The 144,179-nt window shown below is 41.0% G+C and overlaps 1 protein-coding gene and 1 long non-coding RNA gene across 3 annotated transcripts; one reads left to right on the forward strand and one right to left on the reverse strand.

Annotated features, from left to right (window-relative positions):
• Positions 1–10,037: 10,037 nt before the first annotated feature.
• On the reverse strand, positions 10,038–74,079 carry ACMSD (aminocarboxymuconate semialdehyde decarboxylase). Of its 2 annotated transcripts, XM_032145904.2 has the most exons (10): positions 73,956–74,079; positions 67,408–67,452; positions 52,393–52,489; positions 50,655–50,704; positions 49,042–49,278; positions 44,993–45,086; positions 41,440–41,535; positions 39,861–40,033; positions 13,654–13,752; positions 10,038–10,274 (listed from the first exon to the last, which is right to left on the reverse strand). In XM_032145904.2, the coding sequence occupies exons 1-10, from the start codon at positions 74,010–74,012 to the stop codon at positions 10,212–10,214; spliced, it is 1,011 nt and encodes a 336-aa protein (XP_032001795.1). In that variant the 5' UTR covers positions 74,013–74,079; the 3' UTR covers positions 10,038–10,211. The 2 variants fall into 2 exon arrangements, with proteins under 2 accessions (XP_032001795.1, XP_058290364.1); XM_058434381.1 differs by lacking the exons at positions 50,655–50,704; positions 67,408–67,452; positions 73,956–74,079 and having other exon boundaries at positions 10,195–10,274; positions 52,393–52,467.
• LOC116462971 (uncharacterized) lies at positions 36,305–45,373 on the forward strand. The gene is made up of 4 exons (XR_009211933.1): positions 36,305–36,443; positions 43,446–43,540; positions 44,350–44,406; positions 44,926–45,373. It is a non-coding gene; the product is annotated as an uncharacterized LOC116462971 (long non-coding RNA).
• Positions 74,080–144,179: the final 70,100 nt, after the last annotated feature.

Below are 144,179 nucleotides of genomic sequence, written 5' to 3' on the forward strand. Positions count from 1 at the left end.
TGGGATCTAAGAATCAAAACAATTGAATTCATGGACATAGAGAGTAGAAGGATGGTTACCAGAGGCTGAGAATGGTGGGCGGAGGGACTTGTGGGAATATGGGGATGGTTGATGGGTACAAAACAAGAAAGTGTGAATAAGACCTATTTGATAGCACAACTGGGTGACTGTAATCAAGCATATCTTAATTATACATTTTAAAATAACTTTAAAAATATAATTGGATTGTTTATAACTCAAAGGATAAATGCTTGAGGGGATAGCGATCCCATTCTCCTTGAAGTGTTTATTTCACATCATTGCATGCCTGTATCAAAATATGTCATATACCCCATAAATTATATATACCTACTATGTTCCCACATAACTTTTTAAAAGATTAGATGGCGAATGAAAAAAAAATTCTTAAAGCTCAGCAATAAGAAAATAACCCAATTAAAAAATGGGCAAAAGATCTAAACTGATACCTCACAAAGAAGGTATATAGATGGCAAATAGGCATATGAAAAGATGCTGAACAAATATATAATGGTGCCAGAGGCGTTCGAACCAGAGTGACTCCATCTTGAGTAGGGGCTGGGTAAAATAAGGCTGATACCTGCTGGGCTGCATTCCCAGGACGTTAGACATTCTAAGTCACAGGATGAGATAGGAGATCAGCACAAGGTACAGGTCTTAAAGATCTTGCTGATAAAACAGTCTGTGGTAAAGAAGCCAGCTAAAACCCACCAAAACCAAGATGGCGATAAAAGTGACCTCTGGGCATCCTCACTGCTCATTATTTGCTAATTATAATATATTAGCATGCGAATTGACACTCCCATGGGCACCATGGCAGTTCACAAATGCCATGGCAATGTCATGGTCTAAAAAAGGGGAGACATGAATAACACACCTCCTGTTTAGCATATAATCAAGAAATAACCATAAAAATAGGCAACCAGCAGCCCTCGGGGCTGCTCTGCCTGTGGAATAGACATTCTTTATTCCTTTACTTTCTTAGTAAAGTTGCTTTCACTTTATAGATTACCTCAAACTCTTTCTTGTGTGAGATCCAAGAACCTTCTCTTGGGGTCTGGATTGGGACCCCTTTCCAGTAACAAGGGTATTCTTGGCAACAGTTCATAATTGCAAAAGATTGGAAACAGGAATGTCCATGTGTTGAGGACTGGATGATTATGTACATCTATGTAATCTGTAATTTTCATTCATAGGAACCACCCATTAAAAAGAAAGAGGCAGTTTATATGTGGAATGACCACCAAGGTGTTAAGTACCCTGCAATGTATTTAAAAGGCACCAGAAAGGGCAAATTCTACTGTTTGCTTAAAACGAAAAAGGAATATATACATGTAAATACTTGTATAATCATAGACTGTGTTTGCAAGAATACACACACACAAAACAGGTAAAATTGGTTCCTTCTGGGGTGTAGACTGGGAGACATAGGTTGAATTTGATCTGTTTGAACTTTTACATATGTTTGTGTTGACTTTTTAAAAATAAACTTTAATGTTTTTCGGTTGTGAGCAGTTTTTTATTTTCAGAAATGGAAACTTCAATTTACCTTTTTTCAATTTTGATTGGGAAAAATCTTCATAATGGTCTCTTTAAGTTAAATAAATTTAAAGCTGGTATTTGTCTTGGTATGTTAATCTAAAGTGATTACCTTGAATACAGATTTAAGCTTTTTGGTCAGGGAATATGAATTAGGCTGAGCCAGTACTGTCTTCCTTTTTAGGGGATATAGGAGAAGGTACTGTACAAAGGAAAGAGAAAGATGCTTGGATGGCTATGAGTGGTTGTTTCTCCTTTGGAATCTGGTAGTGTTGGGAATGTTTTAAAAAGGTTGTTTTTGGAGAAGTGCTTGCAGTAGATAAGGAAGGAGAGAAAACGCTGAAAAGGTGATTTTCCTGAGTGACTTTTCTAGATTCTGTGTTGTGAGCAGATTCACTGTGTAAGCAATATTGTTCCAGGGCCAGGCAATCAAATATGGTACTGAGGAGGTTATTCTCGTTACCTTTGCTTAGAACCTTGTGCTGCTAATGGCATCTGAGAAGAATGTCTGCTGTCACCAAATGACACCCCTGGTATGGACATTGCCAGATTGGTTTGTGAATATGTATAAGGCATTTGTTATGGGCTGAATTGTGTCCCGAAAGTCCTAACCCCAAGTAGCTCAGAACGTGACTATATTTGGATGCAGGTTCTTTTAAGTGGGAATTAAGTTAAAATGAGGTCATTAGGGTGGGCCCTAATCCAGTATGACTGGTGTCCTAGAAGAAGAGTCAATCATGATGTAGACATGTACAGAGGAAAGACCATATGAAGACACAGGGAGAAGACACCCATCTATTAGCCAAGGAGAAGGGCTCACTAGGCGGGTGAGCCAAGAAGAAAGGCTCACGAGCATAGTGAAGACTCAAGTCATTGTAGATAGTCACAAATTTGTGAGACCTTGCCATTTGGATTACACTCAGAACTGCATGAATTCCCAACATACTCAGTGAAGATTGATATCCAGTTCCTTTCTTTGCTCATTTTAGGAGGAAGACCTGTTTACTTATTTTTATTTTACTATTTATCCAATGAATGCGAGTAGAGATGTTACTATGTGCTAGGAAATTCAAACTGCATTAGTCTGCACACTCGACTTTCCCTTTTGTATGTCTCAAAGGCATTAATATTCAATATTTCCCCAAACTAAACTCATAATCCTGTCTTTCCAACCTGGTCTTCTCTCTGTGCCTCTTGTAGTAAAATGGCAATACTTCTAGTTATGCAAGTCCGAAACTCAGGGGTCATCTTTGGTATCTCTAATCCTTATCTCCCGTATCTAACCCATCACCAAAGCCTTTTTGTTGACCCTCCTTATTATCTCTGGAGTCTATTACATATGTTTCTCCACCAGCAACACTACCACCATCTTGGCCCAAGCTATTTCACTTAAGCTCCCCTGCAAGCTGTTGTCATCCTGCAGCCTGCCAGAGGAATCTTTTCAAAATTGAATTCTATCCCGCAGGAGCAGGACTAAAAAAAAAAATCAGCTCTAATTAATGCCATCCCCTACTTAAAAACCTTCTCATTGCTTTTCTTTGTTGTTGTTGTTTGTTTGTTTGTTTTCTTTTGGTATTGTTTTTTGACTTAAAACAAGAGAAATTTATTCTCTCGCAATTCTAAAGGCCAGAAGTCTAAAATCAATGTGTTGGCAGGGACTATGGTTTGAATGATTGTCCTCTCCCAAACTCATGTTGAAATTTAATCCCCAGTGTGGCAGTATTGAGAGGTGATTGGGTCATGAGGGCAGAGCCCTCATGAATGGATTAATAGGTTAATGGACTAATGGGTTATCATGGCAATGGAACTGGTAGCTTTATAAGAAGAGGAAGAGACTGGAGATAGCACATTTAGCTCCCTTGCCATATGATGCCCTGTACTACCTTGGGATTCTGCAGAGTCCCCACCAGTAAGAAGGCCCTCACCAGATGTGGCCCCTCAACCTGGGACTTCTCAGCCTCCGTAACTCTAAGAAGTAATTACTGTTTCAGGTATCCTGCTATGAGCAATGAAAACTGGACTAAAACAGCAGGGCTGTGCTTCCTCTGAAGACTATTGGGGAGAATCTGTTTCTAGGCTCTTTCAGATTTGGTGACTCTAGGCCTTTCTTGGCTTGTGACCGTGACTCCAATCCATGCTTCTTTGCCTCCAACTCTTGTTTTTTGTTTTTTTTTTAATTTTTAATTTTTGTGGGTGCATAGTAGTATGGGGTACATGAGATCTTTTGATACAGGTATGCAATGCATATTAATCACATCTTGGTAAATTGGGTATCCATCCCCCTCATGCATTTATCCTTTGTGTCACAAACAACTCAATTATATACTTTTAATTATTTTTAAATGTATAATTAAATTATTATTCACTATAATAGTCACCTATTGTGCTATCACATATGAGGTCTTATTCATTTTTTCTAACTACTTTTGGTACCCATTAGCCATCCCCATTCCCCAATTATCCACTCCAGTCTCTAGTAATCATCCTTTTACTCTTTATGTCTGTAAATTCAATTATTTTAATTTTTGCTCCCACAAATAAGTGAGAACATGCAAAGTTTGTCTTTCTGTGCCTGGCTTATTTCACTTAACATAATGACCTCCAGTTCCATCCGTTGTTGCAAATGACAGGATCTCATCCTTTTTTATGGCTGAATAGTACTCCATTGTGTATATGTACCACAGTTTATTTATCCATTCATCTGTTGATGAATACTTCGGTTGCTTCCAAATCTTGGCTATTGTGAACCCAGCTGCAACAAATATGAGAGTGCAGATATCCTTTTGATATACTGACTTCCTTTCTTTTGGGTATATACCCAGCAGTGGAATTACTGGATCACGTGGTAGCTCTATTTTTAGTTTTTTGAGGAACCTCCAAACTGTTGTCCATGGTGGTTGTACTAATTTACATTCCCACCAACAATGGACAAGAGTTCCCTTTTCTCCACATCCTTGCCAGCATTTGTTATTGGTTGTCTTTTGGAAAAATGCCATTTTTACTGGGGTGAGATGATATCTCACTATAGTTTTGATTTGCATTTCTCTGATGAGCCATGAAACTGAGGACATTTTCATATGCCTGTCTACCATTTGTATGTCTTCTTTTGAGCAATGTCTATTCAAATCTTTTGCCCATTTCAAAATCAAATTATTAAATTTTTTTCTTGTAGAGTTGTTTGAGCACCTTATAGGTTCTGGTTCTTAATCCCTTGTCAGATGGGTAGTTTGCAAATGTTTTCTCCCATTTGTGAGTTCCCACAGCTTTTCAACATATAAAATTCCTCAACTGACTTATGGCCTCATATGAGCTTGTCACTTTTTACCAAGAATGTCTTCCTTTGTCATCTTCAGCCACAGTGGTTTTCTTTCTTGCTGTGTTCTCTCCTGCCTGTTCTGTGGTGAGCAGGTCTGTGCAAACACACCCCCAAGGTGAGAGGCTGAAGAAAGAGGCTGACAAATTCAGTTTCTCAGAAAGAAATATTTAATAGGCTCTTACAAACAGAAGTGATATCTGGGATAGCCATGCAATGGTGGGATACTGTCCAGAAAGTATCCTTTGTATGGCAAGCTTTTAGGGTACAAACATCTGCAGCTGATTGCATCTCAGACTTTCTTGCTGAAACTCATGACTACTGGGGAGGTTAGATAAGCATCTTTATGCAGGGCTATGTATGCTACAGGCGTTGCTTAAAGACCTTGCTGCAGAACACCTTGGTATGCTGTGGTCAAACATCAGTTACCATGGTGAGTCTCCTTCCAGATGGAATCACTCTTGCCATACAATGGCTGTTTTCCTACACAGACACAAGGCTTTCATTTATCCTGTTTCTCCTGCCTGGAATACTCTTCCCTTCCCTTTTTACCTTTTAGCTCTTGTTTGCTTTCAGATCCTAGCTCAAGCAAAACTTTTTTCTGAAAAATCTTTCTCCGACTCTGACTAGGACAAATCCTTTATAATAAGCTTTCTACATACTGTGTGCCTTTCCTTAGCTCTTGTCGTGGTAGCAATTTTATATTGATTTGTTGCTTAGTTGATACATGTCTCCCTAACTAGATTATAAGCACAACTGAGGGCAGGAACCATGTTAGCTTTTTTCATAGTCTCAGAATCCAGCATGGTTCTTGGCCCATAATAAGTCCTGAATAAATTTTGTTGAATGCATGAGTGAATGAAGACTTAGGTCATCCCTCAAGAAAGTCCAGTCTAGAAGAAAGATAGGAATCACAACTCAAAATGGGAGGTGTGCTCTGTTAGAGATGGCAGTACATTTTTTTTTTGTTTTTGTTTTTTTGAAGGGGGAGTTACTGAGTGATGAAATCCCAAAGCCTAGAAACCACCACTTTAGGTCCTGAGGAATTTTAACAGAGAAAGTAATATAATCAAATACATACTGTGGACATTTTTCTCTGGCACCAAGGTAGAAGATGGGTTGTACCAGACTAAGCCAAGGGGCAGGGGTACAAATAAGGGATTATTTCAATATCCTGTTGAGAGATGAAGACCTGAATTTAGTTAGAAGCCATATAGAGGAAAGAACAGATAAGAAATAAAAGATATAAAATGGGTTGAATCTTTTGGATTTAATGGTGTATTGATATGGGTGAAGGAGAAGAATTAGGTGACTGGGTGATGCCATTCATCAGGGTTGGGACTATAAGAAGTGGAATTAAATTTTGGGATAAAGGGATTGAGTTATATCTGAGGCATATGGTTCTATTGAATACCATAGTATTGTAGCTTTGATTTTGTGTGTGTGTGTGTGTGTGTGTGTGTGTGTGTGTATGCCTAAAGCTGTTAGGACTTCTTGAAACATTGTCTGCTCTTGACTCCTGAATATATTTTCCTGGTTTTCCTCCTACCTCACTAGCTACTCTTCTGTGCACAAAGCTGGTGCCTTCATCTAACTTTTTTTTTTTTTTTTGAGACAGAGTCTCGCTCTGTCACCCAGGCTGGAGTGCAGTGGCACAATCTCGGCTTACTGCAACCTCCACCTCCCGGGTTCAAGTGATTCTCCTGCCTCAGCTTCCCGATTAGCTGGGATTACAGGCACATGCCACCATGCCCAGCTAATTTTTGTATAGCCTTCATCTAACTTCTAAGTGTTAGTGAATCCCAGGAAATAGGCCTAGGGTCTTTTGTGTCTCTGCTCTACTTTTTCGCCAGGTGATTTCATCCAGTCTCATTTCTTTAAATACCTTTTATACACTGGTGATTTTTCCCTAGCCTCTCTCTTGAACTCTCCAGACTAGTACACTCAAGTGCTTACTTGACGTTCCTACTTAAATGTCTAAGAGGCATCCGAAATATAACAAGTCCAACTACAGAACTGTTGATTCTCTTTCCTCTCAAGACTGTTTCTCCCATAGTCTTCCTCATTATGGTATACGGTAATAAATCTACCCAGCTGTTCAAGTGAAAAGCCTGGGAATCAAAGCACCTATGTTTAAAGTATGGATGCGTTTAACGCCATTAACTACCATTAATCATCTCAAAGCTTAAATGTCACCAGGATTATGTGCCCAGGAAAGTCCCAGTTAGAAAACCCTCTTTACACCCAGATTAAAGAGGAATTCTCTCATCTTTTCTTCTAGTACCTGCATAGTTTAATATTTTAGAGTTAAATCTTTGATCCAGTCAGAGTTATAATTTATCCATATGTATGATTTTGGAAATGAATCAACTTTTATTGCAGTATTATTTATAATTGCAAAACATTAGGAATTATTTAAATGTCCAAATATAGGAGACTGATTGACAAAAGCATGGTGTGCACATGTGTACACACACTTCACATTCACACACCCAGGAGTCAGCTTTGATTTCTTTCCTCCCCTTCCTCCCTCTTCCTCACATTTAGTCCATCATCAAATGCTGTTGGTTCTGCCTACAAACATATCTCATGATCCCCATTCTTATATTTGTGCCTGAGTCACCATCATTTCTTGCCTAGCCTCCAACTTCCTTTCTTGACTCCCTTTAATAAGTCTCTACAAAGCTGTTAATGTATATAGGTTTCTTTTTTCTTTTTTTCCTCCCCTCCTCTCCCCTCCCCTCCCCTCCCCTCCCCTCCCCTCTCTCTCCTCTCCTTTCTTTTTTCTGAGACAGGGTCTCACTCTGTCACCCAGGCTGGAGTGCGGTGGCATGATCCTAGCTCACTGAAGCCTCGAACTCCTGGGCTTAAGCCATCCTCCCACCCCAGCCTCCTGAGTAGCTGAGATTACAGGAATGAGCCACCACACCCAGCTAATTAAAAAAAATTTTTTTTTTGTGGAGATGTGTTGCCCAAGCTGGTCTCAGTCTCCTGGCTTCAAGTGATCCTCCTGCCTCAGCCTCTCAAAGTGTTGGGATTACTGGTGTAAGCCACTGCACCCTGCTATTTTTTTTTTTGTTTATTTTAAAAGAATAACATAAGTCCGAGCATGTCACAGACTTATTAAAAACTCTCCAGTGGTTTCCTATGAAACAATATAAAAATCTTGGCTGGCACGGTGGCTCATGCCTGTAATCCCAGCACTTTGGGAGGCCAAGGCGAGAGGATCACGAGGTCAGGAGATCGAGGCCATCCTGGCCAACAGGGTAAAACCCCGACTCAACTAAAAAAAAAAAAAAAAAAAAAATTAGCTGGACCTGGTGGCGTGTGCCTGTAATCCTAGCTACTCAGGAGACTGAGGCAGGAGAATCACTTGAACCAGGGAGTTGGAGGTTGCAGTGAGCCGAGATCGCGCCACCGCACTCCAGCCTGGCGACACAGTAAGATTCTGTCTCAAAAAAAAAAAAAAAAAAAACCAACAAAAGCCTCAACCCTTGATGATGATCTACTGATCTAGCCAACTTTTTGGCTTCCTCTCCTATCTCTCTTCCTTGCTCACAAACTTGTCACGAGCTTTCTTGCCTCAGAACCTTTGCATTTTCTTCCCTGTCCTATCATTCAAAACTCAGTTGAAAGTCCTCTTTAAAGAGGCCTTCTCTGACTCTACAATTTAATATTTTACCCCCATCTTTCTCCTGGTCACTACCACATTTTCGTTTTAATTTCTTCATAGTGTTTATCAGTATAAGAAAAATTTCCTTCCTTCTTTCTTCCTTCTGTTCCTCCTTTTATTCCTCTTTTTCTTCTTCCTTACCTTATTTATGTTTCTCACTCTTCAGATTGTAGGTTTTGTCAGAGAAGGAATTTTATCTTTTTTGTTTACGTCTATACCCCCAGTGCCTGGAGCATTCCCATAGTCCTGGCACATAGAAAACATGTGAATATGAATATATCCATTCACTCTGCATGTGTATGTGTGTGTATGATATTGAATAAAGTGATTGGGTTACTTTTTATAATAAAACAATCTTTAAATGCTGTATTCAGAGTGCTCAAATATAGAATATTTGAAAAGGTGTAGACATTACCCCCAAAGATTGGGGAAGGAAAAAATAACATATGGTTCATGTTGTTGCTTTGTTCAACTTTGTTTTCCTTTTTGGGCAGATTGGAGCAATAAGAAGATGGTGGGTGGGTAAAATCCTAGAAAGAAATGGTGGGGGGCGGGGTGAGAAGGAGGTGGGGCAATGAACTATATAAAGTGAAAATAATGGCGTGAGCATAGTGAAGTAAGAATTAGATCTCATCTTTATTCTGGAGAGGGGTCAGCACAAATTACATGTCAATACTCAACTCTGGATTTTCTAGATGAATGGAAGGGAAAAGAATGAATGAATCCATGGTTGATTTTGGAATTCAGCCAGAGGCAGATGAACCATAGATTTCATCACCCATCCCAGGACCAAGTTCCTTTTCAGCAGCCCAAGTGGGACCATAAATGAAATGGGTAAAACAAGGCTACTCTGGTATTGCCCTATTAACTTTCCATAGTTAGCTTTATACATTCTGCTCGGTATTTTAAAATCAAAAGAGCTTCTGGTAGAAGTAAATTTATAGACAAAAACTTTTAAAATGGATGTCTCATTCAATCTGAAACCACAGCTGTGTTCCCATAGTTTTGCCTTCCTGTTTCCCATCCTCTAACGCTAAAAATTCCTTATTCATCTCCTGGACTCTCATGTTCCACCCTCTGTGAAGATCTGCTCCACAGTTTTAGACCAAAGTGAATTCCTCTTAGTGAAACTTCTTTGACACTCAAAGTCAAAGTTTATAGCTTAGTAATTATTCCATGAACATCTCTTACCTCCTTAATTGGTCTGGAAGCTCCCTGAGGTTATGGATATCCTATATTCATGTTATTTATTTTGTGGAGGCTAAAGCATTCCCAGCCCAGTTCTGGGCTAATGGTAGGTGTTAAAGGTGGATGGAACAGGTTATTTGAGTCCAATTCACATATCTTTGTTCAAAATGGACAACCTACCTGAGCCCTCTAGGATGAATCTTTCTCCATATAAATCATAATGACATTTTATTTTGTATTTCTCCAGATTAATTAAAAGAGCACTGGGAAAATCGTTTTTTGTTTGCACGTGAAATAATGTACTGCTTTTCAGGATGAAAACACTTATGAATCATTTTTATTATGAATAATTTAGGATATTTGGGACATTCATTTCTGAGTAAAATTGTTCAAAATAGGATTTTGTTGATACCTGTTGATACATATTTAGAAACAAAAATGAGATATCCTTTTGAAAGTTTGCCTTTGTAGTAAATTCAGTCATTCAAATTGTTTTCTCTCAAGACCCAAAAATGCCAGGGCATTGCTGGCTTTTAGTTTATTCTGAAAAGAAAAGAAAATATTTTAAAGCATTATTGGTTGTTTTTAAAGTATTTTTAAGTACTACATTGATCAGGTTTAAAAAAATCAGCTCCCCAATATGAGAGAAAAATATTAGCAGGTTATACAGTAAATCTCTTACCAAAATCCTCTTGACCAATGTTTTGCCCTGCTATTTGAAATCTAAATCTGAAACGTGATTGTAGGGGGAGAGAAGAGACTTATAAAGGGGAGAGCCCTCCTTAGGAGGTGCCCTTGTTTGGAAACCGTACCCTCTAACAGATTGGATCTTAAGGACCATTTGGAGGCTAATACAGAGAAAAGGTACAGTTAGGTCTGTGGGACAAGAGGGCTGCAAAAGGTGCTCAGAAGTCATCTAGCCATCCCCCAGCTGCTAGACATATGTGTTGTTGTTTTCACATGGCCCTAAATAAAAGTTAAGCTTTTTCTGAGCAAGAGAAGTGATATAAATGAAGGGTCTCAGGTGAGGGTACAAATCTGTACATCTTAAAATTTTCACATAAGAAATGGACTCCCCAGCTATAAACTATATCAACTCTGCCGAAAGAAGAGATTCAAGAAGTAACTTTGTGATACTCTAACTGATTTGTTTATCCAGCTTGCAAAGGACAGGTATGTAGCTGAGGATGGAAGAAATGTATGGGGTTGTGTGACATTCATACCATTAATGTGTCCTTCTATATTATGACCACTTCAGGGTTCTTATACAAACTTGAAAAGTGGGTGATTTGAGGCAGGACCTCTTACTCAGGGTTCTTCCGAAATACATACTTAGGCCATCCTCCTCTAGAGGAAGATTTCAGAAGTGACTATTGCTGCTAGGAGGAACCATGTGCTTTACCTTTTAAGATAGCTTAGTACCATGTATCCTTTGAGGGAGGTACCCTTCAGAGTGATGGATGGAGATCTGATCCTGGAATCAAGGGATTTCGGATCCCATCTATATGCTATAACCCACCAGTTATATTGCCTTTGGCAAGTCACTCAACTCCCAAGTCTTGTTTTCTTTCTCCACATCTTCATGGTAGAATGCATCTGCCTATATACAGCAGTCCCCCCTTATCTATGAAGGATACATTCCGAGACCCTCTGTGGATGTTACATAGAATCCTATATATATACTGTGCACAAATTACTTTTTCTTTCTTCACAGTTTCACGTATAGAAGATGCATTCTTACAAAGTAAGATCTTAGCAACCTCAACATATATTTTTCTTTCTTTCCTTATTAAGTTGAAAACTTTCACCTTTTCACTTAAAGGAAGCACTTTACAGCTTCTCTTGGGCATATCTGAATTGCCAGCATTACTACTCTTGTGCTTTGGGGCCATTATTAAGTAAAATAAGGTGAGTTGAGCAACAAGCATGGCAATATGGCGACAGTCCATCTGATGACCAAGATGATACTAAGTGACTAATGGAGAGGGAGTGGATACAGCATGGAGACACTGGGCAAAGGGATGATTCACATCTTGGGCTGGAGAGAGCCGGACAGTGTAAGCTTACACCATGCTACTCAGAATGGCATGTAATTTAAAACTTATGAATTATTTCTGGAATTTTCCATTTAATATTTTTGGACTGTGGTTGACTGGAGTAAGAGAAACTGTAGAAGGCAAAACTGAGGATAAGGGGGGACTGCTATACCTTCCAATGTTGTACTTATCAAATGGATTTATTTATTTTATTTTAAATTTCTTTAGTGGTATTTACCTTCGCATGGTTCAAAATTCAAAATGTATAAAATGGATACTTCATTCCACTACTGCCATCCAACTACCTTTTTCTTCCCAGAGTTTGATCAGTTTCTTGTTTATGTTCCAGAGATATTTTATGTTTATACTCCATAAGCAAATACTTGTATTCAGGCATAAAAAGATTCTTTTTCACAAAAGATGTATTGGATCTACCAATGGAAGTATACTATACAAATTGTTTTATACCTTGCTTTTTAAAGTTTAATGTATCTTGGAAATTAATTTCTAATTTATTTATGGTGGCATAATTTCCATTGTGTGGATATATTATGATTTAACTATTCCCTTAAAGATTGTTTTCAGTATTACAGCATTACAATGAGTAACCTTGTACAGAATGTCATGGTGAATTTGTGTCAGTATAAAGCCTTTATGCAAGACTACAAAAAAAAAAACTTGAAAGTGATAAGCACATAAGAATAAACAATAAAAGGCATGTAATAATAATTACTATTATTCCATTAAGTTTTTAATCAGGATGTGTGGGTCATCTGGTTTCTGTTTAATTTTGGTTAATAGAAAGTTTTTCATTTTCAACCTTTGTTGTTTAAAAAAAAGTTCAAAAATGTCTTTATGACAGCTTCCTACTTTAGGAAGGAAGCAGGTAAATATTTAACAATATTTAGTAGGTAATATTTAACAGTTCAAGACTTTTAGTGCCAAAAGGGACACTTTCTGTATAAAATAGTCTAAGGTTTCCCAGTTAATAACTTGTAACTAGTATACTGAAGAATGAATTTTTCATTGTTGGCATCTGTTAATGTACTTCAAGCCTATTGAGAAGATTTGATGAACGATATCTTTAATGGTTAAGGCAGATAGAGTTCAAGGTAATGTTTGGATTTTAGTTTAGAATAAAGCCAAGAATTATGCAAAAGGATTACAACTAAAAGTTTTGTAAGATTTATTAAGAGTTTATATATTCTCATATTGTTATTTTTGGCCATCCCTGACCTCTGGGAATGATGGGCAGTGAAGGTCTTAGGAAGAACTTATTTTTTTGGAGGATGGGGGTGTGGAAGGATTGGCAAAGGAGAGGGAAACTGAAGACACTGCATCTCATTTTAAACTCATCTTGGTTTAGGAGTCTAAGGGGTAGACTAGGTAATGGTAGCATTATAGCACATATTAGTATCATTTACCTACCTTAAAAGTCAAATGCCGGGAAAAAAAAAAGTCTAGTTACTTAAAGGATCTGATTCCTTGGGTCCTTTTAATCAAGACTTTAGTTTCCTTATCTAAATAACTAGAGTTATTACAACTTTTGAGATTGGTAGATTTGTAACAGAAGTAATATAGAAAAAATTTAGACATTTTTCCTATGATCTATCTAACATGCAGGCATATTTTATTGTTATATCCTTCTATACAACTTTCTTTCTTGGGTTTATGAATTTAGTTGTACTAGGCTGACTTTCAGCTTTGTCATGTTTTTTTTCGTCCTTTAATAGTTTAGCTGTTTATGGAGACACAGTAATAGTTTTAGGGAATTCAGTGTAATGGTTCCTCTGTTCTTTGTTTTCATGTATCAAAGTGCTCTGAAACCAAACCCAATTAGAGCAGGAAAAGTCAGTAAGAAAGCTGTGAAGTAAAAGACATTATACCTTTGTTTCTTCATCAAATTCTTCCATGGACTCTATTAGTTTCCCAGGTTCCAGCTCACCTAGTGGAAAGGGGTAATCGGTTCCCAAAATGACTTTATCCTAAAAAATAAAATATATATTTCTCTGTTGTTTTGTAGAACATGAAAGAGCCTCCTGTAAACAATTATGTTTACTTATTACAAACATTGCTTTCATAAAATAACACATTTTTTCCTGATTAATAGAAACATAAAACTTATCTAAAATTTTAAAAATATTTAACGGTTCAAATTTTATTCTGACATTTTTTTCCAGCAGATGTCACTATTAGGTCTCTTTGTTGCAAATCAACCCCATTCTCTCTCTTTTTAAATACCTGAAATATAGAATACTGAAATATAAGAAATTGATATTTATTTACTAAAATGTATATATTCAGATGAAATTAAGGGATTCTGTCTTTCTTAGAATGATACATTGCAACTGATTCCACAGTTTTTCAAAACATACTATTAACAGAGTAGGAAAGGAAAAATAAAAAACAAATAACTCGATAAAAAGTAAAAAAAAACAAAAACAAAAACAAAAAATAGAAAAAGAAAATCCCCTATCTCTGGATCAGTTCCTATAAACAATTCCTATAAACTGGATCATAAGTTTTTGAACAGTATAGCTTTGAATTTCCATTTGACACTTTATACAATAAAATACGTAGGCTTGTCAATCTACAAATATATTAAGCAGCATGTCAGACAATGTGCTAGAATTTAGATGTACCCTTGTCAACAAAACAGACATGGTTCCTTTTCTGAAGGAACTCATAATCAAGTGAGAAAGATATTGTCAATAATGGCAATTTATCAAAATAAAATACAATAAAATTTCAAACCAGAAATTTTACTTCTCAAAATGTATTCCACTCATACACTTGTGCTGGAAAGATATACAAAGAAATAAATTGCAACATTATTTGGAACAGCAAAAGACTGGCCAATTAAATTATAGAATATCTCCAAATAGAAAAGAATAAAGAATACTTACTTATGCTGAAATGGAATAATCTCCAAGTTACAGTGTAAAGAAGAATGATCTTGAAGTTATAAAGAGAAATAAAGAGTCTAGAACAATGTGTCTGCTATGTTTAGACTTCTGTTTTCAATAAGGGACCTATAGACCCACAAATATATGTTTGTATATATACAGTCTATTTCAGGAATGGTATCTAAGAAACAAATAACATTAATTTCCTCCATGGAGTAGGACTAGGGCTTGGGGGTCAGAAGATCCCCTTTTCTTTTTTTTTGAGATATAATTCACATACTATAAAATTCACCCCCTTTAAAGTGTATAATTCAATGGGTTTTAGTATTTTCATAAGTTTGTGTAATCATTTCCACTAATTATAGAGTGTTTAAAAAATATTTTATTCATCTTATATAACCACAGACGTTTGTCACCTCCAAAATAAACCCTGTACCCATTGGCAGTGACTCCCCATTCTTTTCTCCCTCCAGCCCTTGGAAAACACTAATTCACCCTCTGTGTCTCCAGAATTGCCTATTTTGTACCTTTCACATAAATGGAATCACATAATATGTAGCCTCCTTTCATTTAGTTTAATGTTTTCAAGGTTCACCCATGTTATTGCCTGAATCAATACATACCTAAGAGTGGAAGTGCTGGCGCATATGGTAAGTCCATGTTTAACATTTTGAGAAACTATTTTCTACCATGGCTGCAGCTTTCTACATTCCCACCAGCATGTATGAGGGTTCTAGTTTCTCTAGATCCTCACCAACATTGGTTATTCATCTTTTTGATTATGGCCATCTCAGTAGGTATGAAGTGGTATCTCACTGTAGTTTTTATTTGTATTTCTCTAATAAGTAATTATGTTGAACATCTTTTCATGTGCTTATTGGCTATTTGTATCTCTTTGGAGAAATGTCTACTAAGATCCCTTGTGTACATTCATGTCCATTTTGTTATCTTTTTATCATTGAGCTATAAGAGATCTTTGTGTATTCTGAATACTAGAGCCTTATAGATACATGATTTGCAAATATTTTCTCCATTCTGTGAGTTGTCTTTTTTACTTCCTTTGTATTGTCTTTTGAAGCACAAAAGTTTTAAATTTTGATGAAGTCTTTTTTATCTATTATTTTCTTTGGATGCTTGTACTTTTCGTGCCATAGCAAAGAAACTATTGCCTAATCCAAAGTCACAAAGATTTACACCTATGGTTTCTTCTAAGAGTTTGTGGTTTTAGTTCTTCAGTTTAAGTCTTTGATCCATTTTGAGTTAATTTGCATGGTGTAAAGAAGGAGTCCAACTTTATTTTTTTACATGTGGATATCTAATCTTATCTCACTACCGTTATGTTGAAAAGGCTATTCTTTATCACACTGAATTGTATTGGCACCCTTGTTGAAAGTCAGTTGATTTTTATATCTGTCTTTAGGCTAGTCCCACAGTCTTGATTACTGTAGTTGTGTAGAAAGTTTTGAAGTTGGGAATGTGACTGTGTCAATTTTGTTCTTTTTCTAGATTATTTGGCTATTCTGGATCCCTTGCATTTTCTTTTTTGAGACGGAGTTTCACTCTTGTTACCCAGGCTGAAGTGTAATGGCGCAATCCTGGCTCACTGCAACCTCTGCCTCCTGGGTTCAGACAATTCTCCTGCCTCAGCCTCCCAAGTAGCTGAGATTACAGGTGCACGCCATCACACCCAGCTAATTTTTGTACTTTTAGTAGAGATAGGGTTTTGCCATGCTAGCCAGGCTGGTCTCAAACTCCTGACCTCAGGTGATCTGCCCACCTCGGCCTCCCAAAGTGCTGGGATTACAGGCGTGAGCCACTGCACCTGGCCCCCTTGCATTTTCATATGAATTTTTGGATCAGCTTATCAATTTTCGCCAAAAAAAGACATCTGGAATTTTGATAGCGATTGCATTGGATCTGTAGATCAATTTGGGGAGTATTGCCAGTTAGCAACATTAAGTTTTTGAATCAAAGAACGTGGAATGTCTTCTCATTTAGGTCTTTAATTTTCTTCAACAATGTTTTCTAGCTTACAGGGTATATATATATATTTTTGTTTGTTTGTTTGTTTTTGAGATGCAGTCTCACTCTGTTGCCCAGGCTGCAGTGCAGTGGCACGGTCTCAGCTCACTGCAACCTCCACCTCCTGGGTTCAAGCGATTCTCCTACGTTAGCCTCCCAAGTAGCTGGGATTACAGGTGCATGCCACCACACCCGGCTAATTTTTTTTGTATTTTTAGTAGAGATGGGGTTTCACTGTGTTAGCCAGGATGGTCTCGATCTCCTGACCTCGTGATCCACCCGCCTTGGCCTCCCAAAGTGCTCAGATTACAGCAGGGTATATATTTTGTGCCTTTTTTGGCTATATTTTTCACAAGTATTTTTCTTGCTGATGCTATTATAAATGGAATTGTGTCCTCAATTTCATTTATGGATTATTCATTGCTAGTAAATAGAAATACAATTAATTTTTTATTTATCTTGTACTCTCTAAGCTTGCTGAATCTATTAGCCCTAATAGTTTCTTTGTGGATTCTTTAGGATTTTCTATATACAAGGCCATCTCAATTGCAAGTAGAGAAAGTTTTATTCCTTCCCTTCCAATCTAGATGACTTTTCTTTGTTTTTCTTGCCTAATTGCCTTGACTAGAGCCTCCAGTACAATGTTGAATAGAAGTGATGAGAATAGAGCCTTTCAGGCTTTCACTATTAAGTGTGATGTTAGTTGTGGGTTTTTCATGATGCTTTTTATTAGGTTGAGGATGTTCCCTTCCACTCCTTGTTAATTGAGCTCTTTTATATTTTTTGAAGCGTTGGTGAAGAATTTGTTTTAATTTTTTTTTACATTTTTCGTAGAATTCACCAGCGAAGCCATCTGGTCATCAGCTTTTCTTTGTGGGAAGTTTGAAAATTATTAATTTAATATCTTAATGTAGGCCTGTTTGAACTTTCTATTTCTTCTTGAGCCAGTTTTGGTAGTCTTTCTAGGAATTTCATAATTTCATTTAGGTTATTTCATTTGTTGGCATATAGTTGCTCAAATTTTTACTTGTAATTCTTTTTATTTCTGTAAGTTCTGTAGTACTGCCGTCCTATTTCATTTGTGATTTTAGTATTAGTAATTTGAATCTTTTTTCTTTATTTTTGTTGGTCAGTCTAGCTAAAGGTTTGCCGATTTTGCTGATTTTTTCAAAGAACCAAATTTTGGTTTCACTGATTTTCCTTATTGTTTTTCTATAATCTATTTCTTTTATACCTGCTCTAATACTTATAATTTTTTTCTTCTGCTTGCTTGGAATTTAGTTTACTCTGCATTTTCTAGCTCTCAAGGCCAAGTCCTAGGCCACCGAATTAAGATCTTTCTTCTTTTTTAATATAGGCGTTTATAACTATAAATTTTTCACCAAGTACTACTTCTAACTGCATGCATAAGTTTTAGAATGTTGTGTTTTTGTATTCTATTCATGTCTAATGTTTTCTAATTTTCCTTGTGACTTCTTCTGTCTGGTGTCCTTCCATTTTAGCCTACAGAACTCCTGTTGGCATTTCTTGTATGGCAGGTCTACTAATGATGAATTAGCTCAAGTTTTTTCATCTAGAAATGTCTTAATTTTTCCTTCATTCTTAAAGGATAGTTTTGCTTGAAATAGAGTTCTCACATTACAAGGTTACGGCATTTGTTTTTTTTTTTTTTCTTTCTTTTAGTACTTTAAATTTGTCTTCCATTGCCTTCTGGCCTCCGTGGTTTATGAGGAGGGCTAAGGATAGAATCATAGGAATCATCAACGTGGTGGGTGGAGTGATTGCAGAAATGAAGGATGGGGAAAAATGCCTACAAAAGAGGCAGAGAGAGGCAGGGAAGTGGAAAGAGAACTAGAAAGAAGTAGTATTTTTAAAAAAATGTAGCCAGCACAGTGGTTCGCACCTGTAATCTCAGCACTTTAGGAGGGCGAGACAGGAGGATCACTTGAGCTCAGGAGTTCAAGACCAGCCTTGGCAACATAGTGAGACCTTAGTAAAACAAATTAGCCTGGTGTGGTGGCACACACCTGTAGTCCTAGCTACTTGGGAGGCTGAGGTGGAAGGATTGCATGAGCCTGGGAGATGGAGGCTGCAATGAGCTATGATTATGCACCACTGCACTCTAGCCTGAGTGACAGAGCGAGGCCCTGTCTACAAAAAAAAAAAAAAAAAAAAAAAAAATGCAGTGAGGTATATTGGAAGAAAAAGTATTTAATAAGTAATGATTCACAAGAGACAAGAGGATGACAAAGATAAGGACCGGATAGTGTCTATTGGATTTGGCAGCTTTATTAAATGCAATTTCAGTGAGTGATAGAGAAAAAATCAAACGCATTCGATCAAAAGTAAATGGGTGGTGAAAAATGCAAATCTAAGTGTTAACTACTTACTTCTTCTCTGTCATTGTCACTCTATTTGTGCTGCTTGGGCAGTCAGTCTCATCCTAAGCTTCAAGCCCTGGTATGTGACTGCCTGCTGGACAGCCACACTTGGCTGCCTCACAGGCAATTAAAACTCAGCATGTTATCCTAATATTGAAGTTGTCATCTAAGTATTTACTCAACATCATGTTCATTTCTATTCTCTCTGTCACTCTCATTCTTGCTTTTGCTCTCTTGGCCTCTGCCCCACCTTGATCCACCTTCATTCTGGATATCTGCTGCTTGCTCTTCCAGATCCACTTTCCATCCTTCTTCACTTCTACTTGTCCCCTGGAGACTGACTTGTATGAAGTATACAATGGACTCCCTTGACCCTGGGCTTCCAGATGGATTTAGTTAATGAGCAACACAGGCAGGAGATTGTAGAATGAAAGGAAAGTACTTAATTACCTAGCGCCTTCCATGGAGTCATCTAGCCTCCAACTACAAGTCTCAGCTCCTGTCCACAGGCCTTTATTTATTTATTTATTTATTTATTTATTTATTCCACAGCAATAGAAACCTAAGACTTCAGTGCAGGCCCTTTTTACAGAGCTGCTCTAGCTTCAAGTTTTGGCCTGGAATAGTAATGGAGCTTTTCACAACTTTGTCAATAATCCCTTTATTAATTTCCCTTTATTAGTTTAGTTTTCCCAGTTCATGTATGTCATCTTATTTTCTGCTGGAGCCCAAAATGAGTTACACTGCTTTCCAGTTATACCAGATTTTTTTTAAATGTAAATTTAAGGGGTGCAAGTGCAGTTTTGTTATATGGAGATATTGCATAATGGTGAAGTCCGGGCTTTTAGTGTAACCATCACCTGAATGATGTACATAGCACTCAGTAAGTAATTTCTCATCCTCACCTCCATCCACCCTCCCACCCTTCCAAGTCCCCAATATCTATTTTTCTATACTTGATGTCTGTGTGTACACATTATTTAGCTCCCACTTGTAAGTAAGAACATGCGATATTTGACTTTCTGTTTCTGAGTTATTTCACTTAAGATAATGGCCTCCAGTTCCCTCCATGTTGCTACAGAAGACATGATTTCATACTTTTTATGGCTGAATAGTATTCCATTGTGCATATATAAGACAGTTTATTTATCCAGTCATTTACTGATGGACACTTAGGTTAATTCCATTTCTTTGCTATTGTGATAGTGCTGTTATAAACATACAAGTGTAGGTATCTTTTTGATATTATGATTTCTTTTCCTTTGGGTAGATGCCCAGTAGTGGGATTCTGGATTGAATTGTAGTTCTATTTTTAGTTCTTTGTGAAATTTCCATACTGTTTTCCATAGAGGTTGTACGAATTTACATTCCCACCAACAGTGTATAAGCATTTTCTTTGCATTTCATTACCAATATGTTATTTTTGACTTTTTAATAATAGCCATTCAGATTGGTGTGTGATGATATCTCATTGTAGTTTTAATTTGCATTTCTCAGATGATCAGTGATATTAAACATTTTTTCACATATTTGTTGGCCATTTGTATGTCTTCTTTTGAAGTGTGCCTATTCATGAGCTTTGACAAAGTTGACAAAAACATACACTGGGGAAAGGACACCTTTTTCAATAAATGAGAAAATTGGATTGCCACATACAAAAGAATGAACTCGGACCCCTATCTCTTACCGTATATAAAAATCAACTGAAGATGGATTAAAAATTTAAATGCAAGACCTGAAAACATAAAAATACTAGGAGAAAACTTAGGGAAAACTCTCCTGGTCATTGGTCTAGGCAAATAATTCATGACTAAGACCTCAAAAGCACAAGCAACAAAAACAAAAATAGACAAATGGAACTTAATTCACTAAATAGCTTCTGCACAGCAAAAGAAATAATTACCAGAGTGAAAAGACAACCTGCAGTATGGGAGAAAATATTTGAAAACCATATACCTGACACAGGGTATTAATATCTATAATTTATAAGGAGCTCAAAGAACTCAGCAAAAAACACCACACAAACAACCCCATTAAAAATTGAGCAAAGAACATGAATAGTTATACAGATATGTTATGGTTTCCTGACTAGTCTGAACTCCTGTTTTTTATTTGCTAACTGATTAATGAATGTGGTGGAATTTTTTTTATTTTGGCAGAATTTCAAGCTGACAGAAATGTTGCAAGAAAATTCAAGAACCTTCCATATAACCTTCACCCAGATTTACCAATTGTTTATACTTTGCCATCTTTGCTTTATCATTTTCTCATAGATATTTATGTATATATACACACTTCTTTGAGCTATATGTCAGTAGGAGACATCATGGCTCCTTACTCCTAAATAAATTAGTGTTTATTTCCTAAAAAAAAGGGATACTTTTTATATGACCACAGTATACTTCTCAAAATCAGGAAGTTTAACATTGATAACAGTGTTATTTCATTATCCATAGTTCATATTCAAATTCTGTCAATTGCCCCAATAATGTGATTTATAGCTAATCATTTTTCTTAGTCAAAGATCTGATTGATGATCACATATTAAATTTAGTTGTTATGTCTCTGAAGTTTCCCTTAATTTGGATCAGTTGGCCTTTTTTGTCACTCTTCATCTGGGATATTTTTGAAGATTGTAGATTAGTTATTTTATAGAATGTCCTCAGTTTGTGTTTGTCTGATGTTTCCTCGTGATTGTGTACAAATTACGCATTTGGGATAGGAATACTACAGAAGTGATATTGAGTCTTATTCAGTGCATTATATCAGGGCATATGATATCGGTTTGTCTTAGTACCGGTAATTTTGATTATTTAGTTAAGTTGGTGTTTGCTGGGTTTCTGTAATGTGAAATCACTATTTTTTCTCTTCATGATTAATAAGCAATTTGTGGGGAGCCACTTTGAGATCATGTAAATATCTTGTTCCTTTTCCAACTTTCATCCACTGGTATTATCATTCAGTAATAATTTTCTAACTATTGTTTTTTCTATATTCATTATAAAGAAGAGATTTCTTCATATATACAAACACACATTAATTTATGTAAATTAAATATATATGTTCACCTATTTATTAATATATTCATTCTTTTTATTTATATCATTTTGTACTCATGAACTTAATTTTATCCAATTGTTTATAATCCATTATTATCACTGTTTATTTTGTTAGCCAGATCATCTCAGGTTTGCTCAATGTGAATCACCTCTTCAAGTTGACTCCTGTATCCTTATGCTATTTCCCCACCATTCTTTGAGTACAGTTATCCCTCAAGACCAAAGTCTTCAGATGCTCAAGTCCTATATATAAAATTATGTAGTATTTGCATATAACCTATACACATCTTCCTGCATACTTTAAATCATCTCTTTACTTATATTGCCTAATACAATGTTGCTATGTGAACAATTGTTATACTGTATTATTCTTTATATTTGTATTTGTTATTGTGTTATTTTATTTTATCTTTAAAACTATTTTTGACCTGTTGGACAATTCATTTGGTTGAATCTGTGGATGTGGAACCTGTGAATACAGAGGGCTGACCGTACTTCCTTACTTTCAGGTACAAAATGTTCTAGCTCACTTTATACTTTCTCTGTCTTGGAAACAGCCTTTTCTCCAAGCAGACTAGCTTCCTTTGATGGAAAATGGTAACTAGAAACCCAGATCTGGGCGCTGTAACTGATAACTGCTACTGATGCGGAAATACCTGCCTCACATGCACATATCTATATTTCCATATCTTTCTATATTAAAAACCATGTATTATACCAGTATATCCGTTTCCGATCCAAACACTACAGGGTACCTTCTCATCTTCTTCCTACTCTTCATATTTCTAATTACCTTATCCAACAGTGAGACACCTGCCATTTTACTCATGTTGTTTCTTCATTTGCGTGAGCCTAGAATGCACATGAAGTATTTTCAGAATTGTTAACCCACACCACTGCAAAAAGCAAATTTACTAGCTAGCATTCAATGTCTTTTTTTAAAGTAATAGTTACATAGAGTAAAACACAAATTCTTGAGTGATGAATTTGCTGATTTTTGACAAATGAATACACTGGCATTGCCCACATCCCTATCAAAATACAGCACATTTTCATCACCCCACAAAGCTCCCTCATGCTCCTTCTCGGTCATTCTCTCCTCTCAATTCTCCCACTAAAGGTAATAACCTGTCTTTTTTTTTCACCATAGACTAGTTTTGCCTCTTCAAGAACTTCATATGAATGGAGTCATACAGTATACACTCTCTGGGATCCAGCTTCATTCATTCAGCCTTTTGTAAGAGTTATTTATGTTGTAGTGTGTATCAGCAAATTATTTTTTCTTTCCTGTTTTGTTGTTGTTTTTTGCTGAGTAGTATTCCATTGTGTCAAATATATGGTAATTTGTTTATCCATGCTTCTGTGGATGGACATTTAACACTATTTCCAGTTTTTGGCTGTTTGGAATACAGCTGCCAAGAACTTTACAAGTTGTATTTTTGTGTGTGGATATGTATTTTCAATTCTCTTAGGTAAATACCTAGGAGTAAAACTGTTGGGTCATAGGACTGGAGTATATTCTACTAAAAATGTGTGAAAATTCTAGTTGTTTTACATCCTTGCTCATAGTTGAGTTCTCAGTCTTTTTTGTTTTTGGCTATTCAGTGGATGTGCAGTGTTTTCTCATCATAGTTTATATTGCATTTTTCTGATGAACTAATGATGTTGAGCACCTTTAAATATGTTTATTGGCTAATTGTTATCTTCTTTTGGGGAGTGGCCATTTAAGCCTTTTGCCCACTTTTAAATAGGATTGTTGGACTTTTCATCATGAGTTTTAGTAGTTCTTTATATATTTTGGATATAAGTCCTTTGTCATATATATGCTTTATGAATATTTTCTACCATTCTGTGGCTTACTTATTCTTGTTACTAATGTTGTCAGGATGAGCTAAAGTGTTTAATGTGATGAAGTCTAATTTGTCAAATTCTTCTTTATGGTTATTGCTTTCTGCGTCTTGTCCAAGAAATTTTTGCCTGCTTCCAAATTGAAGAGATATTCTTCTATATTTTCTTCTTGAAGCTTTACTGTTTTAGCTTTTTTGTTTAGTTGTATAATCTTGCTCAAATTAAGTTTTGTGTATGGCTGGTATGAGATAGGGTCAGGGTTCATTTCCCCCCCATATGATGGATTCTTGCTTCAGCACCATTTGTGAAAAGGCTTTCCTTTCCCCATGTAATTGCTTTTGTGCCTCTGTCAAGAATTAATTGACCATATAAGGATGAATATATTTCTGGGCTGCGCACGGTGGCTCATGACTAATCCCAGAACTTTGGGAGGCCAAGGTGGGAGGATAACTTGAAGCCAGGAATTCAAGACCAGCCTGGGCAACATGGTGAAACCCCATCTCTACTGAAAATACAAAAATTAGCCAGATATGGTGGTACGTGCCTGTAATCCCAGCTACTTGGGAGGCTGAGGCAGGAGAATCACTTGAACCTGGGAGGCACAGGTTGCAGTGAGCCGAGATCGTGCCACTGCACTCCAGCCTGGGTGACAGAGTGAGACCCTGTGTTAGAAAGAAAGAAAGAAAGAGAGAGAGAGAGACAGAGAGAGAAAAGAAGGAAAAGAAGGAAAGAAGGAAGGAAGGAAGGAAGGACGGACGGACAATGGATATATATGTGGATTCTCTAGTTTATTCCATTAATCTATTTGTCTTTCCTTGTGCCAATATCACATTGTCTTGATTGCTGTTGTTCTGTAGTAACCCCTGAGGTCAGTTAATGCAAGTTTTTAACTTATTTTTCTTTTTCAAGATAATTTTGGCTCTTCTAGTCCTTTGTATATCTGTATACATTTTAGATTTTTAGATTTAGCTTGGATTACATTGACTCTATAGATTAATGTGAGGAGAATTGATATCTTAACATTGTAGAGTTCTCTGATCCATAAACATGATAGAACTTTCCATTTATTTAGATTTTTAAAAATTGCTCTTAGCAATATTTTATAGTTTTCGTGTAGAAATCTTACACATCATTTCAGTTTATTTCTGAGTATTTTAGTTTGTAAAACACTATTATAAATTGAATTGTTTAAAAGTTTAATTTACAATTGCTTGCTGCTAGTATATAAAAATACAACTGATTTTTAAAATATTGCCGTTATGTCCTGCAATCTTGTTAAAGCCACTTATTAGTTCCAGTAATTGCTTTGTAGGGTCCTTTAAATTTATTACATAACCAATTATGTCATATCATCTGCCAAAGTGACTATTTACTTCTTTCACCCATGTGTATGCTTTTTACTTTTTCTTGTTTTCTTGTACTGGGTAGGATTGCCAGTGCATTGTTGATTGGAAGGCGTGAGGGTGGACATCTTTGCCTCTCTCCCCATCTTAGGGAGAAGGTGTTTAATATTTCACCATTATTTTATGGGGATAGCTATGATTTTTTTTTATGACAATCTCTATCAGATTGAGGAAGTTCTTTTCTATTCTTAGTTGCTGAGTTTTGTTTTATTAAAAATCATGGGTCGGGCGCAGTGGCTCACGCCTGTAATCCCAGCACCTTTGGGAGGCTGAGGCGGGCAGATCACGAGGTCAGGAGATCGAGACCATCCTGGCTAACGCGGTGAAACCCCGTCTCTACTAAAAATACAAAAAATTAGCCGGGCGTGTTGGCGGACACCTGTAGTCCCAGCTACTCGAGAGGCTGAGGCAGGAGAATGGCGTGAACCCGGGAGGTGGAACTTGTAGTGAGCCAAGATGGCGCCACTGCACTCCAGCCTGGACGACAGAGCGAGACTCTGCCAAAAAAAAAAAAAAAAAATTCATGAATGGGTAATGAATTTTGCCAAGTCCTTTTTATTCATCTATAAAATGATCATACCATTTATTTCATGAATATGGTGAATTACACTGATTTTCAAAAGTTAAGGCCATCCTATTCCTGGAATTCCAGTCTCATCCACTTCAGTCAATACTAAATAGTGGAGAAAATGGTCATTTAAACATACAAATTTGATCATGGCATATCTCTGCTTAAACCCTGTCAATAGTTTTCCATTGCCTAGAAGGTAAAGCTCAAGTTCTTTAGCATGGCATAAGCAGCCCCCAATAAATGTAAGAAATAAAGGGGTCCCAAACCTTTGTGGGGGCAGAACTTTGTGGTCTGATGTGACTAGCTGCTTTTCCTTGGGAAATAATTCTTTTCCTGATAATATACTTGAGCAATTTTCTAATAGAGTAATGAGCTTAAAAGACCCTCTCAGGAAACCCACTCGACTGATTATTACTCTTGAAACTAGTTTAAGACCTTTAACCAATAAGGCAAAGAGGCTGTCATCCTTAACTAGATATTATTTTCCTTGTTTAAAAAAATCTAGTTTAATAATTTATCTGCTGATTTTTTCTCTATAAAATGTGTTTGTAAGAAGGATTCTTTGAATTGGACTTTTGAGAATGTTTCTTATTTTGATACAAGTTTAGAATAAAACTCTGATACATGCTCATAATCAATATGGGAGTTACTTTAAGAAATGTGTGTGTGTTGAAGGCATGAATGCTTGAATATATGAAAGATGAAGTCTGTAACTAGACCTGAAAAAAAATTACATATATAATATATGTTTTATATATATATGTTATATATATATAATATATTTACATATGTATTATATATAAATATATATTTACATATGTATTATATATAAATATATATTACATATGTATTATATATAAATATATATACATATGTATTATATATAAATATATATATTTACATATGTATTATATATAAATATATATATTTACATATGTATTATATATAAATATATATATTTACATATGTATTATATATAAATATATATATTTACATATGTATTATATATAAATATACGTATTTACATATGTATTATATATATAAAATATATATGTATATATTTTTTGAGACAAAGTCTCACTCCATCATCCAGGCTGGAGTGCAGTGGCATGATCTCCACTCACTGCAACTTCTGCCTCCGAAGCTCAAGTGATCCTCTCACCTCATCCTCCCAAGTAGCTGGGACTACAGGTGCACACCACCATGCCCAGCTAATTTTTGAATTTTCTGTAGAGACAGGGTTTCACCATGTTGGCCAGGCTGGTCTCAAACTCCTGGGCTCAAGTGATCCACCCACCTCAGCCTCCCAAAGTGCTAGGATTACTGGCGTGAGCCACTGTGTCTGGCCTAGGCCTGAAATATTAAATATATTTTAAATACTCTAAATTCGAGCTATTTGCGGATAAATGACACTTTGATTTCTACCCCCCAAAAAAGATTTTCCTAGGTTTTATGAATACATTTATATGAAATAATATGGGAAAGTACATAATACAGTTTAGAGGAAGGCCATGGTAGACTAATAAGTCTTATTTTTAGATTTCTGTACTCATTGCTGTATGAAACCAAACAAATACACCTGCTGATAAAAGTCCTAAAGACCCAAAGTTATGTCTACTTACATCTGTGGCAACAGCTGATCTCATTCTGAACTGTCTGCTTGGTATTCACTGGAGGTTCATTTGTCCTTATTTCTAAACTCCTCTTGCTAAAGCTGTTTACAATTCCAAAACACAACATAATATTTAAAAGTCCCTTGCTTTCACTACATTTGTCAACTACCTTAACATGAAAATGAAGTCTAGAAATTAATTTTGCCTTCTAGTCAGGAATTCTTCCATTTCAGTATTATGGCCTTCTTGGATATAAATATATTTTAAGAGGGGGTATATTCCATATTAATATGGAGAAAGCAAATAATTCTGAAGCAGAAATGAAAATCACCTTTCTGCAGTTTGTCCTTCTGGTTAAGACACTTTCCTCCTTTCCTTTCTAACTTGATTTTGGATGCCTATTGCAGAACATCACACTCAGAGTTCGGCAACGTTGAATTATTATTTAGTAACTATTGTTCACAACTCCTCCCTGTAGGAGGTTATCTACTTGTAATTATGTACAAGTAGATAATTGTATGTACTTGTATTTGGCTTGTGAATTTTTCATTTTTCATACCTGTTATCTATCTGTACATCTCATTGATACTTCTGGTAAATCTTTGACCATTTCTGACTTGTCAGTAATTTCAGAAGAGAGAAAGCAATAGGCATACAAAATTGGAAATGAAATTTTTATTGAGTTTCTTGTTCAGAGGGAGAAGAGATAGTGGCAAGAAAAAACGGGAGGGAAGAGATTCTTCCAGAGTTATATGATCCTGTAGGATGAAGGTCACATACTCTATTGAGGAATACCAGTCTCCTGTTGATTGATGCCTAATAAATACTTGGCTTAAAATGCTTTTTTGGCTGGGTGTAGTGGCTCACACCTGTAATTGGAGCACTCTGGGAGGCTGAGGTGGGGGGGATCACTTTCAGCCAGAAGCAACCTATGTTGACCAGTCTGGGTAACATGGTGAGACCCTGTCTCTACAAAATCAAAAATTTAGCCAGCCGTGGTACCTGTGTCCCAGCTCCTCAGGAGGCTGTGGTGGGAGGATCACTTGAGTCCAGGAGTTCAAGGCTGCAGTGAGCTATGATCGCACCATTGTACCCCAGCCTGGGCTACAGAGTGAAACCTTGTCTCTAAAAAAATGACTTTTTCTATTGCTAGTTCTATCACCTGTTATTTCATAACTGCAAATTGATTGTGTTTTAAATGAATTACATGAGGAATCCTGGGTTAAGGAGTCATATGATACGGCCTTGGATGACTGTTGCCTCCATTTCCATTAACCTTAGCTCCTTGGGATACCCAAAGCTCTCCTCACATCTTAGGTTCCCAAATAACATATCTGATCTTGGCCTCCCAAAAGCTGAAATTTCTTCTGTCTTTTTGTCTGTGATCCAAGATCCTATTCCCTTGGTGTCCGCCATGATCATGCACCAGTTTTTTTTTTTTTTTTTGAGACGGAGTCTCGCTCTGTCACCCAGGCTGGAGTGCAGTGGCGCAATCTCAGCTCACTGCAAGCTCCGCCTCCCAGGTTCACGCCATTCTCCTGCCTCAGCCTCTCCGAGTAGCTGGGACTACAGGCGCCCGCCACCACGCCCGGCTAATTTTTTGTATTTTTAGTAGAGACGGGGTTTCACCGTGGTCTCGATCTCCTGACCTCGTGATCCGCGCGCCTCGGCTTCCCAAAGTGCTGGGATTACAAGCGTGAGCCACCGCGCCCGGCCAATCATGCACCAGTTTTTAAAATATCTGTGCTAATGTAGCATTTGACAACATCTCCATTTTAGTAGGGCATTTCTAAAGACTGTATTAAACCCCAAGGAATAATTCTAATGATGGGCATTTTAGGTACCATGGCTGCCTCATCTGGAATCCTGAAATTCTACCTTCTGGACAGTTGCTGGCTTTCCTTATTAGGCAGTAAAGCAGTGGATATCAACACATTGCTCCAACATACATTTCCCTCTCCAAAGCCAGCAGCTGGACACATCTCTCTATGAGGTCAAGGACTTACTGAGCTGATAATAATAGTGATTAATATTCCTGTCAGGGAAAAGAAATAAACTTCTCACCTGCTGGGATGCATGAACTTTTTCACGTTTTTAGGGAGTTCTGCAAACACAAAGATGTGGCTTACAAAATGGTTCTAATCATGGGAGAAAGTTTCATTTTTTCTTCTGGAAAAGGAACACTTAATTATCTTCCCATTAGCATATCTCATTAGTAGCATTTGCAGTAAATACAGCATACTCTGTTATAACATAACTTACTCCAAAAATTCTAGCATACCAGATATTTAGTTTGTTCCCTGAGACATAATTTCCTAGAGAAAGAGCCTGGTTTAATTCAATCAATGCAAAGTAAAATTAGCTTTATATTCCCAAGATCATTATACAATTCAATTAAACAAACATTAACTTAACACCTACTATTTGTAAAGCACTGGAGTAGGTAATGAAAATCTCTGACATTTGTACAGTTCTTTGGCATAGTATTATATTAACTCTTCACACCAACTCTGCCTGGTTATCATCCCCATTTTACAGTTTTAGAAGCTGAGGCTGAGAAGGGTAAGTGACTTGATATTTGGTCACCACCTAACTAGTAGTAGAGCCAGGACTTCAACTCTCTCACTTACCACAACTTCTTGAGAAGACAGAAAGGAAGCTTACAGGCCTCAAAAAAGTATTTTTACTCTATTGAGGATTCCAGTACACAGGAAAATATCTTGTAACCAAAATACTAGGAAGCCGAAGTATTCAAACAAATTTAAATGTCAAGTTAGGTGGGAATTAGGCAGGTACCCTCCCCCACGTTTTTTTGTTTGTTTTGAGACCAAGTCTCACTGTGCCTCTCAGGCTGGAGTGCAGTGGTGCAATTTTGGCTCACTGCAATCTCCACCTCCCAGGTTCAAGTGATTCTCGTGCCTCAGCCTCCCGAGTAGCTGGGATTACAGGTGCCCGTCACCACGCCTGGCTACTTTCTGTATTTTTAGTAGAGATGGGGTTTCACCATGTTGGCCAGGTTGGTCTCAAACTCCTGACCTCAAGTGATCCAACCGCCTCAGCCTCCCAAAGTGCTGGGATTACAGGCGTAATCTGGCTAATTTTTTTTTTTTTTTTGTATTTTTAGTAGAGACAGGGTTTCACCATGTTGGGCAGGCTGGTCTTGAACTCCTGGCCTCAAGTGATCCTCCCATCTCGGCCTCCGAAAGTGTTGGGATTATGCCCAGCCTGAGAAACTCTTTTTGTTTTAAGCCATGTTGGAAATATTTCTAATATGTATGGTATGGGCTGCTGCCTACAATAGCTCTGGGTATATTCAAATCTTTCTTTAATGATAAATCACTTTTCAGTGCTTCTGCATCATCCTAGCCCTTCAGAACCCCTTGAATAGAGTAGTCCTGAATATGAAAGATGTAGAGGTACAGAAAGGGGATGGTGAAGCTTTATCCATTGGGCCTGAATGATGTCCAGCTTAGGTTCATCTTCTTACTCACAGATCAAATGCCCAAACAAGATCATATTTCTGCTTATTGTTGTAAAAACTGACAGTGTTGCTCCTGAAAGTGAACCATTTCTTTTACTACAAAATAAAAATACTTTCTATTTACAGAACAAGAATTTCGGGATTCTCCATTAAAAATAAAGCAAAGGGCCAGGTGCAGTGGCGCATGCCTGTAATCCTAGAACTTTGGGAGGCTGAGGCAGGAGGATCACCTGAGGTCAGGAGTTTGAGACCAGCCTGGCCAACATGGTGAAACCATGTCTCTACTAAAAATACAAAAATTATCCAGGTGTTCTGGCTCATACCTGTAATCCCAGCTACTCAGGAGGCTGACAGGCACAAGAATTGCTTGAATTGGGAGGCAGAGGATGTGGTGAGCTGAGATCATGCCACTGCACTCCAGCCTGGGTGACAGAGTGAGACTTTGTCTCTAAATAAATAAATAAAGTGAATAACATATGAATAGATATTTTGGCTGGGGTGGCAGAAAGTCTAACTTGCAGAAACAGGCCCCTTAAAAAAATTGAGGTGAAATTCACATAACACAAAATTAACTATTTAAAATGTACACTTCATTGGCATAGAGCACATTCACAATGCTGTGCAATTATTACCTCTGTCTTGCCCTAGCAACTCCAAGAATCAGGTACTAAAACATTGTACATGCTCAAAAAGTATAGACACATGAGGAAAGCATTTAATATGAAAGACTGAGACTTTAAAAAACAGACAAAAAAGCCACCTGGAGGAAGACTTGCAGGGATAATTAAACTTCCTAAAATTCTTAGTATATTCGGAGAGATAAGAAAAGGTATTGCATCCACCCAACAAGAACAGGATATTTAAAAAAATTCAGAAAACAAGAAAAATAATAAGCTTTTGGAAATTAAGAGACCAACTAAATAGAAGGCTTTTTAAATAAAGTTGAAAAAAATCTCCCAGAAAGTAAAACAAAAGTTCAAAGAGGTGGTATATAAGACAGAAAACAAAAATAGGTTCAACTTTAGAACAATAGGAATTCTAGAGAGAAAAAGCAGAGGGAAGGAAATCATTAACACATAATTTAAGAAAATTTACGGAATGAAAGGATCCACCAAATGACTCGAGTAATGGGTGAAAATAGACCTATATCAAGTAGTATCATTGTGAAATTTCAGGACAAAAAGAAATTCTTAGACTCTTTGAAGTTGTGGTAAGGAGGAGAGAGAAGCAGGTTTTACACAAATTTCAAAAATTGGGATATCATTACATTACCGAACAGCACCTCTAAAAGCTAGAACACAATGGAGTAATGACTTTAAAATTCTGAGGGAAAAAAATGACTTCCAAGGTAGAATTATTACCTAGCCAAACAATTAGCTCATTGTGAAGGATGAATACAGACATTTTCAGATAAACAAGGTTTTGAAAAGTTCATCCCCCATACTTCCTTCTCTGAAAGTTATTGAAGGATGTTGTCCAGCAAGATGAAGGAGTAAAACCAAGAAATAGGAAAATCATGAGATTCAGCAAACAAGGAATCCAATGAGAGAGATTGAGAATATCCTCATGAAGAGAGATTTCAGGATGACAGCTGTGCAGCAGGTTTAAATAGCAACTCAGTCCCAATTAGAGCATCAGAAGGCTCCTGAAGATATTTCTTTAAGAATACAGAATTAATGGACTAGTGTTAGTGTATGCATCTGAATGTACTGAGAGGAAAGTTACAAAACTGGTGGAGAGTTTGGGGTTAAGTTTGTGTAAGTAGCATGTAAATAAAATAAAACAAAATAAAGAAGGAAGGAAAGAAAGAAGAAATTGGTGGTCTGCAGTCATCTTATTGAACCTCAAGAGAAACCCTGAGCTAGAATTGCCAAGCCAGAGGGTTCCTGAATTCCTGACCCAGAGAAAATGAATGAGATAATAAATATGCATTCTTGTTTTAAACCACTAAGTTCTAGGTTAATTTGTGATGCAGCAACATGTAACGAATACAGAGTTTGGTTCCTGGAAATTTGGTGCTACCATAACAAAAACCTGAAAATGTGGGAGTGGCTTTGGAACTGATTAGTAGGAGGAAGTTGGAAGGACTTTGAGAATAATAAAAGACCAAAGGTCCTTGTAAAGACTCTTATTAGAAGTCCAATGGCCTGTGAGAAGGTTGCAGTAAAGGCTTAAAGGAGAATGAGGAAAATGTGATTGGAAACTAGAAGAAGGGTGATCCTTGCTATGGTGGTGGCAAAAATTTAGCAATGCTGTCAACTACAACAGGGGTTCCCAACTCCTGAGCCATGGACTGGTACTATGGGGATTGTTGGGTTTGAATATTTCCAGCCTCTCCTATAGCAAATGATGCTAAAGTTCAGATATGGATTTCTGGCAAAAACTAAATCCAGGGCATAATCAGAAAAATAGAGTCTAAAAATTAAGCCAAGATGTGACTATAATGTCTTTGTTATAACCTCAAAAGATTTAGGAAGTGCCTCAAAAAGCCATTCAGTCAAACAAAAAGGGCTTCTCAGAAGCTTAAGGCTGTTGTCTCTCAGCCACCTAAGCAGAAACCCAAAGGTAGAGAAGGGCTTTTCTCAGAGATTTGTGGCTAAGTCTTTTGCCTAATGATGTGAAACTTAGTAAGATTCATGATAGACTCATTTGGTTTTTAAGGGAATTGTATTAGAAGCACCACCAGCTTGGACTGAAAAGAACAAATACAAAAAAGGAAAGTAAACCTTTGGACTATAAAACATGTACAGGCATGAAGCAGTCTGTACAAACTGCTCAGCCACAAACACAAGCTTTTATGGAAAAGGAAAGACGACTGAGAAGGTAGAAGCAACAGCTATGTTGAATTGGCCTGGCACAGTGGCTCACACCTGTAATCCCAGCACTTTGGGAGGCTGAGATGGGTGGATCACTTGAGTCCAGGAGTTCGAGACCAGCCTGGGCAACATGGCAAAACCCTGTCTCTACAAAATATACAAAAATTAGCCAGCTGTGGTGGCATGCGTCTGTGATCCCAGCTACTTAGGGGACTGAGGCTGGAGGATCCCTTGAGTCTGGGGAATGGAGGTTGCAGTGAGCTGAGATGGTGCCACTGCACTCCAGCCAGGATGACAGAGCAAAACCCTGTCTAAAAACAAAACAAAACAAAACAAAACAAAACAAAACAAAAAGAGCTATGTTGAATGGTTTCTATGCTTTGAGTTCTAATAAAGGAACTACCAATATGTACCTGATGGATTTCAGACTTGCTGGTGGCTAGTGACCTCCTCTGAAGCTCTTGTTTTCCCCCTTTGGAATGGAAAGGATAGCAAGTATCCTATGCTTGTCTCGCCATTTTACATTGAGTGTGTGAGGAACAAAGGAACTTGTCTGTTCAGTTCACAGTTCTTCAGATTTGGAGAAAGTATACATGAGGAGCCTCATCCACCAGTTCATGTAAGCAACAAAATCCTAGAGTTTAAAGTGATGCTATAAATGGATGAGACTTTTGGGGCTGTCTTGGTAGGGGTGAGGGTGTTTTGCATTTAGGAGGAATATAAATAATTTGTGGCCAGAGAGTGGAATGAGATCGTTTTAAAATACACCTTCAAATCCTTTGATAAGCCTCCCTTCAAAAGGTGGGATCTAATTCTACTCCCCTTGAATGTGAGCCAGATTAAATGACTTGCTTCTAATGAATAAAATGTGGTGGAATTAATACTACATGACTTCTGACTCTAGGTCATGAAAAGGATAGCTTCTCTCTGGTGTGTGCTCAATCTCTCTCTCTCTCTCTCTTTCTCTTTCTACCCCCTCCTTCTTCCCTCCTTCCCTCCTGTCTCCATTACCATCTCTCCCCATTTCTCTCTCAGATCACTCACTCTTGGGGGCATCCAGCAGCCATGTTGTGAGGACAGTCAAGCTGCTGTGAAGAGGCGCACCTGGAGAGGAACTGAGGCCTTCCACCAAAACCAAGCACTGACATGCCACTCATGGGTAAAATCCACCTTGAATGTAAATCCTTTAGCCCCAGCCAAGCTTTTAGATAACTACAGCCCTGACTGACACCTTGCCTGTCTCACCTCTTGAGAGATTTTGGGTCAGTTAAGCTATTTCTAAATTCCTAACATATAGAGACCATGAGAGATAATAAATGTTTATTATTGTTTATGTGGCTTGTTTTAAGCCACTAAGTTTTGGGGTAATTACAGTCATGCATCACATAATGACGTTTTGGTCAATGACAGACTGCGTATGTGATAGTGGTCCCACAAGATTATAATGGAGCTGAAAAGTTTCTATTGCTTAGTGATATTATAGCCATCATAATGTGATGCATGATTACTATTATTATTATGTGCAATGCATTACTCAAATGTTTGTGGTGATGCTGGTGTAAACAAACCTATCTCTTCCAGTCCTATTAAAAGTATAGCACAGATAGGCTGGGTGCAGTGGCTCATGCCTGTAATTCTAGCACTTAGGGAGGCCAAGGTGGGTGGATCACCTGAAGTCAGGAGTTTGAGACCAGCCTGGCTAACATGGTGAAACCCATCTCTGCTAAAAATACACTGGGTGTGGTGGTGCATTCCTGTAATCCCAGCTACTTAAGGTTGAAACACAAGAATTGCTTGAACCCAGGAGGCGGAGGCTGCAGTGAGCTGAGATCATGCCACTGCATTCCAGCCTGAGTGATAGAGTGAGACTGTCTTAAAGAAAAAAAAGTATAGCACAGATGATGATGTACAGTATGTAAGACTTGGTAATGATATAAATGACTATGTTACTGGCTTATGTATTTACTATATTATCCTTTTTATCATTATTTTGGAATGTATTCCTTCTACTTATTAAAAAAAATTAACTGTAAAACAGCCTGAGGCAAGTCCTCAGAGGTATTTCAGAAGAAGGCATTGTCATAGGAGATGACAGCTCCAGGTGTGTTATTGCCCCCGAAGACCTTCCAGTGGGACAGGATGTGGAGGTGAAAGACAGTGATGATGATCCTAACCCTGTGTAGGCCTAGGCTAATGTGTATACTTGAGTCTTAGTTTTTAACAAAAAAGTTTAAAAAGCAAAAAAAAATTTTTTCTTTAATATAAGAGAGCTTATCAGGATATAAAGAAAAAATATTTCTGTACAGCTGTATAGTGTGTTCTTATTTTAAGCTAAGTGTTATTGAGTCAAAAAGTTTTAAAAATTTAAAAGTTTATAAAGTAAAAAAGTTACAGTAAGCTAAAGTTAATTTACTATTGAAGAAAGAAAATTAAAAAAAAAATTTAGTGTAGCTTAAGTGTAGGGTGTTTGTGAAGTCTATAGTAATATAAAGCAGTATCTTAGGCCTTCACATTCACTCACAACTCACTTACTGACTCACCCAGAGCAACTTCCAGTTCTGCAAGCTCCATTCATGGTAAGTGTCCTATACGTTTTTAATCTTTTACATCTTATTTTTACTGTACCCTTTTTATGTTTAGATATGTTTAGCTACACAAATATGTATCATTGGGTTACAACTGCCTACAGTATTCAGTACAGTAACATGTACAGGTTTGTAGCCTAGGAGCACCAGGCTATATACCAGATAGCTTAGGTGTGTAGTAGGCTGTACCATAAAAGTTTATGTAAGGGCACTGTGATGTTTGCACAACCACAACATTGCCTAATGATGCACTTCTCAGAACATATCTCCATTGTTAAATGATGCATGACTGTAATTATGCAGCAGTAGGTTACCAATGGATCTAGCCAAAATTATGATATACTCATAATGAGCGTATGACCGACCTCTCAAAAATCTATCCACTTAAATAGTGAAGTGTATTTTCTGTGATCGTGTTAATATAGGGAGGCAATATAGTTTTCCTTTTTCTGTATTTCTCATGGTGTTAGACTGATAATCTATAACCTGCATTCTTTGTATCCGTCTTTAAAAATCAAAGCAAAGAATTTAAAAGCAAAAGAATTTTAGAGGTGGAAGGAAGCCAAGAGATTATGCCATTTAAATACTTTCTGACCAGATAGCACAGAGTTTGAGAAATAGTAGGTGCTCAATAATGGTTTTGTTTTTTTATATATGACATATATCTGTATATTCTTAAGATGTTATTTAAAATTTATATTTATCAAAGTAAAGTCTATATGTAAACAATCAAATATTACTAAAATATCTTTATTATCAAAAGCAGCTCTTTTTTAAAAACATTTTTTTGGCCAGGCATGGTGACTCATGCCTGTAATCCCAGCACTTTGGGAGGTTGAGGCAGGCAGATTGCTTAAGTCCAGGACCTGCTGGGCAGCATGGCAAAACCCTGTCTCTACAAAAAATAAAAAAAAAGAGCTACTTGGGAGGCTGAGGTGGGAGGATGGCTTGAGCTTGGGAGGTGGAAGTTGCAGTGACCTGTGATCATGCCACTGCACTCCAGCCTGGGTAACAGAGTGAAACCCTGGCTCACTTTCCCAACTCTTATCCCCTAAGGCAGCCACTTTTACCATTTTAGCATGTATTGTTTGATAATTACCTTTATATTCCCAGATAATAAGTTTATACTATTGTTTCTTAGTTTACTATAGAGAGTATTTACTGATTTCCCATTATGGTCATTGAGAATTTCTTTCTTACTCTATTTTCTTAATAGAATTATGATTTTCTTTTAAACTAGTACTCAATATTTACCCTATTATGACTAAAAATATTGCTCACTGCTGAGTCAAGTAATATACAGTGGTTATCTGCCCTCATGTAGATTTTTTGTTTTCTTGGAGTTAATTGTTTCCTTTTCTTTCGTTTGCTTCATTTTCTATGCATATCCTGCATTTGTTCCTAATGCGTCAACAGAGCTGTTAAATGTCTGGCAATAATTGTTTCCAACTCTCAGACAGATCAAATAATTCATCAGTTCCATTATTTTCTTTCTAGAGACCTCCCTCCACAGCATTCTGTCCTCTTGCTCACATCTGGCCAGGTTGCTCTCTAGCCCAGATGTCTAGCTAGGACTTTCCTTAGACATTCTGATATGGGGATTATTTTTAAAAGAGAATTTGCTAATGTGAATATGACTAGAATGAAGAAGTATTAATATTTTAAAAAGAATCCTAAATTATTAATATATAGTGCTCCTATGTCCTGGATTCACTAGCCTATGAGATCACATAAAATAAGGTCACATTTGCTTTTGATGCCCAAATTATTATAGCTCAAGCTTTCACAGTTTGAATATAAGAACTCAGCACCAAGAAGTTTGTAAAGTACCTGCTGAGTTTTTCTGGAGGTCCCTAATAGGAATGTATTCACACGTGCTCACCAACTAGTCCATCCACTGGTTAACATGAAGCTTTTGCCATATTTTTCCTCTTCTGCTTCTGTCTCCTGGCCAATGTGTATTGCACTGGGTGCTCACTGAAGGTGCTGATAGTATCCCTTAGAAAATGGGCTTTGGATTTGGCAATGGTGTTTTCTCCTGGTGTTTTCAATTTCCAAGAATACTAAGGAGATACTAGGCTTGATGGGATGTAATAAGAACAGCCCTTCCCCCAACTGCACATGATTTTCCCTCTTCCTTTCCTCCATTGCTCAATGTCCAGAGCCCACAAAGTCTCTTTCAGTTTCTGCCCTGTGAAGTCTTCTGCTTACATACCTTCTCATCACTCTCCATCCAAACCAAAAACAATCGACAGTCACAATCAATTGCTAACTATCCATGTCTGCAGGGGTGACACAAAAGCTAAACAACTCAGAGACACAGCTCAACCACATAATTGATTACCAAGCTAAAATGCTTAATATTTATATTCTGGTGATTTTCTCAAGCCAGAGAAACAGTCAGCATTAATATGAGATAAAGTGTCCATTCTGGAGATAAACCACTACTTGCAACTTTCAAATGATGGGCCTCTTTTTGCTAGACATGATTTTTTTAAACCTTAGAGTCTAAACTCAAGTACCATATTGCAAATTTTTAAATATGTCTATATACTTTTAACCCCAAAGATTTTTCCCTTGGGAAAATGTGGAAATCTTCTATAGATATCTGTCAGTAATAAGATGGAATTGAAATACAAAATATTTTAGACTTTTCACTAAGGCCTTTTCCCTAGAAATTCTCGAACTTGCTGAGTTAGCATTTTTAAAGAATACTTAAAGGGTGGATGTGCCACCAACAGAGATATTGGTGAGGAGACTACATCAGAGGAAAGACTTTTTCTTGTGTGCTTTAAAGTACCACCATGCTGGTGTTTTCATTAAATGAGAGAATCAAAAGCCATATTATTCCAGGAAGAAATCTCAGGGCATGGTACACAAGACCCTTCATCATCTTCCCCTGACTCCCTGTCCAATGCAATTTCCCAACTATGCATTTTCCACCCTTTCAATGTTCCAGTTTTCTCCATGTAGTGGATGAAGACAGTTGCATTCACAATTTACCCAACTAGTGAAAGGTATAACCAGGATGTTAACCAAGATCAATTTGACTTTGAAACTTGTGCCCCTTTCCTGCTTACTACATTGCCATGTGTCATTTTGGGTGTATATAGGGATGTCGCTAAGGAAGAGGAGCTGATCTGGGGGAATACCCAGCCATATAGATGATCTGGGATTTCTCTGGCATATATAATAGTTTATTAGTATTATATACTCTGTGTGGAGGGAGACCCTGGAGAGAATCCCCTGTCTGAGCAAACCTATTCCCAAACCTCACTGTCTCTCTCCTTTCATCTAATATCTTTCTTCCATCCCTTTTTTGGAGAGAGGCCAAAAAAGGAGAGAGAATGGGTTGCTGATGCAGCATTCTGCTCCCCATAAGCCATCCAAGTGGCAGACTGGGCTTACCTTTCCTATGACATCTGTTAACAGCTTGAGGGACAGAGGATCATGAACCAAAGCATCTGTGTAAAAGGAACCAAGGTATTTCTTCGGGTTCATTGGGTTGTCCTGGGCACACAGATCTGGGCGCATGCTGAATCCGTGGGAGATTCTTCCCACTGTGAAGGGAAAGGCACCACCTGCAAGTAAAACCCATTACTGAGGGGCTAGTGTTGATTGTAAAGGATTCCTTTAGTCTTGATGTTATATGCAAGAAGTTACTGTAGGCCAACTGATTAACAGTAATTACAAAGGACCTATTGTGTTCTGAATGCTGGGAGATGATGGAAGAAATGACATTAACTCATCTAAAAATTCAGATTTGAGAAACTCATCTTAAAGAGAGAAGACAGGCCAGGCACAATGGCTCACACCTATAATCCTAGCACTTTGGGAGGCCAAAGATGGCAGATCACGAGGTCTGGAGATCGAGACCATCCTGGCTAACACGGTGAAACCCCACCTCTACTAAAAATATAAAAAAATTAGTCGGGCGTGGTGGCACATGCCTGTAGCCACGGCTACTCGGGAGGCTGAGACAGGAGAATTGCTTGAACCTGGGAGGTGGAGGTTGCAGTGAGCCGAGATCGCACCACTGCACTCCAGCCTGCGTGACAGGGTGAGACTCTGTCTAAAAAAAAAAAAAAAAAAAAAAGAGTGAAGGCAAATGTGTAAAGATATGTAATCAAAGTTTTCAAATATAGTGTGATTATAAAAGCAAAATATTGAGACAGCCTATCAGTCAGGGGCTATCTAAGTCATGATGGCATATCCATGAAATATAAGGCCATACATGACACCATAAAAAATGATGAAGCTCTGTATTTGTTGACATGGAAAGATGTCTTCTCTATGCTAATGAGGAGGAAAGGCATGTTAGCGAGTAACATGTATAGTTTGATTGTGTGTGTGTGTGTGTGTGTGTGTGTGTGTTGAAGGGTCACAAATTCAACTACCTACAGGGACCAGGAAGACAATGTAAAAGAATGAAATAGGCCTATTTGTAAACAATGAAGAATAGTAGGGACTATTGTAGACTGGAGAGCTCATGATCTAACTAAAGGGATTTAAATTAAAAAAAAGAAAAAAAAAATGACAAAACTAAACTTGCCTACAAAAGTAGAATTTGGATCCTAAACCATCATGTGACTAGAATGATGGCTGGAAGGATGTTATGAACTGAATCGTATTCCTTCAAAACTCATATGCTGAAGCCCTAACACCAAATGTGACTGTGCTTGGAGAAAGGACCTTTAAGGAGGTAATTAAGGTTACATGAGGTCATGAGGTGGGGCCTTAATCCAACAGGACTGGTGTACTGATGTCCTTGTAAGAAAAGGAGAAGAAACCAAAAGCCATGTGAGAAAGGAGGCCATATGCAAGCTAGGAAGAGAGCCCTCACTAGAAACCAACCCTGCCAGCACCTTGATCTTGGACTTCTAGCCTCCAGGACTGTGAGAAAATAAATTTCTGTTTTCTTACAGTCACCCAATCTGTGGCATTTTGTTATGACAGCCTGAGCTGACTAATAAAGATAGGGTCTTACCGCCATGTGCGAAACACACTTTCAGTTTAGGAAACTTCTCAAATACTCCACCCATGATCATGGAGCAAATGGCTATGGTGGTCTCTGCTGGCATTCCTGAAAGAGGAAATAGTCACAAGGTTCAGGGATGATCACCCCACCAAGAAGAAGTTCAGTGATGTTAGTGGCTGGGGAATTGTCAGTGCAAAGAAACTTGAGGCCCTTGTACCCTGGCATAGTTTGGCTGTATTACAGGACATTACTTTGGCAAGGAGAACCACGTGAAACTTCTTACTTGCCACTTGAAGGGAGAGTCATCTAATGGCTAGAGAGGTCGAGGAGCCAGAGGACTTGGCATTTGCCCTAATTCCCCCGACTTCAGTTTGGGATGCAGTGGGACAGGTGGAGTGTGCCAAGTCCGAGCTGGACCCTAGCTCCTCCAGTTTTCTGCCTCCTGGCCTCTGGCAAGTTATCTAATGGCTCTGAGCCCAGATTTCATCTGTAAGATGACATCTGTGTTGCCCATTTTGCAAGACTGTTGTGGAGCCTTGCAAATATTGATGTCGACCAAGTTCCTGGACAGAACTTCACAATGGAGGTGCTCAACAAAAATATTAGTTGCCTTTCTCTCAATTTCCTCATCTGTAAAATGGTGAGTTCCTGCCAGTGAGTTGTTTTGAGGATTGGCAGACAGCACCTGGCATTTAGTAAGGGCTCACTAAATATGAACTATCATTATGGTCATTCCTGCGAAATCTTTGCTGCCTCTTGTAGCTGAGGTTGAAAATAACTGGATTAAAATGAATTATTTCAAGTGCTTTGTGCTCCTAGGAGAAGCAGCTGGTCCATGTCTAATGCCTTCACCCCTGAGGAGCCAGTCCAAGCTACATTGCCATTGACTGCTTTTCAGACCATGACTCAGAAATCTGACCGCTCCACAGCTGTGCCCTGCACCTTCTGGGGAAGCCTGACTCTGTAGGCTGCGGAGCTAGGCTTCACAGGATGCTCATTCTGCCCGGGGCTGGTCACTGCTTCACAGGCAGAGACGCCCCTGCCACCCAGCTGCCTGGGAATTCTGAAAGCATGATGGATTTGTACCCATCTGGAAGCAGTTTGTGGGCAGAGCTTCCTGAAGGCAGAGAGATGGATGGCATCACTTTCTTCTAGTTCTGTGACTCTACTTTCCCATAATTACTTGAACCATAACGCCACAATCCATTCTCCATATAGCAGTCAGAGTTACATTCATAGTGTGAATTGGATCATGATGCTTCTCTGCTGGGAATACTCTAATCCACTAATGACCACCTTTGCATCCAGGATAAAATTCCAAAATTAGCCTGTTTTCTTGTGATATGTATATATATACTTGTTTATAATCTCTTTCCTCTAACTAGAATATAAGCTCCATGAAGGCAGAGGTTTTGTTCATGTCTATATCCTCAGTGCCTCGGACAGGGCCTGGCATGCTAGAAGGAATCAATGTATTTGTGTTGCATAAATGGATGATGAAATGACTCTATATGCAGATGCTCTCCTGTTGCAATATAAATAAGTTTATGGGCTGGGTGCGGTGGTTCACTCCTGTAATCTCAGCACTTGGGAGGCCAAGGTGGGCAGATCACTTGAGGTCAGGAGTTTGAGAACAGCCTAGCCAACATGGTGAAAACCCATCTCTACTAAAAATATAAAAATTAGCTGTGCGTGGTGGCGTGCACTTGTAATCCCAGCTACTTGGGAGGCTGAGGCAGGAGAATCACTTGAACCCGGGAGGCAGAGGTTGCAGTGAGGTGAGATCACACCACTGCACTCCAGCCTGGGCAACAGAGTGAGACTCGATCTCTAAATAAATAAATAAATAAATAAGCTTGTGGGACTTATCAAAGTTTTGTGAATAGGGTGACATTTTTCTTTGAAGCTTGATGGCACTGGGCATCTTGGGTTATCTCATCCTATTAATTATTGCCCAAGAATTTGGTGGGAGATGAGTAGGAAGCCTCCTTACTAAATACTTTGGTTTCCAACAGCAATCACAGAAATATATAAAACATCAGCAGAAAGAGGCCTTTGGAGGAATCCGGACCAGCATTCTCATCTGGATGAGGGACTGCGGCCCATGGAGGTAAAGTGATTTACTACAGGCAATACGGTGAAATAGAGACTAAGTTGGAACTAAAATCCCAGTTTTTGACTTCCAATATATTGTCCCATTTAATTCTTCATGGTGATTCCCATTTTGATTACTTAATAATTACTAATTGTACTAGTTGGGCTGAGGAGAGAAAGAACAATGGTCCCCTTAAAGAAAATCCAGGCCAGGCACAGTAGCTCACACCTGTAATCCCAGCACTTTGGGAGGCTGAGGTGGGTGGATCACTTGAGGCCAAGAATTTGAGACCAGCCTGGCCAACATGGTGAAACCCTGTTTCTACTGAAAATACAAAGATTAGCTGGACATGGCGTTGTACCCCTGTAATCCCAGCTATTTGGGAGGCTGAGGCAGGAGAATTGTTTGAACCTGGGAGGTGGAGTTTGCAGTGAGCTGAGATTGCACCACTGTACTCCAGTCTGGGCGACAGAGTGAGACCTTGTCTCAAAAAAAAAAAAAAAAAAAAAAAAAAGGAAAAAAATCCAGCACTTTTCATTTGGGGACCAAGTTTTCATTGGGTTTGTAGGTGAGCTGTATTTTTCACCTATAGCTCCAGAATTTTACATCTGTTCTCTATCTCTTCTTATCACAACTGATAATGAGAGATTGGATAGAGCAAATGGAGTTTTCTCCTCTACCCTTTCGTGGAACTATGGATAGTGCAGGATGCAAAGGGCAGAAGAGAGGAGCAGATAACAGGAAAATTGCAAGCCTGGGTCATCTTTTATATAAGATTTCAGATCTTTGGGTTGTGGAAATTTACCTTCTACCTTTAATTCTAGGGTTCTCATTTGTATGAGCTGATGCTATTATCATCATCCAAAAAATTTACTAGACAGGTATGGTTACATTTTTTTTTAAATTTTATTATTATTATACTTTAAGTTTTAGGGTAAATGTGCACAATGCGCAGGTTTGTTACATATGTATACATGTGCCATGTTGGTGTACTGCACCCATTAACTCGTCGTCATTTAGCATTAGGTATATCTCCTAATGCTATCCCTCCCCCCTCCCCCCGGTTACATTTTTTGAAGCCTCTTTGGGAGTCTGTGTAGCAAGACTGGCTTTAGAGTCAGATATATCTGTGTAAATTACATTTTCATGTATTAACTGTGTGACTTGGACAACTTACCTAAAAATTCCAAGCCTCAGTTTCTCCATCTGTAAAATGATCATTATAATGTCAAGCTCATAGATTAAATATATGATTTATTTATGATGGTATTGGATATGTTTAAAATTAAATGAGGTTATATATATATATAGTACTAATCCAAGTAGGAGCTCAGTAAGTGATAGCTGCTATTACTCATAATCCTGTTAATTATTCATACTTTCCCTGTTTGACATAATAGGTTTCCATAGATGATTGGAAAAACCCAAGAGTTGGTCCTCTGTTCCAGACCCCACACAGACACAAACCTACGAGCCAAGGGAGCCAGTATTTGGCCATTCGTCCATCCATCTGCATGTCCCAGGGATGCACGAACAGGGAACACTTCAGCCTTTCAGCTGCCTTCAAAGAAGCAATGAGAGAGAGAGAGAGAGAGAGAGGGGGTTACTTTGATGAGTGAGCAAATACCAGGTACTGTTTTGGGGAAATTGCTTTTCTTTGAGTCTATATTGGTCTGCATAAATAAACTAAAATGCTTTTGAAGTTGTTTTATGATCTATATAGAAGAGAGATTGACAAACTTCTCCTGCTTGGAAAATAAAAGGGACACTTAGAATTAACAAAGGGGGTTGGTAGATTTACCATTGAGGTTGATGAACTTAGTATATCATCTGGTAAAACAAGCATCAGGAAATATCCATCATTCAAATGTTTTGGCTGACAGCAAAATGCTCAAGGACTAATCCCACACCTGAAATGTAGGGGAAAATTTCCCCTACATTTGGCTCCTTCTGGCTCCTACTTGGTCTACTCTTTTGGAAGGACTGCTGAGATTGTATCCTTGGAGTCAGGGCGAGAGTGCCCCCTCCTTTTCCCCACTTGGAAACAAGAGTTTGTGGAAAGTGAGGAAGTGATGTGCTGGAGCGAGAGGCTCAGTGCTGGGCTGGGGCTGGCTGGCCTGACCCAAGCCACCTGGCTACTTAGAGCCCAGCACTGGGTGGAATCCCTGGGGTCTACAGGCATTCACCCAGCCCCAGAAGCCCAGATGAGTCTCTGAACAGTCGGCTGTGAGTGAGATGACCTCAGAAATGGAAGAGGTCAATGCCTTAGCCAGACAGGCACTGATATGAATGTCATGGGCATGCTCCAGGGCCTTCTGAGAAATGGAAATACCATCTGGTTGGAATGACCTTTATTCAACAAAAAGTTTAATTAAAAGAAGTCTCCTCAACAGGCATTGAATATTAGTGCTCATCAAGATTCAAAAGAGATTTCCCTTAGAATAATTCCTCACCACATATATTGAGGTTCTGGAGTGATTCATCCTACCCTCATACATAAATGTTTGTGCTAACCAGGCTGATGCAATGTGACTTGTGTACATAAGCATTTTTAAAATGGAAAACCAATTCTGGGACAACAAGGGATTCTGGAAGTGTCAGGAAAAGGGTAAATTGAAGAAAGGACTTTTAATTCAACAGGTCCTGGGGAGCAGAAGAGATATAAGCCTTTTAAAGAGAGAGAAGCTAATTGGTTTCTGATAATAGATGCCGGTTGGAAAGAAAATATTGACTTCTTGGGATGGTTTGGGTTTGGCAAAGGTGCATGGTCATGGTATCTCAGTGGGATTTGACTCCTCATTTGGATACAAGTTTATTTTATGTGCCTCTGGTGTTTCTTTTCTTTTTAGAAATTTTCCTTTTTATTTTTTATTAACTCTGATGTTCAGGGTACATGTGCAGGTTTGTTATATAGGTAAATTGCATGTCACAGGGGCTTGGCATACAGATTATTTTATCACCCAGGTAATAACCATTGCACCCAATAGGTAGATTTTTGATCCTCACCCTCCTCCCACCCTCATTTCTGTTCAATTCAAATTAACATATTGTTGATCCCCTTCTATATATGGGGTTTGTAGAGCATAGAAAAATAAGTTATACTCTCACAATTATAACTAAGATTGACTGAGAACTTATTATGTGCCCAAGCTGTTATAAGAATTTTATAAGTATTAACTAGTTTAATTTTTTGTGAGATGCACACTTTTACTACCCTCGTTTTATGGAGAAGAAAACTAAGGCAGATAGACGCTAACTTACTCAGGCCTTGTGGCTGATAGATGGTGGAGCTTGGCAGTTGGCACTACTATTCTGTCTGCTTTATACCAGTAACGAAGTTGTTTTTGCAACTGAAAACTGACCTGAGCGTGTATGATTGGGTTTACTCACTAAAAAGGGAGGTCTAGGAGATAAAGGGGACAGTTAGACCTTTGGAGTACCAGGATCACCTTGAAATGACAAAGCTAACCTGGCTCATGATAATTCATTTCAGCACATTATTGACGCAAACTAGAGAGCAGAGAGGCAGCCAAACCTTGCTAACCAAACAAATATGCTGCCACCCCCAGGACATCGTGAGTCACGTGGTGACAGGATGTGCTCCTGAATCCCCTCAGAGACTGGGTGTCCTCAAAACAGCCCAGTTAGAATGATTGATGGGTCGAGCTAGTCACACAAATGAAATATCCATGTGGACCTCAACCGGCTGCTGTTGCATCCTAAGCCCCTTAGTAATTAATAAACCCAAATCCAATGAATGCTACAATGACTTGCAGCTGAAATCTCGATCACACTGTGCTGAAACAACTTGGATGCATAAGTAAATAAATCCTCTTTCAAAGCTCATTAAAGTTTCTAGAAAACATTCACTGCATCAGCTAAACCACTGCAGCCAGTAAGCTTCAGGGAGTTCAGTATATTGAGGAACATTAAATCTTTCAAGTCATTAAAAGGCAATTTAACAGGCAATCTCCTGACTGGTGGGCAGTCGCCATAGATACAAACATGGAAAATTTTTTGCCTGTAGTTAGACCTCAGTAAATACTAAATGAGTAAATGATCAGTAGTCACAGTGCCTGCTGAGTCCACAAACATCTATTTAAGTCATTATTAAAGATTTTGCATTTATAGTGAAAATAATAGAAAGCAATACTATTATAATTCTAGGAGGGAAATAAAAAATTAAAAAATGCAATTGAGTAAAGAATTATGCATCATGAATCCTGGTACTGAGATGAGAAGGTTTGGTTATAGAAAGAGTTGAAAGTGGAGGAGGAAGAAGAAGACTGATGGAGATGACTGTGGAACTGTGGACACTTGAAGTTGGATATTTCAGAAATGAGTGGCACTGAATTTTTGAACATACATTTTATCATGAAATATTTTAAGTATAGAAAGTGTAAACAATAACACAATGAGCATCCATATACCCACCACCTAGTTTCATCAAATGTTAACATTTTCATGGTATTATTTTTTATTAGGTATTTTGAAGTACATTTTCAAAATATATGACTTAAAAAATATCTTAATTACAGATTGGTTAAATAAATCAAAACATAGCCATATATTGGAATATTCTGCAGTTATTTAAAAATCATGCATTAAAAGAACTTTCACTTATGTTGGAAATTTTTAATTAGCATACAAAATCACATGTGTAACAGAATTTCAGGTTCATTAAAATATAGATATATGTATATCAAAAAAGTATGTATGGTAACAGTGGCTACTTATCTTTGGGAGGCTGGATTATGGGTAATGTTTGTTATCATATTTATACTTTTCTGTATTTTCCACAATTTCTTCCAAATTATTTCATAATTTTGAAAAATGTTTAGTATTTTTTTTCCAAAGCAGATTTTTTTTTTTTTTGAGATGGAGTCTTGCTCTCTTACCCAGACTAGAGTGCAGTGGCACAATCTTGGCTCACTGCAACCTCTGTCTCCTGGGTTGAAGATATTCTCATGCCTCAGCCTCCCAAGTAGCTGGGATTACAGGGGCATGGCACTATGCCCGGCTATTTTTTTTGTATTTTTAGTAGAGATGGGGTTTTGCTACGTTGGTCAGGCTGGCCTTGAACTCCTGGCCTCAAGTGATCCGCCCACGTGCGCCTCCCGAAGTGCTGGGATTACAGGTGTGAGCTGCTGCGCCCGGCCGAAATATATATATATATTTGTATGTCATTAACACGATTCTTTTGCACAGTGGCTATAAATAGGGTATTTTGTCTTCCAAGTGAAAGATTAAAAGGAGGGCAAGGGGGATGGAAGGAAAAGAGATTTCACTGTGTTAACTCAGCACTGGCCTAGGAACCCTTCCACCAGTTCCTCTTTGGAATGGCCCACTCCTTTGCGGGGGCTATTTCCACACTTTCTACCTACATCAAACAAGTCGTGGACACTGCTCTCCCCTCCCAGTGGGGTGACGCTTCACCTCCTCCCTGCCAGCATCCAGCGGTGCCCCCGGCCCAGGCACTGGGCGGCTGGTGTTGGCTGAGCAGCCCTGCTACTCACAGCATAGACAGGAAAGAGCTCCTGCGCGTTCAGGTCCCACTCGTTGACATGGGTGCCAATTTGGACCCCGGGAAAGCCCAGCTCTTTCACGCAGCGCTCCATCTCCTTGACCGCCAGCTCAGGGGCCTGCATGGGCAACGTCCCCAGACCGACAAACCTCCTGGGGTAGCTCGCAACGGTGGTGGCAAGGTCGTTGTTTAAAAGCTGGCACAGGTTTAAAGTGTCCTCAGGTTTGGCCTGGTGGAGACAGGAAAGGGAAAACCGCATTGTTGAAAACCTACTTCTTTTAGACATTCACTCTGAACAGTGCCTCCTCGTGGCTATAATATTTGTCATTTTCAGTGGCTTTACCACATCAGAAAACAGAGGCACAGATTGGGAAAGGCACTGGCCACAGAAGACCGAGAAGCCAATCTTTGTAAAGCAAAGAAAACTGCAGGTATATTGCTGATTCTTTGGAAAAATTGAGGCCAGAATCAGAAGGGAAGGACACAATTACTGGGCCTGGTATCCCAGCACTAGAGATGGAATGAGCATGGGCCACTGCCAACTGCAGAAAGATCTTAATGCCCCCCTACCTCCCAGGAGGTCGGGCCTGGCCAAGGGCCCCAGGCCACCATCAAGACACCTCCTTGTCATGCCCCATTGAGGGCGGCCAGGCTGGCTCCCTGACTTGTCCTGCCCCTGCCTGTCCTCCTCTCTGTCCTTCTTGTTGGCCGTGACATTCAGGGCTGTCCTTGGCAAAATGCTGAGGCAGATGAAGTTTGCTGTTGGTTTCGCTAATGCTCCCTTCTTCACTGTTTACTTTCCTCTGTCACCCCACTGCCCACTGCCAGGAATCTGATCCTCTCCTGCAGCCTCAGTTGTCTAATCAGAGTGGTAGCCAATCTGATAAATTCAGGCATTTTGAGGTCTCAGGGCACTTTTAAGTAGTGAATGCAATCTCAGGAACAGGCAAAGACTGAGTCACTCACTAATACTGGATTTATGAACACAGATCACGGAAGTATGTGTGAACAGGTGATATTTCCACTGTTCCTTAAATACGAGAGTGAGTATCTGCTTGGATGAGCAGGGACTTAGCACATTCCCGGCTACATACAAAAATTTTCCTCCATAGGCCAGAAATGATGCCTGAAACTTTTAGTGCTTGAGATTTATTCACTTGGGAAAGGGCATCTCACCTCAGGATTCCCCTTCTGAATTGTGTTTTTCCCTTGGAGAGATGATATATTAGGTCATGATTATTATTCCTACCTCAAAATCATTCTCGTCTCAGAAGATATTAGCTTGTCAGTTCCCCGGCAAGGCATTGCAGGAATGAGTCACCAGACAGGTAAGTTCTGGTGGAGATTAAGGCTCGTCTAGTACCACTGTACAGTGAAACTATAATGCAAGTCACATAGCAACATGTGACTACTGGCTACCATACTGGAGCAAAGACATGGCTAAGAAGACAGGCCTGAGAGGGGACCCTGCTGATCTCTAAAGGGGAGGACAGTTGTTGGGGTGGCTAGTGGTACTGGTGTCCAGACTTGAGGCATCTGTTCACTTTTTGGGAGCTCAACACGAACCTTCAACACCAAGGAGATGGCTTGAGGTTTCACACTCACCCAGTAGCTAAACATGACAGGAACTGTGGAAAGGGCTTGCACTGTTACTCCTAGACATGGACACAAAGAAGGGCAAAGCTGGTGAGAAGAATAGGCTGGGCACTCCTTCCTTTCCCAAGGCCAAGTGGCAGCAAGCCTCCACCCTAAACTCCTCCTGCTCTCCCTCCCTCCCTAGACCCCCCCTCAGCCCCCAGCCCCAGATTGTAGGGAGGTAAGTAAAGATTGGACACAAATGAGATCATTCAAGGAAAACTAACTGACCCTATTTCTGAAGAGTTATTTCTACCCTCCTTCCTGTGAAATTTTATTTAAGCAAGAATTTTTCAGGCTTTCCGTCTTAGGTTATGCACAACAGAGCATGTCTCTCAGCCACCTCCCCTGCCCCTTTAATTCAGCTCCTAAGTGATCCTAGAAGGAGTCCCATGGTCTGAAATATCCAAATGGGACCCTGAGTTTGACTCCAGCATCCAGGATGCCAAGAATCTTTTGTCTTCAAGAGGGCCTACTTCCTAGGGTTGTCGTAGGGATTAAATGAGTTAATACATGTTAGGTTCTTAGAATAGTGCCTGGCACAAAGTAAATACTCAGGGTTCATCATGACTGTTCTCTCAAGGACAGCCAGGGAATGAAACACACAACAAAAACCAAAGATGGCACACACACTTCGTTTACCGTGCAGCCATAAGTAGTGGTTTCTGACACCAGTCATTCAAGTCTCATGCTCACTAGTTTTCTCCTTGAAAAGTCAGGTCCTTGCTGCATCTTCACATTTACTACAAAACCTTGCTCTTTGCTGTAGGCCAGGGAAGCATGTTCTTTCTCCAGCTCTCCTCCCACTCCAATATACTTTTAGAACAGAGGGATATATGCTATATTCTGTGGAGTACTCTACAGAGGTGCTGCAGGTTTTCTGCAAAGTTCAATTTAAATGCCATTTAAATATATTTTTAATTAAAAAGAAATGTGCCAGCATGCCCAGCTAATTTTTGTATGTTTAGTAGAAATAGGGTTTTGCCATGTTGGCCAGGCTGGTCTCGAACTCCTGACTTCAGGTGATTCACCCGCCTCAGTCTCCCAAAGTGTTACTGTGCCTTTTCTGAAATTCTTTTAAATTGTGAGGACTTGTTTGACTTTTAGATATAAGGTCAAAAGTGCAAGATGTTCTTAGAGCTTTTTAGCAATTCAGCTTTGAAACGAACACTTCCTAATTCTCTTCTTTCAAATTTCTGGATTGATTTTATTGTAGTGTATTCTGAGATTACACAATTAACTATTTTTAACTGCTTCCATTTCCAACCTTGATGTGTCAGTGGGAATGTTCTGTGTATGGTGCACCGAGACAAACTACAGAAAGAAATTGGATCTTAAGTCTTACTAAGCAGGCAATTGTCATTCTTAATATTGTGATTTCCAATTTTTACTATTTTAATTGATTTTATAATAAGTAAATACTATACATTTGAACTAATTTTTAAAAATAATAAAGTGCCATTTTTATATTTTTCATGATATAGCATTCTATTTTAAAACAGAGTATAATCATATAAAACATTTTGAATCCACACTCTAAAAGCATTGTAGTGGAAGGCCCTGTCCCTCCCACAGTGAAGCTGGAACAGCCTGTCCTGGCAGAGAAAAGGGGGTCAGAAGTTACCATTACATATAGTTGTCAGCAAACTTTAAGGGCAGACATTGCTTTTACATCAGATGCTAACATTGGTAGCATTTCTCGTCGTACCTTTTTGGTCCATTTCTCTAATACGAACTTCTGGATCCCAGCAATTCTCTCGCACCACTCTGAAGACCTTCCCATCTTTCAACAACTTTGCTTCTCCCTGGGGCAGAAAATCCACATTACTAAAATGCAACCTAAGCCCACTTGGACTAATCTTTCCTCATGTGCTTTAGAACCTATTTCTTCCCTAATATTTGAAAAGATTTTTACTTAATCCTTGTGGAAGTAGAAATCAGTAATTTAACAAAAATCAGCTTTCTTTCCTCATGCTTTTCTTTGGCCTGGAGTTGAAGGGGTGTGCTCTGTGGGTGTCAGTGGCTGGACACAGAGATAGCAAGGATGAGGTTATGTTTCTCTGGGCTGCATGACTGAGAATGGCTGATCACCTTGCTGATCTGAACCCCTGGCTACTAGACACAAGAGGATGGCCCAGCGTCTGGAAAATGGTAGTTCTATGACATTTAGAATTGAAAAGAACCTTTGAGATAGACCACCTAGTCCAACCCTCTCATTTTATAGAGAAGCAATGTATGGATAATGGGAGTATGTGATTTGTCAAACAGAGCAGGGCCCACTAGTGTCAACACCTGTGGGAGGAGGTGGGCAAATAAGTCAGTCTGGTAGCATGCACAAAATTTGGTACTGAGCTACTTCTTCCACCAGGCATCATGCTTGCCTGGGTACACTGCAATAATTTTTATACATTTTAAATGACAAATAAAAATTGCATATATTTATGCTGTACAACATCTTTTGATATATGTGTGCATTGTGGAATGGCCAAATCAAGCTAATTAACATGTCCATTACTTCACATACTTATTTTTTTTTGAGGTGATGACACTTAAAATATATTCTTTTAGCAATTTTCAAGTATACAATACATTTTTATTAACTATAGTCACCATATTGTGCAATAGATAGGAACTTATTCCTCCTGTCTAACTGAAATTTCATATCCTCTGACCTTCTCAATCTCTCCCCACCCCTTCAGCCTGTGGTAACCACCATTTTGCTTGATGCTTCTGTGAGTTAGACTTTTTTAGATTCCACATGTAAATGCAGTATTTGTCTTTCTATGTCTGGCTTATTTCACTTAACATAATGTCCTTCAGTGTTATTCATGTTGTTGTAAATGACAGAATTTCCTTTTTATAAAGGTATTCCATTATGTATATATGCCACATTTTCTTTATCCATTCATCCACTGATGCACACTTAGATTGATTCCATATCTTAGCTATTTTGAATGATGCTACATTGAACATGGGAATACAAATACTTCTTCAATATACTGGTTTCATTTCCTCTGCATATATAGCCAGAAGTAGAATTGCTGGATCATATAGTAGTTCCATTTTTAATTTTTTTCAGGAAAACATATGATCATATCAATAGATACAGAAAAAACATGACAAATTTCTACATCCTTTTATGACTTAAAAAAACCTCAATAAATTAGGTATAGAAGGAATAAAGCTGTGGGATTGCCATACGTGAACTTTATTGTTTATCAACGCAATAAAGTCTATGTATGGCAGTCCCACAGCTAACATCATACTCGATGGTGAAAATGATGAAAAGTTGAAAACTTTTTCTCTAAGATCAGGAACATGACAAGGGGGCTCACTTTTGCCACTTCTACTCAACATCATAAAGGAAGTTCTAGCCAGAGCAATGAAGCAAGAAAAAGAAATAAAAGTCACCTAAATCAGAATGAAAGAAGTTAAATTGTTTCTGTTTGCAGACAACATGGTTTTATATATAGAAAATCCTAAATATTCCACAAAAAACTGTTAACTAATAAATTGGGTAAAGTTGCAGAATACAAAATTGATATATAAAAGCCCATAGCATTTCTTTTTTTTTTTTTTTTTTTTTTTGAGACGGAGTGGCGCTCTCTCTCCCAGGCTGGGGTGCGGGGGGGCGATCTCGGCTCACTGCAAGCTCCGCCTCCCGGGTTCATGCCATTCTCTTGCCTCAGCCTCTCCGAGTAGCTGGGACTACACGTGCCCGCCACCACGCCCAGCTAATTTTTTTGTATTTTTAGTAGAGACGGAGTTTCACCGTGGTTTCTATCTCCTGACCTCGTGATCCGCCCACCTCGGCCTCCCAAAGTGCTGGGATTACAAGCGTGAGCCACTGCGCCCGGCCGCCCATAGCATTTCTATATGCTAACAATCTGCAAAAGATATCAGGCAATCCCATTATTTACTTATTTATTTCTCGAGATAGAGTCTTGTTCTGTTGCTCAGACTGGAGTAGAGTGCAGTGGTACGATCTCGGCTCACTGCAGCCTCCGCCTCCTGGGTTCAAGCGATTCTTCTGCCTTGGCCTCCCAAGTAGCTGGGATTACAGACATGTGCCACCATGCCCGGCTAATTTTTGTGTTTTTAGTAGAGGCAGGGTTTCACCATGTTGGCCAGGCTGGTCTTGAACTTCTGACCTCGTGATCCACCGGCCTCAGCCTCCCAAAGTGCTGGGATTACAGGCATGAGCAACCACTCTCAGCCTCAGGCAATCCTATTTAAAATAGTATTTAAAAATACTTAGGAATGAATAACCAAAAAGGTGAAAGATCTGAAAACTATAATATGTTGATAAAAAAATTAAAGAAGACACAGACGAATGGAAAACATCCCATGTTCATGGATTGAAAAATTGATATTGTTTAAATGTCCATACTACCCAAAACAATCCATAGATTTAATAAAATGCCTCCCAAAATTCCAATGACATTTTTACAGAAATAGAAAAAAAACCCATAAATTTCATGTAAACCATAAAAGATCTCAAATAGTCAAAGCAATTTGGAGCAAACAGAACAAAGTTGGAGGAACTAAAAACCTTTTGCACAGCAAGGGAAACAACAGAGTAGAGAGACAGTTTATGGAACAGGAGAAAATATTTGTAAACCATATATCTGATAAGGACTTACTATCCAAACTATATAAGGAACTCAAATAACTCAATGGCAAGAAAACAACTGGGTGAAAAAATGGGCAAAGGACCTGAAAAGACGTTTCTCAAAACAGACATACAAATGGCCAACAGGTATATGAAAAAATGTTCAAGTTCACTAATCATTGAGAAATGAGATACCATCTCATACTTGTTAGGATGGCTGTTATCAAAAAGACAAAAGATAGTAAGTGTTGATAAGGATGCGGAGAAAAGGGAACCCTTGTATGCTCTTATTTGGTAACTGGTACAGCCATTATGGAATACACAACTTTTTAATACTCAGAGCAGGGGGCCAAACTAAATGGTTGTGCAGAACATGGCAGTGGCATCTATGTTGGGCCTCTAGTTTGTGATTCCTAAAGAAGGGGAAGAACTAGGGCAGGCCCTGGAAATAAAATTACCTGAATTCAAATTCTTGTTCTGCCACTTACTATGTGGACTTGAGCAAGTTAAACAATATCTTCGAGCTTCAGTTTGTTTATCTTTAAAATAGGGATGATAATGACTTACCTTAAAAAATTAATGTGACTTACATTAAAGGGATCATGTCAGCACGAAATAAGATAATCCAATATAAAGTGCTTAGTGGAGTATCTGATACATAAGTGTTAGTTATTATGATTATTTGATATTAATGTTGTATAACGAATTAGGGGCTAGATAGTGTTCCTCTGCTTTGAGGGCACACCACCTTTGGTGGTGCTTCAGGGCCTCAAGGTTACCTTTGGGCCCCATAGAATGTCCAAGTGGGTGTGTGATGATCAAAGGCTTTGAGCTCTGCTTGGTGGAGTCCTCTGCCCTCCTCCTCCTCCTCTTGGCTTGATCATGAGTTGCATCCAAGCCTTCATCCTTCTTCTCCATAGACAAGACCTTCCCCATCTCCTGCACGAAGAAGGCTGGACACTTTTCACCTTTAAGTGCCGTAGCCTGTTCATTTTGCACATATATGAGGAAGACCTCAGATCCACATTTTATTTCTCAGGGATGGGGAACAGGTCAGTGAGCAAGCTGACTTGTGTAATTGTGACAGGTGTCCACACACTAGCAGAGTTGGATCTCTGACATCAGGACACCAAGATTGATGTGCTTCAGCTCTGATCCTCTGTTGACCATGCCAGCATCTGAACCACTTCCTAGGTTGAGGAATCTCCTGCAGGAGTCTTGATGGAGGCAGGGCCTAGCCTCCCTCTGCAGAAGGCCAAATACTTGCTCTTCACGCCTTAAGCTTGGCCAATCAGTGCTTGGTTTTGCATTAAGTGATGCAAAAAACCAGGAAGAGTTGAATTTATCCTGCCAGTGATTCCAGCAGTGGCCATGTACAGTGGCTATTGGCAGTGGTGCTGGGGGCAGTATCCATCTGGGGCAGCAGCCTCCTTGCCAGACTGTTCCTGTGGTGTTGCCTTGGCTGTGGCTTCAATCATGGGAATTCCCTGAGTTTCTGCAAGTTTTCTGAGCTTGATTCCACAGATACTTTGTAATTTCTTGAGGGGTTTAAAATAGTTCAACAAATTTCTTTTCTTCTTACACTAATGATTGTTGGTTTCTGTTGCCTGCAACCAAGAGTCCTGACTGATAATGATTGCACAAATAGGATATAGGAACACATGTCTTTTCATTTGGTGAAGAAGGGAGAGGAGAGGGGTGATGGTGAAAAAAAAAAAAGTTGAGAAACAAACTTTGATTTGGCAAATTGGAGGTTTTATTTATTTTTGCTCCTTGCCGGGAAAGCTTAATCAATATAAAATACCCAGTATAGCAGAGTGCCAAAGAGCACGGTCTTTGCATTCAGACAGCTCTGGGTTTAAATCCCATTAAATTACTTACTAGCAGCGCTGACTAGTGAAGTTATGGGCCCTCTGAGTTTAAGCCTCACTTTTTCTATTTGTAAAATGTGGATCATTATACTTGTCATGCTTGTGGCCATCCAACATCCTTGGAACACATCCTATGTGTGAAGAAATGTTCACAATTATAAATTCTACTTTCTTGAGGTAGAATCCAAAATATGCTTTCCCAGTCTGCCTTGTAATGGGGCACTGGCATGTGCTCTGGGCTTTGCCAATTATATGCACCTGCCTGTGCATATAACTTTGACCTGGAAGTGAGCAGTGTGAGGAAGTAGGGACTATGCAGAGTCCACCTGTAGACAGGGGTGTTGTCTAAGATGTTGAACATGACTGGAGCAGCAGAGGCAAAGCTTCTAGTCTCCAGCCTCGGCAGCATTTGCATGAGCATACTGTCCATGACTGGGAGTGGCAACACTTGCATCCTTGCTGGAGCAGCTCACCAGGTGAATGTGGGCATTGATCATGTTAGCACAGCCCTCACAGCTTGATCTCTGGCCCTCACAGGAACTCTGGGAGCTGCTTTTCTAATTAAACTAACTAGAGTGAATTTTGTTGTTTGCAATTAAGAACACTGAGTGATAAAGAAGATTCAATCACAGAATGTAAAGAACTTAGCACCAGGCCAGAGAGCATGCTCGATAAATAACAGCCAGATTTTACCGTGTATGATCAACTGCAAGGGAGGAAATTGGGTTTCTGTGGGAGATGCCTGAGTAAGTTTTGATTTCAAACAAAGCAGAGTATCTTAAAGCTGCAATAGATTATTTAGTTCAGCCCTTGCATTTTAGCAATAAGTCCACGAGGTGCAGTGACTTGTCCAAGGCTGTATGCTTAGTTGGTATAGAGCCGCAGTTTATGAAGCCACTTTCCATCTCACAAGGCTAATATTTGGTGATTGGTGTCTATGTAGTAGGCTAAAGTTAATTACTATAATTTCCTAAAGAGTTTGATCTTTTAGGGGCTGGGAGTGCCTCTCATTACATGGCAGGAGAAGCAGACTCACCAAACTTCGCTCCTTCACATTCTTCATGCTAGATCCATGGTAAGAAAAATGAACGGTAGCAAGTCGGTAGAACTCTTCTGAGTAAAAATCACTGCAGAGCAGCTGTGCCCCTATAATAAGCCCCCAGTTCTCATTGTTTTTTTTTTTTCGGCCGGAATTTTTAGAGCTGACAGCCATTGTAAGGAATCAATCCCTGATCTCTGTCGCTTTACATTCAGGCAAGGCTGTGGATGTGCCTGTCAGCACTTGCTGCTGGAGGAGGAAACAGGGATTTCTTGGGTCCTGTTTTTTTGTTTTTGTTTTTTGTTTGTTTGTTTGTTTTTGAGACTGAGTCTTGCTCTGTCGCCCTGGCTGGAGTGGCGCAGTCTTGGCTCACTGCAAGCTCCGCCTCCCGGGTTCACGCCATTCTCCTGCCTCAGCCTCCCAAGTAGCTGGGACCACAGGCGCCTGCCACCACGCCCGGCTAATTTTTTGTATTTTTGGTAGAGACGGGGTTTCACTGTGGTCTCGATCTCCTGACCTCGTGATCCGCCCGCCTCGGCCTCCCAAAGTGCTGGGATTACAGGCGTGAGCCACTGCGCCCGGCCCGGGTCCTGTTTTTTAACATTGATCTCAGTATTGGCTGGGTGCGGTGGCTCATGCCTGTAATCCCAGCACTTTGGGAGGCCGAGGCAGGTGGATCACGAGGTCAGGAGATCGAGACCATTCTGGCTAACACGGTGAAACCCTGTCTCTACTAAAAAGACAAAAAAATTAGCCGGGCGTGTTGGCGGGCGCCTGTAGTCCCAGCTACACGGGAGGCTGAGGCAGGAGAATGGCATGAACTCGGGAGGCGGAGCTTGCAGTGAGCGGAGATGGCGCCACTGCACTCCAGCCAGGGCGACAGAGCGAGACTCCGTCTCAAAAAAAAAAAAAAAAAAAATTGACTTCAGCATTAACCAAGATCTTAAACTAAACTAATAACCAAGTAATGGGAGTAAGCTGCTTTAATTTAGACAACCAGAGCCCAATCCCATTTTTTCCTAAACTCTCAAAAGAAAATCAAGTGTTTTTTTTTTTAAAGAATTCCTCCATGCAACTATTACTATCCAGATAACACACTTTAAATACACCTCTTATATTTTTAAAGCCAGAACTTCATCCTGGAGTCTGATTCCTAGGGAACCTAACCTGTGAACTTCTGACTTTTAAGTTCTAATTCTAATACTATCTGCAAAAATATGGCTGGTATTTCAAATATCTGATACTGCATGTATCATCAGAAATGTATTTTCTTGTCTTTCCTTTTTTTTTTTTTTTTTTAAATTGAGATGGAGTCTCGCTCTGTTGCCCAGGCTGGAGTGCAGTGGTGCGATCTCGGCTCACTGCAATCTCCGCCTCCTGGGTTCAAGTGATTCTCCCACCTCAGCCTCCTGAGTTGCTGAGATTACAGGCACGTGCCACCACACCCGGCTAATTTTTGTATTTTTAGTAGAGACGGGGTTTCACCATGATGCCCAGGCTGGTCTCGAACTCCTGACCTCAAGTAATCTGCCCTCCTCAGCCTCCCAAAGTGCTGGGATTAGGCATGAGGCACCATGCCCAGCCAGAAATGTATTTTTAAACTCAGTCTTTCACCATCAGATTTCCATTCTCCTCCCCATCCCCCTAGTGCCCACTCGAGCAATCCCTCCAGACCACACCAGCTGCCATGCTGGTTGGGCTCGAGGTGCAGAGTTGGCAGAAATGGCCCAGACCTTGTCATCAGGAAGCAACCTCTGTAGTCACTGCAGCTCCCACATCCCCAGGTTCTGAAGGACAGCTACCCCGGGAGGCCCTACTTCAACCAACCCAAACTCGATTTGCTCAGCCTGTTTTTCTTTCGGTCCCTGGCCTGCTTTTCCTCCTGGGTTGGTGGCTTCTATCCTTCAAGCCTACATTACTTTGCTTATTGCCCGGAGACTACATCATTTTTTTGCTTCCCTCTGCCTGATAGGCCACCATCCAATCCATTTCCTAATATCATTGATTCTCTCTCCAGAATATTGCCTACAATGGCTGGTCCACTTCTCTCCACCTCCACTGCTCATTGTTCCACACTCTCATCCTCTCTCCCTGAATGATTGCTCAGACTCCTGCCCCATCTCCCTGCTTCCATTCTGACTCCCTTTCAACCTAGTCTCCACAAAGTGATCAGAGTAAACTTACAAATCCCCATCTCAGATCTTGCCACTGCCCCACTTAAAACTCTTGAGTGGATTCCTGTTTTCCTGAAGGTGAAATCCAGACTCCTTAACCTGGCCTGTAAGGCCTTGCATGATCTAACTAACCCCTGCTTACCTCTGTTACTTCCTCATGTTTATACCTTTATAAATAGTCTCTTTATGAACTCTTTTCAAAGTAGTCTAATTTAAGTGTGCCATTTGTTTTCCATTTGGAACCTGATTCATCTAGCTTTAAAAACCATATGTATAACATACTAATAATACTCTGTCATTTCCAAAGGTGCATTCCTATTTAAGTAAAACCATAGGAGAAGTTCTGGAAAAATACCCACCAAACTGTTAATAGGAATTAATTTTGAGAAGATATACAAATGACCAACAAACATGAAAAAATGCTCCACATCACTGATCATCAGAGAAATGCAAATCAAAACCACAATGAGATACCATCTCACACCAATCAGAATGGCCATTATTAAAAAGTCAGAAAATAACAGATGCTGGTGAGGCTGTGGAGAAAAGGGATTGTGGGCCAGGCGTGGTGGCTCACTCCTGTAATCCTAGCACTTTGGGAGGCCAAGGCAGGTGGATAACCTGAGGTTAGGATTTTGAGACCATTCTGGCCAACATGGTGAAACCCCGTCTCTATAAAAATACAAAAATTAGCCGGGTATGGTGCCAGGAGCCTGTAGTCCCAGCTACTCAGGAGCCTGAGGCAGGAGAATTGCTTCAACCTGGTAGGTGGAGGTGCAGTGAGTCGAGATCACACCACTGCACTCCAGCCTGGGCGACAGAGTGAGACTCCTTTTAAAAAAAAAGAGAAAAGGGAATGCTTCTACACTGTTGGTAGGAATGTAAATTAGTGGAGTATCTGACTGTGGAAAGCAGTTCGGAGATTTCTCAAAGAACCTAAAACAAAATTGCCATTCAACCTAGCGATCCTATTACTGGGTATATATCCAGAGGAAAATAAATTATCCTACCAAAAAGACACATGAACCTGTATGTTCATTACAGCACTATTCACAATAGCAAAGACATGGAATCAACCTAGGTGCCCATAACAATGAACTAGATAAAGAAAATATAATATTCCATGGATATTCCATATACACCATGGAATACCATGCAGCCATAAAAAATAATGAAATCATATCCTTGCAGCAACACAGATGCACCTGGAGGCCATTATCCTAATCAAATTAACACAAGAACAGAAAACCAAATACTGCATGTTCTCACTTAGAAATAGAAGCTAAACATTGGGTTTACATGGATATAAGGATGGCAACAATAGACACTGGGGACTACCAGAGGGGGCCGGGAGGGAGGAGACAAGGCCTGAGAAACTGATCATTTCCAATGGTTACTATGCTCACTAACTGGGTGGCGGGTTCAATCATACCCCTAAGCCTCAGCGCCAGTCGATATACCCAGGTAACAAACCTGCACATGTATCCTCTGAGCTTAAAATAAAAGTTGAAATTATTTTAAAGAAAGGAAGAACTTTTGAGAACAGGGAATGCTGGCCCAAGAGAACTGTAGCTTTATCTCTAATGGCTTGAATCTAAAAAGGAGCATTTAGTCAAATATTACTTATATTATAATAATAATAAATTATTCTTAAAAACATCTGAAGGTATTGGACAAGATCAATGGCTTTCAGCCAGTTTTGGCTGTGACCCCACATTAAGAAATCTATTTTTTGGCCAGCAATGTTGGCTTATGCCTATAATCCTAGCACTCTGGGGGGCCGAAGCAGGTGGATCACTTGAGGTCAGGAGTTAGAGACCAGCCTGACCGACATAGTGAAACCCTGTCTCTACTAAAAATACAAAATTAGCTGGGCGTGGTGGCACACGCCTGTAATCCCAGCTACTTGGGAGGCTGAGGCAGGAGAATCGCTTGAACCTGGGAGATGGAGGTTGCAGTGAGCCAAGATGGCGCCATTGCACTCCGTCCTGGGCAACAAGAGCAAAACTCCATCTCAAAAAAAAAAAAAAATCTATTTTGCATTGTCATTCAGAATACCCATATATATCTATTTGTACAGACACAAACTGAGACAGAAGATTCATGAAACAATATTTACTCTTGCCATAAGCAGTGCATTCTACTATTTTGTTTTGCAATTCTTTCATTTTTTAAGGGGGTTAGTACTTCGACATATGAATTTTGGGGGGAGGGGGACACAAATATGGTCGATAACAGTGAGGAGTCCGACAGGATTATGTGTGTAAAAATGCTCAAAGTGTGATGTAAATGTTCACGTGTGTTTGTGTGTGTGTGTGTGTGTGTGTGTTCCCAAGGCCCTGGGATGAACTCAGTGTGTGTTTCTAGATGCTGTTGACTTATGGCTTTGAAATGGGCCCGTGTCTACTCTCCTGGGTTGGAGGCTTTAAAATGCTCCCAGGTGTCTTTGCCATCAGGGCACAATTCTGCCCCCACGGCATGCAGATCCTGGCAGGTTGTCATACAAACCAAGGACTGGCCTGCTACTTATACTTTTATAAATATTCAATCAAAAGACAAATAATGTTTTTCAGTTCTGAGCAAGGCTTTGCCATGACAGACAACTACCCCTCAATTTGTTTGGGGAACACTGAAAAACCAAGAGTTAAGAAGAGAAATGGAGCAAACCAGAGAAATGTTTTGGAAAGAACTTTGAGAGAACAGGAATCTCCAGGGTAAGTCAATCCTGGGGGCAGAACACGTTTCTTCACTAAAGGAACATAGGAGAGTAAGAATTGTTTTCAAATCCCAAATCCTGGATTTTCTCATTGCTCCCGGCCTAATTTGCATAATTGTTTAAATTTGCATATTGTTTTCTATGGACTCGAATCCCTGAGAACTGTAATTATGAAAAATACAGACTGAGTCTGTTTTGGTTTGCTTTGTTTTGTTTTTGAGAGAGAGGGAGTGTGTTACTCTTTTATCCTATTTGATTACCATTGTATCAGATTTTGCTGGAAATAAGTCAGTAGATGTGACTGGAAAATATTTCCTTTTTGTTTTCTTTTGGAGATTTGGCTACTAAGTTTATGAAATTTCTTGATATTAAAACAAAATGAAATGAAGGCCATTCAAATCCACTATCGAAGGACAAACTGAAGACAGGGACATGGAGTAAGAGAAAAAAAAATCACAGCTGCCTGTCCCTGCAGCTGGAGTTTCCTAGCTGCTTTGCCGTCAGCTCCATTCATATCATACTTTCCCTCGGAGAGTCTTGAGACCAGCTTAGAGCATCAGATCCTGGTCTAGGAACTAGCATTTTGAATGGGAGAAGTGAAGCAGTGATTGAATTGGCACTTAGTGGACACACTGAAGTAGGTGAGGATGAGCTGCCTCAGAGACAGTGATGTTTAAAACTATTGAAAACCTAAGCAGTACCCTTCAGGACATAGGCATGGGCAAAGATTTCATGACTAAAACACCAGAAGCAATGGCAACAAAAGCCAAAATTGACAACTGGTATCTAATTAAACTAAAGAGCTTCTGCACAGCAAAATAAACTATCATCAGAGTGAACAGGCAACCCACAGAATGGGAGGAAGGTTTTGCAATCTATCCATCTGACAAAGGGCTAAGGAACTTAAACAAATTTACAAGAAAAAAAACAACCCCATCAAAAAGTGGGCGAAGGATATGAACAGACACTTCTCAAAAGAAGACATTTATGCGCCCAACAAACATGAAAAAAAGCTCATCATCACTGGTCATTAGAGAAATGCAAATCAAAACCACAATGAGATACCATCTCACACCAGTTAGAATGGCGATCATTAAAAAGTCAGGAAACAACAGATGCTGGAGAGGATGTGGAGAAATAGGAACGCTTTTATACAGTTTTTTGGGAGTGTAAGTTAGTTTCAACCATTGTGGAAGACAGTGTGGCAATTCCTCCAGGATCTAGAACCAGAAATACTATTTGACCCAGCAATCTCATTACTGGGTATATACCCAAAGGATTACAAATCATTCTACTATAAAGACACATGCGTACATATGTTTACTGCAGCACTATTCACAATAGCAAAGACTTGGAACCAATCCAAATGCCCATAGATGATAGACTGGATAAAGAAAATGTGGCTGGCTGGGCACAATGGCTCACACCTGTAATCCCAGCACTTTGGAAGGCCGAGGTGGGCGGATCACCTGAGGTTGGGAGTTCGAGACCCGCCTGACCAACATGGAGAAACCCTGTCTCTACTAAAAATACAAAATTAGCTGGGCATGGTGGTGCATGCCTGTAATCCCAGCTACTCAGGAGCCTGAGGCAGGAGAATCGCTTGAACCCGGGCAGCAGAGGTTGCGGTGAGCCAGGATCACGCATTGCACTCCAGCCTGTGCAACAAGAGTGAAACTCCATCTCAAAAAAAAAAGGAAAAAGAAAAAGAAAAAAAGAAAATGTGGTACATATGCACCATGGAATACTATACAGCCATAAAAAAGGATAAGTTCATGTCCTTTGCAGGGACATGGATGAAGCTGGAAACCATCATTCTCAGCAACTAACACAGGAACAGAAAACCAAACACTGCATGTTCTCACTCATAAGTGGGAGTTGAACAATGAGAACATATGGACACAGGGAGGGAAACATCACACACTGTGGCCTGTCTGGGGATGAGGGGCTAGGTGAGGGATAGCATTAGGAGAAATACCTAATGTAGATGACGGGTTGATGGGTGTAGTGAACCACCATGGCACTTGTATAACTACGTAACAAATCTGCACGTTCTGCACATGGATCCCAGAAGTTAAAGTATATATAAATATATATATATACTATATATATATATAATATATATAGTATATATATATGCTTTATATATATATACTATATATATACTTTATATATATATATATATATACTTCATATATATATATATATAAAACCCCAAAAAGCTCTTTAGTGGTTCCCCACTGTCTTCAGGATCAAGTTCAAAGCCCTAAGCTCATTTCAGGGCCTAACCCCTAAATCCTTCATGGCCCTGTCTGATGAGGTTTCTGGCTTCCTCTCCATCTTTTTGCCTCTTCTTCGCTCTCCCTACTCTTGTCTGCTTCTATGTTTTCTCACAGAGCAACCAAAGTGGTCTTTTAAAACCACTAAGACCCTCCGAAGAATTTGCATTGTTCTGAGAATGCAATCTAGACTCTTTAGCATGCCCTGCAAGTCCACATGTGGCCGGGCCTCTGCCTGCCTTGCCAGCCCATTTCCTACTATCTTCCCCTTTCACTGCATTTCAGCCACATTGCCTTCCTTTCTGTTCCTTGAACACATCAACTCTTTATCACTTGGTGGCCTTTGCAACTGCTGTTCCCCTAGCCAGGAACACTTTTCCAAGTATTCCCTTCTCATCCTCAAAGCCTTTGCCAGGTCACTGACCAGCTAGCCTCTTGCTCTCTATCACATCGCTGCTTTATATTCCATTCTCTGAATTGATTATGTTGACTTGTGACCCCTAGAATCTGAGCACTAACAGAGCCAGGACTATGTCTGTCTTTTTCACCAGCATATTCTCAGTGTCTAGGTTGGTGGGCCTGACACAAAATAAGTTTCAATAAAAAGCAATAAGTTAGTGAATGAATGTATGAGAGCCAGTGGTTCTCAAACTTGAATATGCTACTTTGGGAGGCTGAAGTGGGAGGACTACTTGAGGCCAGGAGTTTGAGGTCAGCCTGGGCAACATAGTGAGACCCCCTGTCTATAAAATAAAATAAAATAATTAGTTGGGCATGGTGATGTGCACCTGTAGTCTCAGCTACTTGGGAAGCTGAGGTGAGAGGATCACTTAAGCCTGGGAGTTGGAGGCTGCAAGTGAGCTGTGATTGCATCACTGCACCCCAGCTGGGCAATAGAACGAGACCCTGTCCTTAAAAATATTAATAATTTAAAAAACTCTTGACTAAGCATCAGAATCACCAGATGCTTGTTAAAACAGGTTGCTTGCCCTACCTCTAGAGTTCTGATTTGGTAAGACTGGGGTAAGGTCTGAGAATTTGGATTTCTCCCAAGTTCCCAGGTGATGGTGAATCTGCTGGTTGTGGGGCCACAGTTGAGGAATGCTGGTACCATCCATAGCTGAGTGCTTGAATTCTGAGCTCACATATGTTTAATATTTCATGCCTTTGTTCCCTTTCTTCTTTTCCTAGAACATGGTTTCCTTATTCTCTGGGCAAGCCTCCCCGCCTGCTTTAAGATGTGGGATGGGCATCATTTCCTCCAGAAGGCCTTCTCTGATCCTTGGTGCCCAAATCTCTGCCCCTTAGCACCTGATGTAAAGGGAGTCCTAACCTTTCCGTGCTGCATGGGGTTAGCTCTGCACATTAACTGGATTTCCAGACCACAAGTCCTCCAGAGCCTGCATTAGTCATGTCTGTATGCCAGCTGGAAGCTCAAGAATATTCCCTCTGAACTCGGAGAAGACACATGATACCTCTGAAAATGAAGTCAGACCCATGCCCTGGGCAGATCTAGACTCCCAGCTCACTCTTGGGCCTCATTATTTCTAGAGGGCTTTGCCCACAGCCTTCTTCTTTTTGCCTTTTCCTCTTACCAAACTCAACCCTTAATAACACTGTCTTCTCCCCTTTGTCTCCAATGTTTAATTTTTCCAGCTTGTGCTCAAACCTAACTGTCCCATTTATTTGGTCAGCTTTAATATACTGCAATAACTTGTAGAGAGCACTAGGTCACTTCCTCGAGGCAGGGCAATAAATGCTAAAATTGGTTGATGGGGTGGGGGAGGAGTAAGAGAGAGACTTTTTAATGGGTTCTCAAATTCCAATTTTATCTTCCTAAATACTACTCTTTGAAGTCACCTCCATTTTTCCCAATTATTCTGAGAAATCTCAGTGCTGTTCCCTTGCCTACAATAAAGCTAATACATGGGCAGAAGAATGGGGTTCCCTGGAGGCCCAGCCTGCAGTGAGGTATCCCATGGCTCAGCTGTCCCTGAGTCCTACTGATGTTCATGCTTTGGAAGAAACTCACCTTGCTGTGGTGTTGGAGCTGCACCCAGCCTCCATAGCCGAACCTCTGCAGTGGGGAGACGCACAGTTAGAGTCAAAGAGCAAAGACCAGGCTGCAATCACGGGTGATGCTTAGCACAGAAGATCCTGAGCTCCACCTTTCAAGCAAGTATTGCCTTCCCATTTTCCCCATACCCATGTATCGCCTATTTAGTATTTACAATTAAATTCACTTACATTTTTCCTTCAATATATTTATACAAGAAGAAAATTCTGTTATCTCAGCAGTGCTGGTTTTATCTTTTCCCCTAATGCAGCTTGAATTTTTAAAATGAAGATTAACATGAAAAAATATTGTTCATGTACCACCTAAAATCATTTCACAGGCTACCAGGAGTACATCGCCCCTAAGGACACTCTTTAGGAAACACACTGCTTTTCAAACTGTGGGTTGCAATCCATGAGTAGATTGTGATATCAGTTTAGTGGGTAGGGACTCAAACATTTTAAAACAGGAAATCATGTATGTAGCAGATGCTGTTGGTGTCCCGCTCATATCCCTTCGCTTTGACACTTCTGTGCATGCCAGCCCACCTCCATCAGCCAGTGCCTGCATTTCACTGGCTGAGGGCTTTCCCCTGGAACCTGCTTTGATCAAGCCATCCTAGTGGGTCAGAAGTACTAAGAAATTAGCTCCCTGCATCCCCTCGGCCCAACAACCCTTAACAGATAATTGAGGGAGTTGTATATAAATACACTGAACACACCGTACCGCACCCCTCGGTCAGGATAACGCAGAGATGAGGCACACATTTTGCTCTGGAATACAAACCTTTCACTGGCTGCCCTATTTTCCCTGTCTCACTTCCTCATTCTACTGGTGTTTCCTGGGATCACCTCCAAAGCAAACTACTTGCATCTGAATCCTTATCTCAGGGTCTGCTTCTTGGAAAACATCAGAGAGTAAAGGAATGGAAAGGAATAGAATAAATTAGAATGTCTCGCGTGTATTAAGTAATGGTTTCATAACAGTTTTTCTTCCCGTTTAATGTATATAAATGTTTGTACTGAGTCATAATGTAAAATAGATTTCCACCTGGGGATCATGCATAAAAACTGTGGAAAGCCACCAACTGAAAACATAGGTAAGTATGACTCAAATAACTATTGACTTTATCATATCATATCATACTGCATCATATCATTATTCCTTCTTCACGCTTTCATGGAGTCCCATCTATGACAAGCCTTACTAGGTCAGAGAAAATAAAAGAGAAGGACAGTTCCGGCCCATGTGGAGCAGAGTCTTGGGAGGTTAAGGCTGGGGTAGGCAAGGAATTGAAGGGCCACATCATCGTGTGTGAGACGCACTGTGACTGATGCACAGGTGCTCTGGGGGCCTTGGGGAGGGAGCTGACCTAACACCTTGGGCTGTGGTATTGGGAGGGAGGTTGAAAAGGTAGTCCTGGGGTCAGATTGGAGAGGATCTTCTAGTGTTCAGGATTTCCACGCTTCCTGCATGGCTCTCACAGTGTGATGTCAGAGGGAAGGAACAGAGGCAGGAGATAGCTACATGAGGAAGCTCCTTAATGGCTCTTGAGTTGGTCAGTGGTGATGGGTCAACGAGTAAAGCAAGCTGAACATCAGCTCAACCTCTCACTTGTGGCTGAATGAGGCCAGGGTACAGCAGTTGGTTCTCATGCCATGGTGCAGGGAAGTTGTCTGTAGGGAATCAGGTCCTGGTGGACCCCTTTCCTAGCTCCCTTCACCTCTAGACTGAGGGGAAGGTCTGGGCCTGGGCCACGGTGCAGCATAGAGGTGTTTGTGTCTCTGTCTGTGCCTGGGGTCTGCCTCAATAGCTTCATAAGGTTTGGATTAATTCTATACCAGTCTTATTCCACCCAGGTATAAGGTCTGTTCTTGAGTCCTAGCCCCAAATAATCATATTACCTTTAGAAATCTATCTTCTGTTTCCTCCCCAGTGACATCAGCAGAACCAGTTTTGCAGGATGGGCAGTTTTGCAGGATGGGCAGGCAAGGGAAACTGTCAGCCGGAGCTCAGCTTCTCCTCTCTGCCCCCAGCCTCTCCTTTGCTTGAGGGCAACCCCTGCTCTCGCCCTTCATGCATTCAATACCCTTGTACTTTTTCCTTGTTTTCCCCTGGAAAAAGCTGCCAAGAGAGGTATGTTGGGGGAGGAATGGAATATGACCTTAATCAGTTATACTTTAGAGTAAACTTAAGACTATGTGCTCTTAAACTGGAAATTTGCCATGGAACTTTTATCCTTAATGTAGAAGAAAAGGTTTTATTTCCTTCTTTCTCTACTGCCTGCTTTCTCCCCCTTCTTCCTCACTCTCTTTCTTTGTTACTTTTTCGTAATTCTGTAAGGAACTGTAACCCATATGTTAGCAGGTAGAGAAGTATTCCATTTGGGGAGGGGCAGGGAGGTAGGAAAGGCAGAGCAGAGGGATCCTCCCACATGCAACAAGTCACTTACAAGGCACTTGACTTTGTTGGCGTGAAGTGTCTCCAAGTCACTGTTTTCTTATGTGTATTAATAAAATGAGGCTAACAGGAGTGGTGGGGACATAAGTTTTTAGGGGAATTAGCTTAGATAGTGCATATAATTCTGCTGACACCAGGCCTGGCCAGTGGACAGGGCTTCATTCACGCTAACAATGTTGCTGATGGTGATGGTGGTGACGGTGGGGGCACTAATTGCCATGGTGGAGGGAGTGAGGTGGTGGTAGTGGTGTGGCTGAAGTAGTGAGTATGGCGGTAATGGTGGTACCCGTGATGGCTGATGGTGATGGTGATGGCAGTGACAGCCGTGGTGATAGTAGTAGTGGGGATGGTGGTAGGGGTGGCAGTAGTGGCGACAGTCTTATTGCAACCTCAAATAGAATACTCTGGGGTCAGAACTAAGGAGAGCTGTGAAAAAAAGAGCCTTTTGTCACTCTGTGTCCCTCCCTCCCTTCCTGGAAAGTATAAATTGCCAATTTACCTCACAGGCCCCTTGCAAAGACCCAACTTATTTAGGGCAACTTTATTCTTCTCCAGGTCTGTGCTTGAAGTAGCCCCGCAGTTCTCATTCTAGGTTGAGCCAAGCCTGGGGTCTAAAATTTATGACCCTGGAAGTGGTTTTGGTCAGAGCATATGCCAGGAAGCATCTACAATCTGAAAGTGTTTGACTGACAGTAACCAGTGTCTCATAGCATTTATGAGCATGCCAAATAAAAAGCAAACTGAAAACATTGAAGGAAATTCAGTTTCATATACAAGAGATATGTTTCTGAAATGGGCATGTATGAATCAAAGTGGATGAACTGAATGACATTGTTAAAGTCTTGAGGACATCACACCTCCATGAGGTGAATAATGAGCCTCCTGGGTGATGAAACCAGATACTTTTATCTCCTCAGAAGGATTTTCTAAAAATCAAATGAGGTCTAGGATTTTGTCTTCTAAAGCCTTATATCGATCAAGTGCAATTGCTGACAAAAGAAAGTGTAAGTATATGATTTTTAAATTGGAGGTCAGAATTTTTTGCTCCATTTATAATTAGAAGAATCTTTGCAAGCCCTACTATTGGGCAGACAGTAGGTTGTCTGTAAGGCCTTGCTGGAGAAAAAAGCTGAAACTGTATCATCCTCATTGTTGCTGTGAATAATCCATTGCAGATCAACCTGAAACATCTTTTGCCACGATTTCTTGGGCCCCACCTCCTGTTTGTGACAGCAGAGAGTGTGAGTCCTCATTCATCAGAAACAATTTGATCAAGTATCCCTGAATCCACTGTCTTTATATGTCAGATACATATTTTTTTCAAGGATCCTACTTGTAACTCTGACTAAAATTATTATTAGCAAGTGAAAATGAAAACATTTCTCAAATCCCAGTCCTTTGTCATCATTAGTTAAACATCACTTCAGGCGTGTTGATTCTGCTTTTCTGTCTCTTCATTGTGCAAGAAGGTCAAGGTTATTCCAGCAGCAGTACTCTCTTGGGCCAGTTTTCTCAAGGTGGATGTGGTGGTGGGGAGGCTCTTGAGGGACCACGGTGGCCTCTCATAGCTCTGGGATTCTAGGTTCATTTTTGAGTCTCAAGTATCTCATCTGTCAAGTGAATAATATAAATCTTATCTGCATATTTCACAAGGTTTATGTAAATTATTTCTCCCTCTGTCTCTTCCTGGAAGTACGAAGTGTTATGACTATAATGATGGAAATGATATAGATGGTGATGATGGAGTGTGTCAGCTGTCTGCTTGCAGCATATGAGACTACTACATAAGAAGAAACGGTTTGGAATTGAAAACCAAACATCGTATGTTCTCACTCCTAAGTGGGAGATAAGTTATGAGGATGCAAAGGCATAAGAATGACACGATGGACTTTGGGGACGCGGGGAAAGGGTGGGAAGCAGATGAGGGATAAAAGACTAAAATCGGGTGCAGTGTATACTGCTTGGGTGATAGGTGCACCAAAATCTCACAAATCACCACTAAAGAACTTACTCTTGTAACCAAACACCACCTGTTCCCCAATAGCGTATGGAAATAAAAATAAAAAAAAAAAAGAAGAAGAAACCTGGTTTATTGGGACAAAATTCCTCTCCCTCTTTAAAGCAATAGCTGGTGATAGAAAGGAGAGGGAGTTGGAAGCTGGCAAGTCCAAGATCTGGTGAGAACCGGCTTCCTGGTTCTAAGATGGTGCCTTCTTGCTGTGCCCTCACATGGCAGAAGGGGCGAACAAGCTTCCTTGGGCTTACTTTATAAGGGCACTAATCTCATACATGAGGGCTCTGCTCTCATTACCTGATCACCTCCAGAAGGCTGCATTTCCTAATACCATTGCCTTGTGGGCGAGGGTTTCACCTGAATTTTGGGGGGGACATACACATTCAGACTGTAGCTCTCTCTAAGCCTCAAAATCCTGTCTGCACAAGGAGGTGTATGCCCTGGTGCTTGGAGCCCTGCTTGGAGGGTTGGTCATGCTAGCTGGCTCTCTCAGTGGGATAGTATAGGTGGGCGTTGTCCTCTAGAGACCACCATGGTGGTTTCCAAAGCATTTAATGTGGATATTCTTTCATACTCAAATAGAGAAAAAAGCTGTAACAGAGGAATTAGTGTTTTTTTTTTGCTAGGTATAGATTATGGCTATTTTAAAATACCAAATACTGAAATTTGGACTTTTCTAAAACTCTCAGATTAGGGAGTATAATCTATTGCTTCCATTACCTGTATCACAAATTAATCAATATGTTCATTGCGTCATTCATCAGGCAAATACTCATAAATGAGGGGTAGAAAGTGGTGGGCACCATAAGATGTAAGAAATGCATGCAGCTTCTAAACAAGGCAGATGCACTCCCACAAAGTAACTGGTGCATTCCCTTCATGAAATCATTAACATTGTGAAGTGGTTTACACTTCAGTAAACTGTGATGAGGACAACAGCACTCAGAACAGCATGTTCCTGTGTAAACATGTAGAGTCCTTTTAGGAAGAGCAGGTTGAGAGGTTTAGCTTTTATCCTCAGCTGTACATTGTACGTAGGATAGGCTTTCAAAGATTTTATTTTTTAATCCGCAGTTTCTACCACACCTTATCTAAGATACCAATGGACAAAGAAATACTTAAACATTCTTCTATGAGACAACTATGAGAAGAAAATAGTTTCATCTACTTGCACAATGAACCACACTTAATTCAAGTTTGGGTTAATTCATTTTCCTTCACTTGGGATAAAAAAGATGAAACATTATCGGTGGTGTGAAAGTACTGGTAGAATGCTGAAGATTGGGTAAAACCTGATATTAAGCCTGAACAAACCTCTAGCCAATTTTACATTTCCTTCATGTTCCTCACCTTCCTCTTTTTATATTCATTCAAAAGTTCTTAATGACAAAAAGAAATTTCCATCTTTAGAGAAACACAAAGAATACTCTCTTAGGAGATGTCACTGTGCAAAAGCTTCATGTCATTTATTCTAGGGTTTTTTGATGTACCTACTTCCTAGTTCTTCAGGACAAAGATTTATAGAATAAAGAACATCAAACAGTAAAGGTTTCAGGCAGTGTCCTAAAATAGACTAAAAAAAAATTCACAAAGCTATCTCTTGGTGCTTCTAAAACTTATTTTAAACATTTTGGAAAGGAGATATATTTTAGAAGTCCTTGAAACCGATCACATTCCATTTTTAATAGTCTTTTACTTAAAATTGTAACTTTAAATTCTGTAGTTGGCATGTATCTTCCCAGCAGCTGAATATGTGATTTTAAAAAAGGTAAATCTGCCTTACTTAAATTGTCCAGATATTTTAAAGAATGGTTCATTTGAGGGAAAAAAGGGATTCTGAGAAAGCACTTATTTCTTTAATCCAATGTTCTTTCAAAATAAATATAAAAGTCATTTATAAAAGCTAGAAAATCAGAACTACCAAATTATTTAACTCCCTTGCCCCCCACCAAAGCAGATAAACTAGACATCTAATTCCACAAAGAAGAGAAAGGCATTGAGAAACCCTGGAGAAGTTTCAGAAATAATTCAGCAAATTAATTACCATTACCTTTTTTAGATCTGGCCATTCTTTTGGTAGAATATGACTATGGATGTCAATTTTCATCTCCACAGGATAAGAGAAGCATGTAAGGAAAGAAGTTTTGATATCAAGAGACCTTTGTGAAAACTGTGGAGTTAATTAATTTACTTAGTCCCTTTACAGCCACCTTCAGGCAGCAGTCAGTAGGCCTGCCCAACCCAGTCTAGGTCCATTAGAACTGCTTTATTAAAGTTCAAAGTTCTGTTTATTTGTTAACCAAGCTTTGGTTAACCAAGCTTTATTTGTTAATCAAGCTTTGGGTCAACACAGCTTGGTAGTCAGGACTCTTGGCACGAAACTTAAAAAAAAAACAAAACTGTACTGAACTGTATGAGGTCAAAAGCACAGCAGAATGCTTTGACTTACAGCAGGTCAAAAATTGACTAATTTTTCATTTTAAATATTTTAACTTAGCTATACATAGTTAATAATTAAATAGTTTGTAGTTAAAAATAAAACCATGCAGAGGGCTTTTACAGAAAAAGGATAGATCCCGGACTCACCTTTTCTTACCTTTCTTTGCGCTATTCAGAAGCAGCCAGTTTTTATGATTTTGCTTTTTGTTCAGTTAGTTACTCCCATATCTTTAAATAATATTTAACAGTTGGCTTGTTCATGAAAATTTAACGTGTTGAAAAGTTATGGGGAGGTTTCACATTTTATATCACAGAAAGAGTCCACTCTTCATATATGTTTTTTCCTCCAGTGCCTTTGTCTTGGACTCATTCATTCATGCATTTTTTTCCTTTTTTTTTGTTTTTTAATTTGAGATGTGGTCTCACTATATTGCCCAGGCTGGTATCGAATTCCTGGGCTCAAGCAATCCACCCACCTTTGCCTCCCAAACTGCTGGGATTACAGGCGAGAGCCACTGCACCCAGCTTCATTCATGCATTTAACAAACATTTATGGAGAACTGCTGTGTGCTGACGGTGTAAGGTTGACTGAGAGAAAGATGATACATATCCTAAAGTGTAGGGAAAAGAAGATAGTAGCCATTTCCATTTAGCATTATCAGAGCAGTCAGGGAGCGCTTCCAATACAGCAGAAAGTGGGGCTTATGGTCATGCCTCTAAAGAGAGCCTGGAACAAAACAGCCCTTGATTGTTCTGTGTTACCCTTTCCTCTTCTTGGACAGCTTAAAATGTTCAAGGGACCCCAGATCCCCTGGCAAACCCTTAAACCTGCCTTGGATGCTGCCTTCAGCTCAGACTCCACAATACATAAATTGAGTAGTCAAAAAGCTTCCTTCTGTAATTCAACTAGATTCTGGATAAATTATAACAGACAGCTTAAAAGAAAATAAAGGAAATCCTTGAAATCCATTTTTTAAAAAAGTTCAGTGAGCTAAAACTGAATGAGTAAGCCTTAAACTAACATTGAGGCACTTGCTAATACTGAGTAAGTAAGTGCAAGCACTTTTAGAGCACTCCCAACGGGCCAGGGACTGGTCCATGAATTTTAATAACATCAGTTAACTTATTACTCATAACATTCCTGTGGGGGAAGAACTAGGACCAATATTCATTTTATAGAAGAGGAAACCGAAGCACAGAGAAGTAACTTGTTCATGGTTACACAATAGTGTGTGGGAGAACTGGAATTAGAATCCAGACAGTGTGGCTTCAGACTCCTAGAGATTTCAGGGTTAATATCCCACAAGGGAATGGGAGATAATATGGGCTTGTACAAAACTGGAATGCCCTCATTACACTAAAAGTCTTGAAGGGTCTAGACCCTTAGGGAAAAAGTAGTCTAGGAAAAAAAATCCATTGGCCAAAAAGAGGGAGTCTGTAATGAAACCTGTCTTCACTATGAGGGGAAAAAAAGAGAAGAAATAACAATTTTCTCTGAGAATTTCTTTGAGAATTACTATTCAAGGTCACCTACTAAGATTTTAGTTAAAGTGGTACTAGGTTACCAACCTAGTACCACTCACCTACTTCCTCCCACCCTGTCTTAGTCAATTTAGTGTTGCTTTAATAGAATACCTGAGTCTGGATAATTTATAAAGAAAAGAAACTCATTTGGCTCACAGTTCTGCTGGCTGGAAAGTCCAAGAACATTGCACCAGGAGCTGTTTGGCTTCTGGTGAGGGCCACATGCTGAGGCACAACATGGTAGAGAAGCAGAAAGGTATGCAGATGTGTGCAAAGAGAGACAGGACAAAGGAGACTAATGAGTTTTATAACAACTCACTCTTGGAAGAACTAATCTATTTCTATGAGAATTAATCCAACCTCACAAACTAAACCAGTCTTGTGAAAAACCCATCTTAACAGCCTAATCACCTCTTAAAAAACACCACCTCCCAATGCTGCTACATTGGCAATTACATATTAACATGTTTTGGTAGGGAGAAATTACATCCAAACCATAGTACTACTTTTGACCAGAAAAGGGAAATGTAAATCCTCCCTGAAGAAAAACATCCCAATTCTGTCTCCTCAGTATTGCCACAGATTAAGCACCCCCAACAAAGTATTGTCTCACAATAAAAAAACTCTACACACATGAGGAAAAAAGTCACTATGAGCAAGAGTCCACAGATATAATAAATAATAGATTTAAACCTCCAAGAAGGTTTACCAAGTTTGAAAACGAGCAAAATGAAACTTTAAAAATGAAATCAAAATAATTTTAATTTTAAAACTCAGTGGACAGGTTAAACAGCAAAATAGATGTAGCTAAAAATAGAATTAATGAAGTGGAAGAGAGACTTTCATACAGAGGTGAGAGAATTAAGCATATGTGAGGCACAAAACACACAGGTTAGAATAAGAAAGTTTAAGTAGAGTCCAACTGGATTGCTAAAATAGAGGAGTCAGAAGTTGGAGAAGAGATATTCCAAGTGATAGTAGCTGAGAATTTTCTAGAGCTAGTGAGCCAACAGATCCAGGAATCAAAACCTGTATCAAGAAGAACTGAAAAAATTCATTTGTAGAAAGCTTGTAGTGAAAACTACAGAACATCAAAATAAAAATAAGATCCTTTGAGCTGTTAGAGAGATAGAAAGAGAATGCCTCCAAAACTCAGGAATTAGACTGACAACATACTTCCTAGAGCAATAATGAGATCCATAGGACAATAGGATAATATATTCAAAAGGCTGAGAGATGCTAACTGTGAACTTAGAATTGTACACCATGTAAAATTTTAACAATGGAGGAAGAGTAAAGACATTTTCAGATAAAAACTGAATTTGCTATCAACAGAGCCTCACTTAAGAAATTTTTAATGACGTACTCCCAAAAGAAAAAAAATGACTCCAGAAAGATGGTCTGAAATACAAGATTGAATGGGGAACAAACAAACTGGTAATCTTATAAGTAAACCTAACTATATTTACTACTACTACTACTACTGCCTGTTTTAAGGAGTTAACACACTAGCAAAATGTTATCCAACCACATCTTTGGCATACCATTCCAACAATGAATCTCCTAACTCTGTCGTCTTTTGCAATCTGGATAAACTGAGAGTTTCTTAAATCATTAAGTCCTGGTTCCTTTTAGTTTACCATTTTGTCAATCTGTCTTTTCCTTTTGCATGTACTATAAACAGGAAGAAACCAGGATGCATCTTTAATACTTTGCTTGGAAATCTCAGCCAAATATCCAGTTTTGTCACTTACAAGTTCTGATTTTCACACAACTGTAGGGAACACAATTGAGCTATATAACACTATATAACACTATATAACAAGGATTCTGCCACTATATAACAAGGATTCACTTTCCTCCAGTTTCTAACATGTTCTCATTTCCTTCTGAGCCCTCACCACACTGCCTGCCTGCCTGCCTGCCTGCCTGCCTTCCTTCCTTCCTTCCTTCCTTCCTTCCTTCCTTCCTTCCTTCCTTCCTCTCTCTCTCTTTCTTTCTTTCTTTCTTTCTTTCTTTCTTTCGAGATGGAGTTTCGCTCTTGTTGCTCAGGCTGGAGTGCAATGGCATGATCTCGGCTTGCCGCAACCTCTGTCTCTGGCCTTAAAACGATTGTCCTGCCTCAGCCTCCCGAGTAGCTGGGATTACAGGCATGCACCACCACACCTGGCTAATTTTTGTATTTTTAGTAGAGATGGGGTTTCTCTATGTTGGTCAGGCTGGTCTCAAACTCCTGACCTTAGGTGATCCGCCTGCCTTGGCCTCCCAAAGTGCTGGGATTACAGGTGTGAGCCACCGCACCTGGCCCACATTGCCTTTAATATCCATGTTTCTACCAATGGTATGTTTATGATGATTAAGGTGTTGTTTATGATGATTAAGGTGTTCTCCAAGACAATATAGGTTCTCTCTACCAGGCTCCTCACTCCTTTGAGCCCTCACTGGCGGAATCTTTAACATCCATATTTCTACTAACAGTATCTTCAAGGCAATCCAGGATTTTCAGTATTATTTCACCCTCTGCCTAATGTCCAATTCCAAAGCTGCTTTCACATATTTATGTATTTATTACAGTGGTACTCCACTTTCAGGTACCAAACTCTGTATTAGCTTCGAATTGCTATTGTAACAAATTACTGCAAACTTAATGGCTTAAAACACATGAATTTATTCTCTCACAGATCTAGAGGTAAGAAGTGTAACATGGGTCAGCAGGGATATTTTTCTGCTGAAGGCTCTGCAAAAGAATGTTTCCTTGCCTTTCTAGCTTCTGGAGACTATCTGCATGCCTGGCTCCTGCCCCCTGAAACCCATCTTCAAAGACATTGGCATCCTCTAGTCCTCTCTGCGTCTATCATCACCTTGCCTTTTTAAAATTCTAACTCTCCTGCCTCCTTCTTAGAAAGGCCCATGTGACTACACTGGACCTACCTAGATAACCCAGGATAATCCTTACTTAATTACATTTTTAAAGCCCTTTTTACCATGTAAGGTAACATATTCACAGGTTCTGGGGACTATGGTATGGACATCTTTGAGCAGGTAGAGGGGGACATTTTCAGCTGTCACTAATTAGGCATTGTAAAATTTCCAGAGTAACTACTAAAAGAATACAAATAGAATATATAACTTAAAAGCCAGCGAAGTGGAAAATGGAATAAGAATAAAAATTAATTCAAAAGAAGGCAATAAAAGAGAAAAAAAACCATAAATAATAGGGCAAATAGAAAGCACAAAACGAAATGGCAGAAATAACAAAATCCAGCTATAAGGAACATATTTAAACTATAAGAATACAAAAAGTTTGAAAGCAAAAAAATTACAAGAAATTAAAAGTAGCAAATTCTAACCAAAAGATAGCTATGATAGGTTTTTTTTTGTTTGTTGTTGTTGTTGTCATTGTTTATTGAGATGGAGTCTCCCTCTGTTACCCAGGCTGGAGTGCAGTGGCATGATCTCTGCTCACTGTAACCTCCACCTCCTGGGTTCAGGCAATTATCCTGCCTCAGCCTTCCGAGTACCTGGGATTACAGGCATGTGCCACCATGCCTGGCTAATTTTTATATTTTTTTAGTAGAGACGGGGTTTCACCATATTGCCAGGCTGGTCTTGAACTCCTGACCCCAAGTGATCTGTCCACCTCAGCCTCCCAAAGTGCTGAGATTACAGGTGTGAGCCACCGCGCCCGGCCGCTTTGATAGTTTTTAATCATAACATTTTATGATAGCAGGAACGTATGTCAGATAAACAAGACTAAAAAATGTAAAGCATTATTGAGACAAAAGAGGACCACTATATAATATATAGAGGACCACTATCAATATAATATATAGAGAGGACCATGTTACTGTACTGAATGCTGTAGGCAGTTGTAACACATGGAAAGTATTTGTGTATCTAAACATAGAAAAGGTACTGTAAATACACAATATTAAAATCTTATTGGACTTTTTTTGTATTTTTTGTAGTTTCTGCATTTTTTTGTATATGTAGTCCATCACTGACCGGAGTGTCCTTATGTGACACATGACTGTATATATGTGTATATATATATTTGACAAATTTTCCAACATATGTCTTTCAATTATTGGTAAGTCAGTCAAATAAAAATTATCTACAAGGAATGGCAGCAGAGCGTCCCAATGCTGGAGAACCACCAAAGAACCTCAAAAGCATTCCACAAGAAAAGGGGAGTGCTTTTTAAACTCCAGCCTGGCCCACAGGGCTCTACGTCATCTTACCAGAGAGTCAGTCAAGTAACAACTTTTCTGTAGCCCTCACATTTCCTCCCTATCCCTGCTTTGACCCTGCTAGAGAAAGAGATCAAGCTTAGAGTGGGGAAATGCCAGTTAGGGAAGGAAAAGAAAGATTCTTATGCTCATTTTCAGGGAGAAGCCTTACCTTCCCGTGAGGATTGAAGAGATTCCTAATATATTGTACTGGGCATTTTTACTTTCTGAACAGAGACTTGGTTTTCAATTTAAAGCAGCCTAAAAGTGAGTAGAAATGTCTTGGATGATGGGTTGATTGGGTGCAGCAAACCACCATGGCACACGTTTACCTATGTAACAAATCTGCTCATCCTGCACATGTATCCTGGAACATAAATTAAATTAAAAAAAAATGTCTTGGAGGCTACACAGGTTTTCATCCAGAGAGAGGAGAAAGACTACTTTCACTAAGAATTAAAGGGAAAGTGCGAGATTTAAAAAGTTGTGTATATGACTACCCTTAATGTATATTCAATGTACCCGTAACAGAAGAAGAGAGGATTGCTTTTAGTTTTGCTCATAAGGACAGACAAACCTTTGGGCTGAATGGGCAGGAGGTTAGACACAGAGTTTTTGTGAGCAGATAACACTGTTTCCGTTCCCACTGTAACACTAAGGAAAGTGAAAACCAAAAGGAAAATTGTATAAGATCTCCTCTCTACATTAAAAAATGGGATTATAAATCAGATGAGCTTTATACTGCACATTCCTTTGTGGAAAAAGGCAAGAGATTCTTACATTATTCAGTAGTTGCACTGGATAAAAATAAAGAGGTTTAGACCATGTCTGAGTAGCTCCTTCCTCTTGGCCCTAATCTGATGACTGTGAATCAGCTCAAATACCAAGGTTTGACTTTGACTCCACTGCTTATTAGCTGGATAGCCTTGGGTAAGTTATTTAGTCTCTCTATAAAATTAGGATGATAATAGAACTGATTTTATAGAGTTGTAGTAAGCAATAACTTGAGTCGTATAAAGCGATCAGCTCTGGGTTATGCCTGGCACATAACCCATTTATTATTATTATTTTTTTGAGATGGAGTCTTGCTCTGTTGCCCAGGCTGGAGTGCAGTGGCGTGACCTCGGCTCACTGCAACCTCCACTTCCTGGGTTCAAGTGATTCACCTGCCTCAGCCTCCTGAGTAGCTGAGATTACAGGTGTGCGCCACCACGCCCAGCTAATTTTTGTGTTTTTAGGAGAGATGGGGTTTCACCATATTGGTCAGGCTGATCTCAAACTCCTGACCTCAGGCATTTGATCTGCCTGCCTAGGCCTCCCAAAGTGCTGGGATTACAGGTGTGAGCCACCACGCCCGGCCAATCCAATTATTTGTTAGTCTGTCATATACAAAGACTGGCTTGAAGTCTGCTATCAGTTTAAGAGAACTTGCTTCCCCTTTCTTGGATTATATTATATAAGAACCCTGGGTGATCCAGGAATATGGGGTTGGGGAATGCCCTCTGTGGTGGTCACCACGATTGTGTTTTCCCTTGGCCTGGTCTGTGTGATCCACTTGAATGTGGGAGCTCCACTGGCTGAATGGACCACTTCTGGAAGCTCCCATTCCAAAATGGGATTCCTTACGCTGACATCTGCTCCTTTTCTTGTGTTCGCTCTCTCAGTGGATGATATACTATCCAAGCCAAACTCCCCCATCTCTGCCTCTCTCTCTCTCCACAATCAATAAATCACCAAGTCTTTTTATTCTAACCCATTGCATTATCATAACCCCTTTTTATAGCAACCCTGTTTCTTTGTCTCTAGTCTCACTTTCAGGCCCTCATTGTCTCACTCCAGGATTTTTAAATCATCTACTAACGGTCTCTGACTCTAGTCTTGGTCCACAGCGATTCATCTGGAAGACTCTCTTGGCCAGCATGTGATCTCTGTAAAATACAAAATGATCACATCTCCTTCCAGTGTAACACTTTTCATGGGTTCTCACTGCTAAGTCCAAGCATTTATGGGAAATAAGGCCTCTGATGTACTTCTCCACCTCTCGTCTCTGTGCTTTGCCACTGTGCCCTATCCCCCAGTCACAGGAAGCACTTTGTGCCTAGCAAATGCAGTACATTCCCCATTCTGTCTTTATTTATGGCTTCCTTGGCCTCTGATGTCTGGAATGACCTTTGCCTGTCCTTCTTTCTGCCAAAGTTGCTCCTATCCATTACTCAACATTTAGTTTAAACATCACCTCCTCTGTGAAGCCTCTCCTGACTACTACCATCCCCAAATGGTAAAAGGGACCATATCCTCCTGGAAGAGTTAGTTGGAGGAGTGGGAGTACCAATGACCTTGACAAAGCAGTGAATAATTTCAATTTCATCTTAGAAGATACCAGAGTCCCTTTCTGCTGCCTTTTCCCAGTCCCTAGCTTTTGATACCCAGAGACCTTTTAGTCTCTTTCTCCTCCTTATCAATACTTGCTACGGGAAAGGAGCTGGTTTCAGTCTTTTGCACTCGAGTTTGAATTTGTCTATATCTGGGCATTGTTGAATTAAGTTTTTGAGTAAACACCATGGGGACAGGGGCCATGTTTATCTTGGATTACATTCTCAGTGAAAAGCAATTGAGTAGGTGCTTGCGATGGTTCATTTTGTGTCAACTTGGCCAGGTCACAGCACCTAGATATTTTGTCAAACATTATTCAAGATGTTTCTCTGGAGGGTTTTTAAGGTGGGATTAACATTTCAATCAATAGACTTTGAGTAAAAGTGTTTACCCTCTATAGTGTGGATGAGCCTCATCCAGTCAGTTGAAGGCCTTTAACAATCATGTGAGCCAGTTTCTTAAAATGAATCTCTCTCTCTGTCTCTCCTTATATTTATAAGTACACACACACACACACATTCCTATTGGTTTTCTGTCTCTAGGAAACCCTAATACAGTGCTTTATAAATGTTTGATAAATTTTTGATGAAGGAATTAATCGTTAAGTAAATCGACATGAATATGTGGGTAAAATGTCCTTTCAGGAACATTTCTATCTAAGTCTCATGTGGAACTGCTATGTAAGAGATTTCAGCCCTTATTCAATATCATGAAGCAACAGGTGCCATTCCTCGTGTTTCTTTGAACCCTCTGGCCCTCTCTATATTTAGTCAATTAAGTGGTAAAGGGTAAAAACAGAAGCCAGCTCTTGGGTTTTGAGTTTTAAAAGCCTCACTTTCAGATGAGCATGGTGTCTCAAGCCTTTAATCCCAGCACTTTGGGAGGCCAAGGCAGGAAGATCTCTTGAGGCCAGGAGTTTGAGACCAGCCTGGCCAACATGGTGAAAACCCATCTCTAGTGAAAATGCAAAAATTAGCCAGACATGGTGGTGCAAGCCTGCAATCCCAGCTACTCAGGTGGCTGAGGCAGGAGAATTGCTTGAACCTGGGAGGCGGGGGTTGCAGTGAGCCGAGATCACGCCACCACACTCCAGCCTGGGCGACAAAGCGAGATTGTCTCAAAAAAAGCACTTCACTTACAGTGATCCGTGGGAAGACTTTGAGCCTTAGACTTGGGAGGAACCAGGGTTGAGACTAAATTTTCACTTAAATAAAACCTTGCAGACCAGGTAGAGGGGAGTCAAAGAACAGAAGGGAATGTATGGATGCTATGAGTCCTTGAGGAGGGCCTCCCTGAACCCTGCCTTCCAGGGCCAGGCCTCAGGATGGGGTGGGGAAAGAAACCCCAGGTGAGCCAGGGGATTTTGACCTAGTGGTAGAGGGAACCTGGGTCAGCAAGAAAAAGTGTTGAATGTTGTATGTGGACCAAGAAGGCCTTAGATAAGTGAGCAGAGTGTCTGAGGCTCAGCAAGGCAAGACAGGTATAGAGTGGTAGTAAAAGAAGGGTGACAGTAGCTGAAAGCTAGCCAGCCATGAAAGGGATTTGGGGTGAGGAGTGAGATGACCCAGCAGGCATCTGTGTGTGTTGATAATGGGAGGAAAATGTTTTCGCCGATCTAACCTAGACAGTGACCCAAACCAGATACCACCTCTGACTGCTAATGCCGTGGGCTACAAAAGAGAGTAAGAGAGAATCTAAGATAATGATTTAGAGCATGAACTCTGGCATAAACTTACAAATCTGTTTCTTTGGGCAAATTACTTAATTCTCTATATATCAGTTTCTCCATATGTAAAATAGGACAATAATAGTAGAACCTGTCTTGGGCTGTTGTAAGGATTAAAGGAGTTAAGTCAGGGAAAGCATATGAAACAATGGTTAGTTAGTGGCATATAAGGGTTAGTCATTGTTTTTCATATTATTATTGTCACATAAGCCTGCCACAATTTAAACAAAACCTCAAGGAAAATGTGTGAGTAAAAGAAACCCTGAAATAACTGAGATTATGTTTCTGCCATCTGATGACATGGATTTGTATTAACAAATGAGGGGTATTATAGAAAAGCAGAAAAAATCACATTTTGCACACATTTGTACAATGACACACCTGAAGTTTTTGCAAGCGAATTAGGAATTCCAGATCTCATTATGCAGACAGGGAGTTTTTCTTTGGAAGGTTGGGATTGATAATCCCACTGGTATATAGGCCATATTATCAAGGGAGGTGAGCTGCCCAAGGAGCCATGGAGTGATGGGGACCAGGGGACAGGTGAGGGTTAGCTCAGGGGGACAGGAAGTGATGGCGATCAGAGGACAGGTGAGGGTTAGCTCAGGAGGACAGGGAGTGATGAAGATCAGAGGATAGCTGAGGGTTAGCTCAGGGGGACAGGGAGTGATGAGGATCAGAGTACAGGTGAAGGGTTAGCTTTGGAGAGGAGGGATCGTCTCTCCTTTTGAGGGTGAAGGAAAAGATGGAACTATATAAGGGGGCCATGATGTGTTGACCTGAAAGCAATCACCAATCAAGAGCTGTCAGTACCTATGGTCTTTCCAAGGTAGCAAGTGAAGTCATCCACTGAGACAGAGTTGGAGATTTACAAAGCAAGGAATAGCTTTAAAATGGCATTTGAGTTGCTTGCTAGGTGATGAACAGCATTAGGGCACCAGTGTAGCTGGACTTTAAGAATGTTTAACGGGCAACCACTTGGAAACACACAAAGAAATTTTTAATCTGGAAGAACATGCAGCCAAATGTATACTGTGGTTCTATTAGAGTAGTAAAATTATGAATGAGTTTTTGTCTCCCTGTTTTCCAAATATTTTATAATAAAGTTACTACACTCTGATCATTTGAAAGATTTATAAAAGCATATTTAAAAAGAATTTGTGATGTTTCACATTGTCGCTGTTCTCAAAAGTCATCATCACTAATGCCATCCTTGACCATGAAACACAATGGTTTATCTTCTCTGAGCTGTTTTAGTCATAATCCAATGTTCTCATCCCATTCTGATAACCTAGACATACCTGTTTGCTCGAATAATTGAGTCAGTAATCCTACAGCCCTCCACATTCTACTCGAGTTGCCTCCTGAACTCTTTTAAATCAATTGCAGGAACCAAAAATTGAGATTCAATCCAGGATCCCCTCTGATTGTGTTAGCTTTGCCAGATCAAAGTAACCTAATAAGGCTCTGCAGTTGTGGAAAGAGCTAGCTATGCCTACTGGCATTCAGGAAAAATGACTGGCTCACCTTAAATCAGATTTATGAGTGCCAACTTAAAGACTAGTTGTGCACTTGAATTTTATTCATCTTTTTTCCACTATGACTGACTGAATCAGGAAGCAGCTTTCCTCTGACTAAGCCTTTTCATTCCCTACTGCCATAATTGATGACTAATTCAGAAATGAGGTGGTAGACATTTACATAATGGGAGATTATGTGCTATTCATTCATAATGACAATGCTAGGGTTGTCAATCATGGCATACTCTTACAAAGCTATGGAGAGGAGAGGCAGAAATAAATGAATGGGAAATTAACCATCTGATGTGTGTTTTAAAAAGAATGAACCTCACTCTAGACTTATTCAGAACTCTGATGACAGAAAATAACTCCTTTTCTTGTAAGGTTGAGGGTGGGTTGGGCAAAACCAGAGGTTCTCAATCTTAAATACCAAATGGCAGTCACTTGAGAGAACTTTATCCACCTCTCCCCTTCATCCCTTTCTTCCCCTCCCACAGTTGCCAGAAATGCCTAGTTAAATTTGAATTTCAGACGAATAATAGATAATATTTTCAGTATAAGGTGTGTCTCAAATATTGCTTGAGATGTACTTACACTTAAAAAGTAATTCATTATTTATTTTTATTTTATTTTATTTTTTTGAGATGGAGTCTCACTCTGTCACTCAGGCTGGAATGCAGTGGCACGATCTCAGCTCACTGCAACCTCTGCCACCCGGGTTCAAGCAATTCTCCCACCTCACCTTCCCGAGTAGCTGGGATTACAGGCGCATGCCACCATGCTTGGCTAATTTTTGTATTTTTAGTAGAGACAGGGTTTCACCATGTTGGCCGGGCTGGTCTCAAACTCCTGACCTCAGATAATCTGCCCCCCTTGGCCTCTTAAAGTACTGGAACTACAGGCCTGAGCCACCGTGCCCGGCCAAAAAATAATTCATTACTGATCTGAAATTCAAATTTACTTATAGTTCTGTATTTTTACCTACTAAATCTGGCATGTACACGCCCCAAATCATATTTAGAATTAACAGGTGTGAAAGTTGTCAGAAGCAAAATGGAGTCACTTGTGTCAAACTCTAACAAAAAAATAAACAAAGCTTGGATTCTGAGAAGGGAGGGCGCTCAGTGCGCAAATGCCTGTGATAAGAACTGTTACAAAGACTCTCAGAAAGGCCTTTATGCACATATACCTGTAACGAGAACTTTAGTCAAGGACTTCTCAAATTGCAGCTTGCTACCTGAGTCACAAGGACGTATTGTGACTCAGCTTGCTACTGAGTCACAGCTAGCTGGACGTATGGAACACTTGCCTGACACTGTCTCCGTAATGAATTGGCATCAACTCCTGTGATAAGCCCCTGTAACCAGTGTTCTTTCTGTCTCAAAACAAGTTATGTGTAATTTTCCCTTTTCCCTTTAAAAGCTTCCCTTTAAAAGCTTCCCTTTTGCCTTAACCTCTTTGGACATGTCTACTACGGTCCCTCTAGCCCATATATCCTGGATTTGCAAATCCCCTGCAGGGCTCCTGATGTTATTTAGGGAGACACAGGTCTGGTAGTTTTTTTTTAAGTTCCTCAGGTCACTCTAATGTGCACCAAGATTCTGAAAGACTGGGCTAAACTTTAAAAGATGTCCTTTGGAGCTGGGTGCAGTGGATCACATCTGTAATCTCAGTGCTTTGGGAGGCTGAGGCCAGAGGATCGCTTAAGGGCAGGAGTTCAAGACCAGCCTTGGGCAACATAGCGAGATCCCCTCCCTACAAAATATTTAAAAACTAGCTGGGCATGGTGGTGCACACCTGTATTCCAAGCTACTTGGGAGGCTGAGGCAAGGAGACTGCCTGAGCCCAGGAATTTGAGGCTGCAGTGAGCTATGATTGCACAATTGCACTCCAGACTGTGTAACAGAGTGAGACCCTGTCTCAAATATATATATACACATATATATACACACATATATATATTATTTATGTGTGTGTATGTATACATATATATATATGGTGTCCTTTGTAGGCTCAGGTTGGCAAAGGGCAAACTAAAAACAGCAAAGAGAAGGCTGGGAAAACAGCCATGGGATGAGTACACCCATTCCAACTCCTTTATTTACTTATTTATTTATTCATTTATTTATTTGAGACGGAGTCTCACTGTCACCCAGCCTTCAGTGCAGTGATGCGATCTCGGCTCACTGCAACTTCTGCCTCCCGGGTTCAAGCGATTCTCCTGCCTCAGCCTTCCAAATAGCTGAGATTACAGGCATGTGCCACCATATCCAGCTAATTTTTGTATTTTTAGTAGAGATGGAGTTTCACCATATTGGCCAGGCTGGTCTCAAATTCTTGGCCTCATGTAACCTGCCTGCCTCGGTCTCCTAAAGTGCTGAGATTACAGGTGTGAGCCACTGTGCCTGGCCCCAACTCCTTTTTTTTTAAATAGAATTTTATAATTATATTAAACATTTATGTAAAAGATATTTCATCTTTCAAGAAAGTTTCCCCTATTTCCCTATCTTTTCTATCTTCTTCAGAGCAATAAATTGTATTACTATTGCATGGACAAACTGCTCCATTGTGTTGGACAGTAATTCTATCTTTGTGTTTGACATCATTATCACCTCCAAAACTGCACAGTCTGACCGCACTGTTTCATGGTAAAATTGTACCCCACTCAAATGAGAAGAGCCCAAAGAAATTAGAGCAGTCATCAAATTCATATGAATGAATGATAGACAACTAAAGATTTTATGAGACTGACATGCTACCTACTGCGCTCAGGAGGCACCTGACAACCAAAGATTTTAAAGTACTGATTTAGGAACAGTGTCTAAATCACAAGCCTTCCATTTGTCATATTGTTAAAATGGCAGATACAGAAATGAAAGCTATATTAATGAAAATGGAATTCAGAAATGAGGTCATTAAATACAACTAACTACATTTTAAATATACCTACCATGTATTTCCTGATTTGTAAAAGGTAAATATCTAAACTACCTTTCCTGAATTCCAGTCTCAGAGAAAGAGGTCAGAGACAATTAAAAAGAAGGTGATTCATATTACCAGGTCCATTTTTAAAACGATGAGGTCCTTTGGAAAAATCGCTTCAGTTTTTCTTTTTATCAGGGATTTTCGTTGGTCCTTTTGTTGGTAATCCATTTATGTCTAAACCTTTACAGTCTACTTGGCCTTTATTTTTATCATTGGCTTCTTATACAGCTTTTCTAGGCCATATATGACTAACAAAAAGGGAAATCAGAGGGTACATGTATGACTCCAGGAATTTTTTGTAGATCCAGGGGTGAGCTGAAATGACAGTACAAGGAATGTATACCACTGTCCCAGGCTTGAGCTCCTAAACAAGATATAACTTTGGAAGACCTCTAGACTTCAAATCAGCTGGCTTTTCCCAAGCAACAACCCTCCCTTGATATATAATACTTTGCTGCAATCATGAAGCCCAGATCACCTTCAACTCCTTTAAGGTCGTCTATTTTGTTATCCTATATTCTATATTTGCTATAACTTATTGAAGAGAACACTCATGGTACCTGCTGCACCCACAGCCCCTCTTGAAACTGCCAACCTCTGGCCCCTGCTGAGTGGACAGTTCCAGGTGGTTGTGCAGGCATACCCTGGCCGTGTTCTACATCAGCGACCCTCCTTGCCTCTTCCAAACTGTGGCTACTGGGCTTGGGGCTGACTGAACCTAAGGGAAGCACATCACCCAGGATGGTCAGTTTAATGTTTGTACAATGATTCATGAGGTGATATGGTAACAAGAGCTCTGCTCAGGCAGAGTGATGATGATTAAATTAGGCCAGATAGGTTCTCTCTTTTTGTATTTTATTTCTGGATACAGGGCATCAGGTGATCAGTAATAGAAGAGGAATCAGTTGGGTCAGTTGCTCTTAAGATTTAGAGGGCATTAAAATGATTTGCAGGACTTACTAAAACAAAGATTGCTGGACTACATATCAGAGTTTCTTATTTATTTATTTATTTCAGTGGAGCAATCATAGCTCACTCTAGCCTTGACCTCCTGGGCTCAAGCGATCCTTTTTCCTCAGCCTCTTAAGTAGCTGGAACTACAGGCATGCGCCATCATGCCTGGCTAACTGTTTTACTTTTATTTTTTGTACAGAAAGGGTCTCGCTATGTTGCCCAGGATGGTCTTAATCACTCCTAGGCTCAAGTGATCCTCTCACCTCAACTTCTCAAAGTGCTGGGATTATAGGTGTGAGCCACTACACCCAGCTATCACCCCAGAGTTTCTGATTCAATAGACCTTGGCTGGAACCCAATAGTTTACATTTCTAACAAATTTTCAGGTGATACTGCTGCTACTTATTTTGATCTAGGGACCACATTTTGAGAATTACTGGGTTAGTTTATGTTGCAGTGACAAGCTCCAAATCTCAGTGATTTAACAAAAGCTTATTTCTTGTTCATGCCGTGTGTCTATCATGCACTGGCTGCGTGTTCTGGTCCAAAATGTTGATTTCCTCACTCTGGGACCCAGCTGTATGGAGCAGCCACTATCTTGAGCATTCTGGGCACTGAGGCAGAGGGAAAGGAGAGATGTGGTCAAGGACACCCTGGCTCTTAAAGCTTCCCCCTGGAAGTGACATATATCACTTTTACTCAATTTCATTGGTCAAAGGAAATCATGTAGCCACACACAGCTTCTTGTGGAGCAGGTAGATACACTCTTACCATTTGGTTAGAAGGGGAGAGAGCCAGAGGATTTGGGAACTGCTCTAATGACCATACAGAAAGAAGCTGAAACTAAAACTGGAACACAGAAGAAAACAGCATGCAGAGGCCATGAGATAATAGGAAGCACGAATTGAGCAAAATTCTTGTTGGCTATTTGGCAGTGGCAGGAGTAATAGAAGATGAGGTGCAGATGAAGAGGGTCATATAAAGTAGCTGTGTGAATATGTGTGGGTGTGGCAGGGGGCATTGACCAGGCTGTGCTGCTCAGGATTCAGAAGATGCTGCTGAAGCTGCTTTTGGTACTGGACCACATCAAAGGTTGTTGGCATTATATTCTGGTCGACATGGGATGCATTAGCATGCCTGTTCCATGCTCCTATGAGAGTCCCAAGATCCTTATTTCCACAGACAGCTGGAAGCTCATGAAGGCTTCACCTATGAGGTCTCATCACATTACCAAGTCACCACCAACAGAGGCTACCCCAACATTTAAATGTAATTTCTAAGAAACTTCAACTTGTATTTCTTAAACACCATTTAGGGGACACATAGACCAAAATAAAACATCCTAAAATTTCCTTAAATACATTTTTTTCCCCACATGCAACCTCACATTCCCAATCCTTCCCCAGCCCCAGCCTTTGGATTTTTAGTTTTTATCCTCCTTTCCCTTTTCTCCAAGTTTTGGAGTTTTAAATCCCAAAAGTCTGACTTAGAAAGACAGGGGTAGGAACTGGACTGAGCAGGCCTAGTCAGAATCCTCTTTGGTGGGCAGGGAGAGGGGACTGTCTGGGGATACACCTAGGTTAACAATGTGACCCATCATGGCCTTACAGCAAACCCCTGTTACTTTAGGTACCTGAGAGACACTGAGTTCCTTGTAATTGACAGAGCACAAACAACCCAGAAATGGACTTTCATGGCATGAGGGAATTAATTCTAAGGTGAAAAGTGCATATGTGTGCCCATGTGTGCGTGTGTGCAGCTTAAATATTCTGACATAAACAATAAAAAGGAAAATGGTGAATTTCCATAATTGCTCAACTGTCAGTCATTTACATTTGAGCTCACACGTGTCTAAAGCATCACCACTGTGTAGAATCTAATCTAGTTGCTTTCCTCCACTATTTGCGTGTTTTACACGTGAGTTCATCCTGATTCTTTCTCTTCACTACTTTCTTTGGTTCACTAAGTGATTGACTGAGCTTGAACTCTGCATTTTACTCATCTCCTGGGATCCCTTTGATGGATACTTCTGGGGGCAGATAGTGTTTCTTTTGGACTTGAAAAAGAACTATTCCTTCTCTGCACCCCATGCTTAGCAGGCAGACACTGACTCTGGCTCTCTTCTGGCCTCAGCCCCTCCCGCTACGGCAGGGGAGTCCCAGAGGCCAAGAAGACATGACCACTTGTAACCATCTCTCTCACCATTTAGACCATGGCCCTAGAATTCCCAGTGCCTCTGAGTCTGCTTCCAGGTTCTATGTGGGTCTCTGGGTCCATCCTCCCAAGGACGGAATGTGCCACTGCACACATACTCCTAGGACCAAAGGGTGACCAAGGAGTGGCTGTTTGTGGGTGTGTAGATGGAGCCTGGACATGTGGACTGGGATTTTGTAGTAGACTATAAATTGTCCAGTGGGTATTGCTATCTGGGAACTAAAATTACCAACACAAATATTTGAGTGTTTCTTCTGATATAAATCTAAAGCTTAGCTTTTATTTCTCTGTTGTAGTTTAGATACGGTCCTTTTAGTGTACATGAGAGTTGCAAATTATTTTGTGGTATATAAAACAAAACAGTTGTAGTACATATAAATGCCAAAAGCTAAGGTCGTATTACATTAAAGTTTTTTAATACTTTAAGTTCTGGGATACATGTGCAGAACATGCAGGTTTGTTACACAGGTATATATGTGCCATGGTGGTTTGCTGCACCCATCAACCCGTCATCTACATTAGATATTTCTTCGAATGCTATCCCTCCCCTTGACCCCCACCCCCCAACAGGCCTCGGTGTGTGATGTTCCCCTCCCTGTGCCCATATGTTCTCATTAAGAACACTTATGAGTGAGAACATGTGGTGTTTGGTTTTCTGTTCCTGTGTTAGTTTGCTGAGAATGATGGTTTCCAGCCTCATCTATGTCCCTGCAAAGGATGTGAACTCATTTCTTTTTATGGCTGCATAGTATTCCACGGTGTATATGTGCCACATTTTCTTTATCCAGTGTAACATGGATGAGCATTTGGGTTTTTTTTTTTTTCCAAGACAGGGTCTCACTCTGTCACCCAGGCTGGAGTGCGGTGGTGCATCTCAGCTCACTGTAACCTCTGCCTTGTGGGTTCAAGTGATTCTCCTGCCTCAGCCTCCCTAGTAATTGGAATTACAGGTGCCCACCACTGCTCTGGGCTAATTTTTATATTTTTAGTAGAGATTGGGTTTCACCATGTTGGCCAGGCTGGTCTCAAACTCCTAACCTCAGATGATCTGCCCGCCTTGGCCTCCTAAAGTACTGGGATTACAGGCATGAGCCACCACACCCAGCCTCAAGTGGGATTTTGAAGCCTATGTTGGCATGAAGGGAAACTGGAGATGGGAAGAGAAGCCACATGGTTCATGGGCCAAGGGCCAGAGATCTCAACAATATCATGTTTGGGCTCAGAGTTTTTAGGAACCCAAGAATTTTAATTTCACTCTTAGCATTCCACATAGTTCTGAAGGTATATTTGTTAAGGTAGGTGGATAGAATATATTTTACTTGACAGCTTGAAATATAACTTCTAAATATTCACAAATATGGTACATGGATCTCCAATTATATTATTGCCCCATACCTTGTAGATGTTAGGGTCCAGCCTGGAGGGCAGATGGAGAACTCAGGAGGCTTGGATCTGGATCCTAGATGGGAAAGTAAGGAAGAACCTGCTAATTTCATTTTATGGTGCAAACACTAATGAGACTGCTTGTACTATGTCATTTTATAGATTTTTAAAAAAACAATGGTTTGTCCCCAAATTAAGTTTCCAAAGCTGCACAGAAGAGCATAGCAAAAATAGGATAAATGCTCATATTTTGCTTAGCCAGCTTGGCTCCCATTTTAGTTAGTAAACAATGTGTATGTGATATGCTATGTTGTAAAAAAAAATTTTTTTTTGAGACAGGGTCTCACTCTGTCACCCAGTGCAGTGGTGTGATCTCAGGTCACTGCAGCCTCTATCTCTCAGGCTCAAACCATCCTCCCACCTCAGCATCCCAAGTAGCTGGGACTACAGGCACATGCCACCACACTCAGCTAATTTTGTTTACTTTTTGTAGAGATGAGGTCGCACTATTGAGAGATGAAGCCAGCTGGGCTTCTGGGTCAGGTGGGGACTTGGAGAACTTTTCTGTCTAGCTAAAGGATTGTAAACACACCAATCAGCGCTCTGTGTCTAGCTAAAGATTTGTAAACGCACCAATCAGCACTTTGTAAAAACGCACCAATCAGTGCTCTGTGTCTAGCTAAAGATTTGTAAATGCACCAATCAGCACTCTGTAAAAACGGACAAATCAGCAGGATGTGGGTGGGGCCAAATAAGGGAATAAAAGCTGGCCACCCAAGTCAGCAGCGGCAACCCACTCGGGTCCCCTTCCATGCTGTGGAAGTTTTGTTCTTTCGCTCTTCACAATAAATCTTGCTGCTGCTCACTCTTTGGGTCCGCACTACCTTTATGAGCTGTAAAACTCATCGCGAAGGTCTGCAGCTTCCCTCCTGAAGCCAGCAAGATCACGAACCCACCGGGAGGAACAAACAACTCCAGATGTGCCACCTTTAAGAGCTGTAACACTCACTGTGAAGGTCTGCATCTTCACTCCTGAAGTCAGCAAGACCACAAACCCACCAGAAGGAAGAAACTCCAGACACATCTGAACATCTGAAGTAACAAACTCCGGACACACCATCTTTAAGAACTGTGACACTCACCACGAGGGTCCACGGCTTTATTCTTGAAGTCAGCAAGACCAAGAACCCACCAGAAGGAACAAATGCCGGACACATTTTGGCATCCAACGTGGGGCACATTTTGGTGACCACAAAGGGACCATCGACTATTGCCAAGTGGTGAGTACCATTGGACCCCTTTCTCTTGCTATTCTGTCCTATTTTTCCTTAGAATTTGGGGGCTCAATACCGGGCACCAGTCGGCCAGTTAAAAGCAACTAGTGCAGCCACCGGACTAAAGACATGGGTGTCAGGCTTTCTGGGAAAGGGCTGTCTAACAACCCCTGACTCTTTGGAGTTGGGAGCATCGGTTTGCCTGGAACCAGCTTCCACTTTTCTTGTACTTCTGGGCTGAGATGAGGGTCGACAGAGAGGAAAGCCATTCAGCTCCAGGATCCTGACAACAAGTTGATTGACCCTGTGGCCATGAAAGGAACTCTCAAAGTCATGTCGCCCAAGCGAGACTCGCCTATCCATCCTGTCTATCCTGACCCTTGCCTCTTGGGTCCTAATACCTGTCCGGCAAACTTCCTCTTGCCTCTCTTCTCCAAGGCTAGTCCCACTTCTAAAAACCACTCCCTGTCTCTGGTGCTTTTCTAGTTTCTCCTATAAGAATGATTTCTAGTATAAACTCCAGGACTCTGTTACCTTCTTTAGGTACTCGGGCCCACCAATCAGAAAGACATAATTTTTGCCCAAAGCCCCACTGTAGGGGGGACTATCTGGAATTTTAGGATCCCTCCTCAGACAAGCAGGCCTAACAAAGCTATTCCTGAAGCTAGGATATGGGGAGCCTCAGAAATTGTATCCTTTCTATTCATATAAGTAAAGACAAAAGGCATCACTCTTCCAACTCTGGAGATCCCTCCTCTCCCTCAGGGTATGGCCCTCCACTTCATTTTTGGGGCATAACATCTTTATAGGACAGGGGTAAAGTCCCAATACTAACAGGAGAATGCTTAAGACTCTAACAAGTTTTTGAGAATGCGTTGGTAAGGGCCACTAAATCCGATTTTTCTCAATCTTCTTTGTGGTCTAAGAGGACAGGCAAGGGTGCAGGTTTTTGAGAATGCGTTGGTAAGGGCCACTAAATCTGACATTCCTTGGTCCTCATTGTGGTCTAGGAGGAAAACTAGTGTTTCTGCTGCTGCATCAGTGAGCACAACTATTCTGATCAGCAGGGCCCAGGGACTGTTGTGGGTTCTTGGGCAAGAGGTGTTTCTGCTGCTGCATTGGTGAGCGCAACTATTCCGATCAGCAGGGTCCAGGGACCATTGTGGATTCTTGGGCAGGGGGAGAAACAAACAAACCAAAACTGTGGGCAGTTTTGTCTTTCAGATGGGAAACACTCAGGCATCAACCGGCTCACCTTGAAATGCATCCTAAGCCATTGGGACCAATTTGACCCACAAACCCTGAAAAAGGGGTGGCTCATTTTTTCCTGCACTATGGCTTTGACCCAGTATGCTCTCTCTTATAGGGAAAAATGGCCACCTAAGGGAAGTATAAATTACAATACTATCCTGCAGCTTGACCTTTTCTGTAAGAGGGAAGGCAAATGAAGTGAAATACCTTATGTCCAAGCTTTCTTTTCATTGAAGGAGAATACACAACTATGCAAAGGTTGCAATCTGCATCCCACAGGAGGACCTTTCAGCTTACCCCCATGTCCTAGCCTCCCTATAGCTCCCCTTCCTATTAATGGTAAGCCTCCTCTAATCTTCCCCACCCAGAAGGAAATAAGCAAAGAAATCTCCAAAGGACCACAAAAAACCATGGGCTATCGGTTATGTCCCCTTCAAGCTGTAGGGGGAGGGGAATTTGGCCAAACCCGGGTACATGTCCCCTTCTCCCTCTCTGATTTAAAACAGATCAAAGCAGACCTGGGGAAGTTTTCAGATGATCCTGATAGGTACATAGATGTCCTACGGGGTATAGGGCAAACCTTCTATCTCACTTGGAGAGATGTCATGCTATTGTTAGATCGAACCCTGGCCTTTAATGAAAAGAATGCAGCTTTAGCTGCAGCCCGAGTTTGGAGATACCTGGTATCTTAGTCAAGTAAATGATAGAATGACAGCCGAAGAAAGGGACAGATTCCCCAGTGGTCAGCAAACTGTTTCCAGTATGGATCCCCACTGGGACCTCAACTCAGATCATGGGGACTGGAGTCGTAAACATCTGTTGACCTGTGTTCTAGAAGGACTAAGGAGAATTAGGAAAAAGCCCATGAATTATTCAATGAAGTCCACCATAACTCAGGGAAAGGAAGAAAATCCTTCTGCCTTCCTCGAGCAGCTATGGGAGGCCTTAAGAAAATATATTCCCCTGTCACCCATCTCACTCGAAGGTCACTTGATCCTAAAAGATAAGTTTATTCCCCAATCAGCTGCAGATATCAGGAGAAAGCTCCAAAAGCGAGCCCTGGGACCTGAACAAAATCTGGAGGCATTATTAAACCTGGCAACCTTGGTGTTCTATAATAGGGACCAAGAGGAACATGCCCAAAAGGAAAAGTGAGATCAGAGAAAGCCACAGCCTTAGTCATGGCCCTCAGACAAATAAACCTTGGTGGTTCTAAGAGGACAAAAAATGGAGCAGGCCAATCACCCAGTAGGGCTTGTTACCAGTGTGGTTTATGAGGACACTTTAAAAAAGATTGTCCTATGAGAAACAAGCTGCCCCCTCACCCATGTCCACTATGCCAAGGCAATCACTGGAAGGCACACTGCCCCAGAAAACAAAGGCTCTTTGGGCCAGAAGCCCCCAACCAGATGATCCAACAACAGGACTGAGGGTGCCCAGGGCAAGCGCCAGCTCATGTCATCACTCTCACTGAGCCATGGGCGTGTATAACCATTGAGGGCCAGGAAATTGACTTCCTTCTGGACACTGGCATGGCTTTCTCAGTGTTAATCTCCTGTCCTGGACAGCTGTCCTCAAGGTCCATTACCATCTGAGGAATCCTGGGACAGCCTGTAACCAGGTATTTCTCCCACCTCCTCAGTTGTAATTAGGAGACTTTACTCTTTTCACCTGCCTTTCTTGTTATGCCTGAAAGTCCCATGCCCTTATTAGGGAGGGATATATTAGCCAAAGCTGGAGCTATTATCTATGTGAATATGGGGAACAAGTTACCCATTTGTTGTCCCCTACTTGAGGAGGGAATCAACCCTGAAGTCTGGGCATTGGAAGGACAATTTGGAAGGGCAACAAATGCCCACCCAGTCCAAATCAGGCTAAAAGATCCCACCACTTTTCCTTATCAAAGGCAATATCCCTTAACCCCTGAAGCTCATAAAGAATTACAGGATATTGTTAAACATTTAAAAGCTCAAGGCTTAGTAAGGAAATGCAGCAGTTCCTGCAACACCCCAATTCTAGGAGTACAGAAACCAAACGGTCAGTGGAGACTAGTGCAAGATCTTAGACTCATCAATGAGGCAGTAATTCCTCTATATCCAGTTGTACCCAACCCCTGTACTCTGCTCTCTCAAATACCAGAGGAGGCAGAATCGTTCAATGTTTTGGACCTCAAGGATGCCTTCTTCTGTATTCACCTGCACTCTGACTCCCCGTTTCTCTTTGCCTTTGAGGATCCCACAAACCACATGTCCCAACTTACGTGGACAATCTTGCCCCGAGGGCTTAGGGATAGCCCTCACCTGTTTGGTCAGGCACTGGCCCAAGATCTAGGCCACTTCTCAAGTCCAGGCACTCTGGTCCTTCAGTATGTGGATGATTTACTTTTGGCTACCAGTTCAGAAGCCTCATGCCAGCAGGCTACTCCAGATCTCTTGAACTTTCTAGCTAATCAAGAGTACAAGGTGTCTAGGTTGAAGGCCCAGCTTTGCCTACAGCAGGTCAAATATCTAGGCCTGATCTTAGCCAGAGGAACCAGGGCCCTCAGCAAGGAATGAATACAACCTATACTGGCTTATCCTCACCCTAAGACATTAAAACAGTTGTAGGGATTCCTTGGAATCACCGGCTTTTGCCGACTATGGATCCCCGATACAGTGAGATAGCTAGGCCCCTATATACTCTAATCAAGGAGAACCAGAGGACAAATAAGCATCTAGTAGAATGGGAACCAGGGGCAGAAACAGCCTTCAAAACCTTAAAGAAGGCCCTAGTACAAGCTCCAGCTTTAAGCCTTCCCACAGGACAAAACTTCTCTTTATACATCACAGAGAGAGCGGGAATAACTCTTGGAGTCCTTACTCAGACTCATGGGACAGAACCACAACCAGTGGCATACCTAAGTAAGGAAATTGATGTAGTATCAAAAGGCTGGCCTCACTGTTTAAGGGTAGTTGTGGCGGTGGCTGTCTTAGTGTCAGAGGCTATCAAACTAATACAAGGAAAGGATCTCACCGTCTGGACTACTCATGATATAAATGGCATACTAGGTGCCAAAGGAAGTTTATGGCTATCAGGCAACCACCTACTTAGATACCAGGCGCTACTCTTTGATGGACCGGTGCTTCAAATATGTACCTGCATGGCCCTCAACCCTGCCACTTTTCTCCCAGAGGATGGGGAATCAATCGAGCATGACTGCCAATAAATTATAGTCCAGATTTAGGCCACCTGAGATGATCTCTTAGAAGTCCCCTTAGCTAATCCTGACCTTAACCTATAAACCGATGGAAGTTCATTTGTGGAGAATGGGATATGAAGGGCAGGTTATGCCATAGTTAGTGATATAACTGTATTTGAAAGTAAGCCTCTTCCCCCAGGGACCAGCACCCAGTTAGCAGAACTAGTGGCACTTACCTGAGCCTTAGAACTGGGAAAAGGAAAAAGAATAAATGTGTATACAGATAGCAAGTATGCTTATCTAATCCTACATGCCCATGCTGCAATATGGAAAGAAAGGGAGTTCCTAACCTCTGGGGGAACCCTCATTAAATATCACAAAGAACCATGGAATTACTGCACGCAGTGCAAAAACCCAAGGAGGTGGCAGTCTTACACTGCCGAAGCCATCAAAAGGGGAAGCAGAGGGGAGAACAGCAGCATAAGCAGCTGGCAGAGGCAGCATAAAGGAAAGAGAGAAAGAGACAGGATATCAGAGAAAGAGAGAGAGGGGAAGAAACAGAGGCAAAAAGAAGAAGGAAAGAGAGGAAGAGACAAAGAAGAAGTCAGAGAGAAAGAGAGAGATAGAAGTAGTAAAGAAAAAACAGTGTACCCTATTCCTTTAAAAGCCAGGGTAAATTTAAAACCCATAATTGATAATTGAAGGTCTTATCTGTAACCCTATAACACTCCAATGCCACCTTGTTGTCAGTGTAAACAAGGGCATAGCCCAAAAGCACTGAGGCCACTGACAACCCATAGCCTTCCTATCAAAAATCCTTAACCCAGCAGGTTTCCTAACGGAGGATCTAAAACTTAATTAATTACCATACAAAGATCTGACCATATCTAGGAGGAACTCCCTTCAGGACAGGACGATAAATGGTTCCTCCTGGGCGATTAAGGAAAAAGACACAATGGGTATTCAGTAAATGATAAAGAAACTCTTCTAGAAGCAGAGTTAGGAAAATTGCCTAATAATTGGTCTGCTCAAATGTGCGAGCCAAACCTTAAAGTACTTACAGAATCAGGAAGAAGGCATCTATACCAATTCTAAGTTAATATGGACGGAACGAGGTCTTATTAATAGCAAAGAATAATTGAAATTCCAAACTTACAAGGTTTTCAACAAAAGTAAAGTTTGCTAAAAGTTAACAGTATAAACATATATTATCCTAACTTCTAGTCTTGTGGAAATCAGACCCTATCAGTACCCCTCAAAGCTCAAGTCCATCAGCACAGAGTCATACAGCTAATACCCCTACTTATAGGGTTAGGAATGTCTACTGCCACAGGAACCGGAATAGCCAATTTATCTACTTCATTATCCTACTACCACACACTCTCAAAGGATTTCTCAGACAGTTTACAAGAAATAATGAAATGTATCCTTACTTTACAATCCCAAATAGACTCTTTGGCACCAGTGACTCTCCAAAACTGCCGAGGCCTAGACCTTCTCACTGCTGAGAAAGGAAGACTCTGCACCTTCTTAGGGGAAGAGTGTTGTTTTTACACTAACCAGTCAGGGATAGTACAAGATGCCACCTGGCATTTACAGGAAAAGGCTTCTGAAATCAGACAACACCTTTCAAACTCTTATACCAACCTCTGGAGTTGGGCAACATGGCTTCTCCCCTTTCTAGATCCCGTGGCAGCCATCTTGCTATTACTCACCTTCACGCCCTGTATTTTTAACCTCCTTGTCAAATTTGTTTCCTCTAGGATCGAGGCCATCAAGCTACAGATGGCTTTACAAATGGAACCCCAAATGAGCTCGGCTAACAACTTCTACCAAGGAACCCTGGACTGACTCACTGGCCCTTTCACTGGCCTGAAGAGTTCCCCTCTGGAGGACACTACAATTGCAGGGCCCCTTCTTTGCCCCTATTCAGCAGGAAGTAGCTAGAGCGGTCATCGCCCAATTCCCAACAGCAGTTGGGGTGTCCTGTTTAGAGGGGGGACTGACAGGTGAAGCCAGCTTGGCTTCTGGGTCGGATGGGGACTTGGAGAACTTTTCTGTCTAGCTAAAGGATTGTAAATAAACCAATCAGCTCTCTGTGTCTAGCTAAAGGTTTGTAAATGCACCAATCAGCACTCTGTAAAAATACACCGATCAGCGCTGTGTGTCTAGCTAAAAGATTTGTAAATACATCAATCAGCAATCTGTAAAAACGCACCAATCAGCACTCTGTGCCTTGCTAAAGGTTTGTAAACACACTGATCAGCACTCTGTAAAAACGGACCAATCAGCACTCTGTAAAATGGACCAATCAGCAGGATGTGGGCAGGGCCAAATAAGGGAATAAAAGCTGGCCACTCGAGCCAGCAGCGGCAACCCATTCGGATCCCCTTCCATGCTGTGGAAGCTTTGTTCTTTTGCTCTTCACAATAAATCTTGCTGCTGCTCATTCTTTGGGTCTGCACTACCTTCATGAGCTGTAACACTCACTGCGAAGGTCTGCAGCTTCCCTCCTGAAGCCAGCGAGACCACAAACCCACTGGGAGGAAAGAACAACTCTGGACGCACCGCCTTTATGAGCTGTAACACCTCAAAGGTCTGCAGCTTCACTCCTGAAGCCAGCGAGACCACGAACCCACCAGGAGGAATGAACACCTCCAGACGCACCACGTTTATGAGCTGTAACACTCACCATGAAGGTCTGCAGCTTCACTCCTGAAGCCAGCGAGACCACAAACCCACCAGGAGGAATGAACAACTCCAGATGCACTGCCTTTATGAGCTGTAACACTCACCACGAAGGTCTGCAGCTTCACTCCTGAAGCCAGGGAGACCACAAACCCACCAGGAGGAACAAACAACTCCAGATGCACTGCGTTTATGAGCTGTAACACTCACTGCGAGGGTCCGCGGCTTCATTCTTGAAGTCAGCGAGACCAAGAACCCACTGGAAGGAACAAATTCTGGACACACTATGTTGCCCCAGCTGATCTTGAACTCCTGGGCTCAAGCAATTCTCCCACCTCAGCCTCCCAAAGTGCTGGGATTACAGGAGTGAGCCACTGTGCCCAGCCTTGGTATGTTGTAACATTAAGAGCCCTATGCTAGAAGTTGAAGTGGTTTCTAGGCACTGAACCTGGTGGCCAAGAGCACAGGCTTTAGAGTCAGAGAGAACTATGCTAGAATGCCAACTCTTCTGCTTACATGCTGAATGACTATAGGGAAGTCACTCAATCTTTCTGAGCTTCAGTTTCTTCATCTATAAATGGAGAATAATGACACCTACCTCATAGGGTTATAGTAAGGACTTAATGAGAAAGACCTGACAATGTCTGGCACATAACATGTGTTCAATAAGGGATAGCTGCTGCCACTACTGCTGTTTGTACTCTTGCTGCTACTGTTATAATTGATTATGCAACCTCAGACCAGTAAGTTACTTAAATTCATTCATTCATTCATTTAGTTAAAAAATCAGATATGAAAAGATGAACATTGAAAAATGTACCTCTCCCACCCCATTTACCTCATTCCACACAGCCTTGACTTCCATAGGTAACTACTTTTTTAAGTTTTTGATGTATCCCTTCAGTATTTCTTTAAGTATAAGAAAATATGAATGTATATTCTTATTTTCTCCTTTTCATACACCAAAGGTAGCACATTATATAAACTACTCTGTACTGTGCTTTTTTTCACTTAACAGTATATTTTGGAGATCTTTCCATATCAGTCTGTAGAGAGCTTCCTCATTCTTCTTCACAGCTGTATGCTATTCCACTGTGAAGTTCACTTCACTATTCCTCTAGAGATAAACAAATGTATTGTTTCCAATATTTTTCTCTAATGAACAAGACTGCTGTGAATGATTTTGAATATGTGCCATTTAATGCAAAGCAGGCATATCTGTAGGATGGGGGTAAGTGGAGTAAATGCGTTGGTAATTTTTTTTTTTTTTTTGAGACAGAGTCTCACTCTGTCACCCAGGCTGGAGTGCAGTGGTGTGATCTCGACTCACTGCAACCTCTGCCTCCCGGGTTCAAGCAATTCAAGCGTTTGGTTCGGCTCTTTAGTCTCTGTCTATGCCTGATACCACTTGGTCACTAAGTGGATCCTCCATATATATAAAAGTTTTGGGCCAGGCGTGGTGGCTCACGCCTATAATCCCAGCACTTTGGGAGGCTGAGGCAGGTGGATCAAGACGTCGAGAGACCGAGACCATCCTGGCTAACATGGTGAAACCCTTCTCTACTAAAAATACAAAAATTAGCTGGTCGTGGTGGTGTATGCCTGTAGTCCCAGCTACTTGGGAGCCTGAGGCAGGAGAATTGCTTGAACCTGGGAGGCAGAGGTTGCAGTGAGCCGAGATCATGCCACTGCACTCCAGCCTGAGCGAGACTCCATCTCAAAAAAAAAAAAAAAAGTTTTGATATATGAGGGAATGAATGAAATTCTTAGGAAACATATAAAGCATTATGTTGAAAAACCATTTTTTTAGACATGAAATCCTTGCCCACGCCTATGTCCTGAATGGTATTGCCTAGGTTTTCTTGTAGGATTTTAATGGTTTTAGGTCTAACATTTAAGTCTTTAATCCATCTTGAATTAATTTTTGTATAAGGTGTAAGGAAGGGATCCAGTTTCAGTTTTCTACATATGGCTAGCCAGTTTTCCCAGCACCATTTATTAAATAGGGAATCCTTTTCCCATTTCTTGTTTTTGTCAGGTTTGTCAAAGATCACATAGTTGTAGATATGCAGCATTATTTCTGAGGGCTCTGTTCTGCTCCATTGATCTATGTCTCTGTTGTGGTACCACTACCATGCTGTTTTGGTTACTGTAGCCTTGTAGTATAGTTTGAAGTCAGGTAGCGTGATGCCTCCAGCTTTGTTCTTTTGGCTTAGGATTGACTTGGCGATGCGGGCTCTTTTTTGGTTCCATATGAACTTTAAAGTAGTTTTTTCCAATTCTGTGAAGAAAGTCATTGGTAGCTTGATGGGGATGTCATTGAATCTATAAATTACCTTGGGCAGTATGGCCATTTTCACAATATTGATTCTTCCAACCCATGAGCATGGAATGTTCTTCCATTTGTTTGTATCCTCTTTTATTTCATGTCTAAAACACCAAAAGCAATGGCAACAAAAGCCAAAATTGACAAATGGGATCTAATTAAACTAAAGAGCTTCAGCACAGCAAAAGAAACTACCATCAGAGTGAACAGACAACCTACAGAATGGGAGAAAATTTTTGCAACCTACTCATCTGACAAAGGGCTAATATCCAGAATCTACAATGAACTCAAACAAATTTACAAGAAAAAAACAAACAACCCCATCAAAAAGTGGGCAAAGGATAAGAACAGACACTTCTCAAAAGAAGACATTTATGCAGCCAAAAAACACATGAAGAAATGCTCATCATCACTGGCCATCAGAGAAATGCAAATCAAAACCACAGTGAGATACCATCTCACACCAGTTAGAATGGCCATCATTAAAAAGTCAGGAAACAACAGGTGCTGGAGAGGATGTGGAGAAATAGGAACACTTTTACACTGTTGGTGGGACTGTAAACTAGTTCAACCATTGTGGAAGTCGGTGTGGCGATTCCTCAGGGATCTAGGACTAGAAATACCATTTGACCCAGCCATCCCATTACTGGGTATATACCCAAAGGACTATAAATCATGCTGCTATAAAGACACATGCACACATATGTTTATTGCGACACTATTCACAATAGCAAAGAGTTGGAACCAACCCAAATGTCCAACAACGATAGACTGGATTAAGAAAATGTGTCACATATACACCATGGAATAGTATGCAGCCATAAAAAATGATGAGTTCATGTCCCTTGTAGGGACACGGATGAAACTGGAAAACATCATTCTCAGTAAACTATCGCAAGGACAAAAAACCAAACACCGCATGTTCTCACTCATAGGTGGGAACTGAACAATGAGAACTCGTGGACACAGGAAGGGGAACATCACACTCCGGGGACTGTTGTGGGGTGGGGGGAGGGGGGAGGGACAGCATTAGGAGATATACCTAATGCTAAATGACGAGTTAATGGGTGCAGCAAAACAACATGGCACATGGATACATATGTAACAAACCTGCACATTGTGCACATGTACCCTAAAACCTAAAGTATAATAATAAAAAAAAAGCAAAAAAAACCATTTTTTTTAAAAGGGGATTTGCATCCCAGTCATCTCAGACAGAAGATATGACAACTGTGAACTCTTGAGCCATTATTTTGCCAACTTTTAAGATTCAGTAATACAATCTGTTCTTATTCAAAACATGTGCTTTCGGCTAGGCATGGCGGCTCAGACCTGTAATCCCAGCACTTTGGGAGGCTGAAGCAGAAGGATTGCTTGGACCCTGGAGTTTGAGACCAGCCTGGGTAATAGAGTGAGACCTTGTCTCTACAAACAATTTTTAAAAAAATTTAGCCTGGGCCAGGCACGGTGGCTCATGCCTGTAATCCCAGTACTTTGGGAGGCCAAGGTGGGCAGATCACGAGGTCAGGAGATTGAGACCATCGTGGCTAACACATGGTGAAACCCCATCTCTACTAAAAAAATATACGAAAATATTAGCTGGGCATGGTGGCGGGTGCCTGTAGTCCCAGCTATTCAGGAGGCTGAGGCAGGAGAATGGGGAGGCGGAGCTTGTAGTGGTCCAAGATCGTGCCACTGCACACTGCAACCTGGGCGACAGAGTGAGACTCCATATTAAAAAAAAAAAATTAGCGTGGCATGGTGATGTGGACTTGTAGTTCCAGCTACTCTAAAGGCTGAGGCAAGAGGATCACTTGAGCATGGGAGATCAGGGCTGCAGTGAGCCATGACTGTGCCACTGCACTCCAGCCTGGGTGACAGGGCAAGACCTTGTCTCCAAAAAAGAAAAGCATATATATATATGCTTTATATCTCAATGTAGAAAATGCATCTGCCCATGTCTAAGGAAAAAGATTTTCAATGTTTTCAATTTCAAATTAACGTGTAATATAGTCTGTCCCACTTTTCCCAGCTCATGTCACTGAGTTACATGTCCGTGGACCAAGAAACAGACTGGAATAAAGCTAAGAATTCACTAGCAGGGAAGAATTCTGTTTCTATGCATCAAAAGAAAGCAACTGTTGTAGGAGAAATCGGAGGTGAATACAACAAATGAAGAAATATTTATTCAAGAGAATTTATTAAATCTCATAATTTGGAGAGTTTGTGGCACTTGAACCATAATCTTCTCTCTCCCTCCCTCTCCCCATCTCAGACCAATGATAAAAAAAGAGCTAGGAAAAACAGCCACATGTTCTTATTTATCTGTGTACTGAGGTCTTCACCACTTCTTCACTTTTAGTGGTGAAAAGCCCACTTTTCATCACTAAAATGTGGGTCGTGATAGTACAGAATTGACATAAAGAGCTGTAAAAAGGAAAAAAATACTGTAGACCAGTTATGTCAAGTAGAGTTTACTTGAGCAAAGAAAAATTATGCAAAAGAAAACAAAAAATGATTCTCGAATCGGGCAACCCCTCAGAACCAAACAGATTCAGAGGACTCCCACCAACAGAATGATATGTCAGCATTTATAGAAAAGTGAGATATAGGACTGAGGGAAGAGGGAAAAAGAAAAGAAAAAGTGAGGTATAGAGGCAACTTAATTGGTTATAGCTTAACTGGTTAATTGGTTACAGAGCCTCCTGCAATTAACTAAAGCTCAGCTACTGGGATCAACTTCTATATTGGTTTGGTCTGTTGGGCCCAGTACAAAAGCCTAGTCCAAGTCAATGACTTTCTAAAAAACTTTATTTTAGAGAATAATTTTTTAAAATTTTATTCAGATGAAATGATACAACATTTGTAAAGTACTTAGCATAGTGCCTGAATAAATGCTAGCTACTGTTCTTATCATTGTCAGTCACTCATATCACCACAGGGTGATGTCACAGGGTCAAACCCAAGATGAGATCATCAATAACTACCGCACCTCTGACATCTCAATGGCAATCATCCGGCTTGGACCATTGCCCCCATCCTTCCATTGGACATACTACTTTCTCACTATCCATTGCTCTCAGCTCCTTCCTTCTCAACTTAGATTCCTAAGTGCACCCTATATGCCTCCCTTTTAAACACTCTTGACTTCCATAGTCCAATCTGTCCTTGTCTGCCTGGCAGAATCCCAGCCTTGGTTAAAACCCAACTGCTTGCCTACTCAGTACCTGAGCAGTTGACAGTAACTGGAGAAAATGGTACAACACTAAACTGTGATTTGCTTTTTCCACTGTGTTGACATTTACTCTGATAGTGTAAAAGCAATGGTGGGTAAAACTGCTGAGGCCTTATTAAAAGAAATCAAGCCAACACCACCGAACTGCACCAGCAGTGATTGTATTTTCACCATTATGCACTTGCAGTTAAAAGAAAAAGCAAGTTTCACTTAAGAATGTCCTTAATGAAGCAGTAAAAATTATTAATTATATTAAATCTAAACTCTTGATTACATATCTTTTAAATATTATGCAATATTTGGAAAATATTCCAGTGGAAAAATGGGACTGTCTGCACAAAAAATTGCTGCTGCATATCGAAGGATGCATATCTTGAGTAAAATACTTGTGTGATTGAGTTATGAGCTGAACTAGCCACCTTTTTCATGAAATAACATTTTTACTTAAAAGAATGTCTGGTGGACAAACTATGGCTATTAGTTTTGTGTAATTGACATAGTTTCTTGAAAATTAGCAAAGTTTGACTTTAAGGAAGGCAATCAATTTTTTTTGTCAATGATAACATTTGAGGTTTCAAGCAAAAATTAGAATTTTGGAGAACATGCATGATCCCCTATGGGTTCAACAACTTTCTGATACTTAAAGACTTTTTTCATGTGATCGATAGTGATATTAATGAATGTAACTTTAAAAATATTATATAATATTTATAATTATATATATAACATTATATAATATTGCCCACTGCAAACTTATTCCTTCTCAGCTTTGATGTGGCATTGTCAGTGGTCATTTGGTCAATGTTCCAGCTCTGAAAACCAAAGACAGTGATCCAAGGGTGGCAGGCCTGACAAAATCAAAAGTCAACATCCCATCAAGTGTATACTCTCCTGTTTGCAAACAGTCTTCATTTGATCCCTTTTCTTTCCTGTGTTTGTTGGGAAGTTAGTATCAAATAAAATATATTTTATTTTATTATAAAGTATATTTTATTTTATTATAAAGAAGTATATTTTATTTTATTATAAAGAAGTATATTTTATTTTATTATAAAGTATATTTTATTTTATTATAAAGTATATTTTATTTTATTATAAAATATTTGGAACTCAGAGAACTAATATTTTTCAGGTGACCAATGCATGATGTTCCAAAATCATTAACAATGCAAGATAACCACTGGGTTTTAAAGTCACAGAGTAGAAAGAGTTAATGTGGTTTCAGATTCCACATTGCAACTAACTTTTTTTTTTTTGAGACAGAGTCTCGCTGTCGCCCAGGCTGGAGTGCAGTGGCGCGATCTCGGCTCACTGCAGGCCCCGCCCCCCGGGGTTCACGCCATTCTCCTGCCTCAGCCTCCGGAGTAGCTGGGACTACAGGCGCCCGCCACCTCGCCCGGCTAATTTTTTTGTATTTTTAGTAGAGATGGGGTTTCACTGTGTTAGCCAGGATGGTCTCGATCTCCTGACCTCGTGATCTGCCCGCCTCGGCCTCCCAAAGTGCTGGGATTACAGGCGTGAGCCACCGCGCCCAGTCGCAACTAACTTTTAAGAAACTGCTACTTGTCAAGTTTTGGTATAGAATCAAAGAAGAATATCCACAATTATCTGAGAGTGCTATTATAATAGTGCTCTCTTTTCCGACTGTACGTCTATGCGAGCCAAGGTAATCTTCATATCCTTCAACCAAAACAACATATCACAACAGCTTGAGTGCAGAAGCAAATGTGAGAATCCAGCAGTCTTCAACTAAGTCAGACATTAAGGAGATTTGAAAAACTGGAAGACACTACCACACTTCTCTCCTTTTTTTTTTTGCCTTTGGAGAATATGGTTATTTTTCATAAAAAAGTTATACCGTGATTAGGGTTTTTTATGTGAATTAATAAACATGTTTTTAAAATTTTTCAGTTTTAATTTCTAATGTGGTAAAGATTCATAGATTTAGCCTACATAAACAAAAACTCTTCAGTGTCCTCAATTTTTAAGTATGTAAAAAGGTGCTGAAACCATAGTTTGAGAACCACTGCTATAATGCAAGATAGATAATATAACCCTGACCTAGAAAGTCTCGGCAGAGTCAGAAGGGAGGAGTCCTTTTCGTGAAGGTCTATTTCATTATTGGTGGGCAGCATTTTACAAATAGATACATTTAAATAGTGTGTGGTTGACTGTGTTGTAACTGAATAATCAATTTAAGTAGAAACCAGCAGGCAAGTAATTGTCTAAATATTCTTGTACTAATCATCCCTTGATTATATCATCCCCTTGAGAAGAAAGAAATTGAAAATATAATAAGGCCAAACCTGCTGTCTATGCCCAGCTTCCAACTCCAGATCAGCCAGTGAGAATGTCATACCAGGCTTCAGGGGCTGAGTAGGGTCTGTTCCAATTAAAGTGGAATTGTTGACTTCTTCAGAAAAGGAAGCAGTGGGATCAATGGCTATTTAGCTGCAGTAGCAGCCTGGAATCACTTACTGCCTGATGTCCAAGCTGGGTATCAAGGTCTTTACATACTTTTGACAGACTAAACCTCTAAATGCTGCCCATTGTTGGTATCAATGTGCCATTGCCCACTGCAAACTTATTCCTTCTCAGCTTTGATGTGGCACTGTCAGTGGTCATCTGGTCAATGTGCCAGCTCTGAAAACCAAAGACAGTGATCCAAGGATGGCGGAGCTGACAAAATCAAAGTCAATATTCCATCAAGTTTATACTCTCCTGTTTGCAAACAGTCTTCATGTGATCCCTTTTCTTTCTTGTGTTTTTTGGGGAGTTAGTATCAAATGTCAGTTTCAAACCATGACAGTTCTGGTCTTCAATAATTTATATTCCCTAAGTGTAATCAATGTTTCTGACTTTCTATGAAAGTCATACCGTATCACCCCATTTCTATTCCCTAAGGCCTCTTTCATTTTCCTGCATGAGTTTGTTTTCACATCCAGTTTTACCGACCCCAAGTTAAATCCTTTGTTGAAAATGTCTCTGAGTGCTTTGCTAAGGTCAGCATGTGACAGAGAAATACGTATGAGTCTCACTAATGTCTGCCCATAAGCCGCCTTGATGAGGCCTCAAGACCGGGTGATTTGGTGGTTGCCTGAGGGTGCTGATCTGCTAGCCTCTGCGGCTGGAAGAACAAAGTAAAAAATAATTCATATTTCTGGCTTCTATTCTGGGGGTGAATTTTGCTTTGTTCTCATCTGGAATTTGGAGGTTTTAAACCTCTGTATACTCAAGCGTCGATTTTTCTAGATCCAGTAGGACCCTTAGAAATCTATTCCAACACCACCATTTGCTGCTGAGGCCATTAAAGGCAAAGAAGAGAAGTGACTTGAGAGGTCAGGGTCAGGCAGTGCCCAAGCTGGGATGCCTCCTCTCTCTCCTTTCCCCTGCCTTGCAACTGCAGGAGTCTCAAAGGCCTAGGTCCAGTATCTGTCTGTAGGTCCTAGATTTGCGGCATTTAGCTCTAGCCTGGTGCCCTACAGCCATGGTGTGATGGATATTTGTGGTTTTTTCTTTCCTAGGATTTCTTCTTCTTTTCCCGACAGCATCCACTCGCCTTTCCCCTCTCTCAGTCCACGTGGCTTCACTGGTGCAAACCCCATCCCCTGATTCCAGTCTGGACAGTGGCCAAGATGATTGGTAGAGGGATGAACATGTGACCCAAACTTGGCCAATCAGACCCAGCTTCAGGCTGTTTGCTGTTGCTGTGAAGAAATATGGTGTCCATTTAGTAGGATATAAAATTGAAGGTGTTCATGGTCATTTTGCCACTACTTGGAAAGAAACTGACTGAGAAGCAAATCAACCCTGAGGAAAGCAAAGCTGAGAAGGAGAGACTGAGGGAGAAACAGAGAAACAGAGAGAGGGGGAAAAGAGACGGGCAGTGGGAGAAGGAGCAGGGAGAGGGGTTCCTGGTGAGACCCTTTGAGCACCTGAATCCAGCTACATTTCAAGCAAGATTTACCCCTGGATTTTTTTGTGATATGAGCTAATACATTTTTTGTCTTCAGCCAATTTGAGTTGATTTGCTGAAACTTGGTCTCTGGTTTGCTAAAATTCTGCCTACTGGCTAGAGTTTGGAGCTCCAGGATGGCCCTGCATGCTATTTGTTCAGGTACATTATAAAAAAGTGCTAGTTACTGGGGCAGTTTGGTTTCTCATCCTGCTGGACCCTGTTGTGAGTTGTCTGTGCTTGAAGCTGCGCTTGCCCTCTGAGCGGCCTAAGCCCCTGAGCTATGGGTGATCTGGGTTGCCTCTGAGTCCTCATTTGATTTGGGGACTCACTTGTAGAGACTGGAAGAGGATGACTCACTGTTCACAGGCCTTTGGTAGATTTTCTCCAGTGAGGAGGCCTGACTTGCTTCTTTTCTGTCTTAGTTTTTAGGTTTCTATTTGTATTAGCATCTCTATCACTAGAGGAATAAAAATAATGAACTCGGCCAGGAACGGTGGCTCAAGCCTGTAATCCCAGGATTTTGGGAGGCTGAGGTGGGCGGATCGTGAGATCAAGAGCTCAAGACCATCCTGGCCAAAATGGTGAAACCCATCTGTGCTAAAAATACAAAAATTAGCTGGGTATGGTGGCACGTGCCTGTCCTTCCAACTGCTAGGGAGGCTAAGGCAGGAGAATCGCTTGAACCCAGGAGGTGGAGGTTGCAGTGAGCTGAGATAGCGCCGCTGCACTCCAGCCTGGGTGACAGAGTGAGATTCCTTCTCAAAAAAAAAAGGAACTCTCATGCCAGTGAATTAAAAGGAGCTAGGAATAGTGTGCATACTCACAGTAATGACATTATATGCATAATATGAGGTGTGTAATATAACAGTATACATCATATAATAATACTGAGAGAATGCTGACCCATGCACAATATAAATTAACACATTTTATTTTCTGTATCCATGAAAGGTCCTGGCAGAAACTGATGGCACATTCAAACTAGAAAATTTGAGAGACCTGAATGAAGGGACTAATTACAAAGTTGTGGGCAGGGTGGAGGGAAGCTTCTGGGTAAGTGCAGTGCCCCAGGGCTGGAAACATTGAGGTGCAGTTACCTCGCTGAGGCCTGAATGCACAAGGGAAGAAAGAGGTTCCAGAACCAAGACTGTGAGAGTTGTGTGGCTCTGCAGCCCACAGGGAGAGAGCTGGGAAGAAATACTCTGTCAGAAGTGGATTTATCCTGAAGCTCTTGAAACTGAAGCCTGAAGGCCCCCCACTCACATGGGCCCCTGGAGTGCCAACTGCTGTTGGGATGTAAAATGTGTTCTGTGTGGGGAAGCAGAACCCATCAGCAATTGAAAGTATTTCTCACTTCCGGGCATAGTGGTTCATGCCTGTAATCACAGCACTTTGGGAGGCTGAGGCAGGAGGATTGCCTGAGCCCAGGAGTTTGAGACCAGTCTGGGCAACAAGTGAGACTCCATCTCTAAAAATAAAATAAAATAAAATAAAGTAAAATAAAATAAAATATTAAATTTCTCTGTAAGCATTTTTGATAAGTTGTCTGAAGAGACCTCAAATTAAAGTGACAGGAATCTCCAAGGCTCTACTAGTTTGTTCTGATTTCTCTTCTCATTCTAAATAAATATTCATCTTTCTGTCTCCTTATGTCTTAGTATTTTTCTTAGAGAGTGTCTCAAAAATTGTATAAGCTTTTGGGCTCCACAAAACCTGGATTTGCCTCAATCTCACTCCCTCCCAGCCTCTGTTGGACCGGAGAGAAACTTAGATGAAAATGTACAATCTCTGTCCTCATGGGGCTTAGCATCTAGTGAAGGAAATAGGTGGGTAAACAGTAGTAGCCTCTCCATGGTTTTCTATGTCCCCTATCACCCCAAGTAAGCATTATACATCATGGTTCTTATGATATTGCCTTGTCACTGTCTGGGTTCGTCTTTGTCTCTTCTCAGAAATCCAGGAGCTTCTCAGGGGCAGGAAGTGAATCTTTCACACCAAGCAAAGAGTAAGAGAAGAATACATGAATGCATGAATGGATGAATGAATGGATGGAGTAGATGAAGGAGTGGGATGAAAGCTGTAACTGATCACTATAGGAGGTACAGTCAGAGTATAAGGAAGGTGCTGTTAAGTATTTCATCTTTCTTTATGGTATTGTATTTTACTTTAGATTCATGGGCACGGGATTTAAAAAGTTCTAGAAGTATATAGAATGTGCATGCTGCCTTTGTCAAATAGAAAAGAAAATGAACACAAAAGAAAACTTATACCACTCATACCTATAATCCCAGCACTTTGGGAGGCCCAGGTGGGTGGATGTCTTGAGTCCAGGAGTTCGAAACCAGCCTGGGCAATATGGCAAAACCCCATCTCTACAAAAAATACAAAAATTAGCTAGGCGTAGTGGTGCACAACTGTAGTCCCACCTACTCAATAACGCGGGAGGTCGGGGCTGCAGTGAGCATGATCACACCACTGCACTCCAGCCTGAGCAACTGAGTGAGACCCTCCCTGCCTCAAAAAAATTACACATTATATAAACCTTATCTGGGAAGTTATTTTTTATTTTTAAATGCTGATGCCTGGGCCTTGCTTTAGGACTACTCAGTCAGAATTTCTATAGTTGAGGCTGGACTTCCAAATTTTTAAAAAGCCATAAATAATTCTGATGTTCACTCTTCATTAAAAATCAGTAGATTTACGCTATGTAATAATTCCATATACCAAGAATGATATTGCACCATATATCTGTTGTTTTTGCCATCTCTTCTCCTTTTTTAGTATTTATACTCTGGCTTTCCTTTGAGGGGTCTCCTACCTCACTCTCAGTTGACATGGTTTGGGTCAGGGTGACCCTATGTCCTCAGACCTCCTCAACTACCCTGCTACCCCATCTGCCTCCAGAGGTGGAGCTGAGACCCAGTTCTGGCTCATCTTATGTCCCATCCATTTGGCCACAAATAGTGGCTCAGAGACAGGCACAAGATGTCACTTAGTCCAGGACCTCCTAGCCTGAAATCCTTGTGGGAAATTTGGGGAAAGAGAAGTCTTCTTTCCACTGGGATGGCCAGATGATAGGAGGTCAGTCTGGGGCTGTGAGAGTGCCTGTTGGAGTGTGAAGACAACAGAGAAAAACAGATCCAAGTAATGGGGTGATAGGGCAAGTCCTGGAGACCGTCTTTAGGCCCTCAGAGCCAGCTGTTTGAAAACAACTCAACTTGGAACCATGTGACGCCTTTACTTGAGTAGTCACTTGCAACCAGAACAGTCCTAACAATTTTTAAGTTCTTTTTTTGTAAATTTGATTAAAGTTTTCAATAAAAACAAGTTGGAGTAATTCTTATAGTGATAAGAGCTAACATTTATTGAGCACCTACTATGTGCCAGGCACTGTTCTGAGAGCTTAACATACTCACTTATGCAATCCCCACAGTAACCTACAAGTGACTACATGCCTATTTTACAGATAGAGAAACTGAGGCACTTAGTAAGCCCCACTTCCATCAACTCTGTATTCAACATGCTTCCTGCTCTTGGGTCAGGGAAATATTACAAAGACCTTGCTTGCGATTTGAGAAGCCACCATTTAAGTGAGTGATTGTACTTTTATGGGTTCAAAGTGTATTGCTGCTTTGAGAAGTGTCTCACTTCAGCCTTGAGAGGATAAGACAGAATGATGGTCACTACCACGCAGGATCACAGAGGAAAATTGGTGGTAGGCTGGTATCACATGAGGAGGTCTTTTTGTGCAGAAGAAAGGTTAGAAGGGTTCTTTTCTTTCTGCAAGATTAATTACATAATTAAGCGTGGCACACTACTCTCAGAAATTTAGACTCCTGCAGAAGGAAGATGGATGAGGAAATAACAGCACGTTGCCATGGCAGAGGAGATGGGGATTTGGCTCCTGTGCTATCTCCTGGCAACCATTTGACAAGGAGCCGCACTTGACTTTGAATTACAGGCAAGGAAGCTGCCACTCGGGGATCATCTGTAAGGGAACTTTAATCAAGCTTACCTTGGTGCCTTGAGAGAAGCCCAGATACACTAATAGAAAATAAATACATTTTCAGGTGCCTCTCAGTGGGCCACTTCCTCAGTCTGACTAGTCATGAAAACCATGGAGGCTTTGCTTATGGAGAACCTTCTGCTTCAATTTTCTGAAAGCAGCGTGCCCTATGCCAAGGAGGATTCACTCTTGTTTGCAAATGCCTTCACCCCAGGGATCAAACCACGGGGGTGGTAGAATCTGGGATACCTCCCGGAATAGAGTTGCCAAAAATCTTACCCTTGTCCAATAAAAGGAGCAAACCCCTCATTTGGAAAGAGGAGCACTGTGTGTGGTGAGTAGGGCAACCAATTCATCTGGCTTACTTGGGACTTTTCCAGTCTTAGCACTGAAAGTCCAAGTGCCAGGAAACCTCTCAGTCCTACACAACCAGGAATGGTTTGCCAAGACCGTCCCTCTATTCAAAGGGAAAGTCCCACATCCCAGGCATCCTACTCTGTTTGGGCTGCTAAAACAAAATACCGTAGACTGGGTGGTTTAAGCAACAGATATTTATTTTTCACAGTTCTGGAAGCTGGAAGTCCGAGCTCAGGCTGCCTGCTTCATCAGGTTCTGGTGAGGGCTCTCTTCCCAGCTTGCAGATGGCTGCTTTCTTGCTGTGTCTTACATAGTGGAGAGAGAGACAGAGACAGAGAGAAGGAAAGAGAGTGAGAGAGAAAGCTCTCTGGTCTCTTCTTATAAAAGCACTAAAATCCCACCATGAAGACTCCAAACTCATGATCACATCTAAATTGAAATACCTCCCAAAGTGTTGGGACCTCAACATATGAGTTTTGGGGGCACATATTCAGTGTCCCCAAACTGGTACCGTTGGTCGTCTGTGGATGACCCACCTTCCCCAATGGTCATCTTTCATAATGCTTTTTAGAAATAGAGAATGTACTCTTTGAGCATACAAATCTGTTTACTTTCTCTTTTGAATTTCCCATAGGCTAAGCCCACTGTGACTAAATCTCAAAGGGGCAATTATCTGCTTGCATAGAAACGAAGTATCCTGTCCACCTTACAAACACAGTCTCAAGCACACCACAAGCTTCACCTGCTCTAAGTTCTTCTTGGCCGGGAGTGGTGGCTCACGCCTGTAATCTTAGCACTTTGAGAAGCCAAGGCAGGAGGATTGTTTGAGGCCAAGAGTTCAAGACTATCCTGGGAAACACAGCAGAACCCCATCTCTATTTATTCTAAAAAATTAAAAAAAATACTTTTTTTTTAAAAAAAGGAAGTTCTTCTTGATCCTTTCACCTCTCCTTGAGCAGGGTGTGTGTTCTCTTTTCAAGGGCCAAGCACATAGTACATGCTCAATAAATAACCAAGCAAGTAAAATTTTCTCTAATTATATATGTCTTCAAAGTTCCTTAGTTGGTCATGTAGCTTTCACAGTCTTATGATGGTAAGTGGTATCTTCTCAACTCAGAGGCCAACATGTGCGTGCCTGTTCTCTGACGATAACTCATAGTGCTTGGTGAGGATGGCTTTAGCGATACCCTTTCCAGCCACTAGTCTTTGCCAGGGCATGGCAATTCCAAGCTGACTAAAGCCTCTGGGCCAGTTTTTTACTTTCTGACCCGTGGAGTAAAGATACCATAGAACAGGAGTTCTCAACCTTGGCTGCACATTGGAATCATTTAGGAGCCTTAAAAAAATAAATAAATAACCAGCTCCTACCACAACCAACCTATGGGGCCTGAATGCCATCATTTTGAAAAGCTTCTTAGGTTTTTCCTGTGAGCAGCCAAGGTTGAAAACCACTGGCCTAAAGGATCTTTAACGACGAGGATAAACTATAGGAAGGAATTATTCTGGGAAAGCTTATCTGTTCTAAGACTAAAATTCACAGATACCAGCAGTGCTTGAGTCAAAGAAATCTCGTTTTCTGTTTTTAAAATATACAGTACTTATTTTTAATTATGGAAATTATGCACAAATTACCTTCGTAAGCCTTCAAATGATTTAGAAGTTTGAAGCATTTGTAGGTAGATTAAAAAGACAAAAATTCCTTCTTACCCACACTGCAGTGGTAACTCTCTTGTTGGGATGGGGTATATCCATTCAGATCTTTCCATTGCTGTTATATTTGAATATGTTTGCATAAAAATATATTTTTCATAAATGCAATTATGCTTTTTATATTCTTCTCAATTTTTTTTCTCCGTAATGACTCCATCTTCTAGATATTTCCAAGCTACCATATCTCCATCTACTTCATTCATTTTCATTGCTGCCTGGTTTTTGTAAGATGAATGTTTCATATTTGATATCATCATTCCCTTGTTTGTTTCCAGAAATTTGCTGTAACAAACACTGCTGCCCTCAACATCGGATTAACACTATTCTGTGCCACACTCAAGTAGATTTGCTAGAATAGAAACCTAGTGGAGGTTTGCTGCATGCATGTTAAAAAAATTGATAGCAACAGCCAAATTGCCTCTAAAAAGACCATGGATTTACATTCTTAATAACAGCTCTCAGTGAACCCTGCCCCTGCCCCCACCCCTCTGGGGGCCTTTGCACATGCCATGCTATTACCTCTACTGGGATTCTTCTCCCTTCCTCATCTTTCAGATCTCAGTTCAAGCCCTGCTTTCTCACCCCCTTGCAGGATCATCCTCTTGTGTCCTAAGCTGTTAGGACATCAAGCGCTTGTCCTTCAGAGTGTTTAGTGTGTATATTTACTTTCATGTGGGGATTGTTTGGTTCATATCTGGCTCTTTGTGCTGTTTTAACTCTCTCCGTGGCCCTCCCTCAGGCCCATTCCTCACCCTTCCCTGTCCCCAGAGGTTGACCCTGGACTCCCTCGCCACCTGGCTTCCCATTGGGTTTAGCCACAGGAAGCACTGGCAGGTGATCTGGAGGGCTGTGACTGATACATCCTCCCATTCTAGAAGGCATTGTAGAATGTAAGTGATGTTATTATAGGGATTACTGCAAATTTCATTTAATACACAAACTTCAGTACTTCATGATGAGTCCCAGTGACAGTCCATTATACCTTAGAAGCCCCACAACAGAGAAGTTTGAGAACTAGGATAAGGTTATCGAATAGAAACTCCCAAACTGACAGCCAAATGAGGGGCTTTTAGATACAGATAATTATTCTTATAATTGGCAGTTAGATTCTATATAGTAGCAGCAAACACTGAATTTGCAAATCTTGAACAATTGCTCCTAAGAGAAATACAGGGCTAAATTCCTGTAGCTTCTGGTCACAACGTTTTTGTCAGCCAATAAATCTACAACCTTGTTTTGTGTGTATTTCTGTTTAAAGACATCTTATTTAATATACAGTGCTGATTTGCTAATGTTGAACTCATGGCCAACAGCAATGCAACTCACGCCTGAACAAAGCTTATTTAACACATGTTATTTTCCCTACAGGGCACATCACAGGCTTTTTGTGCTTAGGAACCCAAGGCAACACTTCAGCACGACACTTGGAGGCCATTTTCAACAGCAAAATCACAGACAAAAACTCCACCAAAATATGACAAATGTGGCAGTAAATAGGTAGCAGAAAGGACACTTATTTACAGTATGACAGCTGAAACAGGAAGTCAGAGTGTGGCTAGTTTGACCTCAGCGGGGAACAGGTGGGTGGGGAGCCTCCAATTTTTTGCTGCTTATGCATGCCTGCAAATGACCCACGAACACAGGCAAGTATTCATTTGGAGGCTACAAATACATTTTAGCAAGTAGGCGAATGCACAGATACAGAATCTGCAGACAGTGAGGATAGTTTGTATTTTGTTTGGCCAGCATGGTGATGCAAAGAAAAAAAGAAATGGAATGGGAATGACTGGGACTGAGGGATGTCTTCTGGAGCTGGCCACAGTTCCCACCACTCCCAGTTGTTTCCTGCGGACTGCCTCACACATTTACTTTCCCTACCCGGACGGTGGAGGCGTAAGTCTGGGGCACCTGGTGGGGGTTGACAGAGGTAGCGTTCCTTCTGTCAGAGGGCAGGTCTGAGAAACCCATCCCAGTGAAGTAGGGGAATGAGCATCCAAGGAAGCGGAGGTGGAGCATGAGAAAATCAGGGAAAACAGTGCAGCCTGCAGGGAGGAAGGCAGAGGTGTGCTATTGGCTGTCCTGGTGGGGTTGGGTGTGACTCAGGCCTCTCAAGGAGTCCAAGCCCACAGGGCACTGTGGAGGCACTGCCTGGCTTCTGCCTCCCAGAGCCCCAGCTGCTCCCTCCATGTAGACAGTGAAGGTGGGGCCTGGGCCAGCTGACCCTCTCGCTCTGCCCTAAGGACATTCCCCTGCAGTTTCAGATGAGTGGCCTCACCTGAGCCAGCAGAACTAGGGGGAAGGCCATGGGTCAGACAAGTTCCCATCATCTATTCACAGGCAATGAGGGCTGAGTTTTCCAGGGACCTGAAACGTGTCTGTTGAGGACACAAGTTTAAATTTCTAGCCATGGGAGGGAAATCTTTTTGATCAATTTTTTTTTCCTTTATTGCCAGGAAAAATGATACTAAACATAAAATAGCATAGCATCACTCTTGTCACCCAGGCTGGAGTCTCACTCTTTCACCCAGGCTGGAGTGCAGTGGCGTGATTTCAGCTCACTACAACCTCCATCTCCTGGGTTCAAGCTGTTCTCCTGCCTCAGCCTCCCAAGTAGCTGGCATTACTGATGCGTGCCACCACACCTGGCTAATTTTTGTATTTTTAGTAGAGGCGGGGGTTTCACCATGTTGGCCAGGCAGGTCTCGAACTTCTGGCCTCAAGTAGTCCACACCCCTCAGCCTCTCAAAATGCTGGGATTACAGGTGTGAGCCACCGCACCCAGCCGTAGCATTACTCTTAACACAGTACCGTTTTGAACTAGCGTGATTTCCTCAGGGCCTGAAGACTCCTACACTGAATGCCTCCTGCTATTTTCCTTTTATTTGTTGGATTTTTGCATGTTTTAGCTGATCAGTAATCCCTGTTTCCTGCTATCAATGTTCTGATGAAGTCCAGAAAAATGGCAGAGACAGACTTAGCAAAGTAGGACTGAGCTATTTAAGTCTACAAAAGCAGGAAATATTGTTTGGAATCTCCAGAGTGCTGCAGTAGGTCTGCTTGCTGACTGAGTTCCAGGAAGGTCTGCCAGGATAACTCTTTAGTATTGCCCCTTGGCCTAGTCTATGCTGTGTCCTGGTCAGGACTTTCAACGCTAAGATGAAAACCTATACTCCTTCAACTTTCTCCTGCTTCTGGTCTCCCAGTGACAAACCCACTGCCTTTTGTCATGCTGTGGTGTTTATATTCTGATTGACAGTCTTCACATGCACAGCTCCTGGCCAGCCTGGGCTTTGGAGCCACTCTTTCTTCACTGCTCACTTACTGTCTGATGCAGCTGTTGAGGCTGGTGCTGCTGGCCAGAGATGGTGAACCATATAGCCCAGAACTAAGTGTATCATTCAGAGAGGGACCAAGTAGGTAGAAAGAAAAGCTCAATGGGCGGTAGATACAGGGGTGGCAGAGCTTTCTCCTGAGAGGCTAGAGAAAGAAGATAGCAGGAAAGCAACTGTCTTAGTCTGTTTGGGCTACCATTAAAAATACCATAGACCAGATGGCCTATACACAACAAGAATTTGTTTCTCACAGTTCTGGAGACTGGGAAGTCCAAGATCAAGGCAGATTCTCTGCGTGGTGAGGGTCCACTTCCTGGTTCTTAGATGACACTTCTCGCTTTGTGTTCACCCGGAGGAAGGGGCAAGCTTGCTCTCTGGAGTCTCTTTTAAAAGGGCACTAATCTAATTCATGAGGGTTTTGCTGTCATGACCTAATCACCTCCCAAAAGCCCCACCTCCTAATACCAGCATCTTGAGGGTTAGGATTTTAACATATAAATGTTAGGGGGACATAAATATTCAGCCTATTCCAGTAAACTCAGATTGCCTGAACCAACTGAAGCAGTTTCTGGAACTCTTAATGAGGAACTATTTCCAGGAAAGTAAGTTGTCTAGCAATTTCTTAACCAGTAAAACAAAGACAAAAGTTTTCTTGCCTAGAACTAATGTTGAAATTCTGCCACGCATCAGCATCCTACTACAAGCAAACTCCTCGTGGATTAAAAGTGTCCTCCCTACCTCTGGGGATGACACCAATGGCCCATAGACATACTCACCCAGGCCAGAAGACAGTGACCCACACAGACATGGCCTTTCCCTTACTCCCCACAGCAGATCTGTCACCAAGTTCCATCACCGCAATCCCCCAATATCACTGGCACCTTTCCACCTCTGTCTATCACCACCTTGTTTCAGATTCTGGGCTCCGACATTTCAAACCTCACACTGTCACCAGACAGAACTTCCTAAAAAGCCAATGAGATCATGTGTGCCCTTGCACATTGCCAACAAGACAAGCCTAATTTCATTAGCATGGCATGTTCAGCCCTTCTTGATCTCACCTACCAGTAGTCAACTAGTGACCCTTCACCAGACTCCTGGCTTGCCTGGGAGTGCCCACGCAGGTATTAGAGCCAGAAAGACTTGGTTCTGTACCTCAGATTTGCCACCTACCAATGGTATGACCCAGACAACTTACTTAACATTTCTGAGACTCAATTTTCTCATCTGTAAAATAGAGATAATAATATTTAGCTTCACTACTTACCAAACTGTTCATACTGGCTCCTTTTGGGAAATGCAGTCAGGGTCAGAGTGAAGAAGGGGCTTACATTTTATACAATCTTAAATTGTTGACTTCTTTAGTAAGAATATGCATTGCTTTTTACCAATAAAAGTGTTCAAGGAATGAAAAAAGTCTGGTAGAGGTTGCATAGCATGGTGGTTAGACTCTGGAGCCAGGCTGCCTGGTTTGAATCCAGCTTGCCCACTTACTCGCTGGGAGACTGTGGGCAAGTTAGTCAACCTTTCTGTGCCTGCTCTGCTGATTTGTAAAACAGTGCTTAGCTCGTAGGTTGTTGTGATGATTAAATATGTAACATACATGACATGTTTGGAATAGTGCCGGCACATACATGCTGCATATGAGTTTGCCGTTACTAGTAACGTATGGTGAAACACAACAAGTGAGTCATACCGGTCTTGTGTCCTCTGCCCTCCCCCGCAGATTTCATAGGGTTGCTATGAGGATTAAAAGGGGTCTATGCGAGTGGCAGCTGGCTCATGTTGAGCACATAGTACCTGCTGAATAAATGCTAGTTCCCCTCCGTTCTGCTTTCCTTTCCTTTCCAGGCTCAGTTCAAGGACTTTTCCTTTGGAAAGTCTTTCCTGACCCTGAGGCTGTCTTGGCCACCCCTGTATTTTCCTATATTAGGACCCTTTGCGCAAGGCAGTGCCATTGCTGGCTTACTTCTCTGTTCTGCACCAGACCCTAGGAACTTTGATGGTAAGGATGGTCTTAATTTAGCCTTGCATTTCTAGTGCTTGACACAGTACCTGGCAAACAGTAGGAGCTCAATCCATATTCTTTGTACTTTGCATGAAATAATACGACCTCCACCTTCAAGCAGTTTGTAATGTATCTAGGGTGAAATATGAACATTCAAGAGCTTAATCTCATAAAATGTAAAGACCTGTTTTCGACAATATCTTGGCACTGGTGCTGAGGTTCCCCTGAGACCTTGGGACAACCGCTTCACCTCTCTGGGATAAAATTCCCTTAGCTGTAAAAGGAGAATTTGGAACATATGTTCAGGCCGCATGAAAATGCTTGGTCAACACACTGGTGCTTAAGTAGCAGACTTGGGGAGAACATCCATCCATTCCAGAGAAACTCAGAGAGGGAGAAATCTACTTTGGCCTCTGTGGTTCTGTAAATCTTTATGGAAGAGGCAGTATCTGAGTTGAGCTTTGAGGGGGTGGGCAGAGATTAGGGAAATGGGGAGGAAGGCAGACTATTTCAGGCAGGATAATATCTGAGGAAGAAAAAGTTTAAAGGAAATGAAGAGACAGATGGGAAAGAATTTTTTTTTTACTTTTTTGTCCAAAAAGAGGAATTAAAAGAAAAGGCACATTGTCTTGTGAATACTGGCATTTTATTTCCTCTATTAGCTTTGAAGTAAAGCAAGGGAAGGGAAACACGAACTGGAGGCTATTTTAAAACAAAACAGGGGCTGGCACACTGACTCATGTCTGTAATTTCAGCACTTTGGGAGGCCAAGTTGAGAGGATTGCATGAGGCCAGGAGTTCAAGGTAATAGTGAGCTATGATTGTGCCACTGCACTCCAGCCTGGGTGACAGAGAGAGACTCTGCCTTGCCTTTTTTTTTTTTTTTTTTGAGACAGGATCTTGCTCTGCTGCCCAGGCTGAGGTGCTCCAGTGATCCTCCCATCTCAGCCTCCCGAGTAGCTGGGAGTATAGGCATGTGCCACCATGCCCGGCTAATTTTTGCATTTTTTGTAGAGGCAGGGTTTGCCATGTTGCCCAGGCTAGTCTCAAACTCCTGGGCTCAAGCAATCTGCCTGTCTCAGCCTCCCAAAGTACTGAGATGACAGGCATGAGCCACAGCACCCAGCCAAAAATTTTTTTAATTAAATTAAAAAAAAAAAAGCCAGGAACACAGAGGTCTGCTCAAACCTGGAGAAAACTGTGATTCTAAAATTTGATAAGACAGTAAAATTAATTTTTTTTAAAAAAAGCACACTAGAGTTTAAAACAAGCAAACAAAAACCGTAGGTGCAAAGATAATTAAGCTAATAACCAAATGTTCTTATTGCTTTGGAATTTAACTTATTAAAATGAAATTTAATTTTCAAAATCCACAACTCAGTAAAAAGGTCTTTAAGAAATAAAACACTGACACTTAGTTGTTTTGTACTCAACTTGCAAGAACTGAAAGTAGCATAAAAAAATATAAAAATTTACCTGTATTTTCTAAGTTTTCTACAATGTGGCATTACTCGAGTGATTTATAAAAGTTCTAAAATAAAAATAAAAGCTATTTACAATAACCTCTGAATTTTTTGAGCCCATATTCTCCCTCCTCTTTTTCATTTGCCTTCTATATGGCAATAGCCCAAAGTATAACAATACAAAGGAATCCTAATTGCGACTGCAGGTCCTCTAGCATCTGTTTATGTATGTGTTTGTACCTTGTCTACATTTTTGTCATGCTGTAGAGTATGACAAAGGTAACAGTAAACTTAAATACCATCTCTTCTTAGTTTAACCTTTAGCCACTGCCAGTGCTGAGTGACAGGGATCTGTTATTAATGGATATTGCCCCCTAGTGGAAAATTCGCAGGACCGTTCACATTTGGGACAGCTACTTGGCCACAGTGCAATTTTCAAACCACTCTGTTATGCAAGCAGGATGAAACTTCTCGGTTTCAAGCTGTTCTGTCAAACCTGGCTGTGGTAGACAGAACATTCTTTTCTACCCCCCACCCATCAAAGACGTCTGTGTCCTAATCCCCAGAACCTGTGAATATGTTACCATACATGGCCAAAAGGACTTTGCAGATGTCATTAAGTTAAGGACATTGAGATGGGCAGGTACCCTGGATTATGCAGGTGGGCCCAATGTAATCAGAATGTCCTGTCAAGAAAGAGGCAGGAAGGCCAGAGTGAGAGAAGGAGATCAGAGAAGCCAGGAAGGCCAAAGTGAGAGAAGGAGATGGGAGAAGGCAGGAAGGCCAGAGTGAGACAAGGAGATAGAACGGAAGCAGAGTGAGAGCTGAAAATGCTTTGATGCTGTCTCTGAAGATAGAGGAGGGAACCATGATCCAAGAAACACAGGCAGCTTCATAAAGCTAGAAAAGGCAAGGGAACAGATTCTCCCCTACAGCCTCTGATAGGAGCCCAGGCCTGGTGACACCTTAATTTTAGCCCAGTGAGACCCATTTCAGAGTTCCAACCTCTAGCACTGTAAGATAATAAGAGTGCGTTGTTCGAAGCCACCAGGCTACTGGTGATTAGTTACAGCGGCCATAGGAAACGGATGCACTAGTTTTTGAGAAAAGGGAAAGCCGCTATGGGGCATGCTGCCAGGAGACCTAAAACCCTGACCCTGGTGCTATTGCATTTGTGTTAATCATGCAGGAAGAACGTGAACCAAATCCTTGAAAGTCATGACACTGTGAAAATGCATTTACAAGAAGAGAAATTTTACTCTCTCTGACCCAACAGAGAGCCAACCAAGGTGGCATCCTTGCAAAAGTAAATGATGACAGTTACCTGACTGATGAAAATACACCTAACTGTCCTAGGGAGGGAGAGCTTTTTTCGAAATAAACACCTTTTTCCTTAGGCAATAGATATATGTTACACGTGCACTCTAGAAAATTAGAAAATATAGGAAAACAGAGAATAAAAATCACCCATAACTCCACCACTCGGGGAACCACTATTGTAGCATTTTTCTTCTAACCAGTTCTTGTAATTGTCAAGAATATGTAGCATGAGCAATTTTGAATCACTTTTTTTTACTTCATATTATATCATGAGCATTTCCAACATCACTATAAATCCTCTGAAAATATTGCTTTTAATGATGACACAGTACTCAATGGTTTTCATCTTCTAAAATGGACTTAACATTGCTGTTTCTGAGCATTTAAGCTGTTTGGGATTTCCAGTATAATGAATAACAGTGTAGTGAATATTTTTATGCAAAGTCTTTGATGAATTTTGGATTATTTCGTTAAGGTAGATAGCCAAAGATGAAATAAGTGGTTTAGAGGTTGTGGATAATTTCAAGGTCTATGAAACTTCTTGAAAAATTATTTTCCATTAGGTTTGTACTAGTTTTCTCTCCTACTAGCAGTATGATGGGCTGGGAAATCTGCATGTGGTAATCTTAGTGGCTCTCAAAGATATTTAACAGTAACTCACCCTAAAAAACACATTTTGTATCTTAACCAAACACACACCCACACACTCATAAATGAACTGAAACAAAGCTTTCTCTTTGAACACATAATGCATTCCTCTGATGTTGTGTTTTCTTTTATCTCCTATTCTATTTTTTTTAATGCTAGCTTTAATTCATAGGTTGATTTCAAGGCCTATGAATAGGTCATGACCCAGTTTGAAAAAACACTGGTAAGAGCCTGGGAGAGGACACAGCTGAGTGTAATTCACATATGCACCTAGGAGGATCACAGGAACTACCCCTTTTAAACATATCTCAAGACCCAAATTTCCTGCCACTTCAAGAAACATGCTCGTTTGATGAAATGATCATAGCACTAGATAAAAACAACATCTGCATTGAACAGCTGACCACCTTTTAAAATCTGAATTTAGCTCTGCCTCAAAGCCTAAATGTCATTCCCATTAGTTCTACATTTTTGGGTGTTTGTTAATTCAAGAAATTCTCACAGGCACACATCTTGTGATTTCTGTGCATTTAATAATGAAAGATGAAGTGTCAACAACGCAGAATTTTGAATTCTGTGAGATTTTGATGTAACTTCCACCTTTGGTGTTAGCAACACTTTTGTGTATCTGTGAGTTCTTCTACCTAGACTTTAAAAAAAATTTAGACTTTCCAGCTAACATCTGGGAAAGGCAAATGAACAGCAGTGGGTTTTCAAAAATAGAGAAAAGGACATAGAAGAAAGAAAACAGGCCGGGTGCAGTGGCTCACACCTGTAATCCCAGCACTTTGGAAGGCCGAGGTGGGCAGATCACCCGAGGTCAAGAGTTTGAGACCAGCCTGGCCAACATGGTGAAACCCTGTCTCTACCAAAAAGTACGAAGATTAGCCGGTGTGGTGGTGCACACCTGTAGTTCCAGCTACTAGGGAGGCTGGTGGGAGAATCTCTTGAACCCAGGAGGCAGAGGTTGTAGTTAGCCAAGATCAAGATTGTGCCCCTGCATTCCAGCCTGGGTGACAGAGTGAGACCCTGTTCCAAAAATAAAAAAATTAGAAAAAGAAACCATCTCTATTTTTAGATAGATGTCAGATTAATTTTCTGGATTCAGTGTAAGAGAAATCCCTTCTTATGTTTAACACATGAATTTTTTTTAATCTAAATATATTAAATACAAATATAAGCAAATATATTAAATACATATCGTAGGCCACCCAGCTCTAAATTTTATGAGAGAGCTGAAAGACAAACATTTCATGAAACATTATATTTTTTATTGGTATTCTTTTTTCTTTTTCTTTGTTTCACCTGGTAAATAAATAGAGAATACTAGAAGAAAGACAACAATGTGAAACAGTTAGACATAAAAGATTATAAAAAAGTGCCTCAAAAATTAGATCACCTTTTATTTATGATACACTTTTCCTGCAAAGAATTCAAAGCACTTCACAGACATCTTCCTTATTGATTTCCACAGTCCTTTAGTGTAAGAAACGGACAAAAGTAACTTATATCCACAGTACAGAGGTTTAGGAGAAAAGTCTTGTAGCCCAAGGACCTGCCCAGATTCAAAAAGAAGATTGGACAAAAATAATGTTACATTTAAAAATTCTGAATGGTTATCTCACACGTGCTCTCTGCCTTCAACCACAGGGGACCCTCTGGAGTTTGAGGTTCTGAGAGCAGTGTTCATTCGTTAAACACAGCACCAACTGTGTGGCCAGGCACTATTTCAAGTGCTTTTCAAATATCAACTTATTTCATGTTCATGACAACCCCAGGAAGTGGGTACTATTATTTGCATTTTACTGATGAGGAGACAGAGGCACTGAGAAAAATGACTTGCTCAAGATCACAGCTAGTCAGTGGTGGGACTGAGACAAGAGAATAGGGTCTGGAGGCAGGGAACCTAAGGCCAATTCACGCTGACTTCCTAGAACTAAATCAAAAGGAAAATCCCAACTTTCCATGCCTAAGTAGCAAAAGGACCAGAGGCTACTCCCTTTGCAACCCCTACCACCCCACTTTTTTGTGGGCATATGGAAAATGGAAAGTACCTCCGATTGGTTGCTTTCTGCAACCAATCAGATGTTTGCATAGGAGTGTAACCTTTGTAACTTCACTTCAACCTCTGATTGGTCACAACGAATCAGACTGATTGTGGGCCACTACTTCATTTGCATGGGGTAAACATCAAGTAGCCAATGGGAAACCTCTGGTGGGTATTTGGACCCCAGAAGATTCTATAACCGGCTCTTGAGCGTTTGAGGCCCTATGCTCGGGACCTGCTCCTACCCTGTGGAGTGTACTTTTGTTTTCAATAAATTTCTGCTTTTGTTGCTTAATTCTGTCCTTGCTTTGTTTGTGCCTTGTGAACAATTCTTTGTTCAGAATGCCAAGAACCTGGACACCATCCACTGGTAACAGAACCAGGGTCCAAAGACTCCAAGTCTGGTCCCTTGGACTCAGTGATTATACTCTGTAATGATTATACTCTGTAAATGAATGCGCACCCTATTCATTGAAAAGTCACCCTTCACTGGGATTTTTTGTTGTCTGCTACATTGGGGCATATTTTTTGACATGCTCGTTTCTGTCAGAGAAGGAATCCAAAAGCCTGTGTGTGTGTGTCTGTGTGTGTATATGAATACATGCATATATACTCACATATGTATATGAAGCAGGATAGAAGTTTACACACTACAACTCACACACACACAAAGCCTGTAATTTTGTATTTACTCAGTGAGCCCATCTTGCCCACGTTGAGGAAAACACTTAAAATTTTGTATTAAATTTAACTCAGTCTCTCCCAGTTTAAATCTGTGAATTGTGGGTAAATAGTGGATTTTTACCCTATTTACATTCTTTCTCAAGACTGTATCTTCCCCTCTCCTTGGGCACCTGGGTATAGGTGGCAGGCGGTGGGGCGGGGCGGGGTGGTGCCCTCTATGGGTTGTCCCTGCTGACCACTAGATGGCCCTCATCCTACAGGGCCATCTCTAACCATGATGTTGAGGACAAATAGGTTCTGGCTGGAATTTTGGATGTCACCACAAAATATGAAGGTCCCCGCTACATCCTTCAGTCATAAGACCTTATGCTGTGGGGCCTCCTCTTTTTGGTGCCCAGGCTTTCTCTGGTCCACCAATTTTCTTAGTATTTCCACATCCCCTCCTGGAGCCCTGCATGCACCATGTAGACTGTGGTCTACTGGGACCACTAACTCCACTTGAATGAAGCTGCTCCACCACTTCCCTACAGCATCATTGCCCAGTGTGGGACTTCCTTTCCTACAGCTTCCTCATGCATAGAACTCCCAGTGTTCTCAGGTTTCTTCAAACGTAAGAGTGGGCTCATTACACGTCTTCTGGAAGTTTCCATCCCCCAGGACAAGCCAAGGTATTTGCATTTGATCTTTTGCCCCCTTTCCTCTTCCCTTTTCAAATGTTCCCCCTTTATCCAAGTTCTTTCCTTCTCTATGATCGAAGCTTTGTTTCTTTTTATTTGAACAGAAGTTTTCAGAATTTAGAAAACACCCTTGTCATTCAACAAAGCCTAGCTTTCAAGATTATTATCTTCACCATGGACTTCAAATCTACTTGAAACTTAAAGCTGAGCTATGATTTCTTTGATCTCAGTGGTGTCTGCCTTCTCTCTGAAGCAAAGAAGGCCACTGCTTCAACAGGTGGGAAGTTGCTCAGCAACATGATTTACTGGGAATGATAAATAGCATTCTTTGATTCAAGTACCAGGACTAGAGAATAATGAGCCTTCAACTTAAAAGTCTTAATTATATCGGCTGGGTGCGGTGGCTCACACCTGTAATCCCAGCACTCTGGGAGGCTGAGGCAGGTGGATCAAGAGGTCAGGAGTTCGAGACCAGCATGGTCAATATGGTGAAACCTCGTCTCTACTAAAAAATACAAAATTTAGCCAGGTGTGGTGGCATGTGCCTGTAGTCCCAGCTACTCAGGAGGCTGAGGCAGGAGAATTGCTTGAACCTGGGAGGCGGAGGTTGTGGTGAGCAGAGATCGCACCACTGCATTCCAGCCTGGGGGCGACAGAGTGAGACTCCATCTCAAAAAAAAAAAAAAAAAAATCTTAATTATAGACTACTTATAGGAGTAGAATAATACTAGGGGTAACTATAAGTGAATGGGGTCTTATTAAAAATCACACAGTAAACCGCTGCCATGGCCTTGCCTCCCATCTTTCTTTTCTACTGCAGTCTGTCCTTAATGCCCTTTAACAAAATATTTTTGTAATAAGTTCCTTCTGTGTTTAAAATCTTTTGAATTCCTATCACCTTCAGGATTAAGTTCAATATTCTCTGTGATCTGGGCACTGCCTGGAGCTTCAGCTTTCTCTGATGCTACCCCGACCACTCTATCCTGAACCCTCCCCACCCAGTGCATCCTATGCCCCACCTGCCAAAGAGCTTAATTCCCTGCAGACTCCCCTGGGACCCCCACAGTCACAACAGCAATCCCTCACACATGCTGCCATCCCACTTGAATGTCTTTTTTTCTGCTTCTCCTGGCCACTTGGCTAATCCTGCAAGACTCAGATCAAGTGATCACCCCCTGGAAGATCGCCCCTCAAGCCTTGATGTATTGTGATGTGTCTGATCCAAGCAGCCTGATGACCCTCTATCCTAGTATTTAGCAAGCTGTGTTTTAATTGTCTATCTCTAAAGTATTTCATGCAGTCTACATATCTTAAATACCGTTATTTCACCAACGAGAATGCGTATCTAACCATGAATCACGTTAATCAACAAGTCGCCAATTTCATCTTTCAACAGCAATTTTTGACATTTACTGTCCTAATTGGCAAAGCATTGATGGAAATACAATCAGAAGCATGTGTTGTGGCCTTTCTGATGTAAAGCCAACTGATCACCCCTAGAACACATATGTTTGATTAAGACAACTGACATGCTTGGAGATGACATTTGAACCATCTAGCACGTATGTCTAGCACACCTGGTCTATGATGAAATGTTTAAAGCAATTTATAGACATAGGGACATGCTCTTCGAGATGTCAAGAACATCTGTTCTGAAAGCTTTCTCCTGCTGTTGCCAAAGTCCCTACTTCCGGAATGGACTTCTAGAGCAGCTTTGGGCTAAATATGAACATAGGTCTTCTTGACCTCTGTGACACACTTCGTTACCTGGCCTTGAAGCAATATTGCCCATAAAGTGACCACCAGCCCTTATGGTACCTTTGTGCAGATTAGAAAAATGCCCCTTCATCCAGGTGGATGCAGCCAGTGCCAGGCATTTCAACTAGCAGGGAATGAGCTGGATTTGCATGCCCACTCGTCTCCTTGGCCAGGTGGCCTTGTGTGGCGTGGAGAAAAGTCCCTGGGTGTCCATGTATAGACTCCCTTAAAAACCCTCAGAAAAAGAACTCCTTTAACTTTTTCCTTCAGCTCCTCGTCTTTTGCAAGCAATCCTCCAAGTGCATCCTCCCCTTCACAGCACACACGTACATACACCCTAGTGAAATGTGAAAAGGCAACCACTCATCCCCACAGGAACAAACAATCATCCAGGCAAATGCTAGTCTCAGTTCGTAGACAGCCAAGAAAGATTGTGCTTCCTCTCTCTTGCTGTGCCCCTCATTTCCCCTGCTCCCTTGAAAAACAAAGTAGAAGCTTCAGGGAAAAACAATCTAGTCTTGTGACTATGTATGTAATTAAAATAGAGCATTAAAAATAAACTTCAAGTCGATGGGACCATGTATCACTTAGGATGCTTTTGGTGGGAACGAACAGAAAACCCATCTGAGATGGGTTTTCTGGCTACAACTATAGGGGAATGTATTATGTCACTGTATAGGAGAATGTATTATTTCACTCTATAGGGGAATGTGTTGTTTCACTCAGCAAGAAGTCCTGAGGTAGAGCAGCTGCAGGGCCAATTAGTCCAGTGGCTCAAACAACATTCTCTAAAGCCCAGGTTCTTTTCACCTTTTCCCTTTGTTATCTTCACATATCAGCTTAGCTCCCTCTCTGTTACAAAGTGGTTGCCATTGTTCCTGGCTTCACATACAGACATGGGCGGGTCCAGCAGAAAAATAGAAGCTTTTTGTTTAGTGTGCTTTTTCCGTTCCCCACTCCCCAGGGAACTGAAGTTTTCCCTTCTAGTTCTTAGCCAGAACTCTGTTCCATGCCCACGCCCAAATGAATCACCTCCAGGGAAATGGGATTGCCAGGCCTGGCTTTAGGCACTGCTACCATTCACCCCTGGGGCTGGGATGAGGAAGGAGGGTTTTTGTCGGGGTGCTCAAAGAAGTGAGTCAAGTTCAGGGTGGCCGGTGTGGAGCATGCAGAGGAGGGATGCCCCGGCCGGTGATGCTGTGGTGAGGAGTTGGCCTTTATCCTGCCTGTCACATGGAGGCATTTAGTATCTGTTTGTAGAAATAATCTTGAAACTACAATCTTTAAGTAAAAATTGTCTTCCATTCACACACTGCTCTCCGCTATGTCTCTTCTGAAGAAGCCTAAGTGGAAAAGGATAAGATCGCTTATTTTGTGCTTTCGCGTTTCCTGTGGGGAGGACTCCCCCTTCGAAGTGTCGGGAGATTATCTGATGAAGCCGTTTATAAAAGCAGGGCTCAGGCACTCCTCTGGGACCCACAAGCACGTTCTTCCAGAGGCCACACCTGGGTCCAGCAATGGTTCTAATCCAAGAGGGCCTCATCCCATGGGGCTGGGACATCCATGCCATCCCCAGGCCCCAGCAGGCCTTCCTCCTCATTAACTGTTTCTGTCTTGGCAGTTTTGGGAAGCATCTACCTTTTCCCCAAAGAGAGTTGCTCACATTTTCCCAAATTAAACTTCTCACCCCAGGTAATTTTTATTTTGAACCCTCTTTAGGTCCTGAACTGTGACTTTTAGTCTCTGTACTTCACATCAGGTTCTATTTTAGTAAGCACTGCAAATGTCAAGGTAATGACACGTGATTCCTTTTCGGGAACACTGTGGAAGATGCTAATGGAGAAGTGTGTCACCAGATGACCTCCTGAGGTCCCCAGAAGAAACATACACAGAGAGGGAATCCACTTCCACCGGACCGGCCTCTGTGAATAGGGAAGGGAAGTCATGTTTGCTGTGACTGTACTCTAGGCCGGGGGCTTTGCAGCCATTTAGTCTGCCCAAGAGACCTGACATGGGCATTACTATTTCCATTGTTCAGACATGGAAACTGAGTCTGAAAGAAGTTAAAGAACTTGCTCAAGGGGGGATTTGAGCCCAAATGTGCTGCCTCTAAAATCCATGCTGTTATCAATGCATCATGCTGGGCTCCGGCAGAAGTGAGTAAGGCTGAGTGTGCTGAACTCATTGTGATAAGAGGCGCTGACCTCCATGGAAAGGAAAACCCTGAGCCTGAGGCCCCTGGGGCCATGTCACACTTTCACTTTGTCCTGGCCAGAGCTTCTGGGATGATGAGGCAGGAAAGTGGGAAAGGTGTGTGGCTGGGGAGGGTCGCAGCAGATCTTGCCCCACATCCCTCCTCCATTTGTGAATCAGTGTTTAGAGCAGCTGCTCCCTGGAGACTTTCACTTTGGGCCTCACATTAAGGAGGGGAAAAAAAGAGCAGGCTAAAGACAGGCAGGGCATGAGTTCTGTGCCTCGTGCCAGGTCAGAAATAAAAAGGTGACAGCTCCCCTCTGAATGAGATGTTCTGGGATCTAAGAAGACAAAATGAATTCCTGAGATTTATATTTTTTCCCATTTTGTCTGAAACAGTTTTCTCTTTCCACTGTGAAACCACTGCTGAATAACCTTCCCTGAACCTCTCAGTTTGGATAAGGAAACAAATTTCCTGCTGCCACGGCAACAGCCTCTCACTTACCCAACTGCGGAGTGGGGGGATACCCAGGGCGGTAAGGTCTGTGATGCACCAGACAGTCACACCGGCGAAAGGCCCATTTACCGGTGTATTCACCAGGTGCCAGGGACCCACGTCAGAAATCCAGGCTCCCTTACCTGCTCAACAGATGGCAGAGCCACATGACCACATGGCCCAGGGCAGGGCACTGAGAATTCTTATGCAAAACCAAGCCTCCCTGTGCAGGATGCCTGCACTGGGGATAGTGATGGATGGTGATTCTCCACCCTTTCTCCCGACCAGCTTCCCAGCGGGGCTGCCTGTTTCTCTTCTCACATTCTTTTATAAAATAAAAAAGTCAAATCAACTCATACTTTTTGGGCAGGGCACTGTATGACATACAAAATATGTACTGTACATTGGCGAGAGTCTGAAAGAAAACATGTCAAACGGTTAAGAGCAATTATTTGTGATTAATGAGATTATAAATAATTTTTATTTTTGATGTTTATTATGTTTTCTTCGAAAGTCTCTAAGCTGAACATGAAATACTTTCCTACTAAAAAAGGAAAACAGAAATTAATTCTTTTACAAACAGAACAAAACAAAAACTAAGAAATACAGTCAGTTCTCCCCTCACGTCTTCAGTGTAGAAGGGCAGGTGTAAGTAGATCTGGGCCCAAGCTGTGGCTTCGCCAACCCGTGGCCCATTGTTCTGTCAGAGGCGTTTGAATCGCAGCACCTCCATCTTGAATAAGGGCTGGGTAAAATGAGACTGAGACCTGCTGGGCTGCATTCCCAGGACGTTGGGCGTTCTTAATCTCAGAATGAGCTAAGAGGTTGGTAGGTCTGGTATCACAAGACACAGGCTATAAAGTCCCTGCTGATAAAACTGGATGCAGTAAAGAAGCTGGCCAAAACCCACCAAATCCAAGAGGGCCATGAAAGCAGCGTCATGACTGCTCATTATACACTAATTATAATGCAGTAGCATGCTAAAAAACTCCCACCAGCGCCATGACAGTTTACAGATGCCATGGCAACGCCCGAAGTTACCTTATATAGCCTAAAAGAGGGAGGACCCTCAGTTGGGGAGGCAATCCCCACCCCTTTCCTGAAAATCTCATGAAAGATCCACCCCTTGTTTAGCATATACTCAAGAAATAGCCATAAAAATAGCCAACCAGCAACCCTCAGGGCTGCTGTATGGAGTAACCACTCTTTTGTTTCTTCTCTAATCCACCTGCTTTCACTTTACTCTATGGACTCGCTCTAAGTTCTTTCTTGCGGGAGATCCAAGAACTGTCTCTTGAGGGTCTGGATAGGGACCCCTTTCTGGTAGCAGTTCAGTCTCATGCTTTTCAGTGCCATTTTTCTGACTCCTGATTTTCATCTCCAATCAGACCTCTCCTATGAACTCAAGATTTGGATTTATGGCTACCCATGTATCATCTCCACTTGGATGCCTGATTCTGAAACTTAGTATGTCCAAAACTAAATTCCTAATCTTTGTCTCCGGGCCCCCAGCCACTCCCAAATCTGCTTCTTTTGAAGCTCTTCCCCTTCTCCAGTGGTAGCAGTGCCATCTTTCCAACTGCTCAGACTAAAACCCTTAGAGTCATTCCTGACTTATCACTTTCTCTCACATCCCACATCCAATCTGTCTATAAATCTGTCTGGCGTATATATCATATGCTGTCGTCTCATAAAATCAAATTACTTCTCTTCACCTCCACTGCTACTACCATGAACCACACTGTCACCTTCTAATACCTGGATTACCACAATCTTTAATCCACAATCACTTCCTGGTTTCCTCCCTTACATTTTAACAGGATTTTTGTAAGATAGATCTTGTTACGCCTCTGCTCACATTCCTCCAGAAGCTTCAGGACATTCCACATGAAAAGCAGGCTTACAATGGTCTTAAAGACCCTGCACTGTGTGCCCACTCTCAGCTCTCTCTGGCCTTGTCTCCTACTATCTCCCTCCCCATCTCCAGCCACACATGTCATTTTCTGTGCCGCAGTGAACATTTCAGAATCACTCCAGCCTTGGAGCCGTTGCATTTGCTGTTCCCTTTGCTGGGAATGCTCTTCCCCTAGATGTCTGCATAGCCACTTCTTTATCTCCCCTAGATCTTCACACCAGTGATTTAGATCTTCCCAGTGAGGGCTTTCTGGTTCTAAATTCCTCCACCCCAGTTCCAATACTCCTTCTCCCAATATCCTGCTGTCTCTCTGTAGCAAGAGTCACGAGAGTCACCATCTAACAGTATTTATTTCATCCATGTGTGTTGTTTACTGTCTCCCTCCCCCTACTGGATGGGAATTGCCTGAGGCAGGGATTGTATGTCTTGTCGCTGCTGTATCCTCAGTCCCTGGATCAGAGTAGGCACCAGCACAGTGAAGGGGATACCAGTTGTTTGGGGCTGGGGGAGGTCTCCAGATGCCAGTCGGACCTCGATCCCAGCTAGTGTTGAGGTTCTTGACGCCGTCTCAAGAATGAATTCAAAGATGTGTCAGAAAATAGTGAAAGTGCAGGGATGGATTGCAAAGGGAAAAGTACACACTGAAGACATGGGAGTGCAAGCATACTCAAAAGAGACATGCGTGAGGGAGGTTGATCTGCTACCTTTATGGTTTTCTTTAACCAAGGGGTGGGATATTCATGAAAATTCCTGGGAAAAGGTGGGGATTTCTCGGAACTGCCATATCACCCATTTTTGCACCAAATATGAGTGTTCTCAAAACTGTCATGGTGCTGGTGGGTGTGTGATTTGTATGTTAATCAAATACATTACCATGTTGGGTTCAGTTGATCCTTAACCAGCTTGGTCCACACCCTGTTTTTCAGGGTCTTAATCAGTTCCTAACTTCTGCAGCTATTTTAATGGTTTCCTTTTGCTTGTCATGTGAAACTGCTGCCTGGAATTTTCTATTCTCCTACGACCGCCTTGTATTATTTCTGTTTTAAAGGCACTTGTGGTAGCCAGAATAATAATCCCCCAAAATGTCTATGCCCTAATCCTGAGACTTGTGAATATGTTACCTTACATGGAAAAAGGGATTTTGCAGACATGATTAAAATAAGGATTATGAGATGAGGAGATTATCCTGGATTATCTGGGTAGATCCAACATAATCACAGTGGTTCTTATGAGAGGAAGGGCAGAAGGGTCAGAGTCAAAGGAGATGTGATGATGAAAGCAGGGCTGGAGAGATGTGATTGTTGAAAGGGGCCATGGACCAAGAAATGCGGGCAGGCTCTGGAAGCTGGAAAAGGCAAAGAGATGGGTTCTCCCTTAGAGCCTCCAGAAAGAATGCAGTCCTTCCATCCCATTTTAGACCTCCTAGAACAATAAGAATAAACTTGTGTTGTTTTAAGCCACTGAATTAGTGGTACTTTGTTACTGCAGCAACAGGAAATGAAAACAGCACTCAAAAGCATTCAACAAATGAATGTATAGGCTGGGCTTCCATTCCTTTGTTTGTAAAGTGGGAGGTTTGGACTCAGTTAATGATCTGTAATGTTGTATTTTAAACTACGTTTTGTTTGCTTAACTGAAAACAAATGCATGTAGTTGGCAAACTATTCACATAGTCTGAATAAAGTGTATGATAAAAATAAATTTATCTTCTACCGCAAACTTAGAGTCCTTGGTCTCTCTCGCCAGATGCAAGCACCATACACTTTCTTGCGCATGCTTTCGGAGACTGTATGAGTACAGATATAATTTCCCCCTTTGTCCACAAATGGCGGTATATTACACACCCTGTTTTGCATATTGCTTTTGTCACTAAAATATAATTTGAAAATTGTTCTGTATCATCATACATAAGAGGCAATCATTCTTTTCCATAACAGTGTAATGTTCCATTCTCTGGCATAGATGTACCTGGGTTTGTTTAACTAATTCCCTAGTGATAGGTTATATCTAGTCTTTTGTTCTACAACTTTGACTATACATCTTTGCACACAGGTACTGTTTATCTGAAGGATGAGCTCTTAGAAATGGAATGCAGGGCCAAAGAGTAGATGCACATTTATTCCGATATTGCCAAACTCCCCTCCAAAGTGGATCATACCTACTCTTACCAGTTGTGTAGGAGTCTGTTTGCTCGTGGCCTTACTAAAACTTTGTTGTTAAATTTTTTATCTGTGTCAAGCTAATAGATGAAAAATGATACTATGTTGTTTTGTGTGAGGTTGATCATCTTTTAAGTGGTCATGAGCCATTTATGTTTATAGTTAGATTTCTGTGGATTTTCTAGTCATGGTTGGTTATTTTTTAAAATTGATTCCTTGACCGCTATTTAAAATTGACGTAGAAATACTCTATGTATTAGGGAAGTTAACCTCCTAATATTTATTATGCAAATATGTTTCCAGTCTGCAGTTCATGTGTTTTAGGTATTTGTTGCCATGTAGAAAAAATTTTAATTTTATCAAGTCAAATGCATCAATAACTTCCTCTATGGTTTCTGGGCTTTGTGTATTCCTTAGAAAATCACTCTGCATTCTGTATTTTATATATTCTCAAATTATGTTATAGTTAATTCGAATACTTTTATAATTTCTTTTTTTTTAAAATAAAGCTAGGTGTATGGTTTTTTTTTTATTATTATACTTTAACTTCTAGGGTACATGTACACAACTGCAGGTTTGTTACATAGGTATACATGTGCCATATTGGTTTGCTGCACCCATCAACTGGTCATTTACATTAGGTATTTCTCCTAATGCTATCCCTTCCCCAACCCCCCACCCCACGACAGGCCCCGGTGTGTGATGTTCTCCACCCTGCGTCCATGTGTTCTCATTGTTCAACTCCCACCTTTGAGTGAGAACATGCGGTGTTCGGTTTTCTGTCCTTGCGATAGTTTGCTTAGAATGATGGTTTCCAGCTGCATCTATGTTCCTGCAAAGGACATGAACTCATCCTTTTTTATGGCTGCTTAGTATTCCATGGTGTATATGTACCACATTTTCTTTATCCAGTCTATCATTGATGGGCATTTGGGTTGGTTCCAAGTCTTTGCTACTGTGAATAGTGCCACAATAAACATACGTGTGCATGTGTCTTTATAGTAGCATGATTTATAATCTTTTGGGTATATACCCTGTATTGGGATCGCTGGATCAAATGGTATTTCTAGTTCTAGATCCTTGAGGAATGCCACAGTGTCTTCCACAATGGTTGAACTAATTTACACTCCCATCAACAGTGTAAAAGCGTTCCACATGATTAACAGTGGTTACCTCTAGGCGAAAGATTAGGACAGAAGAAACTAAACTTCAATACTCTACCTCATAAATTACAGAATTGCCAGAATTTTTTTTACAATGAGCATGTATTATGTCTATAATAGAAACAGCATTGTAAGCCCATTTAAAAGGATATTAGATATTGTAAGTATGTTACCATAAATTAATCTATAAATATAATGCTCTCCCAGTGAAAATATAAATAGAAGCTTTTTGAGGGTAATATAACAAGCTGATTTTATTTTCATTAAATTAATTAATTAATTATTTTTTAGGGATGGCGTCTCACTATTTTGCCTGGCTGGTCTTGAACTCCTGAGCTCAAGTGATCCACCCACCTTGGTGGATTAAAGTGTGTTAGGATTATGGGTGTGAGCCACCATGCCCAGCCAACAAGCTGATTTCAAGTTAATATGAGAAAATAAACACAGTAGAATAATCAGGAATTTTGTGAAAAGGAAGAGAAATTAAAGGAGATAAACCCTAGCAGATACTAAAATTCACTGTTATGAGGTGTTTATCCTACAAGGTGTTCTTAATAAGCACATTTGTAATTATGCATACACATATATTTAACATATGTATATTTTCTTTTTTAGAGACAGGGTCCTTGCTTTGTCACCCAGACTGGAATGCAGCGACTCACTGCCACCTCAAACTCCTGGACTCAAAGGATCATCCTGCCTCAGCCTCCTGAGTAGCTGGGAATACAGGTATCTGCTACCGCACATGGCTAATTTTTTAATTTTCTTCTTTTGTAGAGACTGTGTCTTGCCATCTTGAACAGGGTCTTGAACTCCTAGGCTCAAGTGATCCTCCTGCCTTGGCCTCCCAAAGTCTTGGGATTACAAGTATGAGCCACCACATCCAGCCTATATTTTTTAATATAGCTATATCTAAGTTAATATCACACATACTGTGTCTAACCCAATTTTTTCTTCAATTATACATCATATTAATGCCTGGAGACCTACCTTATCCTTTTAAAGGTCACATGGTGGCCCACTGTGTGGGGAAATAAGAATGCCATAATTAATTTACCTATTCCCCCATAATGAATATTTTCATCATTTCCAGTTTTTCTTAAATACAAATGGTGCTGCAGTGAAGAGCTTCAAGCATTATCTTTGCACTTTTGTGTAGATATTTCAACCAGCCAGAATCCTAGAAACAGGACTGCTGGATCGAAGTCTAAGGGTCCTTTCAATGATTAAGTGTCGTGATGTAGAAATGACTTGTCAATCAAAGGGAGACTTGTCTCAGAGTGCTCTGTTCTCTAAAGCCTTCTTCCCAAGCACACGTGGTGGCTGCTGCCATTTGTGTGTAATTCAGAAACTCTGGGGATGCTAAGTCCCATTACAAATGCTTACAGGTCCAGTGGCTGGCAGAGTGAATGGAATTAACAACAAACTCTGGAGGCACAGAGTCTTGGTCCCACCTGCAGGCTGGCACTGGAGGCTGACCAAGGCTTTCACCACATGTTGGGCAGGGAAGCTGGAGGAGAGTCTCAGAGATGGGTGGTAAAAGGGAAGGGTGCTATTGGTCTGCTGACCTGTAACTTGGAATACATTTTTCCATACAAAGCTTATAATTAGTAATAGTGGGAGTTGACATTGAAGTATTACTGCAACCATCAGCTCATGATGTCAGTGACTTTGAAGAATAAACAGACTTTGATGTGTTGCTGGTTGAAGAATCAAACCACTGTAAACAATAGTTCTGATAGGACAATGCTGTGTGAGTCCAGATAAGTCACTTAAAAATGAGTTTTCTAACCATATGTGAATTGGAGGCTGTGCATGAAAGACACCCTTCCAGCCTTCACCATCTCCCCCCACTTCACTTCTCAGCCTCCCCTCCTTTCCCTTTGATGGTCCCCAGGTCTCCCCGACCCAGGTCTATGATCCTTAGGACATTCCATGTAATTTAGTTACATCATTTTACTTGTCTTTCTCCCCTTCCAAACCTTTTTCACATTCCTTAAGACCTTCACACAGTCCCAGCCCTGTCATAGTTGGGTGGCTTCATCTCCCATATTACCAAAAAAAATTAACCCACTGGGCAAAAACTGCCCTAATTTCCTGCCTCTCACTTTACTCCTAATATATTCATCTATGTTCAATTTCAAAGGATAAGCACCCCAACTAAAGCCAAGGTATGTTCTAGATAGATCCCTGTCTATCTTCCTCTCATTGATGATCACTCCCTGCCTATGTGCAACTGGGCCACTGCATTGCACAACTGTAGGGGGTGCCATTCACAAGTAATACAGTGTAAATGATGCCACCTGGAGTTGGCAATGCACAGCGCTGTCCTGAAAATAATACTTCTCTACCATCCCTTTCTCTCCAGTATATTATTATGATTAACAACAACAACAACAGCCATCTCCCTTCTTAACAGTCATTTTCTCTCCTTAAGAAGCCAAAGTTCTTAAAAAAGTTACTTACACTTGTCTCCACATCCTACCTCCCTTTGACTTTCCATTGTACAGTTCACTCATTCTTTCAATATATATTTATTAAATACCTATTATATGCCAGGTACCATCCTATATGCTCAGACTACTAAATAAATAAGGCCCCACACACTCACAGAGCTTACAGACTATTAAGAAAGAGAAACAGGGTTAATAACAAATTACTTTTTTTTTTTTTTTTTGAGACAGAGTCTTGCTCTGTCACCCAGGCTGGAGTGCAGTGGTGCAATCTTGGCTCACTGCAAGCTCCACCTCCCGGGTTCATGCCATTCTCCTGCCTCAGCCTCCGGAGTAGCTGGGACTACAGGCACCCGCCACCACGCCCAGCTATTTTTTTGTATTTTTAGTAGAGACAGGGTTTCACCTTATTAGCCAGGATGGTCTTGAACTCCTGACCTACTGATCCGCCCACCTTGGCCTCCCAAAGTGCTGGAATTACAGGTGTGAGCCACCACGCTCTGCTTACATTTTTTTTTTTTTTTTTGAGACAAAGTCTCACTCTGCCACCCAGGCTAGAGTGCAGTGATGTGATCTCGCCTCACTGCAAACACCGCCTCCTGGGTTCAAGCGACTCTCCTGCCTCAGTCTCCTGAGTAGCTGGGTTTACAGGCATGCGCCACCACGCCCAGCTAATTTTTGTATTTTTAGTAGAGACGGGGTTTCACCATGTTGGCCAGGCTGGTCTTGAACTCCTGATTTCAGGTGATCTGCCTGCCTCAGCCTCCCGAAGTGCTGGGATTACAGGCATGAGGCATTGCACCTAGCCGCAAATCACATTTTAAAGGTACTTAATGTCAACTGAAAAATCATGAGATCCATAAATTTGGAAAGGGGAACTTTATTTCTTATAAACAGCTACATCCTGCAGGCTGGCCATCCTGCGGGCTGGGAAGTGTAGCCTCCAGCAGAAACTAAAAGCAGGTACTTCAAGGGAGGGAAAGATGAGACAAGGATTTATGCTGGATAAGTTGGCCAAGTATGCATATGCAATAGGTTATAGGAGGAGCTATTAATATTCACAAAGAGAGGGATGCACACATGTGTTATAAGCTAACCAAACATGCCTGTTACATGCATCCCATGTTCACTTTGGGGTGGAGACGTAACATTTAAATGTATTACAATTAAGCCTTGTGTGTCAAAGGGTGAAGCGCGGACATGAAGGCACTCAGTGTGCAGCCTCTGTAAACTGGCCAGAACCAGTTCCACCATCAGTGATCTCTTAACAGGAGAAAGTTGGCTGGGCATGGTGGCTTATACCTGTAATCCCAGCACTTTGGGAGGCTGAGGCTGGCAGATCACTTGAGGCCATGAATTCCAGACCAGCCTGGACAACATGGTAAAACCCTATCTCTACTAACAATACAAAACTCAGTCAGATGTAGTGGCACATGCCTATAATCCCAGCTACTGTGGAGGCTGAGGCATGAGAATTGCTTGAACCTGTGAGGCAGAGGTTGTAGTGAGCTGAGATCACACCATTGCACGCCAGCCTGGGTGACAGAGTGAGATTGTTGTCTAAAAACAAAGCAAAAAAAAAAAAAAAAAAAAAAAGACAGTTACTGACTTCATTCTCTTATCCAATCAAAGCTGTAGTTATGGCTTTCTGAACATGGGGCCAGTTAGTCAGCATCTGGTTGTCAGTGAGCTGCAATTGTTTCAACATTGCTTATTTCAAGGCCAGTGCTTGTTTAGCTGCTAGAGAAAAGGCAAAAAGCCTTGTAGCAGTTAGAATATTCTTTGGGATGTATGACTTAACCCTTGCCTGGCATGGCTTTAGGTTCTTGTTTATAATTTGGTATCTTATTGACACAAAGAGTCAATTCTGTTAGTCTTATTATCTCTATATTAACAATTGTTTCAAATAGAGATAGGTTTTATTTCCACATAAATGGAGGCAGCATATAAAAGCCTCTTGTGTAACAAGGAGGCTGATCTGCTATCCCTATTAAGTAATATATTTGCAAAATATACAAATTTTGAAATACTACTATATTTCTTTGGATTGGCTAAGGGTAGGAGTTCTCACCCTGTGCTAGGTCAATGGGGGAGACATCTGTAGATGACTGAAGCTTTTGGCATTCCTCAGATCTCTTTGCTTCAACGATTATAGGCCAGCCTGTTGGGGCGTAGGGTTAGACCAGGAATGGAGAGAGGAGAGCCCTCCAGTCACCCTCCCTAAGCCCTCTGTGTACAGTACAATAATGAGTGGCTTGACTTCTGAGGCCCCCCAGATGAGAACATACCAATTTGGGGGAAGGATTTTCCTGTTGAGCTCTAACTCCAGAAAACAAGGCTGAGTGGAGTCAACCAAGCTCCAGACATAAGCACAGTGAAATGCAGAGTCATGAAGGCAGATGAGTGGGGAGGCTGAGTGGCTTCCTGTGAGTCTCATTGTTTATTATGATGCACTGGTGCCCCTGATTACCGTTTCCCAATGCTAGGGGATGGGGGTCCCTGGTTCCCACAGAGCTGACTTCAGGATGGTGCAGCCCAGGAGGGTGAGAAGAGCAGCTCTGTTCAGATCTATGCCCAGCAGCAGCTGCGGCTAGGGAGCCCTTGAATCCTTGTTCGACTGCAGCTGAT

This window comes from Hylobates moloch, unplaced genomic scaffold (assembly GCF_009828535.3).
Source record: "Hylobates moloch isolate HMO894 unplaced genomic scaffold, HMol_V3 SCAFFOLD_24, whole genome shotgun sequence".
NCBI classification, from domain to species: domain Eukaryota; kingdom Metazoa; phylum Chordata; class Mammalia; order Primates; family Hylobatidae; genus Hylobates; species Hylobates moloch.

Bases quoted from the DNA above. Each gene is read 5' to 3' on its own strand.
- ACMSD (XM_032145904.2), bottom strand. From the start codon at position 74,012: ATGAAAATTGACATCCATAGTCATATTCTACCAAAAGAATGGCCAGAT. The intron at 41,536-44,992 runs GTTTGTGTCTGT...TTCCTCTTTCAG, and splicing joins CTGGCTCCCTTGGCTCGTAG to GAATGCCAGCAGAGACCACC. The intron at 40,034-41,439 runs GTAAGACCCTAT...TTTTACTTGCAG, and splicing joins AGTGTGTTTCGCACATGGCG to GTGGTGCCTTTCCCTTCACA.